The following is a 144179-nucleotide window of genomic DNA, read 5'->3' on the forward strand; positions in this document are numbered from 1 at the left end:
AAGTTAGAGAAAGACAAATAGTGTATTATTTCACTTATATGTGGAATCTAAAAAACAAATGAACAAACATAACAAAACAAACAGTTATAGATAAAGAGAATAAATAGGTGGTTGCTAGAGGGGAGAGGTCAGGGAGGAAAGAAATAGGTGAGGTAGATTAAGAGGTACAAACGTCCAACACAAAATAAATGAGTCACAGGTATAAAATGTATAGTGTGGGGAATATAGTCCATAACTATGTAAAATCTTCGTATGGTGACATATTGCAACTAGACTTATCATGGTTAGCCTGATTACAGGTTTATCTATTTTACTGATCATTGATGGCTCAACGATCACTTGATGGCTTATCATGGTGATCATTTTGAAATGTATAGAAATATCAAATCACTATGTTGTATAACAGGATCTAACAGTGTTGTAGGTCAATTATACTTCAAAAACAAACAAACTCATAGAAAAAGAAATCAGATCTGTGTTTACTAGAGGTGGGTTGGGGGGATGGGGAATTGGATGAAGGCAGTCAAAAGGTACAAACTTCCAGGTATAAAGATAAATAAGTACTAGGGACATAATCTACAACATGATAAATGTAATTAACACTGCTGTATGTTACATATTAAAGTTGTTAAGACAGTAAATCCTAAGAGTTCTCATCAGAAGGAAAAAATTTTCTATTTCTTTAATTTTCAATCTATATACAAATTTTGTATCTGTAAGTAAATTCATTATGCTATATAACTTAAACTAATACAGTGCTGTATGTCAATTATACCTCAATAAAACTGGAATAAAAAATTGTTTGTCCCATTAGTTCTGTGTTCTATAGACGCATTTGTCCTTTTTGTTTGGTTTACTTTCTCTGCTGCAAGTTCACATGTTTCTGTCTATGGAGTGTAATTATTCTTTGCCTAATCATGACAGTGGATGTTGGACCCTTCAGCATCAGGAACCCCATCATCTACTACACTCTCTCTGAAGGATAGTAGATGATAAAATGGGAGGGTTTTTTCTCCAATTGGCCAGCAGCAAAAGCACTGGCAAGCTAGACCTCACCACTAAAATATACCATGGAGGGGAAGCCACTCTAACCTTCAGATATACATGTAGTAAGGAAATCCAACACTATCATTACACTAGACTGCTGCAGTGTTCTTGGAAAAAGGTAGTATCACACAGCATTTACATGCAACAAGAACATAGGATCAGTACTCTCAACTGGGTAGAATCTTCCACCCAGGTGATCAGACTCTCCCTAAATGTTATCTCTTTTACCTAGACCTATAGGTTTCAGATAAATCCAGTGAGAATTGAAATTAATATAATTTACTTTTCCTGTGATATATTGAGACCAGGCACATTTTCTTATTCTTAGAAAATTCAGAATATACCATTTTTCAGTGGCATTAATATATTTTTTTCAGTGATTTCTAAATTCTTTTTGTTATACAGTCTTCAGTGTTACAAAGTCAATTGATCATGGTTATCATTTTACTTGGTCAGTTACATTATTCAATTGCTTGATTAAAATGTTGACTAGGTTTTTATCCTTACCCAGAAGAAAAAGAATGAAAAGCAATCAGCTATTGTAAAATATAACTTGAAACATTCATTCATTCAAAACAAATTATTAACATAAATTTTTGGAGAATATTAACCATGATTAACCTTAGGTCTGATAAAAAGATAGATCTGCTTGGTCCATCTTAAATGTTCATTTTGTTTACATTAATACATTCTAGGTCTACTTTCTGGCGGGCTTGATTCTAGTAATAAAGTTAGAGAGACTAACCTGGGGAAAAATTTTATTTTCTTTTACATTAAAAATACAAATAACTTCTCAATAGCAAAAGAGTCAAGAAGTATCAAGAGAAATTCTAAAATATTTTGAACTCAATAAAAATGAAATGTAACTCATTAAATTTGTGGGATACAGTGAAAGCAGGACATAGATGAAATTTTATAGCATCAAATGTGCATTTTAGAAAAGAAAAAAGATATGAAATCAATAATCTAACCTCCTACCATAGGAAACTAGAGAAAAAAGAGCAATTTAAGCCAAACAAGGAAAAGAAAAAAATAAAAATTAGAACAGAAATCAGTAAAATTTAAATAAGAAAACAATAGAGAAAATCAATGAAAGCAACATCTCATTTTTAAAACTATCAACAAAATAGATAAACCTGTAATCAGGCTAACCATGAATAAGCGAGATAAAACACAGGTTCTAATATCAAAAATAAAGTAGAAGTCATCATTAGTGATCCCATGAACATTGAAATGACAATAAAAGAAAACTGTCAACAACTGTATGCCCACAGATTTGACAAGTTATATTAAAAGGACTACTTCCATTAAAGACTAACACTAACAAAACTCACACAAAGAAAAACAGATACTCTAATAGGCTTACTCTTAATAGGCTTACATATATATTAAAGAAATTAAATCAACAATTAAAACTTCCCAAAATATAAAGCACTAAGTTTTATAGTGCTTAACTTGATGGCTTTAATGGTAAATACTAAACATTTAAGGAAGAATGATATCAATTCTGCACAAACCCTCCCAGAAAATAGTAGCAAGAGGAAACACCTCCTAATTCATTTTATAAGGCCAGCATTACTCTAATACCAAAGCCAAAGACACTACAAGAAAACTACAGACCAATCTCTCTCAAGAACATAGATGCAAAAATTCTCAACAAAGTACTAGCAAATCAAATTCAACAATTTATTCAAATAATTATACACCATGACCAAGTAGAACTTACTCCAGTTATGCTAGACTCGTCCAACACTTGAAAATCAATTAATGTAACCTATCACAGCAACAGGCTAAAGAAGAAAAATCATATGATTGTATAGACTAATGGAGGAAAAATATTTGACAAAATTTAACACTTATTCATGATAAAAAAAAAAAAAACTCTCAGCAAGCTAGGAATAGAGAGGAACTTCTTCAACTTGATAAAGTCCATTTACAAAACCTACACCCAAAATCATACTTCATGGTGAGAAACTGGATGCTTCCCCTAAGACTGAGAATGAGGAAAGGATGTCCTCTCTCAGCACTCTTATTCAACATCATGCTGGAAGTCCTAGATAGCACACTAAGAGAAAGAAATTAAAGGCATACAGATTGGAAAGGAAGAAATAAAACTGTCTTTGTTTGCAGACGACATGGATGTCTTTATAGAAAATCCCATAGAATTAACAAAAACAAAGCAAAACCAAAAAACTCTGGAACAAATAAGTGATTATTGCAAAGTTGGGAGATACAACGTTAATATACAAGAGTCAATTGCTTTACTATATATAAGCAGTAAACAATGGGAATATTAAATCTTAAAAAATATTTACAACCACTAAAATAGTTAGATAAGAATAAATCTAACAAAGTATAAAATCTGTATGAGGAAAACTGTAAAATTCTGATGAAAGAAATCAGATATGAATATATGGAGAAGTATTCTTTATCTATTGAAAGACTCATTGTTAAGATGTCAGTTCTTTCCAACTTGATCTATAGATTCAGTGCAATTCCAATCAAAATTATAGTAAGCTATTTTGTGGATAGTGAAAAATTAATTCTAAAATTTACATGAGAAGACAAAATCCTAGAACGGCCAACACAATACTGATAAAGAATAAAGTAGGAGACCTGACTTCAAGACTTACTATACAGCTACAGTGATCAAGACTGTGTGGTTCTGGTGAAAGTACAAGCATATAGATCAATGCAACAGAACACAGAAACCAGAAAGAGACCCAAATAAATATAGTCAATTGAACTCTGATGAAGGAGCAAAAACAATTCAAAGGAGAAAGGATAACCTCTTCAATAAACGGTTGGATATCCATATGCAAAAAAAATGAATCCAGACAGAACTTTCACAAAAATTAACATGGAACATAGATCTAAAATATAAAACATACTATGAAACTTCTAGACAATAACGTAGAATAAATTCTAGGCTTGGGTTTTGTTTTGTTTTTTAATTTGTTTATTATTTATTTTTGGCTGCACTGGGTCTTTGTTGCTGCGTGGCTTTCTCTAGTTGTGTCAAGCAGGAGCTACTCTTCATTGTGCAGCTCGGGCTCTAGGTGCACGGGCTTCAGTACTTGTGGCTCGTGGGCTCTAGAGCACAGGCTCAGTAATTATGGCCCATGGGCTTAGTTGCCGCGGCACATGGGATCTTCCCGGACCAGGGCTCGAACCTGTGTCCCCTGCATTGGCAGGCAGACTCCTAACCACTGCGCCACCAGGGAAGCCCTAGGCTTGGGTTTTATGAAGAGCTTTTATATACACCACCAAAAATGCCTTCATGAAAGATAAAATTAGTAAATTAGACTTTATTAAAATTTAGAACTTCTGCTCTGCAAAATACACTGTTAAAAGAAGCAAAAGACAAGCCACAGATTGGGCAAAAATATCTGAAAAATATGTATCTGATAAAGGATTTACATCTAAAATATCTAAAATACAGTTGAAGTTCAACAGTAAGTAAAGAAACAACCCAATTAGAAATTGAGCAAAAGATCTGAGCAGACACCTAACCAAAGAAGATATACAGGGTGGCAAAAAAAAGAATATGAAAGATACTCACCATTATTTGACATTAGGGAACTGCAAATTAAAGTAACAATGAAATACACACCTATTAGAATGGCTAAAATCCAAGTCCTGACAATAGCAAATGCTAGTTAGGATGTGGAGCAACAGAAACTCTCATTCAGTGCTGTTGGGAACACAAAATTCTACAGCCACTTTGGAAGACAGTTTGATAGTCCATTATACAGCTAAACATAGTATTACCATATGATCCAGCAAACAGGCTTCTAGGCATTTACCCAGTTGATTTGAAAATTCACACAAAAACCTGCATGTGAGTATTTATAGCAGCTTCATTCACAATAGCCAAAAACTGGAAGCAACAAAGATGTCTTTAAATAGGTGAATGGATAAGCAGATTGATACATGCATACAGTGTAATAATATTCAGAGATAAAAAGAAATGAGCTATCAAGCCATGAAAAGACATGGAGGAATCTTAAATGCATATTTCTACATCTGAAAATGCTATATACTCTATGGTTCCAATTGTATCACATTCTGAAACAGGCAAAACTATAGCAATGATATATCCAGGGGGTCAGTGGAAAGGGAAGTGCTGATCAGGAGAAGCATAGAGGATTTTTTTTTTAGAGTAGAGAAACTATTCTGTGAGATAACATAGTTGTGGACACATGACCATATATTTGTGAAAATCCAGGTGCTAATCTAAGCAACTGAAAATAGTGTAATCTGTAAGACTAAAGGTAAAAGAAACTGTACCTATGCACTGTGCTGTAGTTGAGAAAGTTGTCTCTCATGGGAGTACAGGTTAAGAATTCTGACGCCACTATATATGTACACTATAAGTTCACAATTACATAAATGGATAGCTAATGGTGGGAGTCAAATTTCTTACCGTTAGAGTGGAAGGCTATAATAGATAAGCAAAAGGAGGCTAGAAAGATCTATGTGGTAATGGATTATGAGTTGGAGACATCAGTATGAACTCATGTGTAGCTTTATATAGACACAGATTATTTCATTTCATATAGAAATGTTTATAGATATGTGTAAATACATAGGTTAATATACATACTTGTATTTCTTTGCTCCATCAGTTGAGAGGGCCTAGAAGCAAACACACTTCAGTAGCAACAAACATATCTAGCACCCAGATCTTTGTTTTTGAATACCCTTCTTCATTGAAATGAACCAGAGTTCCTAGAAGAAATGGCTGATTCTAGGACAGAGGCAGGAAACATATAAGTAGAGGCTAAAGTATCTTCTAGTGCCAAAAAACAAGCACATGCTAAAAAAATCCACAATAATGGTGGTATATCAAAGGGCCTACAAGGTCAACTGAAAGAGCTCTCAATGGTCAAGGCTGGAACAATTTGAGCAACAAAATAAATGAGTAGTATTAGTTACAACCCTGAGTATAAAAAAAATCCATGAGTCTATACTGATTTAAATAGGCAAATTAATGGAGAGAATAGACAAATCTCCCATGCAGAAGAATTCCAAATAATTTATGTAGATATTCCACTTTCAAGCAGAAGAGTATAATTCCTCACTCCTTAACGTGGGCTGTGCATAGTGACTTCCTTCCATCCAGTATGAAAAGGGCGGGAAAAACTTTATAGCAGAGAATCCTAACTTTATAGCAGAGAATCCTAACAAACACTACCTCAGCCAGATGATCAAGGTCAACACCAACAGTTATAAGTAAGGTTAACAGAATGTATCTTTGATTCAGTGTGATGAAAACAGCACTTCATCTTTGTGGTCTCCCTCACCAAACCCATAATCCCAGTTAATCAAGATTAGAACATCAGGCAATTTCCAAATGAGGGACATTCTACAAAATATCTGACAAGTACTCCTCAAAACTGTCAAGGTCATCAAAAACAAGGAAAATCTGAGCAATTGTCATCTATCAATAGGAGCATAAGGAAACAGAATGACTACACGTAACTGTGGTGTCTTGGATGGATCTTCGAATAGAAAGAGACCATCAGGTAAAGATGAAGGAAAATTAAAGTATAAACCTTAGATTATAATAATGTATTAGTATTGCTTTGCTAATTGTAACTAATACATAATACTATAGTTATGTAAAATGTTAATAATAGGGGAAATTGAGTAAGGGGTATATGGGAATTCTCTGGCCCATCTTCACAAATTTTCTGTAAATCTAAAATTGTTTTAAAATCTAAAGTATATTAAAAGCCAAAAGAAAAAAAGACAAATTTATCTATGCACTGCCAGCTCTGTATAGAGAAACTTAAAAGGATGCATCTTAAATCAGAAAAGCACATTATATCAGCAAAAAGAAACCCAAAATGCAGCTTTTCCCTTTGTCTAAAAGATTATCCCCTTGTGTCTTATAACACCTGTAACGCTTTATAAGATTAGAAATGACTGCCAAGTCTTCATAAGCCATTTGTTCCTATAAAATTTAACAAAATTTTCAGCTATAATAAATAAGTTTATCAACAAAGTGATAAATTTGAGGTACCTATTACCAGTCTACAGATGGCCCTTAATTATTCTTGGAAATAGATTATTCATATCGGAAATATGTGGTCTTAGCTCTGAAAGTCAGTCCCCAGGAAAGCCAAGAGCAAAACTGTCCTCATGCCAACTTCCTCTCCAAACCTCTAGGATTAATTTTCAATTAACTGTGTCTCTGAAGTGAATATATATAGGATTATTTTTGTTAATTTGGCCCTTATGTAGACATTGTTTAATGTAGGCACTGATTAAAATAGATACTCAAAGGATACCATAGAGAGGGAAAGAGTCACAGGAAAAGAAAAGAATTATCAAGAATCTGTGTATCAATTAGTGCTCAGCATAGACAACAGAAGACACTGGGGCTACAGCAAAGGAAAGCAATTTAATACCAAGAATGAGGGGCTTACAGATGGTCTACAAGTGCTCTGGGCTGGGTCTCTAGAAGCAATTCCCAGATCATCACTGCATAAAGGCTCAAAGGGAACTGCTACCTCGACTACAGACAGGAAGCTCGGAAGCAGGAAGACAGCGCCTCAGCTCTGCTCCAAGTATCAGGAAACTGCTGCTGGAAGCACCGGCCCTGCACCAAGAAAATGCATGACCCCTCCAGACCCTCTCTCTCCTCACTTAACTCTGTTCTGCATTCAAGCCTCTCATGAGTGCATTTGATTGATTGAACTTAAATTACTTCTGGAGCGTCTGCTCGAAAGAAACTCTGAGAAATGTACTCTTAAGCTTTCCAGTCTCTGCCATACAGAAAGCACATTAAGGAAGTTGGAATAAATGTTGAGTCAGTCAATCGAGCTTATCCACCACGAGTGACATTAGATGACTGTAATGTGAGTAATGTATTTGAGGGGCTATTATCAACCAGCCTCTTACTGGAGACATATTTTTCCTCTAGAGTTTAACAATGACCTATTCATATAGACCTTGTGGCCAACATATCACTCAGAAATCCAGATGAACCAAAAGTAGAACACCCCTGAAGTTGTCACAACATCATAGATCATTTGCACTTGTTCTCCTAAAACATATTCAAACGACAGAGTCTGCAACCAAAACCTCTTTTCAAAATTTTTTCTACATTTCATATAATCTCTATTTGGATTTCTTGCAATGTGCATGCATTTACACACATACGTACATGCTCTCATGAACAAACTCTATTCAACTTTAAATATGAGAAGGTGCCCCTGTGGATACATACATACCTATTAATTATCAAGACGACTTTGTCTAAGCTCACAAATTTCATATGGTCCTTCCAAATTAAAACAGTTTTCCCCAGAATACAATATGAGGTTGGCATTGGCTATTTATATCATTATCAAATATTCTCACAAGCTAACCTCCTGCTTGAGCTCTTGCTTCCCAGCATAGATGTCTTTATCACTAACATAGTTTGGTTTTCTATAGACAAAAACAAATGATTAAATTTATATTCCATTAAGGGACAAACTGAAGTTATCCTAGAAAAATACAAAAGGGATATAAAAATTAGTCTGACTACACTTAGTACAGAGTATCTCGTGATCAAGTTTGGGGAAAAAAACTCTACATACAAACAGAAATTAGTAGAGAAAAACCAGTAGGACTGGCTGCTGAGATGAATTAGGAAAGATGATTGTTATAGTCAAAGGAATTATTGTTGAATGGGGTATGAATGATCTCTTAAACAGCAACAACAGCAAAAGTCCTTGTGGAACTCAGTCAGCCATGTGTCACCCCACTCCTGGTTGCACTTGTGGGTAAAGACAGATAAAATACAAGAAACTGCCAGAGGTTTCTGAACTGCTACAGCACTTTCCAAAGTGTCTCTCAATTACAGATGGTACCAATGAAAATGCACAATTTTGAAATAAAATCTCCCTCTATTTTTTTCATTCATTCTTTAAATTCTTTCTAAATAACACATTCTACAATAGAAACAGTTACCAAAAAGCTCTTTGACTGGAAATAATAAGAGATTTGAGCATAATATAAAAAAAACTAAAATAACCTTCTCTTCTCAGTCTATAAAATTCCTCAGATAAATTTTAGAAATGATGTATTCATCATTCAGAAAGAGTGCCAAGAAATAGTTGTTTAAGAGGACCCTAAATTTAACATGCTTTCACTTGAATTGATACTATATGAAGAAAAGAATGTTCCACATTGAATTTACTAGCACACATCAATTTAGTCATGAAACATCTATTCTCCTGTAAAATATACTTCATCTTATCTTCATTTTTGTACACCATACTTGAAGATAAGAGTTACTCGTGGATGCCAGGAGGAAAAAAAAATTTGCACCATCAGATTTTCACTAAAATCCAATTTTACACTAAATTTTTATGAACCAAAATCAGCAAAGGACAGCATAATAGGTTTCTATCAAAGAAAGTTACTTTTTAAATCAGAAGAAAGCTATATATTATTTCCCTTACACATTAACTTTAAAAGAATTATTTTATAATAAGATTAAAACAGTCATAATCACAGGTGAATGATAATATTCCCTCATACTTCATTTTTCTGTCAAACACTTCTATGACTTATTGGGCTAGCAAACTATAACCCTAACTTTTATTCCATATTTGTGTTATCAATTAACTGATAATAATTTTTAAATAGCTAAGTAGCAGAAATTTACCAAATAACAAAATTTTTTTGACCACACAGAAGGCAAAGAAACCAGCATCTATTTAGCACCTACTATATACCTGGCAATATGACTGAAGCACTCATATTTTTTATTTAACCTTCTAAACAGCTCTCTGTAGTAGGTATCAATAAATATAACATAGAAGAACAAATCTGACTACATGTTGGATCTATTCCTTTAGCTCAAACCTTTGTGCTCTGTTACCTGTGCTTAGTCAAGCTGGCTCTATACCTTTGTAAAAGAATGTTAGCTACAGCCTCAAATATACATGATAGGCCACTCTCCAGGCTCTGCCTCCCAGGCTTGACCTTTAAAGGTATAACACTTTTCATTCATAGAGATAAAAAGTTGCAGAACGGAAAATAACATTTGTCTTGTTGAGGTTTACAGGAACATCGTGACCAGACCTATGTGGACAGCTGCAACAACAAAGGATGATCACATCTGGAGTCTGGCTGGCATGAAGAAGTTTGCAACAACCAGCCACGACCCTTCCCCTTTCAGTATAAAAGAAGCCTGAATTGTAACTCAGGTAAGATGGTTCTTTCAGACACTAGTTTGCCACCTTCTCGGTCTGCTGGCTTTCCGAATAAATTCACTATTCCTTGCCCCAACACCTCATCTCTCGACTCACTGGCCTGTCACACAGCAAGCAGTACAATTTTGGACTTGGTAATATAATGACCTATACAGAAAGAAAAACAGACCAAATAATTTAAATACTGATGAAGTGTTACACTATTGATGATGAAATTGTTATTCCAACCCAATTCTGTTATTCTCTACAACTTTACCTACTTGCTGCTATTAGATTTACGATTATAAACACTGAACACTTTCTACTCATGAGCAGACCCAGAAAATGGTGCCTTGAGTATAAAGCTGCCCTGTAGGATGTCTCTGAACAGCTCTTCAAACAGACCATACAGTTGTCTCATTTCTTCTGCGGCCCAAGGTATGCACTGATGGTGCACCCTTCGGAGAAGATAGCCCATCTTAGTACAATAAGAAGATTATTCTAAGATGGTGGAGGAGTAAGATGTGGAGATCAGCTTGCTCTCCACAAATACATCAAAAATACATCTACATGTGGAACAACTCCTACAGAACACCTACTGAACGCTGGCAGAAGACCTCAGACTTCCCAAAAGGCAAGAAAATCCCCATGTACCTGGGTAGGTCAAAAGAAAGAAGGAAAAACAGAGACAAAAGAATAGGGATGGGACCTGCACCTCAGGGAGGGAGCTGTGAAGGAGGAAAAGTTTCCACACACTAGGAAGCCCCTTCACTGGCGGAGATAGGGGGTGGGAAGCTTCAGAGCCACAGAGGAGATCACAGCAACAGGGGTGCGGAGGGCAAAGCGGAGAGATTCCCGCACAGAGGATCAGTGCCGACCAGCACTCAGCAGCCTGAGAGGCTTGTCTGCTCACCGGCTGGGGCGGGCGGGGACTGGGAGCTGAGGCTCCAGCTTCAGAGGTCAGATCCCAGGGAGAGGACTGGGGTTGGCGGTGTGAACACAGCCCGAAGGGGGCTAGTGCGCCACAGCCAGCCAAGAGAGAGTCGGGGAAAAACTCTAGACCTGCCTAAGAGGCAAGAGATCATTGTTTTGGGGTGCACGAGGAGAGGAGATTCCTTCCCTGTCTGCCCACAGAAGGCAGAATGCTGCCTAAACGAGCTCCAGAGATGGGCGCAATCCGCGGCTATCAGCTCGGACACCAGAGCCGGGAATGAAACTCTAACACTGCTGCTGCAGCCACCAAGAATCCTGTGTGCAAGCACAGATCCCTATCCACACCCCCACCCCTGGGAACCTGTGCAGCCTGCCATTTCCAGGGTGCCGTGATCCAGGGACAATTTCCCCAGGACAGCACACGGCACTCCTCAGGCTTTTGCAATGTCACGCCAGCCTCTGCCACTGCAGGCTAACTCTGCATTCCAGTTATAACTACCATACCCCTCGCTCCCCTCAGCCTGAGAGAGCCAGAGGCCCCTAATTAGCCTCTGCTTTAACTCTGTCCTGTCTGGGTGGGAAAAGAAGCCTGAGGGCAACCTATACGCAGAGGTGGGGCCAAAACCAAAGCTGAAGCCCAGGAGCTGTGAGAACAAAAAGAGAAAGGGAAATCTCTCCCAGCAGCCTCAGAAGCAGGAGATTGAATCCCCACAATCAACCTGAGGTACCCTGCATCTGTGGAATACCTGAATAGACAATGAATCAACCCAAAATTGAGGTGGTGGACTTTGGGAGCAACTGTAGACTTGGGGTTTGCTGTCTGTGACTTATTTCTGATTTTTATGTTTATCTTAGTATAGTTTTTAGCACTTGTTATCATTGGTGGATTTGTTTATTGGTTTGGTTGCTCTCTTCTTTTTTTAATTACTTTTAAATTTTTTAATTTTAATAATACTTTTATTATTTTATTTATTTATTTTTTCTTTTTTTCTCCCTTTTTTTCTGAGCAGTGTGGCTGACAGGGTCTTGGTGCCCAGGCCTGGTGTCAGGCCTGAGCCTCTGAGGTGGGAGAGCCAAGTTCAGGACATTGGACCACCAGAGACCTCCCAGCTCCACGTAATATCAATCAGTGTGAGCTCTCCCAGAGATCTCCATCTCAACACTAAGACCCAGCTCAACCCAACGGCCAGCAAACTCAAGTGCTGGACGCCCCATGTGAAACAACTAGCAAGACAGGAACACAGCCGCAACCATTAGCAGAGAGGCTGCCTAAAATCATACTAAGATCACAGACACCCCAAAATGCACCACCATATGTGGCCCTGCCCTCCAGAAAGACAAGATCCAGCACCACCCACCAGAACAGAGGCACCGGTCCCCTCTACCAGGAAGCCTACAGAAGCCACTGAACCAACCATATTCACTGGGGGCAGACACCAAAAACAACAGGAACTACCAACATGCAGCCTGCGAAAAGGAGACCCCAAACACAGTAAGTTAAGCAAAATGAGAAAACAGAGAAATACATAGCAGATGAAGGAACAAGGTAAAAACCCACCAGACCAAACAAATGAAGAGGAAATAGGCAGGCTACCTGAAAAAGAATTCAGAGTAATGACAGTCAAGATGATCTAAAATCTTGGTAGAAAATACAAGAAACGTTTAACAAGGGCCTAGAAGAACTAAAGAGCAAAAAAACAATGTAGAACAACAAAATAAATGAAATTTAAAATTCTCTAGAAGGAATCAATAGCAGAATAACTGAGGCAGAAGAACAGGTCAGTGATGTGGAAGATAAAATAGTAGAAATAACTACCACAGAGCAGAATAAAAATAAAAGAATGAAAAGAATTGAGGACATTGTCAGAGACCTCTGGGACAACATTAAATGCACCAACATTCGAATTTTAGGGGTCCCATAAGAAGAGAAAAAGAAAGGTACTGAGAAAATATTTGAAGAGATTATAGTTGAAAACTTCCCTAACATGGGAAAGGAAATAGTCAATCAAGTACAGGAAGCACAGAGAGTCCCATACAGGATAAATCCAAGGAGAAACACACCAAGACACATATTAATCAAACTATCAAAAATTAAATACAAAGAAAAAATATTAGAAGCAGTAAGGGAAAAGCAACAAATAATATACAAGGGAATCCCCAAAAGATTAACAGCTGATCTTTCAGCAGAAACTCTGCAAGCCAGAAGTGGGTGGCAAGACATATTTAAAGTGATGAAAGGGAAAAACCTACAACCAAGATTACTCTACCCAGCAAGGACCTCATTCAGATTTGACAGAGAAATCAAAACCTTTACAGATAAGCAAAAGCTAAGAGAATTCAGCACCACCAAACCAGCTTCACAACAAATGCTAAAGGAACTTCTCCAGGCAGAAAACACGAGAGGAGGAAAAGACCTATAATAACAAACCCAAAACAATTAAGAAAATGGTAATAGGAACATACATATTGATGATTAGGTTAAATTTAAATGGATTAAATGCTCCAACCAAAAGACAAACAATGGATATAAAAACAAGAATTGTATGTATGCTGTCTACAAGAGACCCACTTCAGATCTAGGGACACATACAGACTGAAAGTCAGGGGATGGAAAAAGATATTCCATGCAAATGGAAATCAAAAGAAAGCTGGAGTAGCAATACTCATATCAGACAAAATAGACTTTAAACTAAAGACTATTACAAGAGACAAAGAAGGACACTACATAACGATCAAGGGATCAATCCAAGAAGAAGATATAACAATTGTAAATATATATGCACCCAACACAGGAGCACCTCAATACATAAGGCAAATGCTAACAGCCATAGAAGGGGAAATCAACAGTAATCCAATCACAGGAGGCGACTTTAACATCCCACTTTCATCAATGGACAGATCATCCAAAATGAAAATAAATAAGGAAACACAAGATTTAAATGACACGTTAAACAAGATGGACTTAACTGATATTTATAGGACATTCCATCCAGAAACAACAAAATACACTTTTCTCAAGTGCTCATGGAACATGCTCCAGGATAGATCATATCTTGGGTCACAAATCAGTCTTTGGTAAATTTAAGAAGGTCGAAATCGTATCAAGCACCTTTTCTGACCACAGTGCTATGAGACTAGATATCATTTACAGGAAAAAAAACGAAAAAATACAAACACATGGAGGCTAAACAATATGCTACCAAATAACCAAGAGATCACTGAAGAAATCAAAGAGGAAATCAAAAAATACCTAGAAACAAATGAAAATGAAAACATTACAACCCAAAATCTATGGGATGCAGTAAAAGTGGTTCTAAGAGGGAAGTTTATAGATATACAATCCTACCTCAAGAAACAAGAAAAATCTCAAATAAACAACCTAAACATACACCTAAGGCAACTAGAGAGGAAATAACCAAAAAAACCCCGAAGTTAGCACAAGGAAAGAAATCATAAAGATCAGATCAGAAGTAAATGAAAAAGAAATGAAGGAAACAATAGCAAAGTTCAATAAAACTAAAATCTAGTTCTTTGAGAAGATAAACAAAATTGATAAACCACTAGTGAGACTCAGCAAGAAAAACAGGGAGAAGACTCAAATCAACAGAATTAGAAATGAAAAAGAAGTAACAACTGACACTGCAGAAATACAAAAGATCATGAGCGATTACTACAAGCAACTCTATGCCAATAAAATGGACAACCTGGAAGAAATGGACAAATTCTTAGAAAAGCACAACCTTCCGAGACTGAACCAGGAAGAAACAGAAAATATAAACAGACCAATCACCAGCACTGAAATTGAAGCTCTGATTAAAATCTCCCAACATCAAAAGCCCAGGACCAGATGGCTTCACAGGCGAATTCTATCAAACATTTAGAGAACAGCTAACACCTATGAAGATTATTCTGGCCAAAAATCATTTCTTTTTGGAAGTCACCCATTTTTTAAAAAGTTTTCCATGCTATAATTTGAATTATTAATAAGTTGGGGCACTTAAATATAGCACAAAAAGGGACACTAACACCCGTAAACGTGTAATCTCCCAAAATTTCCACAAATTAATTCCACATCCACCATTTGAATGTACACGTAATTTTGATGAAATGTTTTCATAAATACCAAACAAGCATCATGGGAAATTCTGCTTTAGTTATAAAGGACAAAATTTCATTGGGTAACGAATCTCGAAGGATTACCATCTCCGTGTTGTGTTCACATCTGTCCTCACAGGTCTTTGTAAAGCAAACAAAAGAAGGATGAGTTTGAAGAGCCTATGATAAGGAATCAAACTATTTCTCCCCTTCTGTGGGGATAAACACTGAGTTGCCAAAAGTAAATGATATGGACCCATTTTTTGTTTTCACTTTAGCCTGGGTGACTTCTTTGAACATCAGAACAAAAGAAAGGGCAACTAACTATCCCCAAAGGTGTTCTTAACTATGCTCAAACACTCTGCAGAGTTTGTTTTTTTAAACTGTATATTATGCTACACTGAAACAGTCACCAGTTAAGTGTATCACCAGCAACCGCAAATCATCTTCTTTGTCCCAGCAGACGCCATCATATCACAGCTAATTTTGTCACATTGTTATAACCTGAGCCAGACAGGTTCCAATGAATTGTAAAATATGTTGCAAGAATCTCAGATAATTCTGGGTGCTTACTGATGTTCATCCTATATACCCCAACAAGGTCATTATAAGAATATTCTTCAGTGATATTCTTATTTATCCTATCAAGAATATTTAAAATTGAAAATGAAGAAAGGATTGGTGGAAAACAATTTAGATGAGTTGGTCTGTGAAAGAATCTATAAGCACTTCACATTCAATTGGGGCAAGTATGACAATGGCTTCTAATATTAGAAAGGTCATAGCCTGAAGTGTATTCCAAACTTGATATAACTTCTCCTAAGACAATGGATACTGATTACCTTGGCAGAATTGGTTTATCCAGCTAATTTTTTCTGTGTGAAGAACAAGGATATGTTCTTTAAAAGCCTAGGAGGCATAAGGACTCTAACAAATGAAAATCCCACTGTGTGGGATCCCACACAGTGTCAGATGGGATAATCCTTTATTTTTTCCCCCAATCCTTTATCTTACTTTGGTGAACATGGGAATAATGGCATATACACAGAAGGCTTAGGGTTAAAGAAGTTGATGTCCTGGAAGAAAAAAAAGTTCAGTTTCTTTGTCAGCTGTTGGCACATGGATATAGGAATGTTTAGATTTTGAGGGAAAGAAATAACACTTTTCAAAGATTTCTAAGAAATGTTATTGAAGTAAGTTTAAAATCAACAATGTATACGGATATTAAACATCTTGCAGCAAAAGTGAATCAGCAAAAGCAAATAAGCAACTGTTATCAGTTTTTTCTTAATTATAGTAAGGCAAATAACTGAGGGGTTGCATGGTAATTAAATAATACTCTAGATTTAATATTCAAAACAAGAAAGTTAATTATTCTTCAATATTTTTAAAGAGCAGGCTCTTCCAGGAGGTGGTATTAGCTAATTCAACTGACAGAGTCAAACTTCTCACAGAAATTTTCAAAAAATACTGAAAGAGGTATAAAGTTATAACAGTAGTAGAAGCCAAAGTTACCTATAAAAATTTGCTGAACTATGGGAGGAAATTCCCCTTATAAAATTGCATAGATGAACTGATTAAGAAATGATCAATGTCCAGAACTGGGCTGTGTGATAGGATAGCGACATGTGGCCAATAAGTGCTTGCAATGTGGCTATTCCAAATGGAAGCATTCTGGAAATGTAAAGTACATAACAGCTGTCAAAGACTTTCAACAAAAATAAGAATGTAAATTACCTCATAAGTAATTTTTTAGTGGTCACTTGTTTAAATAATAACATTTTAAAATATTGGTCTGACTCTAACATATTATAAACATTGATTTCATTTGTTTTCATTTAGTTTTTTAAATGCAGTTACTAGAAAATTTTAAATTACATTATGTGGCTGGCATATTTCTAAGGATGCTGGTCTAGACCTTTGACTCAACAACATGGCTAGAGAGAGACTGCATAAGAGATAGTTTCCACTCTCTTTCAGGGAGCCCTAACGTCAGAGAAATGGTGCCAGAACCACTGACCTCCCTTTTATATAATATATTTTCTTTGAGAGAGCCAAATTGGTTCTTCCTTTCATGCCTCCGCCATCTATCAATAACTTTCTCCTTATTGATAGATCCATTAATGAAGCCATATCTCCTAGCAATGCAAAATGGCCAAGAATAAAGAGCACAGGCTGTAACAGAGTGCAACCTGATATCTCACTGTAATAGGTAAGGAAAGACACAGGAAACATCTTAGGAATCTTCAGTGTTCACAAGTCACTAAAATTTCTTCTAGCACATTATTTAGGAATAAAGTCACCTATTCACATTACAAAGAACAGGTAATCAAAGAAAGAACCCCTTCCCTATGTCAAAGGATTAGTAAAAAAATATTTTATAAAATAGAACTTTCGCTAGTAACCGTGTAGATCAACTTGTTCTAGTATGTAGTCTAAGAATCAGAATCTGGCAGCACAGAGATATACAGTAAAGAGGATCAAAGCAAATGAACACATCTTGTCCGGTGGCTTGCCTAGATCTTTTCCAGTTCAAGAAAGATTTCATAGCATAAAACAAGGAAATTAATCCATTTAAGATTTAGAGGAAAAGCATGCCTGTGAACATAGGAGGAAATATGATTCCATCTGGTTTCATAGAGTCTAAGAAATGAGATAAACTGACATGGCAAGACAGAACATTATCTAAGACAAAAATAGAATTATCAGATATAAGAAAATAATTCAGTGAAACTGAAATAACGAAATTAAACTATAAATTGGAAGCTATGAAGTACAGAATCAACACTAAAGTAGATAGAAACAAAAAGTAGAATATTGACTCTTAAATGTCAACAAGCCAACGGCATCAGAATCACATGGAATGCTTTTCAAATATACAGACGTGAGGCACTATCCTTTCAGAACCTGATTCAGTTGTTATAATAGGGCCTGAAAACATGTGTTATAAAAAGTTCTCCAGGTGATTCTAACGTACACACAAGTGTGGGAATGACAAATGTGTTGAACCAGAGGAGCTAAATGCCAAAAAGGAGGGAAGGATAAAGGTGAGAAAAAACATGAAAATATGGAAAGTAAGAGAATGGAGATAAAAATTAGCAATTACAAGCTTCTTTGGGAGAGAACAAAACAAAGGAGCAGAAGTATTTTCAGAACCTTAAAAACAGATAGGTAGATATCTGTAGACCAGAATGGATTATAGAATTCTGTGGCAAAAGAGTGGAAAGAGAAACACATTCTTGGACATATTTTGGTGAAATTCTTGATTGTCAAGGAGAATGAAACAAATCTTACAGGGGTTAATTTCAAAGAATAAAAAAGCAGGCTGTTTCCAACTTCTTATATGGAAATGATTTCCAGCAGATAATGAAATAATATTTAGAAAATTAAAATGGGCTTTAATCTAAGAAGTATATAATTAGCTGACATTTTATTTATGTGCAGAGGAAAAAATATTGCAGGTATGAAAAGGCACACAAAAATGGATCAACTAGATCTTTTTTCCTACAAATAGATATTCAATGATTTAATAAAACAAACTGCACTTAAGGAAAAACTCTAAAACTGGTAAGTCAGAAATAAGAAAAAAAAATTAGCAGTACCAGATATTGAGGCCCATGATAAGTCTATGATAACTAAAATGATGTGATACTATAACAAGAAAAGATAGATATGTTCCAGGAACAGAACAAAAAGCAGAAGCAAACTGAAGTATACATAAAGAAAAATGTACATTTATGCGTTCAGATAATAGTTAAAGAAAAGCAAATATTTTCTAGATACATCTATTTGTAAGGAAAAAAACACATAGGAAGAAAATTCAACAAACAAAATTGGTTTCCTCTGGATGGTGGGAAATTTTTATTTTATTCTATATTACTTTGCCAAGGAAATTTCCAAGGAAAAACTTGTATCACATATAATCAGAAAAGAATAATAAGTGCCAAAAACAAAATTAGAATCCTTAAAAGTATTTTCCTGATATTGTAGTTAGAGATGTTGCAAAACACTATTTGGTTTGTAACCCAAGGGTCATTGTGTGTCTTCTAAACTTTCTTCAAAATGCAATGAATAGAAAGGAGTAGAATATCCTGGAGAGAGAACAGCTTGATCACTTCCCACCTTTCTTACATTTACGACCACAACCCCAAATCCACTATAACTCTTGAGCCAAGCAGATGCTGGCTACGGTCAGGTAATGTTCCAACTGAGAGAGACACTGAAGAACTTTGAAAGTTGGAGAGCCTAGGCTGATGATGGGATTGTAGGTGGAGTCTTGAGAGGAATCCGTGGATCCCCGAGGAAAAAGCTGACACTAGCCTCAAGAGTATACCTAGTTTTCCTCATCCTTAAATAATAGAGGAAGATGCTGACAATGGAGACAAATAAATTCAAAACACCAAGGATCTTCCGACAGATTTTTCTTTGGCTTCGAGGAGTAATCAACAATGAGCACTGTAACGCAGAAAGATGGAAAGAAACTGAGGGTGTGAAGACATTGCTAAGCCACTGAATCAAAAAAAACAGTAGCAACCCAACTTCTGAACTGTTAATTAAGATAAAATAATTTTTAATATTGTCCCTTTATTTTCAACCACCTTAAATCCATTGTTACTTGTCATAAGAAGCTTCTTAATTAATATAAGAAGACCAATAGGACAGAAAATTGTGATGGGCAGTAAATCTTCAAATGTGCAATGTGAAATCCAAATAAACAATGTTAGATTATATGGGAATGTGTCATATATGTTTTATAAATTTAAGTTTCTTAAAACACAGAAGTTACCCTGTAATGGAAATCCTAATATTCACCTGGTACTAAAATTTCTAAACTAGAATTTGGAGCTTGGTGGGGCAAGGCCAGAACAAAAGTTTTCAAAGATTTCATCTGGGAAGTAGAAGTGAACCTTAGAAAAAACTGACAGATGAGAAGTATAGTAGTAATGTCAGCATCATTGCGAAGTAATATGCTCCCTTTGTCTCTCTCCTTCCATCTAAAGCTAGTAAAACATCCATGATTTAACAGAGGATGCTCTGTCCAACACACTAGGATGCTGGAGAGATCCACTCATTTATAGATCTGAAGATTGGTGGATTGGAACATACAGAGGCGGCAGAACCAGGGAAACAGTGAAGGTGGTGCCTGCAATCTCGGCCCTCTGGCCGTGACAGCTAAAGTCCACACCCCAGAGAACCTGGTGGCAGCAGGACAGGTAGTGCTTACAACTCTGGCTGCCCAGCTGCAGAGGCACCCACAACCACAGGGAACCGGGCAGCAGAGGCAGCAGGGCCCACAACCCTGTCCCTCTAACTGTAGCAATACCTACAACTGCAGTCCCCCACTCCCACCAGTGGCTGCAGTGCCCACAAACCCAACAACCCTGGAGGCATTGGAGGCACCTGTGATCCCAGCTCACCACATACACTTTCGTATCCCCACCACAGCAGTGGTACCCATGACCCAGGTGACCCTGGACATGGCAGAAGCACCTGCCATTCTGGTGCTCCTCGTGGTTACACCAGTGACAGCAGCGACAGCAGCAACACCAGCAGCTGTCACCAGTGACTCCAAAAGCACCAGCTGTGACAAGGGCACCAGCCACCAGCAACACCTGGGCAGAGGCAGTGGAGTGTAGAAAGTGCTGATTCTCAAATATAGCCAATGGCAGCTCCGGTAGGAAAAACCAAAAACTTGAGGTATGCCATGTACTGGAAAAGAAAATAAAGGCCTCTAATTATCAGTCAATTGAATTGTTTGAATCAAATTTTTAAAGCTTACCTAAATAAGAGAGGCATTTGCTACTTCAAATGCGCCAGCAGAAGAACTCATCAAGCACCATGAAAAAACCACGATAACACAGTATCACACACACACAAAAAGACAATTCTTCAGAAACCAAACTTAAATTCACAGAACTTTGCAATCTAACTGATAGAGAATTCCAAATAGCTGCCAACAAGCTACAAGAAAACTCAGGCAGTTCAATGAGCTCAGGAATAAAATTAATGAACAGATGGAATACTTTACCAAAAAGATTGAACTAAAAAAGAACTAAACAGAAATTCTGGAGCTGAAGAACTCAGTAAATGAGATGAAGAATGCAATAGAAAGCACTGGAAATAGAGCAGACCATATGGGAGAAAGAATTAATGAGCTCAGAGATAGAAATCTAGAAACAATTAGGGTAGAGGAGGAGAGAGAACTGCTGGTTTTTTTTCGTTAATGTAGAAATTTTATTAGAACTATCTGACTCCATCAGGAAAGGCAACATAAGAGTAATGGGTGTCCCAAAAGGAGAAGAGAGGGAGAAGGGATCAGAGGGTTTATTTAAAGAAATAATAGCTGAGAACTTTCCAAACCCAAAGAAGAAACTGGATATACAAGTCCATGAAGCTAAGAGAATACCTAATTATCTCAATGCAAAAAGACCTTCTCCAAGACACATTATATTAAAACTTGTCAAAAGTAAATGATGAAGAATGAATTTTTAAAGGCAAGCAGGGAAAAAAAGATGGTAACCTACAAAGGAACTCCCATCAGGCTATCCAGCAGATTTCGCAGCAAAAAACTCTATAGGGCAGAAAAAAGTAGAATGACATACAAAAAACACTGAAAGATAAAAACTGTCAGCCAAGACTACTCTATCCAGCAAAGTTGTTTTTCAGATATGAAGGAAAAATAAAGGCTTTCCCAGACAAAAGCTGAGGGAGTTCATTACCATCAGACCTGCCTTGCAAGAAATGTTGAAAGGAGCTCTTCTACCTGAAACAAAAAGGAAAAGTACACAAAACTTTAAGATGATGAATAGAATCATAAAATTCCAACTCTATATCACAATAGGAGGTTAACCACATAATTATAGCATAAAGGTTAAAGGGAAAAAAAGCAGTAATTTGGTAACTAACTCACAACATAAAAAGGGATAATTTGAGACACCAAAAATATAAAAGGGGAAGAAGAAAACATGGGACCTGTATGTTATCAGCAGAAAAAGGACTACATTATCTATGTTTTATACAAACTTTATGGTAAGCACAAATTATAAATCTAGAGTAGAGACACAAACTTAAAGAGGAAACTGAGAAAAACATCACAGAAAACCACCAAACTAAAACAGCAGACGGAAACACAAGGGAAGAGAAACAACAGAGATATGGAGCAACCAGAAAACAAAAGACAAAACACCAGTTCTTAGTCCTTGTCTGCCAATAATCACCCTGCATGGCAATGGATTAAAATCACCAATCAGAAAAACACTTAGTGGCTGAGAGTATTTAAAAAAACTAGACCCAACTATATGCTGCCTCTGGGAAACTCATCTCAGCTCTAAAAATAAACTCATCCCGGCTCAAAGTTAAGAGAAGGAAGATGATTCTCTAAGCAAATGGCAGCCAAAAGAAAGTAGGGGTAGCCATACTCATATCAGACAATACAGACTTCAAGCCAAAAAAGATAGTAACAGAAAAAGATGGACATTATATAATGATAAAATGGACAATCCATCAAGAAGACATAATAGTTATCATCATACATGCACCTAACATAGGAGCACCAAAATATATAAAGCAATCATTAATAGACATAAAGGAGAAGTTGACAGCAACACAATAATAGTAGAGAACTTTAACATCCCACTACATCAGTGGGTAATCATCTAGACAGAAAGTCAATAAGGAAACATCAGCCTTAATTGAAACATTAGACCAAATGAACTCAATAGATTTATATAGAACATTCTATCCAAATGCAACAGAATATACATTCTTCTCAAGTGCACATGGAACACTTTCAATGATGGACCATATGTTGGAACACAAAACAAGTCTCAATAAATTTAAGAAGACTGAAATCATATCAAGCATCTTTTTTGACCATAATGGTATGAAACTAGATATCAACTAGAAGAAAGCTGGATAAAACACAAATATGTGGATACAAAACAACGTGCTACTGAACAACTCTTAGGTCAACAAACAGAAAATCAAAGGACAAATCAAAAAATACGTAAAGACAAATAAAAATGAAAATAAGACATACCAAAAATCTATAGGATACAGCAAAAGTGATACTAAGAAGGAAGTTTATAGCAATACACTACCTTAAGAAACAAGAAAAATCTCAAACAATCTAACCTTATACCTAAAGAAGCCAGAAAAGGAAAAATGAACAAAGCTCAAAGTCAGTAGAAGGAGGGAAATAATAAAAATCAGGCCAGAAATAAATAGAGACTACAAAGACAATAGAGAGGACTTCCCTGGCGGTCCAGTGGTTAAGACTCCGCACTTCCAATGCAGGAGTTGTGGGCTCAATCCCTGGTTGGGGAACTAGGATCCCACATGCCATGTGGCCAACTTAATAATAATAAAGTTTAGCTTAAAAATTTTAAAAAAGAAAAACAAAGACAACAGAAAAGATCAGTGAAACTAAGAACTGGTTCTTTGAAAAGATAAAATTAACACACCTTTAGCAAGACTTACTAAGAAAAAAAGAAGACCCAGATAAATAAAATCAGAAATGAAATAGGAGAAATTACAATAGATGTCAAAGAAATACAAATGATTATGAGAATACTATGAATAGCTATATACCAACAAATTGGACAACACAGAAGAAATGGATATATTTTTAGAATCATACAATCTTCCAAGAATGAATCATGAAGATATAGAAAATCGGAATATTGTTCACTAGTAAGGCGACTGAAATGGTCATCAAAAATCTTCCAAAAAACTGAAATTCCAGGACCAGACAGCTTCACAGATGAATTCTACCAAATATTCAAAAACGATTTAATACCGATCTTTCTCAAATTCTTCCAAAACATTGAAGAGGAAGGCATGCTTCCTAATTCATTTTATGAGGTCAACATTACCCTGATAACAAAACCAGATCAAGACAACACACACAAAAAAGTTACAGACCAACGCCTTGGATGAACTAGAACTAGATGCAAAAATTGTCTACAAAATTAGGCAAACTAAGTCCAACAGTACATTAAAAGGATCACATACCATGTTCAGGTGGGATTGATTCCAGGGATGTAAGAATGATTCAACATTCACAAATCAATGTGATATACCACATTAACAAAATGAAGGATAAAAATCATATGATCACCAATAGATGCAGAAAAAAATTTGACAAGATTTAACACCCAGTTATGATAAAAACTCAATAAAATAAGCATAGAAGGAACACACTTCAAAATAATAAAGGCCACATATGACAAAACCACAGTTAACATCACACTGAATGGTGAAAAACTGAAAGCTAACCTTCTAAGATCAGGAACAAGACAAGTGTGCCAACTCTCACCACTCTTATTCAACACAGTATCACAGTCCTAGCCAGAAGAATTAGGAAAGAAAAGGGAAATAAAAGGCATCCAAATTGAAAAAGAAGAAGTCAAACTGTCACTATTTGTAGATGACACAATTTTATACATAGACAATCCTAAAGACTTCATCAAAAACTATTAGAAATATGTGACTACAGTAAAGTTGCATGGTAAAATCTCAACAGAAAAAAATCTATTGCATTTCTGTACACTAACAATGAAGAAACAAAAAGAGAATCTAAGAAAACAGCCCCATTTATAATCACAAAAGAAATAATAAAATACCTAGGGATAAATTTAACCAAGGAGGTGAAATATCTGCACTGAAAACTATAAGATGTTGTTGAAAGAAACTGAAGAAGACACAGAAAAATGGAAAGAATTTCTGTGCTAATGGAATGGATGAGTCAATATTGTTTAGTGTCCATACTACCTAAAATAATCTACAGATTCAATGCAATCTCTATCAAAATCCCAATGACATTTTTCACAAAAATAAAACTAAAAATTGTAAAAACAACAACAACAACAAAACCCTGAATAGCCATAGCAATCTTGAGAAAAAGAAGAAAGCTGGAGGTATCACACTCCTGATTTCAAATTATACTACAAAACTATACTAATCAGAGCAGCATGGTATTGGCAGAAAACACAGACACACAGATCAATGAAACAAACTTGAGAACCCAGAAATAATCTCACACATATATGGACAATTAATATACAACAGAGGAACACGAATACATAATGGAGAAAAGACAGTCTCTTTAATAAATGATGTTGGGAAAACTGGACAGCCACATAAGAAATAAACACAAAAGAATAAAACTAAACCAGTATCTTACACCATACACAAAAATTAACTCAAATGGACTAAAGACTTGAATGTAAGACCTGAAACCATAAAACTCCTAGAAAAAAATATAGGTGGTAAGCTCGTCATTGGTCTTGGCAAAGATATTTTGGATTTTGACACTAAAATCAAAGGCAGCAAAATCAAAAATAAACAAGTGGGACTACATCACACTAAAAAGCTTCTGCACAGCAAAGGAAATCATCAACAAAATGAAAAGACAACCTACCAAAAGGGAGAAGATTTTTGCAAATCAGATATCTGATAAAATGTCAACATCCAAATTGTATACACTACCCGTTCAGCTCAATAGCAAAAAAACAAAGAACCCGATTTAAAAAAATGGGCAGAGGATCTGAATAGACATTTTCCAAAGAAGACATACAGCCAACAGACACATGAAAATGAAATATTACCTTAGCCCTGTTAGAATGGCTATTATCAAAAACACATTAATAACCAGTGTTGGAGAGGATGTGGAGAAAAAGAAGCCCTCCAACACTGTTGGTGGGAATGTAAATTGGTGCAGCCACTATGGCAAACAGTATGGAGGTTCCTCAAAAAACTAAAAATAGAGTTGCCATATGATCCAGAAATCCTACTTTTGGGTATTTACCTGAGGAATATTAAAATAGTAATTTAAAAAAATATATGCACTCCTATGTTCATCGAGTTATTTACAATAGCCAAGATATGGAAACAACCTAATTGATGGATGAATGGATAAAGAAAATGTGGTATATACACAATGGAATGCTACTCGGCCATAAAAAAGATGAAATCTTGCCATTTGTGATAATATTGAAGGAACTTGACGGTATTATGCTAAGTGAAATAAGTCAGATGGAGAAAGACAAATATCATATGATTTCACTCACATGTGGAATATTAAAAATAAATAAGTAAATGAATAAATAAATAAAACAGAAAAAAACACATAGAAACAGAGAACAGACTGGTAATCACCAGAAAGGAAAAGGGTTGGGGGAGGGCGAAATGAATAAAGGGGGTCAGCTGTACAGTGATGGATGGAAACTAGACTTTTGTGGGTGAGCACACTGTAGTGTCATCAGAAGTCAGAGTATAATGAAACGTACATAAAATGTTATAAAACAATATTACCTCAGTTAAAAAAAAGAATATAGTAAACTGCAATACTTTATTATACTTTTAGCCAACTTTAAATAAAGTTTAAATAGCTAACAATTTATCAAAAGAAGTAGTGAATGAAAAGTTCATTCAGTATCAGAGAAAGTATCACTAATTCATTATAGTAAAAAATGTAAAATGGAAAATCGTATTAAGAGATGCTGAGAAGTTATTTGACAATATTTAGCAGACACTCCTAATAAAACTCTAAACAGGAAAAACTAATCTATTTAAATATAAATAAATCTACCCATCAAAGTTCAATAGCAAATATCAAACAAAGAGATAAAACACTAAAACAATTATTTATAGTTTGGAACTCAGAGATGTTCAATGCTATCATTTTTTTATTCTTATTTTGGAGGTTCTGGAAAATTCAATATTAAAAATGAAATAACTCATTTTAAAAGAGATAAAACTGTCATTTGCTGATAATGCACTTGTATGCTTGGAACATGCAAGAGATTCTAATTTAAAAATTACTAAATTTTATAGAAGAGATTTGTAATGTGGGTGGATAACAGATAGATATACTAAATCAATTTTACCTTAGTATATGAATCTACATCAAGAAACATAAATGGAAAAGTAAAAACAATAGTAATGAAATAGGTAGAAATAAACCTAACCTCCCAGGGCCCCCGCAAAATGCACATGAAAAACTTTACAAAATTTCATTGACACTACACACCTTTAATGACCTAAATCACCAAAACAAACAACAAAACCCTAACAATACCATATTCTGGCCAGGATATGGAGCAACTGGAACTGATACACTGCTGGTAGGATGCAAAACAGTACAACCATTTTGGAAAAACAGTGTGCTAGTGTCTTATAAAGTTAAACATAACTTATGACACAACCCAGGAATCTCATTCTTAGTTATTTACACAAGAGAAATGAAGACATATATGTCCACACTAAAACCTATATGCAAATATGTAAGGCAGCTTTATTCATAATCACCACAAAATGTCTATAACCTGGTAAATGGAAAAACAAACTGACTATTCAATAGAAGACTCATTCCATGATGAAAATACAAACTACTAATACTTGCAACAACATATACACATTTTAAATGCATTATGCTAAGTGAAAGAAAGTTGACACCAAAGGCTACATTCTATAGGCTTTCATTTATATAATATTCTGCAAAAGGCAAAACTAATTGAAGAAGAGCTCAATAATTGCCAGAGGTTGGGGATAGGGAGAGAAAATTAACAAGGGGCACAAGGAAATTTGGAGGTGATAAAATGTCTTATGTTTTGATTACAGTGCTGGATATATAATTGTATGCTTTGTCAGAATTCATCAAACAGTGCATCTCAAAAAGAAGAATTTTAGGGCTTCCCTGGTGGCGCAGTGGTTGGGAGTCCGCCTGCCGATGCAGGGGACACGGGATCATGCCCCGGACCGGGAAGATCCCACATGCCGCGGAGCAGCTGGGCCCATGAGCCATGGCCGCTGAGCCTGCGCATCCGGAGCCTGTGCTCCGCAACGGGAGAGGCCGCAACAGTGAGAGGCCCGTGCACCGCAAAAAAAAATTTTTTTTAATTTAAAAAAAGAGGAATTTTACTTAATACGAATTATACATCAACAAACCTAACTTTAAAAAATTAATTGAAAGCCTTCAAACAAGGTGTGAATAAATGGGAAAAAACATACAATGTTCTTAGGAGATGACTTAAAAGCAGAATATATTATTTCTCTTAAAAAATATCATGTAAACTGATGTGATTCCAATCAGAATCCCCAAAGTATGGTTCTAGAATTGGATAAAATGATCTTGAACTTTGTATGGAAGAATTAGTGTTCGAGAATAGCTAAGAAAAAAGGAATAAAAGATAAGTTAGGAGACTAACACTAGATATCAAAATATTCTATAAAACTACCATAATCATATTAATATAGTATCAGCATAGGAATAACAGACTGGAGTACAATAAAACATACAGGAACAGATTCCAGTATATATGTTCATTTACTACATGATGTTGTTAAAAAAGAATACAGAGTTTATTAACTGCTGAACATGAACCGTTTATCTAATTAGGAGAAAACAGTGTTGAACCCCTATCTCATACCATAAACAATAAAAAATTACAAGGGGATAGAAGACCTAAATATCTTAAAAATTACAATCATAAAGTTTTTTTTTAATTTAGGGGTGGGAAGTTTTCTTAGCCAAGACAGAAAAATCCTGAAGCTATAAACAAGAAAGGAGACATATTTTGATAAAAGTGTTAAATGATTTATATAGGAAAAATATCAAAAATGTCTTAATGTACATTACGTGCAATGAAATAATATACAAAGAGCCCTATAAATTCACAGTAAAAGCAACTCAATGGAAAAATGAGCAAAGGATATAAGTAACAGTTCACTAATGAGCAAATCTAAATGGCAAAAACAAAATGAAAAGGAGCTTAACCTTACTATAAGTTTAGAAAATATAGATTAATGTAACAATGAGATCACTATATTTATTAGACCATCAAAAATTAAAATGAATGACACACATTGCTGTTCAGGATGCTGGGAAAAGTTATGATCAGACACTGCTGGTAGAAATGTAAATTATTACAATCTTTTTGGAAAGCAGTAAGACAGTATCTGCTTTTTTTTCTCTTAGCAATCCTGCTCCTGGGAATATATTCCATAACAATAAAATCACCAGTATAGAATGTTCCTTGTATTTTATTCATAGTGGCAAAAATTAGAAACAAAATTAATACTCATCCATAATGAGAAATGGCAGAATAATACTCACCATGAAATATTACACAACTAAAATGGAATGAATTAGTTTTATCCCAGCTGACATGGTAACATTTCCATAAGGTACTACTGAGTGAAGCAAAAAGATGCAGAAAAGCATTAATATGATGATTAGGTAGATATAAAGTCCTTATATATGGCTATGTGTCCATAGAGGAAAACATAAGATAAAAGCAAGGTTGTTAGATATCAAACAGGGTTGGAAGGAGGTAGGGAAGTAGTGCATATGACACAGAAAAAGAAAAGATGAGACCACTCAAAAAGAAACACTGTACTAATTTAAAAAATTGACACATAAGAGATCATCTCTTTTATGTACAATTACAGTTATAAATAAATATGTGTGATTCTATAGATGCATGAATTAATAAAGAGATTTGAAAGAACAAAATTAGATCTATGTCTACTGATATATGGGAATGTCAAATAAGATAATTTTATGTGAAAAAAGCAAGGTTTTGAGTGTATGAGTACTTATTTTTTTACACATTTGAATGAACAAAGAGAAGGATATAGAATGATGATACCAGGCTGTGAATCTTGACCCCAGAGGTTTGAAAATGGGTGACAGAGAGATGCATACAATAAGTTGGGCGTAATAAACTGGTTTCTGATAATAAACTTTCCTCTATTCATCTTTATAGTATTTAATTGTTATCAAAAGTGTATATTGCTATTGTAATTTAAACAACATCAAATGAAGGGAAAATATATTGCAATGAAGGAAGAAAATAAATTACTATTTAAGGTTCATGCTTTCAAAGTGGTTGGGAGAGTAACACAGATGTAGGTAAATGATTTATTGTGAGTCCCTGGGAGAAAGTTTCACTTATATGTATGCTTTTAATCCAAAGCAAACATATTAGTCATTTACTATCGTAGAGCCTGTCGACTAGCATTTCTGAAAGTGTGGATTTCAAACCACCTCCTTTAGAATCACTGGGGAATCTATAAAAAGGAATATGTCTAAACTCCATCCCAGATTTTCTGAATTAGCATTTCCAGGATGAGACTTAGGAATCTACATTTTTAACAAGTCCTCTCCCCTCCCCAAGATGATTCTTATATAAAAAATAAGCTGAGAGACAAAGATTTAGACCAGTGATTCCAACAGTTTACAGATCATAAGAAGCATCCATTTAAAAAAATATGATACAGCAAGTTTGGGAAACACAGCCGCAGGCACTTTCAGCAAAGACTCCTATAAAACAATTGACACAGCCAAGAAACAGGACCACTGCTTTACTGCAACATGGTTATAATTTCACAGCAGTATTAATAGTGTTTGTGCAACAGAAAAGGAAAAGTGAGATCGCAGGTTGTTTTGGTGAGATATTTATGTTAATATTTTCTCACACAGTCTCTTTCTCTTTCCACACAAGCCACCTTATTATAACTGTTATCTTCCTCCTAGTACATGGCTGATTCCCTGGCCCATCATTTTTGGGCATTTTGTCATTCAGAGACCAAAAAATGGCAAAGCCAGAAATTTAGTTCTCTCAGCAAAAATTCCTGAAGGGGAACCCCTTAGCCTTTGTTAACAACAATATAAAAAAATCCTCAGGGCTTCCCTGGTGGCGCAGTGGTTGAGAGTCCGCCTGTGATGCAGGGGACACGGGCTCATGCCCTGGTCCGGGAGGATCCCATATGCCGCAGAGCGGCTGGGCCCGTGAGCCATGGCCGCTGAGCCTGCGCATCCGGAGCTTGTGCTCTGCAACGGGAGAGGCCACAACAGTGAGAGGCCCGCGTACAGAAAAAAAAAAAAAAAAAAAAGAAATCCTCAGCTACTACAGGAGCTATTTAAGCAGAATTTTTACCAGTGAGAACTTTTGTATTTTTCCTTGTTCAGCTCAGAGCATCATGAGTGATTAAGCCCACCAGATCAGTTACCAATCTCCAACAGGTAGATGATAGACAGCAAATCCAGTGTAAATTCCATCTCACATCCACTGTGTGGTTTTGGAGAAGTCATTTCACTGTGTTTCAGTGTCCTTGTCATTATATGAAGAGAATAGACTTGAACTTTACAGATGCATGTAACATCCTTCTATAAGTTTTAAGCTATTCAGTGGAATAGAATTTTGCAGTAAATGCAATGCTCTAGGGAAATTTAGAGAACTCCAATAATGCAGAGATAAACTCATCTTAAATTAGCAAATATTCTGGATATTCTGTGGCCTTCATACCATATTTGGGGGCAGGGGATGGGGGAGATTGCCTTTTTGCAATATTTTCAACTTTTGGGTTCCCTTAAATCCCATGTATTGTCAAGCTTTGCTTTCTAGCCATAATGAATGTGGCCAGCTTGGAGATGCACGTATAACAAGAAGAATAAATGTTTTAGCTGGTATAAGAGTTCTTCTTAGAAAGAGAGCAACCCTTTGTTAAGAAAATGCAGCAATAACCTTTTTCAGAACAGAAGGTGGGAAATAATGGGGCCTGAATATGGGTAAAACTGTTCTGCTTAAGATAAAACTATGGACTATTTGCTTTAAAAAAAAAAAAAGGAAAAGGAGAGATGAAAATAAAAGAAAAAAGTGGAGGCGAAGCAAGAGGAAAAGCTGTGTAGTGTGTGATGGGATTTCTGCAGAGAGCACCCATGTCTACATTAAAATCTACAAAAAAATCACAAAATGCTTGCTGCTAGTAGATTTATATATTTAAAAAAAGAGTAAAGCGAAAAACAAAGCACAAAGAAGCCTTGGAGCTTTGCACATCAGCGACAAGGGGAGGAAATGAGGCAACATTCTCTGCTGAGAACTTGCAGAGATTATGGAAAGCATTCTGGCCATGCATTCAGGCTTGAAACCAAGTTTACAGAAATTCTCAAGAGGCAGAGAAGCTCATAAAGACATTTAACCAACTGACTTCTGTATATCTTAAATAAACCATTAATGCATTATTAAGGATCTGAGGATTTACATGCGGATCCAGAACAAATAATAACATGTCTGGGTCAAATGAAGGCTTCAGTACGAATAATGAAATGTGACTAACTCAAGAAGAACATCAGTATACCTTAGAAGTATAAAACAAGTTGGTTCTCTGACATCTGTACACAAACTAGCTGAAGTAGATAGCAATATGCTAGGTCTGTGACTAATATAAAGTGTTTTTTGTCATGCAGAGAATATCAACTGGCAAAACCAGTTGTATTATTTAGACATACACCATTTAAGTGGGAGTAAGTAATATAAAAACTATTTCATAATTGACTTTCAACATTTAGATGTTTGTTTACCAGGTATTTATTGAGCACCTCTTATATGCATTCCACTGAAGAGTCCCTAGAGGAATTTAAAGATATATAAGAATTCAATCTGGAAGAAGCTCAGTATCTAAGAAAATAGAATTTTTGACATATAAAGTTAAAAAAAGGAAAGAGTAAATGAAAATAGATTTTTAAAAATTGGCTAGAAGGGAACTTCAGAAGCTGAAGCGTCCTCGGTTATATTTTAGGAACTACATTAATACTTAATAAGTCACATAGATAAAAAAAGCTATAATATTTCAGGTGATAGAAAGATCACTTTGGATTTAGTAACCAGTGATGCCTTCGCATAATAGAGAAGGTGGACTTGGTTAGCATTCCAGCATCAACAATGATGTGGACGCTAAAATGTTAGGACACGGTCAGGTCTGCTGGGCTGGCATATGGTTTGGGGGGAGGAACACTGAGGGATGGTGAAGAGGAACGGAGAAAGCACCAGCAACCTAGGATCTATCTCTCTCTAGTTTATGAGACCTGGGGCAGGTTGCTTAACATCTTTGAATGTCTGTTTTAAAATGGAAATTAATAATTATCCACCCTGCCTTCCTCACAACTGCGCCAAAAAAATCAAATAAATTCAAGTATGCAGAAGTAATACAAATGCTTTAAAGTTTCATATGAATATAAATTAATTTTCATTTTGTTACTATCAGAGACTGACCTACATTTTTAAGATGGATAACCTCTTGGGTTCTCAAGGAAGGGTTTTATTGGAGTTCCTCTCAGCCATTCTGAGACCTCACACTAGTGATTTCTCTAATACCTATCTGTTCTCTCAACTTCACAGTTTAACTTTGCCCCTGGAGTTTAGGTTTTTGATATCCAGGTAAGACCCATTTCAAGGATTCCTGCCACCTGCTACTTGACTATGATACTGCCTCCAGAATTAAGAAAAACTAGTATCCACCTGTGCTCAGTTAACATTGGCTTGGCCCATTAATTGACAACAAAATCTGCACAGTTCACATCTGAGGTGAAAATTAACATACATGAGCCTGGAGTGTAATGCACATCCTCAACACTAAATTGGGTATCTGGATTTATTCTGAGAGTAAAGGGAGCCAAAGGGTTTTAAGCACATGTTGGGAGGGTGGCAAATAAAACAGATATATGATTTTTAGGAATATTAATCTTATAATTGGATTAAGAGTGAACTGAATGGAAAGGGGACTACTGCTACCAGCAGTGTGCCAGTGTATTTCATTATCAAGTTTATATATATTATCCCATGGATATTCAACACTCTTAATAGATATTAATTTATGGCAGACCTTAATCCAAAAAGGAGTTAAGACAATTTACAAAAATACATACAAAATGATAAATTTAGATTTTAAAAAATGTAAGAGAAAAACAAATGAAATGTAAAATGAAAGTAGGAAAGACAGAATAAACTGAAGAGTGAGGTTAATATATAAAACCATGCTTCAAAGTTATTTATCTTCGTTAAAGGGATGCCAAAAACTCATCTGTGCATGTTTGATAGCACCCTAAAGAAGAAAATGCAATCTGTTTAAGAAATTAGAATTATAATTTTTAAAATAACACTTTCACATTTATTCAACAAACATTTATTGATTATCTACTATATAAAAGGTGAAAGTACATTTCTATGAGCTACCAGCACAGTGGTGAACAAGATGTCCAAAATATCTGCCTCTTGGAGTTTGCATACTTGTGAGAGAGACAGATCATACACAAATATATACTATAATATCAGATAGTAGTATATGATGGGGGGAAATTAAGGTATAGAATAGAGAATGACTAAAAGAAGAGGTACAGTTTTGTTAGATCAGATATCCAAGAAAGGCATCTTTGAGGAGGTAATATCTGAGCAGACATGACTGAAGTTGATTTCATTCTGAATTTGGCAGGAAACCACTGAAGATTTTAAGCAAGGAATGATATGATCTAATTTGTATCCTTATAAAAGGATCCCTCTAGCTTTTGTATGGAGAATAGACTGTGGGCACATGAGAGACAAAGCAAGGAGATAAGCTAGGAAGTTATTCCAACAAGGTGACATATGGCTTAGATAAGAGTGACAGCAGTGGAGGTGATGAATAGATTTAGAATGTATTGTGAAGGGGGATTTCACATAGACTGGACGTGGAGTGTGAAGAAAAGAGCAGCATCTAGGAAGACCCCTAAGTTTTTATATTGAGCAAGTGAGTGGTGGGTCTATTTACTGCGAGGAAGATGCCTGGGAAGAGCAGGTTGAGGAAGCAAAATCAAGACATTAGTTTTGATATGCCCACCAGATATCTAAATGAAGATGCTTGAAAAGCACACATATGAAGGAGGAGGAAGTCAGAACTGAAGACACAAATGTAAGTGTCCTGATAGTATTTAAATATTAATTTAAATTTTAGGGAGGACTAGATAAGATTTCTAGGGAGAGAGTATAGAGGCCATCCATTGACAATCGTCAATGTCAACGATACTCAATTTGGTAATACCTTCCCCTAAGAGGTGTTTTAGAAACCGGTGAGGGTGTTTTTCCTCTCATAATAATTGTGAGGGTGCTACTGGCATTTAGTAGGCAGGAACTAGGGATGCTTCAGGTCCTCCTATATTCCGGATGGTCCAAATTATCAAAGAATTGTCTCATGTCCCAGTAGATTTTTGAAATACCTGGTTGAATATTCACATAAGTGGGGGGAAAAAGTTTGATCTGAGCTTAGACCCTGTTTCAACATAAAGTATTTCTGTACAGTTTTAACACATATTTTACATTTTCAATAAATGCAAACAGCATGTAAATCAAAGGGAGGTTGTATGGATTTATTTTGAAATTTACCAAATTAATTCATCACTTCAGAAAAATGATGACAGCATGGTATTTAATTCTCCATTATAACAGCCATTTCAGTCTGTAAATCTACATATACCGCAAGCAGATTACTATTTATGTCTTCCAGGATAGCTGTGATAGAGCAGTCATATATTAAAATACATATTACACATTATTTTTTCTCATATTACTGTTAGGTAATTATATGGATTTTTTAATATTGTGTATGTTGGTAGATGATATAATCTATGAAATTTATTTCAAAATAGTAAAGGGGGCATAACAATTTATGTTGTAAAGCATATAAATATTTGTTAGGAGGGAGGTATTGGGTCTGATACAGTTGAGAATAACTGATAAACATGGACACTGAAATCAATGAGAATGATAACAACTAACTGGTAGAGAGAGCCTGGTGCTAAAAATGAGAAGGAATGACTAGGATCATGGCTCTGAAACTTTGCTGCATCTTCAAATCACCTGGGGAGCTGCTATGAGTCCTAATACCCAGGGTTGGCCACATCAGAATCTCTGAGGGTGTGGTCTAGGCATCAGTATTTTTCAAAATTCTCCACTGCAGTCAAGTTTGAGAATCACTGAATGAAGAGATCAGGGGAAAATTACAATAAGGAGCTACCGAAGGAGGTCAAATCTGATGGGATTCCATTTAAAGAATCAGTTGTTTTTCAGGAGTGGGGAAGGGAAAGAAATGGTTAAAATTGACAATGGGAGCAAGAACCCCCTACTTCACCTCCAGGTCTGAAGAAAATAACAGCCCCCACTGGAAAGACTTCTGGGAAACTGGAACCCTCAGGAGTGACAGGTTTCATTATGAGAAGTAATTGTAAATTACAGGAAAGCAGTAAAGGGGATATTTAAGAATGAGGTTGGGGATATGGGGATGTCAGAGGCACAGTTGGAAGGGCATAGAGTAGTTGAGGAAGGGAAAAAATTTGAGTCATATTAGGAGATTACAGAGAATACGCTGATAAAAAGAGTTCCAGGAATGGCCTACAAGACGAAATTGAGCTATCTGTAATGAGGTGGATGGACCTAGAGTCTGTCATACAGAGTGAAGTAAGTCAGAAAGAGAAAGACAAATACCGTATGCTAACACATATATATGGAATTTAAGAAAAAAAATGTCATGAAGAACCTAGGGGTAAGACAGGAATAAAGACACAGACCTACTAGAGAATGGACTTGAGGATATGGGGAGGGGGAAGGGTAAGCTGTGACAAAGCGAGAGAGAGGCATGGACATATATACACTACCAAACGTAAGGTAGATAGCTAGTGGGGAGCAGCCGCATAGCACAGGGAGATCAGCTCGGTGCTTTGTGACCGTCTGGATGGGTGGGATAGGGAGGGTGGGAGGGAGGGAGACACAAGAGGGAAGAGATATGGGAACATATGTATATGTATAACTGATTCACTTTGTTATAAAGCAGAAACTAACACACCATTGTAAAGCAATTATACTCTAATAAAGATGTAAAAAAAAAAAAAGAAACAGATGGAACACATGATGGGCTCTGTCCTGGTGCCTTTAGAGGAAGATGGGCAACCTGTTCTGCCAGTGCTCAGTCAGTGCTCTGCCCAGGGCCTCTGGGATCCCTCCTACCACTTCCGCTGTCCCACCCCAGCTTCTTCGTGGTTTTGCTTATAACGGCTGGAACCTGCAATTCTCTTCAGAGGATTGCCCTTGAGCTGGTGGAGCCACCTGGCAAAGCTGGAAATACCTGTGAGCTTATGGTCTCACAGGGATAGCCTTAGCTAATCCATGACTGGTACAGAAACGTGCAGACCCAGCTCCCTCGTCTCATCAGGAAAAGCTCTAGGGCTTAATTTATATCCCGGAGTTTTTCTGTGGGATCAAGCTGAAATGATCCTTCCTACCTTGCTCAAAATTGTCCCTTTGCTTGGCTTCCTCTCCTTCCCGGTCCTACTTCTCCCACTTCCTCACCAGTTTCTCCTTGCAAACACTAATAAATCACTTGCTCTTGAGTTCTTGTCTTGGGGTCAGCTTCTGGGAAACTTGACCCAAGACAGCCTCCTCCTTATGGTGGACAGACAGCAGCATATGTTAGCAGAACAGGAGGTGCCCTGGAAGACTCCTAAGGCACTTGCTGAGCCAATGGGGGGCAGTTTTACCACATGCAAGTGGAATTACTGAGATGACTAATTTTGATAGATCAGAGTAGGTTTTTCCATGTGTCCTTATAAAGAGGACAAAATTCTCAATAACATCTTCCAGGAACTCTAATACCAGTTTTCAGAAGGAAAATAATACATCATTATTTATCACTCAATATAATCAAATGCTGTCATTCAGAAACAAGCAACTATGTAGGCTGCCAAAACAATGTGGTAGTATGTGTACCCAGCTTTCCTATAGTCTAGTTTCATCTACGGATAGATTTTAGGGTACCTAGAAAAGAAGACCTATATCCCTCAGGTAATCCCCCCCTAAGATATTGTTTAAAATAGTTAAGCATTCACTAAATATTGAGCATCAGTGAGTTCAAAGTTATTTTTTCTTATTAATGCTCAGAACTAAATCTAAGTTGCTGGTTAAGTGAAGAGAACATATTTTAAGTGTCAGCCAAGGTGGTGCTATAGGCTATAATTGTCAGAGATTATAATAAGATCGGCAAAAATGATGAAGCATAGGTAGTAACAATTAATGCATCCATTTGACTTCCGTGTCTTGTCCCCTCCAATATTCAATATTTCAGAGGCAGAGTTCAAATAACTGAATGAAAGTTGTACTTAAATCCAAAGTCCCAGACTTAACGCAACAGGAACAGAGACTTTCACAACCACTGCTTCATATTAGGAAATACATAAGCTTTAATTCTTCTCTCCAAAAGTACCCTTTAGGTTCCAAAGGGAAGGAAAAAGGAGAAAATATGTCTGGACAATGATTAATAAGTGGGTGAATTAGAGAGGTAATGGGTACAAATGATTAACAAAACACTCTCTTTTCAGGGAACATCTTGAGAAACCATGTGATGGCTACATTATGGAATTTTCCATGAATAAATCCTTCCAAGCTTAATACTGACACAACGCTAACTTTTAATTACCTTCATGGTACTATGAAGATGGGATTGTAACAATAACTGAAGTCATCAAATTATTTTCCTCCCTCATCTAGTGGGGAGACATTTCCAACACTCAGAGTAGCAAAACTATGTAAGTATACAAGTGTACCATGTACGACTGCCAAAGCATAAGCTCTAGAGACCTTTATTCAAAAGGCAGCTCACTGAAATGAGGAGACCCCAAAAGCAGGGCAATGAAGGGAGAATTGCTCTGTGTGGAGCTGGGGAGGAAAAAATTCTCACTGTGGAGTGAGAGGGGGGGATGTCTCAATTGGACCATTTACCCAAGGAACCGCACTCGGGAAGTCCCCTATGGAGCACCCTGAGAACAATAAAGTTGCTGTAGGAGAAAATCAGTATTTGGCAGCCAGCTGCAAAGCCACAGTTGGATGAAGGAGCAATAATCCTCAGATGAGGAGGCCCACAGATTTACCACCACTTTCCAACAGGCAGAACTTCTTTACTCCTCTCCACCCACCTCAACACACACACACACACACACACACACACACACACACACACACACACACACACAGACACACACACTTGGGATGACCAGGCACAGGCGCATGGAATATAAAAGAGGAAGAAGAGGAATCAGGCTACCTTCCTTTCAAATGCAAATCATTTTTACCAATCTTAGAAGTCAAGTGGGAGCTGAATGCTGGGATTTTGGATACTTTTCAATAACCACTGAAATAAATATAGCATTTGCTTCCCAAAGTGAGTACAAATGATTAAAATGCCACTTGCTGTCAATTTTATATTATCTTCTCCATCCACTGGAATATGCTAGCCAGCATGTGTTACTAGTAATCGTAGAAAAAAAAATGCCCTATTTTTACATTGCTGAGTTGAGATCTTGCATTTCTATAAGGGTCTGACCTCCATCAGTAACCTGAACTTCAACAGATTGACCTTTAAGCCATTAAAGAAAAAAGTTGTGTAGTAGAAAGAACTATACTGATCTAATTGTCAGTGTGACTATCATATACCAAATTTATGATTTCAGGCAAGTTTCTTTCTTTTTTTTAAACATCTGAGTCTTAATTTTCTAAAATTTAAAATGGGGTTGACAATACTTAAGTAAAAGTAAGCACTCAAGCTCAAGAAATGTTTGTTTTCATCCCACCCATATCCTCAACCTGTAGACCAATTTTGAATGCTATTTTTTTCAAACAATGGACATGCAATGCATTAATCCCTGTGGTGTTATCTTTCTTAATCAATGAGTTCTTTTCTTTTTAATCTTGCTAAAGAAGTGAACAGATAGTTTCCCTCTAGGAATTTTTGTTTTGTTTTGCATCTTTAAATGATACTTAACATTTAGACAGCTACTGTACTATAAATCTAGGGTATGTGTGAATTTAGAGCCCCAATTCACCTTAGCTTGTTAAACCTGTGCCTTAACAGCTTTTACAGAGCAGGAATACCAACATGACTGAGTTGTATGCCTTCCCTGTGTGCATATTTGCCTTCCTTCATTGTTATTTGAGTTAGTCTTTCTAATTTTTTTTTTTTTTAAGACAAGAGTATGTTTGCATTTGGCCTATTTCAGCTATAATACATTCTTGCTCTAACCCATGACAATTTTTCTTAGGCTGCCATATAAGTGTCCTGTATCCTGTCAAATTTGCAATTTAAATATTTGGATTTTTCTTCTTACTTTCTTATGCCTTATCTTCCTTCTAGTTTCTGGTGATGACTGTACCCTGACCCTCAAAAGCTCTAATTTGCATGCCCCTAGAAACCGATTTATAAGAGGCTGCTATAATCGTCCACAACAGTGACTGGAGTCTTTAAAACAGTTCCCTGTAGCAAATCATATCTCTAAACATTTTACAAGAAGGGTAAGTCAACATGTTTAAACAGGCTGCCTCAGGAAGAACCTGTATAATTTATGGAGCAGAATAGACATATTGCTACCCAAAGCATTTTTCTCATTCCCACAGAAACTATAGCATGGTTTCAATGTTCAGTGAGTGACTTTGTTCAGGGAAGAGACACAGGAAGAGGAATAAATTTTCAGGTAGTCTTCTGGAATCTAAAGTCTATTTCTTTTTCCAACTTTACATGAGCATAAACAGCTCTGGATCACATCTCTTGAAATTCCCCTTCACTTCCCCTTGAACTTGGGCAAGTTACATTAGTAAGTTACCTCTGTGCCTCAGTTTCCTCATTTGTAAAGTGAAGATGATCACAGAAATCTCTTTGCCAAGATTCTTGTGAGGATTAAATGAGTTTATACATGAAAACTGCTTAAAATAACCCCAGCCCTCAGTAGGCACTCAGCAAGTGTTAGTTATAATTTTACTCCTTCTATCACTATTCAGTAGCTTCTTCATCTCCTCCACGCCCCATCTAGCAGGGCAAGGAAGACAGAGCACCAAAGCCAAGGAGGGAAGATCAGTCCTGTTCTTGCGTTCACTCATCTCTAGTTGAGCATCTCATCAGTGAAGATTTTGGACCTTTTGTTCCAGTTCATTTCCCTCTGTCCCCTGCTACCCCATAAACTTCCCATGTATCTCCTGACCCTTATTTCAGTGAACAAGACTATGAATGAAACATGCTAGTTTTACTTTCCATTTGTCATCACTGTCACAGGGAACAAGCCACAAGTTGGGAAGAATCAGAGCTAAAAGCAAGCAAGCTATGGACATGCAAGGTTAATAGCAATCAAAAAAGCAACTTCCAATACAGGCCTTTCTCAAGTTTCCAGTGTTCACTGCCCTATAACCCTCCTTTTGCAATAACCATGGAAATAGCTGAGAGATTTATTAGGAAGCCAAATAGATGTTCTGGTTATTAAGAGAGCAGCATACCATTCCCAACTGTAACCACCATAAATTGAATAATATTGCCCTACATCTAACCTGTTCAACAAATACATATTTAATAACCATTATATGTACTGAAGTATGAAATAATAAAATAGAGTAATTTGCCTTCAAGTAGCTTATTATTTAGTAGGGGAAATAAGCTATGTATACAAATAGCCACAATATAAGGCAGAAAATACTAAGCTCTGTGGGCAACACAAAAATAAAAATCTCAAATCCCAAAAACTGAAAAGTGTGGTCAGTTCCCATGAATTGACCATGAAATTCAATTATTGCATCAGAATCTCTACTAAAATAGCTGCTTCATATTCAAGTAAAGGTTGACCAAGCTCCTGGTCTGAGCAAGGCCCTGTCCTGATTTCTACGTTAGATGCAAGTGTCAACAGGGAACCTGTAATCTTACTGGTGATGTAAGACATACAGACATACGATCATATAAAAGGCTGAATGGTAAAAGGAACATGGGAACACAGAGTAGAAAGTCTTTCTAATCAGATGTGGGCAGGTGACATGGATGGAGATGACACCTCCCTAGTCCAAGGCCACTCTCGGGGTTCAAGTGGTCTCCTGCCATCACTTTGCAGTGGTCTTCTGGCATACTGTCTTTCCCCTGACAGCCTCCCCTAACTTACACTGTGGCCAGAATGATTTTAAAGTGTAAAGTCAGATCATGGTTCTTCCTTTTCTTTGGCCCTTCAAAGTCCTCCCCCACCCCCGATCATCCTGGAGTTAAGCCCAGACACTGTGCCAGGGCCTAGAGTGCCAGGGGTGCTGGACCCCGCCTACTTCTGTATGCTCAGCTCACACCACTTGTTTACTCCACTGTATCCACACTGGCTCCTTGCTGGGTCTTGGCCTTGTCAAGTGTGCTCCCTTCTCATCATCTTTTACTTGTTGTCCCCTAGCTCCCTCTTCATAGGGCTCTCTTCTCCACGCTCCAATTGTTGGTCATGCCTCGATTCTAGCCTCGTGAAAACTCTTCCTTCTCTCCCCCAACCTGGTAGTACACTGCTGCCAGAGTTACTCCTCCTATACCTGAGTGATTGGCTTGGAACTCTACCTGCTTTTCTGGCACTATGGGACTGCGATCTCCCTCCTCTCAGAGTAGGTTTCTTAAGTCTCTTCTTGGGGGCAAACTAGCCCCACAGGGACTTCCCTGGTGGCACAGTGATTAAGAGTCTGCCTGCCAATGCAGGGGACAGGGGTTCGATCCCTGGTCCGGGAAGATCCCACATACCACAGAGCAACTAAGCCCATGCACCACAACTACTGAGCCTGCACTCTAGAGCCTGCAAGCCACAGCTACTGAGCCCGCGTGCCACAACTACTGAAGGCTGCATGCCTAGAGCCTGTGCTCCGCAACAAGAGAAGCCACAGCAAAGAGAGGCCCACACACTGCAACGAAGACCTGACGCAGCCAAAAAATAAAATTTAAAACTTAAAAAAAAAAAAAGGAGCCCCACATACCCTTACTGGGGCAATGGATTAGATAATATCTTGGTCAAAGTGTGGTGACAAAGTGGTGTGTATGAAACACATACTCCACTTCCAATGCTTTTCCTCCTTCGCTGTGTGACCTCAACCAAGTACTTAACCTCTCCTGTGTCTTCATTTGGAAGGATCTCTATTGTCACTCCTAGGTCCAACCTTCTTTATTTCTCCATTTCTTCATCCCATATGTACTTATTGAGAGTCTGTTTTACGCATGGTGCTGTGCTGGCCCCAAGGACTAAGCTGTGAAGAACACAGACACCATGTATGACTTTAGGAACTAAATCTGAGCACAGGAGACAGACATTGAGCAGTTTATCTCACGTTTATCTCATGTGCTGATGAAATAGCAATCTCCCAGATCCCTGACTGGAGTATGCCCCAGATGGAGGAGAAAATAAATTTTGGGTTTTCCCAAATCCTATTAGAGACCAGCGGAAAAGAACACCTTTCCCAGGAATTTTAAAAGGCTCAAGGTACAGGGAAAATTGTCATTTCAAAGCTTCCATAGTTAGTTGTTTTGCTTGCTTGTTTTCCTGAAGAGTAGATGGCTTTGCTCCTTGAAAAGGCACAATAATGGGTCCTGCTTCTCATGTCCTTCTTACGGACTAATAAGCTCTGAGCACAGTCTACAAAGCAAAGTGTCATCTATCTGCACAAATTGTCATCTCTCATCCCCACTAAGGAGAGTGTAAACTGTACAGATTAAGTCAGATTTAGGAGGAGTTTTTATTACTTAATAAGGATCTAGGATAAGTCTATGAGAATTATTGTTTTCCCTGGAGGGTGTGTAGAGAAAACGTGCCTTCACTTCATAGGAGTAGAAAGTCTGCTAAGGTTAGCTACCTTGAAGTGAAAAACCCGCTCTAGGTGGTTACAGAATACCGTCATGGTTTTATCTTAGACAGAACTCAGATTTTAAGAAATATTACACTGTGGTTAATTGCAAGCCTTCACTAAACCTTGTAAATAGAGAGGCAAGAATTACAAAGCAAGATCAGTACTTCTGAGCAAGGAGCTGAACAAATAAATCAAAATTTACCCCGGGAGAGTCTGAAGAGAAGATCTTTAAGACTTGAAAGAGGGCAGACTGGGAAAAGAAGTTAGAAATTAAGGTTGCCTGTAAGGAGAACCCATGTGAGATTCTTTCCCTTGAACTTTTGGAACAGTGGTATTTCACATAGTTTCAAGGTTTTTTTTTTTTCCCCTATAATTTCCTCTGGTAATCTTTAACATTTCAGTAAAGTGTGCTACACATGGGCAGTCTTTTGTTAGTAGGATTGTGGGTAATTAGGTCAGTAAAGAGAACTGTGGCCTTTCTCACATCACCTCCTGCCGAGACTAGCAGCAAATACCGAAGGAGACAGTGGACCCAGAGTCCCACAAGGGGAGACAAAGCAAATAATATTCAGGGTAAAGCAAATAATATTCAGAGTATTGCTGAGAGGAGAGAGAAGAGGAGCCCTTGATGTGGTAAAGTCGATGCCAAGTGAGTGAATTCAAAATGGCCAGGAGCCAAACACTCCTTTTTCCCAAATATACCAGAGGAAGGAGATTCTCAAAGGGATGAAGCTGACAATTAGGATACAAGCACATACACAAAATTACAATTGTGGTAGGTATTCCCAGGGGAAGCCCCAGAGACCAAGAGAGCAAAGAATGGAGAAACTTAATTCTCAAGGGTTCTGAAGACTGAGTAGGATTTATCGAGGTGAAGGGGAGACACCAAGTATACCCCTGGCAGGGAGAAAAGCAGGGTAAAAGCGGAGGAGTGTCCAAAGAACTGAAAGAAGGCCTGAGGCCAGACTACTCACCCTGAGACAGGATGAGGCTGGTGAAGGACTTGAGGGCATTTTTAAAATACTGAATTTTATTCTAAAGCAAGAAAGCTGAACATCCCTCTAGGACCCCAAGTCTAAGTGCCAGAACCAGAGGAAGTAGTGGAATTAGTGCCATAGCTTGCAAGAAAAGGAAAGCACAGTCCAAAAACAGCTTATTGGAGCATGTACACTCGGAGGATGATCATGAAGGATTGACAGGACAGACCAAGAGAATGAAACAGGGTTTCTAGACGAGAAAAAAAGAACACTCAGCATCCAGAAGATGAGAATGATCATTTTTAATTACAGGGAGTAGCTAAATCTATCTATAAGGACTAACTCAATCTTTTTCTCACCCATAGAAATTATTATTTCTACTTGCAAAATATCTCAATTTTGATTTTTTTTCTTGCCAGAAACATGTGTAATTAAATGTTTTAAGACAAGATGAGCTTTGATTTTAATTGACATCTACACTGCAGGATAACTCTTATTGTTATCGTCCAACTGCTGAAATTCCTTCATATTAAAATTTTACTAATTTAATATAAAATAATTTTTAAGGAATTAGATATTTTCCTTCTTAACTACATCTATACCATGAGTATACACACAATTAAAGCAGAAACCCTAATTCCTGATTACCTGCCTACTCCTCCTAGCTTAGTGGACCACCTGCAGTGTTTAAGAGTAACTTGAAGTGATATTTGTCAAGTCAAAATGTTGATCTAGATCACTTTTGTTCAGAAAAATAATCCTCTTGGCTGGGATGCTTTGAGCTGCAAATGACATAAAAAATAACTCTAAGTCATTTAAGCAACAACGGGTGCACAGTTGTACATAGCAAGGCAGGTGGTTCCACGACTGAAAGTTCACGCATACAACGACCCCAGCAAGGGCCTGGGTGCTCTCCATCTTTCTGCTCAGCCATACACAGGATGTCAAAGATGTCTCCCTCCTGGTTGCAAGGTGGGGATAGCAGCTCTGAGTGTCAAATGCAGGCACATCAGTACCTGTCCTAGGAGAGGAAGACTTTTATAAAGTCTCTCTTCATTGGAAAGGAGAAGTCTCCCCAGAACTCTGATGGCAGTCTTCCCCTCAGGCCTCATTGGCTATGTCTAGGTCACATGAATAAAGCAATCACTAGAAAAATGAACAAAATGAAAATGGTTTGCAAGACAACTGTGCTTTATGCCTCAAGGTATTATGAGCTGTACCTTTCCTAAGCAGAGGGAAAGGTGAATGTGGAATAAACCTGGAGATCTCCTAGAAGGGAATAAAGAAGGAAAGGCAAGAGAAGAGAAGAAAAAGGGCAGAGAATGAGTATTTCCAAAATTAGAGGGTCTGCTTTAAGAGAGGAAAGCATAGGCTAGGAAAACCAACAGCAGTGTGCTCTATATCTCTAGGCCTGAAGGGCAAGGAGAGAGTAGTTACCAAAAGTAGAAGGAGGAGGCTCTATTGATACTCTCCCACCCCCTGAAGTCTCTAAAGGCTGGCCTGAGGCAAACCCACTATTAAGGAGCCAGGAGACCACCTTGACTTTGTTCTTCTGTTGTTGAAGTCCCCCATTGGCCAACCTCACTTAGAAACCAGCAGGCAAATAGCTGATACAGCAGAGTCTCCTGAGGCAGGGTGAGGGGAATGGGGCAGAGTTGATTTGCCTGTGCAAATCTAGCACAATCAATACACCCATTGATTAAAACCATTCTCACTGCCATTACAAGTAAAAAACATACTACACACACATTTTCAAGAAAGAAAAGATGGTCACCTTTAATTAAGTAAAATAGTTGTTCTCTTTCTCTTCCTCTTCCTCAAAGTACATACAAAAATGATTGTTTCCTTTAGTTAGTAACAGATTTCTTTTTTAGCCTCATCAGTTAGCAAGATGTTAGCAACCATTGGAAGTGGTTAAGCACACAGGTACAGGCTAAGAAAGGGGAACCCAGTACCTCCACTGTACATGTTCGATAGAAAGCCTCCATGGAGTGGAGTTGTGGGAAATGAGTCAGGTGAGGGACAGTTTGATTAAGCTATTCCAGAGAGTTTATATTTTGAAATGGTTTTCAAAGCCTTCTTTAAAAATCGAATAATTCTAACCTACATAGAACAATGTTCTTATTTTGCCTCCCTAGATTTCATCCCAATTTCTTTACAAGATCCCCTAGCATTCTTTAGATTAGTTCTTCTGTCCTCCTAGATTTTTCTATCCTCCAATTCCTGTAGCACCAGGAGAGAAAAAAAAAAAAAAAAGTCAGAAAGGTATGTAGAAACCACAGGAAAAACCAATTAAAACTTGAAGATGGGGGCTTCCCTGGGGGCGCAGTCATTGAGAATCTGCCTGCTAATGCAGGGGACACGGGTTCGAGCCCTGGTCTGGGAGGATCCCACATGCCACGGAGCAACTAGGCCCGTGAGCCACAACTACTGAGCCTGCGCGTCTGGAGCCTGTGCTCCGCAACAAGAGAGGCCACCACAGTGAGAGGCCCGCGCACCGCGATGAAGAGTGGCCCCCGCTCGCCACAACTAGAGAAATCCCTCGCACAGAAACGAAGACCCAACACAGCCAAAAATAAATAAATTAATTAATAAACTCCTACCCCCAACATCTTCTTTAAAATAAAAAAAAAAAACAAAAAACTTGAAGGTGTTAACCTTCAGATTTTCAGTCTCTTACTTTAATCTATATCCATCCAACTCTTCCTTCTGCCTTTTGCTGCTCTGATAATTAAACAACAAACTCCAAACAAGCGATATGCCACCTCTATCTGAGGTCCATCAACTACTGTACTTGGCTTCCAAGAGCCTCATTTTGTCTTGCTCCTGGCTGAACTACTAAAGCACATTCCAAAGTGATGCCAATATTAAGATGCATGTACCACACTTAATCAATTGACTCTGTATTTTAAAACACGGTTTCAGGTGAAAGATCCAGAGAATGAATAAAACAGTTATGTAGGTCCTGTTACATGGTACTAATTGATTTTTAGTTCCTCTTCTAAGCCAAAGAAATTTAAATAGGTTAATTTGGAATAGCTGTTAGCAACACAATCTTTTCACCACTGAAATTCATACTTTATGGCTAAAATTAAGAAATCTCTTTGAAATACTTGATATCTAACAGAATGGAAAAGATAAGCTGGACTTTGTTTTAAATAGCTAATTCCCTAATAGTTGAGCCTTTTCGCTAATAGAAAGGCAAGATAATTAGCCCACAAATGTACAATCCACAAGAACAAATATTTTTATCTATTGTGTTCACTAATATACTCTCAGTGCTGAAAACTAGCCCAATGTAGGTACTCAATTAATATATGTTGAATAATGAATGACTAACGGAAGCCTCAAATTAAGACTATCAAAACAACTGAAGTATCAAAAATATAGTTAACATATTCTAGGTATTAAATACTAATATCAATAATAACAACACTATTACCATTTTGAATATTTACTCTTTGCCAGCCCAAGTTGAGAGTTTTATTCATAATACCTCACTAAATCTTTATAAAGGATTCAATTCTACCATAAAATAGGTAGTAAGAATTCCATTCTTTAGATAAAAAAAGCTGACTCAGTCAGGCTATTATTTAGTGAACCCATAATTCACATTCTGAACTGTCTCCAAAGTCTAATCTCTTAAGCCCAAAGCTATACCTACAGCTTTTATTACCAAAGTTTAACACCTCAAACCTGGAATCCAAGATTTAGTTTTTGAATCAGAAAACCTCTCATGACTTAGGCTCAGGCCACTCTGGATTTGAACGTCTGTGAGGCCACTTTTCTCTAAGTTACTGTGCACAAGTTATTTAATTTCCCTGGGGCTCAGTTTTTTTAATCTGCAAGATGTGTTCACTTATTCCACCTCATGAGGATTTTATTAGAATTAGATGGAACATTCTCTTGAAGCTTTCCTAGTGTATAATCAATGCTTATTTTTTTGATTTTCTGACTCTACCCCCCAAAACTCAATGAAGTAGGTGAGTTAAATTATTATAGTGTGAAATAAACGTGTAGGAATGTGATCTAAGTAATTTCAACGCTAAAAAGAATTGTCACACCTTTCTTTTTTCCTCTTATTGGGTGGAGTTGGAAAAGACATTTCACTGCCAGGATCCTAGGATGAACCCTCCATTTCACTTTGGTGACTGATCAAGGAAACATAAGAGGTTAGACTGACACTAAAAATCAAATCATTCTTGTTTCATTCTTATTTCATTCTTATTTCATATGTTTATGACTTTATTTTCAGAGCCCAAGGAAGACAGAGAAAAGTAGAGAACGTTGCCTATAATTACTTTTTACTAACTCCTAATTATTAGCTGTTTTTGGTTATTAAACTTTGTGTTTCTTTCATAAGATCAGACGATTATTGCTTAATATTTCCAAATTACAGGTGAGCACAAGGCATCCTCTGGGAGCCATCCTCCCTACTCATACTGAAGGGCATTTGTAATTACTTAAGCCTTATATTTTTTTTTTCTGAGAATTATTACATACCAGAGTAGAACATCATCTTAAAATGAATATAATATCTAAGCAAATGTTTGTGAGTTCCTCATTTCCTTGAGGGCTTCCACCTTGGGAGGACAAGGCATGATGAGCATGCACAAAGAAAAATAAAAGAAAAAAAGAAAGAAAAGAAAAATAAGATCAAGAGGAAAGAAAAATAAAATTAGCATACCACCTTATTTTGTTGATTTTAGGAATTATAAGCGTCTTACAACTCTCTGATAGACAGTAGACATAAAGAAAGAAGTGATGTCTTGATATGATAGTTAGAAAATGAAGTACTAATGGGGAGGAGAGAAGACACAAGGTGATAAGAACTGTCAGGTGACAATTCAAGTGTCTGGGTATGAACCAAACAGGTGCAAAGCAGGAATTCAGATGAGCCAAAGGAGGATGCTCTGGATTTGACTGAGAAAACAACAGGGTAGTTCTGAGAACCATTTCAGAGAAGTTGGCTAATGCAGTGTTTCTCAACTGAGGCTGGTCATTGTGATCCCCTGGAAAGCTATTCACATCCTGAAGCTGAGGCTGCCACTCCAGTCATGGAAGTCGGAATCTGAGAGGGGGTGATTCCCATGAGCAGCCAAGGCTGAGAGTCCCCGGGCTAAGCAGGGAGATTGAGCCCTTGATTCCTCCCATCACTTTGAATTACACAGAAATCTTAGTAGGCTAAGTCATTCTTTTTCAAAAAGAAGTAATAGACCCAACACATTTTCCTGTATGAATTTGCTGCCTGAGTTTCCTGACAACTCCTATCCATTGTCAGTGGAACCGGTGACAATGCTATGTGTAAGCACTGAATTGCAGCTCTGATTACGTCTGAGTGGCAGACTTAGAAACAAGGAGGCTGTTGCATCTCTGCACTCCCCTACAGCTGGTGAAAATCTAGCTCTGTAGAGCAGCTGTAGGTAGAGCCTGTCCTCTTTCCAGCCACCCAAGGAAACACTTGCCACCCCAAGCAGCTGTCCCAAGGCATAAATGAATTAACCTCTGCCAGGGATCACAACAGCTGTTGAAATCAGCTGCTGGTGCGGGGTGAAGGGAAGGGCAGGGGAGTGTGTCTGTAGCCAGCCACCGTCAGTTCCTTGGGGATCCCCAAGATCACTCCCAGTGTTAATGTGGGTGGACGGAACACAAAAGGGTGCAAGCTTGTGAAACAACTGCAAACAAATATCTGCTAATGAAGTCACTAATTAAGGAGGACACGCTTTGACAAGAAGCTATTCACAACTTTCCATTTACTTGGAAACTTAAATATCCGGCATTTAAAAAAAAAAAATGTCTTGAAATGCTTCAGATTCACAGGCCGGGCTTACTGTTTTCTCAACCATTGTTCCTTTTTTTTTTTTAAAAAAAAAAAACCAATCTAGGCATTAACGAACTTTCTTCTTTGTACTCATCAGGTTTTATGAACACCTAGGGCTTTTTTTTTTTAACATCTTTATTGGAGTGTAATTGCTTTACAAGGGTGTGTTAGTTGCTGCTGTATAACAAAGTGAATCAGTTATACGTATCCATATATCCCCATATCCCATCCCTCTTGCATCTCCCTCTCACCCTCCCTATCCCACCCACCTAGGGCTTTTTTACGTTACTTTAAATGAATGAATTTTTCCTTCATTTCAAACAGTAGCAGTTTACATATTTACATATTTTTAAAATGCTTTTTTAGTGAATTGAAAAGTACATTTAAAGGTGTTAACAAATTCTGGAGCTTCAGACACATACTTCGATGTCTCTGGCACCTGGAAGATGTTGCTAATCCATGGGAGGGAGTAAGCTTCACAATCCAGAAGACACCATGTCCTATGCTTATCTTTTTTTTTTTTTTTTTTCCGGTAAAGTAGAAAGAAATAGCTTTATTGCTTTGGCAGGCACAGTGGGCTAATGCCCTCGAGACTGTGTGTCCTACCTTGGAGTGGGTAGTGAGGAGTCTTACAGTGTTCAAGGAGCAGGGCTTGGTCAGCTGGTGGACATTCTTCTGATTGTCTGGTGGTGAGGTAATCGGGAGTCAGCATCATCAACCTTCCAGTTCCAATGGGTCTGGGTCTGTGTGCTTGTGGGAGGCAGACAGTTAACTGTTCCCAAGGGGTGGAGGTTTCAGTATCAGAGGCAGGAAGAAAGCACAGGTGCCTGGAGGGGAGCAGTCGCTGATTTAGCCATCATCTGCTCTCTTGCTTCCGGTGGGGATTCACCAACCGGGTGTGTCCTTTGCTCCCCTGTCCTATGCTTATCTTAACACTTAATTTTTATTTGTTACCCCCATGATAATGTCCTTACTTTCCTGCTCTCTTAGATTTTTTATACCTTTAATGTCTTATCACCTGAGTTTCACAGTTTTAGCTTATTATCTTTTTAGTTCAAGGCATGGTGGGTTAACCAAAGAGCTGCAGTAAAAAGCGTAAACAAAGGATAGTTTTGAGGTAATCCCATAATAATTTCATGTACTTTTATGGTTCAAGGTCTATAGATTTAAAATGACACTGATTGAATCTTTTCTATCTTAAAGCCTCAGATTTATCAGTAAAGTTGCAAATATAGTATTTTAACTCTACCACCAATGTCTTCTTGAGATCAGTGATTCCCCCTCAGAGTAAAACATATTTTTGACACACTTTTTATGAGATTGTCCAAGATAGAATACATACATACAAATATACCTTTGGAGAAGAGAAAGGCAGATTTAGGAAGAATCTAGAGAATTAGAGAAAGTTCAAAGAAACATTATGTAGCTAGCTGAAAGATAGAAATTGGAACTCATATGGAACAAGGGAGGAATAAGAAATATATCAGTCAGAACAATGTCTGTTACAAATTGCAGAACTCAACTCAAAATGGTCTAAGCAAAATAAATATTAACACTTCGAAGTAGCCACTTTCAGTTAAACCCATGTTTTTGAAAGATATTAGGAATCTGTTCGTCTTTCTTTTTCACCTCCATTTTCCTTCGTAGGCCTTCATTCCTGGTCAGGATCTCATAAGTGGTGGTAAAGATCACAGGCAGATCCATGCTTACAGAGTACCAGCTTAGCAACCACAGAGGGAAGAACACCTCTTTCAAATATACTAGCGTAGGAGCTGAGTTTCACCGAATCAAATCAGATCAAACGCTCTTCTCTGAGCTGAACTGTGGCCAGAGAATATACCAATATACCCAGATAACTGCTGACTACTGGATCTGAGAAGGGTAAAGTTCTTCCTATCTGAATCATAAGGACTGAAAGTAGAAAATCTGCCGGTTATGGATACACACATACATGAAAGCATGCTCACTAGTGTGCACACACAGGAACACACACATACTCCTATATCATTCATATAGCATCCCAGATGGTACACTCAAAATAAGATAATTCAAGGAAGGTTTGATAACGAATATTAACCAATAAAGATATGGGCAGGGTATAGAAAAAAAACAACAACACAGAATAGGAACAAGTGGAAACAACAGTTATCAGGATCTGGGAGAAGAGAAGCTTTTAGAGAAGACTTCTTGCACTTTGAGAGAAGCAGTGGCCTTTGGTCAAGAACAGAGCCAGCACAAGACAACTTGCCAGGGAAGAAGCCAAGAGAACAAATATCCCAACCTCAGTCTCCTCCCTCCCTCTGATCTCTGCCAGATATCCCCATTGGCCAAACCCAACAGGAAGCCAGACGGGGCCCAGGGAGCTCCTAGGGCATGGTAAAAAATAGAGACTGTTTGTTCTGGAAGATAGAGAAAGTATCCAGCATATACAACCACTACAAAAAGATAGTTATAATAGTGTTCAGTTGTAAATGTATGACAGAACAAATCCCATTGCAGTAAATGGCATGGAAATAAAGATATCTGTATAACTTAAAGAGAATCCATCCTCAATTCCAAATAATCTCTAGTCCCAACATTTATTTATCTCTACTCTTCTTCACAGTTAATACTCCTGAAGGAATAGTTAACATACCCTGCTCCTACTCTCTCATAATCCACTCACCCCGCAATTGCAATTTGGCTTTTGTCCCCAATACTCCAGAGCAGTGGTTTTCCAGAGATGGTCCCCAGACCAGCAGCATCATTATCACCTGGGAATTTGTTGGAGATGCAAATTCAACTGGCCTCATCCAAGACTTGCTGAGTCAAAAACTCTGAGAATCTGGGGATTAGCAATCTGCGGTTTAGCAAGCCCTCCAGGTGATTCTGAAGCACACTAAAATTCGAGAATCACCACACTACAGAAATGCAAATGTATAAGATTACCAATGAACTTCATATTAGAGTCTGTGAATGCTCTTCTGTCTTCTTTCTTGACCTAGACATTTTTGTGATTTGTCCATTTGACATTGTGATCTTTTCTGCAAAGGGAATCAGCCTCTCTGCTCCCATACTCCAATCTCAGATCATAAAGCAAGAGTAGCAATCCTCTTGTAAATATTAGGAAGAACACCCCTGCCCGTGTCTCCACTCACCGTATCCCAAACCTCCCTAATACTGGTAGCATCTGACTGATAATAAGCAGAGTTAACGAAGTAAAAATAACTATTCTTATGTTCTGCCTCTTATTTGTTTTCAAGTTGCCTCCTTGGAAGTTTTACTGTATACTCTTCCTTTCTCCTGCTGCTTCCATGCACAAAACTCAGTAGGGCAGTGTGGCAAGGCAAAACCTGTAATTTTCCAGCCACAAATTGTGCCTGCTAGTGGGAAGGGTTGAATCATTCAAGTAGGAAATAAGAAGGGGCCCATTTTGGCCTCAAATCTAAGCCAAATTTTCTAATCCAGTTTTACCAATAAATAATGCAGGTATCTTTATCTGACTCTTAAGTATATTTTCAATTCAGAATCCATGAGACTAGGGGAGGAGTATGGTTAATTGTCATCCTAAATCCCCAACAAAGGATGTATCAGTTGGAAAACTTTGAGAATAGACTCAGGGCTAAACAAATTTAGATCAAAATATGACATGGACAGATTGAACATACTAACGTGGCCGAAATGAACACCTTTAGCAAGTGGGGGCTTCTCAGTTCTTTGAACTTTGAAGTTGGCAGAAGCTTATATTGTGGCTGGAGTCTACCTGAGTGTGGTTAGTGTTAACAGGCTTAGGCTATGTGGCTAGACTTCAGTACAAGTGAGCATGTGGCCAGTTGGAGCCTTTAAGCAAGGCTGTAACTGGTGGGCTTGAGCTGAGAAGCACATTTAGGTTTAAGCAGAAAAGAGATTCATCTTAGCAGTCATGGTGGGCATTTCAGAGCCTTCGAACAGAACAAGCAGCAATCTGGTTATAAGTGCAAATACAGTGTTCTTTCCTAAGATCAGGAGAGACTCTTTGGGAGAATTTAAACTGGAGCTGCACCACTGCTTCTCCTGGGACTGGGTCCCACACAGAGTAAGAACCAGGAAAGGCTCCTATGAAAATAAGCAGACTTTCATGCATGTACTATTGGAAGGTGACTCAGCCTATAATATGAAGTACAGGGCTGGAGTAAGCGTCCCTTAATCTGGAGGAGTTCAGATTTTGGGAGTCCTGAAATCTAAGTTTGCTTGTTCCCATCCCTATCCTATTTCTTAGCTGCTGCTAAATGAACCATAAAGGGAAAAACCTCCAGTCCTGCTAAAAGAAGAACATAAGTGGTGGAGATGGGGCCACTGGAATTGTAAATATCAATTCAAAAGGGAACTAAAAATATTAACCCTCAAGGGATTAAAAATGAAACACACAAAAGTTTATTTTGAAGAAGCACATGGCACCTGTTCTTGGTTTTCACTGGACTTTGCTCTTGAAGCTATGAAAACTCTGGACATGCAGAAGTGGAAACTATTAATAACCAACTGACCACTATCATGGAAAAGTTAAAACCAAAACTATTTCTATCATTTCCACCATTTTTTATCTATCTATCTATCCTCCAGATACCACTGCATGATTCTTGGCTGACATCTGCAGTGAGAGTCTGCATGGCATTATATTCTAAACCCTGATTATATAATTTTGCTGGGGTTGCTGCTGTGGGCCTAGAGATTTTTGTTCTTTCTCAATCATATGAGTCAGCCAGTAGTATTGCGATGATCTCATGTGTCCTATTGATTCTCAGTCTGCTTTAAAGGAAGCAGTGGAAACCATGGCAGGTTACAGCTACTGAAGGAATACTCACTGACTTAACATCCCAAGTCAATTGAAAGTCAGCAAAATAAAACATAACAGAGAGCTAAATTTTGGATTTTAGTTCTTTGGGAATTTAATTTAGAAGCAAATTTATTCTGGGCATTAATTTCTCCCCAGCAATTTAATAATTAGAGGGTGTTCTGAATGTGCAAATTTGGGTCATGTTTCTACTGCTGGCATTGTGTTATCTGCAACATTTTTATATTGTAATTTGACTGAATATATAACTCCTGGTGAATTATATAAATGAATACAATTTGAGATGGGGAACAGAATAGGGAATACATTTATAATTCAGCATAGTAGATAGATTATTGAACGTAGTCTTCACCCATTTCAGATCATTCTGGGGTGAAATCTGAATTGCCCCCCATGGTTCAAAAGGATAGCAAGGAGTGGCAGATGGTGACAGAAGTGACTTCACAAAGATGGGAACAAGACTGACCTTACACGCTGCTGTTCTCCCCTGCACCCTAGATTTCTTGTAAGTTTGATGGTCAAGCCAAAGTGTCAAGAGATGGAAAGCTGTGGAATGTAAGAGGATCATTCTCTGACACTGATTATGTTCCCCTAACATGGGAACTCCCACCCTCTCCAATCTCCTCATTCACTGTTCCCAACTGAAGGAGTGACAAATATGGATGAGAGCCTACCCTCTGTTGGGGAGAGTTAACATAAAAGTCTTTTTGCAAATTCCCTTCTTTATAAAATTTGATCTTCCCTTAGCTATTGTGACTCCTTTCTCTTCAAATATTTCTCCCATCTCTGTCTACTCCTTCTTAGTATTTTTCACCAGCTCCATCCTTCCACACATTCCTTCAGTGGGTTCTCCAGGGCACCATCTTTGGTGCTTTCAGAGTGATCTTTCTAAAATGCAAATAGAGACATGTCACCCTGGGGCTTAAAAATATTTTAGTGGATTCCTTTAGCTTTCTGAATAAAAGCTAAACTACTTAGTTTGCTCTGTGAAGCTCCTCATAATCTCATTCCTAATGGCCTCTTGTAAATAAATGAGCAGGGACATGATCAAATTTACAGATTTGAAATAACACTTTGATAGCAATGTAGATGAACATAATGGGCACCCGGTAAATATTGGTGATTGAATGAGTGAAGGAGTGAGAATATGAACCCTGACTGAAGGATGTGTTGAGGGAAGTGAAGAGGGAAGAGAAACTCAGAGATAATAAGTTTGCCAATCTGCAGCAAGGGTGAGTAATTAAATCGAGGTGGGAGATTGGAAGGGAGATGGTAGATTTTTTCTTTAGTTGGCAGTGTCATTTTTCAAGAGAGAATCACAAGAAAGAACAATTTTAAGTAAGAATTCACAAGTGCAGTTTTAGAAATACTGGTTTCACATTTCTAACCACAGCCCTGTATGTATTTGTTGCTCCATCCTTTCGAAATCATTTACCTGAACATGTAATTTTTATACTTTCTGTGTATTTCATACCTGTTCTGACTGCCCTCAGTATACTGCCCCTCTTGTTCCTGACACTTTTTCATTCTGTGAAAATCATTTTAAACATCCTCTCCTTTAGGAAGCATGCCATGATCCTTCTTTCAATCCATAGTCATGTTTTATCCATGAATTTATGCACCCATTCATCCATTAATCTATTCAATACTTAAGTATCTACTTAATAATTTATTAATAATACATTTTATTGTTTAACAAATTAAGTACCTACTGTGTGCCACACACTGTCCCTGCTGTGTGCCCTCTACTTCTATTAATATTTAACACATTACACTGTAGTACTTGATTTCTGATATATCTGCTCCATGCATTATTAGATCTTTGAATATAAGTACACTGCTTTATTTGATTTAACCTTCCAAGCACCTAGCCTATTATTAGGCACATAGAAGTTGCTTAGAAAATGAATGTGAAGGAATGAATGCAAGAAACTGATTGGTAGGTACAGGTGTTAGGCTCTGGGCAATAGTCCCTTTGAAAATCTGATCCTTATAAATTCTACTCTGAGAAAGAAAACAGACATCACATAATGCCATATGTCAACAATCAAATTTTGCATCAGGCTGAATGAAGTAGGCATTAGTGGGACAGATAAGTTAACAAGGCTTGAAAGAAACAGGAGAAGCAATTGCAACAGGTCATCTCTCAAGTCAAATTTGCAAGTGCTGACAATTACCTGGAGTGCCTTTATGTATCAAGAGTGAATTTCTCTGAGCCAGAGTTGGATTCATAAAGGAGCAGAACTCAATGAAATATTGTTAGTATTATTATTCCTAGGTCTCTATGGAATTGTAAATGAATCTTCCACTGTCTCAAAATATATCACAACTTTATTATAACTGCAATTCCATAACTTTCTCTGGCCATTAAATATTATTGTGTCTTAAAAATTCTTAAAGGAGCACAGTTCTAAAATCAAGTAATAATTTCCCCCATATTTTCCAGATGTAAACAAACAAGTTACATAAAAATTGCCATTTAATTTTATTGCTACTTAATAAGTTGTCCAAGTTTGTCCAATAAAGATAATCTGTTTATTAATGATTTATACATTTGTTTGAACTTTAAATTTTCTCTTTTAATAGATATACACTCATTTGTTAGCATTTACCCATAAAAAATATTCTTCATCTGTTTTGTTTGTTTTTACATATAACTATTAGAGAATAGATTAAGCAAACTATATTTCAGGGCAGAATGGCAAACACATACAGTATTATAACACAGAAGTTGTGAAATTTAGCTTTAAATATGAGTTTAAATTAGATGTGTAAGTCCATAAAAGCGTACAGATGTGTTAAAAGGCCATAGGGTTTTCACTGGCCTACCTCTTACTTGTTCAGAGAGAGTTAAAGAACTAAAGACAAATGAAGGAAAACTTACAGAATATGACTGATTGGTTATGAGAGATCAAGAAAGGTTTTGGGGTGGTGGAGGGATAGACTGGGAGTTTGGGATTAGCAGATGCAAACTATTATACATAGAATGGATAAGCAACAAGGTACAACTGTATAGCACAAGGAACTACACTCAATATCCTGTAATAAGCTATAATGAAAAAGAATATGAAAAAGAATATATATATGTATTAACTGAATCACTGTTGTACAGCAGAAATGAACACAACATTGTAAGTCAACTATACTTCAATAAAATTTTTAAAAAAGAAAGGTTTCTAGCCTGATTGACTAGACAAATAGAGTAACTATTGATAAACAGGAAAATCAGAATGAGGGAGAAACAAGTTTATTAAAAATTAATTAATTTGTCCTTAAAGGTATTGAATCATATGTTTCAGTATGCTATCAAATGACAAATATTTATACAGTACTTAGAGATGTGAGAGATAATGACAGAAATAAAAGGCATGTGTGAGAGTCTTTTACAGAAGATAAGGATGTATGACATGGTTAAGAACTCAGAGAAGAGAGATTTAGAACAAGAAGGCAGAAGCAGTCAGTGGAACAGGTCAAGCAGCAGCAATCAGAAACAGTGAAGAAACAGAACGTGGCTAAAACAGCACTGGGACAGTGTAGAGTTCACTCAGCTGTGTCTAGAGTCAGAAACCACCCAACGCTTGGACAACATGGGAGGTTCTCAGCGCAGCCAGGGGCCTGGTTGCTCCAGAATACACCACTTTCCTTCCTGGAGTCACATACATAACAAAGAGGTGACCCCTTTTACTTAATGGTAAAGCAGTGCTAAGATGCTGCTCACTTCCCAAAACACTGCACCCCGAAAAACCACACTGGCCACAGGGAGAGTTTTTTCTTCCAGAGAGGCCACCTGGTAACCAGCCTCTTCAAAAAGCAAGAGTTTTCATTGCCAAAAGGTGTCCTCCATTAACCTCCAAACAGGAACCATCTTGCTTAACATGCCTTGCTTTAAGTAAGAAGTGTATTAATCAGAATAGGCTAGGCTGCTGCAACAACCCCCAAACCTAAGTGGAATAACAAAACAAAGTTTATCTTTCCCTCACAAAGTCTTCTGTCATTTGTGTGACTCCCTAGGGCAAGTGTCCTCTCTGCACTCACTCAACAATCCAAGAAACTTTGATCTTAGGACACTACTGTTTCAACATGTGGTCTGTAGAATGAAAAGAAGTTGGCAGGTTGCACAAGGCGTGTGGTGCTTTACTGTGTGAATTTGGCCAATCTGAAACTATGTTTCCCAGAAACCCTTCCTTTACCCCTTTAAGTTTCCTAATTAGAGGTGACCAACATAAGAACAGCCCAAGATTTGGAAGGCAGAAGTGAAATAGCAGTGGTTATACTCTGAAAGTCATTGTGGCTGGAGATTGTGAGAGACAGATGTAGAGCTATCAGCAGAGTCCTCCTTGTCTTTGCTCTCTCCACAGTGACAAATAAATGCAGTGGTGCAGAAGATTTTTAGCTTCTTCTGACTCATCCTGACTCCATGTTCTGACTACCAGAACCAGAACCAGTCACAGAGGCAATAACTCTCTGCAGATTTCTCTAGCTGTTTTTCTTCACAGTCCCACGCTAGCAGGTAGACATATCTACTTCACAAATTCCCTGACAAGCACCAATTTATCCACCTGTGCCAGTGCTTCAGAAGTACTACTTTGTGGTTTTTCACTGATCTGCAAATTGCCCTTTTACACTCTTATTTTTCCATCTCATACAATTTTGTAAATTCTTATCCAACAATAAAACCCTTGAACCACAGTACTCATAGTGGTTCTGCTTTCCTGACCGACACTACCTGCTACAATGACCGGTACCAGCAGTGGTTCCAGGGGAACAGAAATTTAAGAATGAAAACAAAGAGTTAGTTCTCTGACTAATTAGTAATATAGGCATTAATGACCCTATTGCCAGTGGTAAAGAGAAGTCTGGTATTCTGCAACATACAGTAGTAAAAATGTCACTTAAATTCTTTCCTATGCTCAGATGCCTATAGAAGGCAGAGCTTTAGGTGACCAAGTGTCTGCTCTTACAAGAAATTTTAATATCAATAAAAGTGTAACAGATTGGTTGTTTGTTCTAAGTGCACTAGAAAACATGGAGAAAAGAATTTGCTGGGCTCAGGGTGTTAAATTCCCATCTCAAGCATAGTTAAAGAAACAGTTTCTCTGTCTGCTCCAAAACGCAGACACCCTTATTTCTTCAGATGTAGGTCAAGATTTCTGAAAACAAAACTCAAAGTCCAATGCCCTGCTCAGCTGAATAACAACCCCAACTGAATTCCTCACCTCATAGTGAAGGCATTGAGAGAGTGGGGCCCTAAATAATATGATGGGCAGACTCCAATAAAGTATAGAAACCTCCCTAAAGCAGCCCTTCTCACCTTGTCCAAGTATGGTGATGGCCTCCCCTGAAGTAGTAACCTTGAAGGGATCTACCTCATCAATACCAACTCCCACTAACTGTCCTTGCTTCTAGACCTACCACCAGACTTAAGTCCTGACAAGCCCCAACCGGTCAGGTTCACAATAAGTACCATATCCCCAAAGATCTGCAAGACTTTTCACTTTTTTTTTTTTTTTTTTTTTTGCGGTATGCGGGCCTCTCACTTTTGTGGCCTCTCCCGTTGCGGAGCACAGGCTCTGGACGCACAGGCTCAGCAGCCATGGCTCACGGGCCCAGCTGCTCTGCGGCATGTGGAACCTTCCCGGACCGGGGCACGAACCCATGTCCCCTGCATCAGCAGGCGGACTCTCAACCACTGCACCACCAGGGAAGCCTGACTTTTCACACTTTTTAATCAAAGAAACCTGAGTAAACATGTATGACAATGGTTCATAAGGGTGTTGAGTAGAAGGAACATTATGTTTGATCATGCTGAATTTGTTGATATGGCAAGGGTCAATTGGGACTTCCAGGTGCTATTGTAATAGGCGGCAGAGCCAAAGTAGTAATTAAAATGATTTGGCCAACAGTGATCCTTGGCATTTGACAATTTATCATGATATACCTACGACAAGAAAACTACTAAACTCTTACTTGATTTGTGTAAGCAGAAATCATCCTGAAACAGAACAAATGTCTGACTTGAATCATTAAAATAGTCATAACTCCTTAAACAAGTCCAAGAATTGAGCAGTTCACATACCCAGAGCCATTTGGATGAAAGGAAGGCTGAGTCCCTTGAGGAAGGACCTTGATACGTTGCCAAATAATATATTATAAATATTTTACTTATCTTTCCTAAGGGACATGTGGCATTTTACCAGGGTGACCATGCATTGGAGAGGAAAAAATTACCCAATTTTGAGGGAGTTATTGGACACTGGCTCTGGACTGAGATAATCTCTGAAGAACGAAAACACCACTGTAGACCAACTAGCTAGTCACAGTACAGGCTTTTAGAAGTCAGGCAATTAATGAAGTGCTGACTTGGGTCCATCTCACAGTAATTCCAGTGTGTCCCAAAAATCAGCTCATGGTTCTTTTCCCACTTCTAGAAAGCATTATTGGAAAAGACAAGATAAGCAGCTTGTAGAATCTCCGCACTGGTTCCTTGACTCATGGAATAAGGGCTGGTACAGTATAGAGGGGAGGACCAACTGGAAACCTCTAGAACCACGTCTACACACCAAAATAATACAGTAAAGGCATTGCTTTATTCCTGGAGAGACTGCAGTTCTAAGTGACAACATCAATGACTTGAAAGACACAGAAGTGGTGATTCTACCACATTTCTATTCAACTCGCCTATTTTTCCTGTGCAAAGGACAGATGGATCTTAAAGAATGACAGTGGATTATTGTAAACTTAAGCAGGTGGCAACTCCTAGTACGGCTGCAGTTCCTGATGTGATTTCTTTACTAAAGTAAATCAACATGTTTCCTGGTATGTTACTACGAAGCATATGAATATTTTCACCTAGCAGAGATAGCAGGACACCATCACAAATTTACTTCAGGGTTATATTAACTCTGTAGTCTTATGTCATAATCTATTCCAGAGAGTACTTCCTTGATCATTTCTCCATTCCACAAGATTTCATGATAGTCCACATTAATAATATCATGCTGATTAGATCTAGAAAGTAGCAACTATTTTAGACACCTTGGCGAGATACGAATATGTAAAAAAATTCAGAACAATTTCTAGGATTCTAGTGGTCAGTAGCATGCCATTACATCCCTTACAAGGTGAAGGTCAAATGGCTGAATCTGGCCCTTTCTAACACTGAAAGATGGACTATGCCTATTGCACCTCTTTAGATTTTAGGGCAATATACACATCATTTGGGCATGCTATCATGACCCCAAATATTGAGTAATCCAAAAGGCTGCCAGCTTTGAGTGGGACCCAAACAAGAGAAGGATGTACAAAAAAATCCCAGGCCTCCAGTGGCTGATTTGCCACTTAGGCAATATAATTCACAGATTCAATTGTGCGTGAAATGTTTGTGGCAGCAGGAATACTGGACGGAGCCACTGTAATGTCAATAAAGGTGAAACACAGTGCACAACTTTAAGATTTTGGCGCTAAGCTATGCCATCCTTTGCAGATACCTACTCTCCTTTTGAGAAATAGCTTCTGGCTTTTATTAGGTCCTAGTAGAGAAGTGGATGCTTAACACAAGCTACCAAATTATCTTGAAAACTAAATTGAATATCAAGAACAGATTGTTGATTTATCTACCAAGCCTTGAAAGTGGGAGTGAACAGTAGCACTCCATCACTAACATTAACTCCATCATTAACGTCATTAACTGGAAGGGGTATTCACAAGAGCAGGCTGGAGCAATTCCTGAAAGCACAGATAAGACACAGGAGAAAGCAGTTCAGATTCCTATGATTCCTACCCCCGCTACATTGCCTCCACTTTAATCAGCCCACACATATGGCAGTCGCTTTAACCAGTTGGCTGATGAGAAAGAAAAATTTGGTGACTGGTTTACAAATGGTTCTGCACAGTACACTGGCCCTCCCTCAAAGTGGAGAGCTATTCCTCTACAGCCCCACTTAGGAGTGGCCCTGAGGACAATGGTGAAGAAAAATATCCCCGGTGGGCATAACTTTGAGCAGTGCACCTGGCTGTTTTGTTTTGTTTTTGTTTTTTCTATTCTGCCTAGAATGAGAGATGGTCAGAGGTATGAATCCATGCTGATTCTTAGTCAAGGGCTGACAATTTGTTTGCTGGATGGTCAGGGACTTGGAAGGAACATGACTGGTGAAAAGGAGTTCTGGAGAAGAAGCATGTGAACGGACCTCTGAAAATAAGCACAGAGTATGAAAATATCTGCATCCTATATCAATGCCCACCAAAGGGCAACACCAGCAGAAGAGGTTTTAATAATCAGGTGGAAAACATTACTCATTCTATAGATGCCAGGCAGCCTCTCTGCCCAGCCACCCTTGACTTTGCGCCACCAGCTTATGCATAAAGTGCTTATGGTAATAAAGGTGAAAGTTACTTATGAGCTAAGCAACATGGACTTCCACTCTATAAACTGCCGAGTACTCAACCTGAAAACAGATTAACAGGGAGTTCCAACATTGTACATGATTCCCCAGGGAAACCAGACACCTCAAGACAAGTTGATTACTTTGAGTCATTTCCTTCCTGAAAGGGGCAGCAATTTTTTCCTCACTTGACAAGACACTTATTCTGGATACAAATTTGCAATCCCAGCCCAACAGTCTTCAGCCAAAACCACCAACTGTGAACTTACAGAATGCCTTATCTACCAGCATGGTGTTCCATACACCATTGCTTCTGTTCAAGGAATTTATTTTACAGTAAGCGCAGCAATCAGCTTTTCTCAGCGAATTCACTGATCTTACCATGTTTCCCAGAAGCAATGAAATGATCTTTTAAAGACTCTGATACAGTACAACTGGATGATCACACTTTTGTGGGTTGGGGTAATGTCCTTAAGCATTTAGTATATGTTCTGAATCAATGCCCAGTATACGATGCTGGGTTTTCTCCCCCACAGGCAAGCTTCTTTGGCTGGAGAATGGAAGACGGAATAGCTCCTCTCCCTATTACTCCTAATGATCCACTAGCAATATTTTGCCTTCTGGCCTCCACGAATTTAGGATCTGCTAGTTTAGAGATCTTTGCTCCAAAGGGGAACACAACAATAGTTCTCAAAACCTGAAGTTGAAACTGCCACCTGGTCACTCTTCATAGCAGTGACTCAGCTGTCAGAGAAGGAACTAATTGTGGTAAGTAGAATGATCGATTCTGACTACCAAGAAAAAATGGTGTGATTGACAGAATTCTAAGATGGCTCCCAAAATTCCCACTCCCTGGTGTACATGCTAATATAATTCCCTCCTCCTGAATGTGGACAAGACCTATGAATATGATTAGATAGTCACTCCTTGATTAGATTACATTATCTAAGATTCAGCTGCAGCAGACTGGAGTAAGTTTATCCTGCTGCATTTGAAGAATTAAGCTGTCATGTTGCAAGATAAGAGGGTCACATGCCTAGGACCTAAAAGAGGCTTCTAGGAGCTGAAATTGACTCTCTCCCCCAGCCACCACACAGAGAGTAAATGGGATCTCAGTCTTAAAACCACTAGGAACTGAATTTTGCCAACAGCCTGAATTAACTTAGAAAAGAACCCAGGGTATCAGATGAGATCACAGTCCTAGCTGAGGAGACCCTGAGCAGAGGACCCAGTTAAACCATAACTACACTCCTGACGCACAGAAGCTGTGAGATAATAAGTGTGTATTGTTTTAAACTGATGAATTTATTATAACTTGGTTTGCAACAATAGAAATCTAATGCAGTTGTGTTGCTTATATACAACGGGGAAAAGAGGCAGATGTCTGTGACATAGGTGATCCTCTAGGGCACCTCTTAGGACTCACATATTCTCCCAATAAAAAATTATTGGAACAGTACAAAAATTCAAAATAATCAGAACTGCTAAAGGCATAGACCCTCCAGGAATACAGGTTTGGGATACCCCACCAGTTAAAAAACCATGATCAGCTAAGCTGCTTGCTGAGGGCAAAGGGAATATGGAATGGGTATTAGAAGAAGCAAGTTATAAATACCAGCTATAACCATGTGACTATTTACAAATTTAAGACTATAGTAGTTCCAGGTACTTCCTCCTCTGATATGAATGTATTTGTGTATGTATATACATATGTTTAGATAGATATGCTAATCAAGCTTCTTTATTATTTCCCTACTCTGTAACATATGTTAATAGCCATTAACCTGTCAATACTTAAGTTAGAAGATATCAAAGAAGGAGTAGGACTCAGCTAGAAAAGGAATAAACATCACCCAAAGATGGGGCCTTAGTGTCCTCTTTTGGGAGAAGATACAATGCTAGCATGTTTTCAGTTGCACGTAGCTGCATCATGTTAGGTGGAATCATGATTTAGCTGTTAGATATAAATATAGTTCAAAGCAGTACGAACAGATGTCTGTAGTTGTTTTGCACTTTATCAATCTGGCTAATCTGAAACCAGGTTTCCCAGAATCCTCTTCTCAGTTAAATGTGGTCCAAAGAGAAATCGACGTGATTTGGAAAGCAGGAATTGGAAAACAGCAGCCATTACTCTTAAAAGGGCATTCTAGTTAAAGGCAGTGAGAGACACAAAGATCTTCCAGAAGATTTCAGCTTGTCTTTAATCTTCTTGATGTTGACAGACAGATGCAGACCTATCAGTAGATTCAGCTTGCTCTCACTCTGCCCCACTCTGCATTCAACACTACTTCCAAACTGCTAACTCCGCTAATAGACAGGAACCCTAATCATCACCAGACACAGAAACAGTGACCTTCCACAGACTTCTCCACCAGTTACCCTTTATGTTAATACCCCAACAGCTGCACGTATGTCACTTCACAAAATCCCTGGCAAGCTAACCCGTCCACCCATGCCGGTGCAGAGAGGCTGGTTATCACCTCAGTTCTCCAGCCTCTCCCACAATCTGCAGGGTCTTGTTCCCATCACAAACCCCTGCTCCATGGCACTCAGTGTCTCCTCCCTCGACTGAAGCCTGACTGATAAAGAAGCTTCTCATATCTGCTGCCACAAAGGACCAGTCCACGAGGCAGTGTCCACAGTGTACTTATCTCCAAGTAGGCTGGGGAAGTTTGGAAAACTTGGACAAGTGAGCAGTAGTGATGCTAACCATTTCTTTTTTGTTTTCAAATGTTATTTTTTTTTTAAAGAAAGGATAATAGCCATGTGCTAGTTATTTTTAAAACTGCGGGAATATAAAAGTTATATCTTATAAAAGTCAAGATGTTCTCTTCTTCACTCTCCCAATAATCCTACTTAAAAGGAGCCCTTTCCTTTATACACAGGGTACAGGACAAAAGGTTTGAAGTTACATTACACTCCTCTACAGAGTCCCTTTACTTTCTACACCTATAACTGGTGTAGAAGAGAAAGTAAACTGCAAAGGTGAGTAAGAGGCCATAAAATGCTTCTTAAAATAACAGGTCTAGCATCCTTGCTAACAACAACAAAAGAACAAAAGTGAAAATCAGGACTAGATGGTAAGGAACCAGAGCAAAGAGCATCCTAAGAAGTTAAATAATAGATGGAGGAGAAGATGGGACAGCAACCTGAGAGAGCAATAAAGTCCTTAGAAGATTTTTCTGAGACAGGATCTGAAAACATTTACAGAACACAAGAATGATGTCAAACCGACAAAGGAAAAAAATAACCAAGATTTCAATGGCCAGTACAGATGCAAGACTGGAATAAAGAGCATAAGGAAAGAACATACTTTAAAAATGAGAAGCCCTATATGCCCTGCCAATGGGGAGAGAGATAAGAGCTGGAGCAGAGTTGCCAAGAAGTTCTAGCAGAGAAAAAAGTAGTTTTTCTCTTTCTCCTCTCTGCACCAACAAACACCCACCCCAATTGAAAGGTTTTTTTTCCCCCCAATGACCATAGCTAGTAAATAATGAACACAAAATCAAATTTTAAAAAGGAACATGCCTTACTTATATAGAGGTATGTCCTGGCTGAATCTAAAATAAGATTGAAAGGGTGATGCCAACAAAGATGCTCTCAACCCCACCACCACCATTATTCTCTGACTCCCAAACACAGAGAGAGAATACTTGAGTAATCGCATAGAACAGAAAGTGACCTGTATGAAGGACTTTGGGGGATGGAGAAAAGAGTATAAATAACACGTTATCTCAATACATTAGTTGGGAAATTATCTAAACTCATTATTATTTTGATTTATTTTAATTATAACCAAACTGTGGTTTCCAAAAAAAGGATAAAAGCATAATTAAGAAAAACATTAAAACATAACCTAATATTTAGCAGTCACTCTACAATCTTATAACTAAATGGTCAATTGGAAAGCTTCAAAGAAAATGATGAAACTTGGCTTATATCTGAAGCCATGTTACAAAAAAATTGAAGCATAATTGTTTCAAGAAATATAATGTAATACTGTGCATCAACTTAACTTTTGGTCCTTAAAACCTCCATAAGCTCAATCACAATGTTACACACTATTTCCTGGTAATAGTAGCAGCAGCAGTGCAGTAGTAGTAGCAGTAACAGCTGATATTACTAACAGCTCACTCTTAGTAAGCTTAGACACTTTGCTAAGTGCTATACTTATCTCATTTAATCCTCATAACCTTATAAGGGAAAAACTATTATTATCTACATTTCACAGATGCAAGAAGATTGGAGTTGAGACGCAACTGATTCACTCAAGGTCACACAGTAAGAAAGGAAGCTCAGTACTTAAATCCACAGCTCTCTGATATGCACTTCCATGTTCTCCACCACTGGTCTATGCAAACTTCTTACATTCACAGGCTTCTAAAAATGTTCATCCAACTATAAACAGGATGCATCCCCCAACAAAAACTTCTTTCCTATAAATTCTATTAATTTTTCATGAATGCCAATCTTTTATGAACCTCTACATAAAAAACGATTATTTTGGTTATTTTCTTGGCCTTACTGTCGTTCAAGAAGACAGTATCTGCAAAGTCTAGGTTTAATTTAAATTCAACCTAAGTTGAAAAGGTTTGTCACTCTCCTGAGTACTGCCATTTCTGGTGTGGAATTGCTGACCTAGTTCTCAAGCAAGGGATAAATTCACATAGCTTAAGTGTAGTCTTTAGGGAAAGAGTTGAGTTATTGTTCATGTCCCATTTATATAGAATGCTGACCTTTGAAAATAACCCATTTCTTGTTGTAAATGTTTAAAAAGTAAAAATAATTGTGCTTATACTTTAATAACAATGATCCATGCTACTTTGGCCTTGTTTTTTTATATCTTACAGTCGGAATACTCCTCTTGGCTTCCGTCTTATTATATATGACAATATTTTATGTTACATCACATACTTAATTAACCATATATACCTTACATCACATACTTAATTACATCACACACTTAATTAACCCTATATACCTTTAATCTGGAAGGTAAATGGGTAGGTAGAAAACAGCTGTCTCTAATTTACACTAAATCAGATAAAGAGTAGAAAACCCATTAATTATCTAACTATATGACATGAAACAATTATTACTGACTATTGCACTGAAAGAATATAGAAATTGATTTTGCCTCATATAATAAAGCATCAGCAACACTAAAAAAGAAAATCTACTGATTAGAGTTATCAAAATTATAACCTATGACACAAGCTTCAGAATCAGAAAATGCCTCCAAGTTTCATGTTGTTTTATAGTATTTGTAAAGAAAAAGTATTTAAGGGAATATTATAGAATTTATAAATTGTTGCAAAATATGGTATAAAACTCCAAAAGGTAAATACTAAATAATAAAGAAAATAGAGTTGTAGTTGTATTAATCTTAATTTGGTACAAATTAATAAACAACGTGATTAAGTAAGAGTTGTAGGTTAGATAAAAGAAATAGATACGTCAAGAAAAATATTCAGGGAAGAATGTAAAAGCCTATGTTTTAGTAAAGGTATATTATATTCGAATGCAAGGAATAGGAATCCTCTCAATCTAGCTTAATGAAAACAGGACTTAACATAAAGGTAAAACATGCACATTTCATGGGCACTCAGAGGAAATGAAGAACAACCAGACCACAACAGTCTCCGAAATGGAACTGAAAACTGAGAACTAAATCTTGTCTTACCGTCTCTCGGAGATCGCCCAGGTCTCTGCTCGCCCTTGCAGGAGCTTCCTGGGCATGCGCACGACCCGTGTGGTCACGTTATCCCAGCTCCCACCTCAGGCTGTTATTTGAAGTGCTCACTATCATTGGATAAGCACAAGTCCCACTTGCATCAGCTGTGAGTTGTTAGCTCCTGGGTCAGGTGTCCATCCTAAAGCACATCAGCTGTGGCATGGGCCCAACTGAAAGGTAATTTTAAAGAAGGGAAACTTTGATAGGAAAAAAACCACCAAAGCGTACAGCTACCTCCAACTACAAAAAGGATAACAGAAACAAACAATAAAATGAAGGTTTTAATCTATATATTTAAAGTTCAAACGAGAAAAAAGAGAACATTTTTATGGTGGCTTATGGCAGATACAAAACATAAAGAGAATTCCCAAAACAATTTACTTGGTCAACTTTTCTCCTATTTTTAATGTAAATAAAACAATTTCATTTTAGATTACTGTAAGCTGAAGACAAATGTTTAACAATGGTTTTGATTTGGGTTTTTGAAGTCAACAAAAGCTGTTTGAATAATATAACTAAACTTAAAACGGCTTCAAAAAAAAAAAAAAATGGCTACAACAAGCACATTTTCAGAAGGACAGGTCTCTGGATAACAGGTAGAACTAATGAACACAGAATTAGGCCACTATTTTCAAAAGTCCTTACATGGTATCCTGACAGTAAGATTTCTATTGTGGTCAAGCAAAAGACAAAAAAAAAAACAACAAAAACAAAACCTTACAGTTTAATGCAATTTATTTTAAATTGAGTTTTGTTAGATGTACTCATAAAATATTAGTTGTTAATTAAAAATGAACATTTCTAATATCTTATAAATATGCCTTTTGGGTATATTTATAATATTCAACTATCAAAACTTATATATATAATATTATATAAAGTATCTTACAAAATTATAAGAAAATGTAATAGGCACTGTTTTTCATTCATGATAGAAACACTTCTTATCTCTTTTTCACTTAGAATCTGTGAATTATTTTCTTTTCTTTGGAATTCTAAGTAGCATACTTTCCATATGGGAGGCATTTCAAATTCACTGACTGATTTAATTTGTGGTAGTCTATCTTTCCTTTATCTACAATTCCATAAGTTTTATTAAGTGCCCATTTTGTGAAAAGCACCATACTTATTGATGCAATTAGGTTTTAGACTGGCTTTAATCTATGATTAAACTTACATTTTATTCTCTTTTCCTACAATTCCCTAACAGATGAAGAAATACATACACGAACAGGTAAGTCCTTAGATACTCGAAGACTGATTACATTTCCTAATAATTTACCAACCTTAACTGGTTCTCCTTTGCCTCTATATTCTCTTTACTGCAGGATTCCTCCCTTAGCAATCTTTCTCTATGCATCTTGAAATAAGTTAAGGTCAAGAAAAAAAAACTAACATTTTTGTACATAATTAATCACAAGTTATTTTTAATTGATCTTCTTTCTTTAAATGGGATTAATTGTAGAAATTTGGATTTTTTAAAAAAAAATTTTGTGAAGTTGAATTTACTGCTCTTTTAGTTAAGAAATGTTTCTGTGGATGGAAACACTACCAACTAGTATTTAGGCGATAGCACACAGCAGTTGGTGGTTTCAAATTGCATGCATCATTGCTCTGTGTATAGTATGAATAGCTTTACAAATTTATCATCTATCTGGAATTTATGTTCCAGCTTTCTTCCAAGTAGCTATTGGTATAAGCCTCCACTTCAATTTTATCTCTTGCAATATTAAAAAATATTGTTCATTTAGCATTAACCACATTTTAAAAACTTTTTTCACAATAATGACTCTGGGCTTCCCTGGTGGCGCAGTGGTTGAGAGTCTGCCTGCTGATGCAGGGGACACAGGTTCGTGCCCCGGTCTGGGAAGATCCCACATGCCGCGGAGCGGCTGGGCCCGTGAGCCATGGCCGCTGAGCCTGCGCGTCCGGAGCCTATGCTCCACAATGGGAGAGGCCACAACAGTGAGAAGCCCACATACCGAAAACAAACAAACAATAATGACTCTAATGAAGCCCAACTATAGCAGAGTAGTAAAACATTACTGCCTACAATTTCAGATCATGAAAGGTAAGAGCAATACTATGAGGATCAGTGAGTTAAAGACAGAACAGGAAAGCAATGGACTAAAATTCTAGGCTAACCTGACTCAGAGAGTTATTTGTTAGGAGACAAACCAGTTGCTAAGGCCAAATCAGGAGGTAAGTGTCTTACCTCAGGTGTAAGCAGGTTGAGACCATTATGTGCTAAGTGATAAACCCCAAACCAAAACCAAAAGGAGATGTCAGAGGTCAATTCTTTGGAGAGGGTTGTCAGCAATTCTTCATCTAAGGTTGGTGGCAGTATCAAAGGCAGGAATGAAGGGCAAAAGGTGTAGGTCTTGGACTTCCATGGTGGCGCAGTGGTTAAGAATCCGCCTGCCAATGCAGGGGACACGGGTTCGATCTCTGGTCTGGGAAGATCCCACATGCCGCGGAGCAACTAAGTCCGTGTGCCACAACTACTAAGCCTGTGCTCTAGGGCCCGTAAGCCACAACTACTGAGCCCACTTGCTGCAACTACTGAAGCCCATGCACCTAAAGCCCGTGCTCCACAACAAAAGAAGCCACCGCAATGAGAAGCCTGCACACAGCAATGAAGAGTAGCCCCTGCTAGGCACAACTAGAGAAAGCCCGTGTGCAGCAACGAAGACCCAACACAGCCATAAATAAATAAATAAATTTATCTTTTAAAAAGAAGGTATAAGTCTTCAGGGTCAAAAAGGAAAACTGTAAAATAAGAAATACTACATCCAAAAAGTCAAAGGCCTAGAAGGTAAGAAGAGAACAAGCAGCAACAAGAATACTCTCTAGCAGTAATGTCTGAAAGAATTTTCTGCAGCAATGGAGAATTCCACCATTCACGATCCAACATGGTGGCCTATCCACATATGACTTTTGTGCACTTGAAATATGACAAGTGCAACTAAGGAATTGAAGTTTTAAGTTTAAAATGAAATTTTAATAATAAAATTTAAAATGAAAGACAGAAGAAGTCTGATCAACTAGAGACTTAAGGACTCAAGGAACATCATGGTGGTGAGTTTTTCTTTTTCCTTCATATATCCCTGACTGGGAGCTAAAGAAGTTGACAATCTAGAAATGCCAGTGGGCACAGAAAAAAAAAAAAAAAAAGAAAGGAAGAAAGAAAAAGCCCCAGCAAAAGCCTTCTCTATCTAACCAAATAAAGGGCCAGCTTACCAAGACAGAAGACTTTCAGACAATAACTAATCTACTCTAGACAAACACCATAGAAAAAACTATGGCCTCACCTCCATATCCACAGCTGCAGAGGCCAACTGGGGAGTTTACACTTCCACCTTCATGAGGGTATATTGAGGTGTCCCCAAACCCCTTTCTGAGTGGTTTCAGAAAAGCCAGATAGAAAGCTGGCACTGTCATTACCACCAGCAGGTAGCTTTCCCACAGTGCAGGCAGAGATTCTCTGGGGAACCAGCACTTCCATCCCTACTGGGTTGGTGTCAACAGAGGCCTAGTGGAGAGTTAGGACATTCATGATTGCCCAGTGGTATCAAGGCAACACCTCCATACAGTGCAGTGGAGACCACGTGGGGACCAGAACTCCCCCTGACACACAGACGTAATAGGTAACCCTCACCTCAGTGTCAATACAGACAAAATAAGGAACTTGGACTCCTACCTCCACCTTGCAGTAATGAAGCAGTGTCCTTTCCTCCCTTCCCATGTCAGAGCAATGTTAGAGAAATCCAGTTAAAACAGGTTCAGATAAGATCCAGAGTCTTGTAATATGAAAATATCCAAACCTCTAGCAAGACTAACAAAGAAAAAAAAGAGACAAGACACAAATTACCAATATCAGGAATGAAACATGAAACAGGATGTCACTACAGGATCTGCAGACAAAATGATAATAAGGATATACTACAAACAACTCAATACATAAATCTGACAACTTAGATGAAATGGACCAATTCCTCGAAAAACACAAACTACTACAACTTATCCAATATGAAACAGATACTGTAATTTAAATAGTCCTGTAATATTAAGGAAATTGAATTTGTCTTTTTAAAACTCCAGAAAAAGCAATTACCAAGCCCATGTGGTTTCACAGGAGATTACTATCAAATGTTTAAAGAAAAATAAACAATTCTACAATATCTCTTTCAGGAAATAAAAGAGGAGGAAACAGTTCCCAATTTATTTTATGAAGCTAATACCAAAGACAGACAAAGACAGTACAAGAAAGAAAAAGAGAAGAAAAAAAAAGAGAAAAAGGATGGAAGGAATAAAAGAACAAAGGAAAGAGAGAGGAAGTCAGGAAGGAAGGAGAAAAAGAAGACTATAGAACAGTAATTGCTCAAAAATATAGACATAAAAATCCTTAACATTTTAGCAAATTGAATTCAGCAATATATAAAAAAAAAATTACACACCATGACCAAATGGAGTTTATTTCAGGATTGCAAAAGTTCAGTCTTTCAAAACCATGTTAACAAACTAAAGAACAAAAATCCCATGATCATATCAACGGATGCAGAAAAAACATTTGATAAAATTCAACACTCATTCATGATAAAAACTCTCAGAAAAATAGGAATAAAAGGAACTTCCTCAACTTAATAAAGATCTACCAGAAAACCTGCAGCCAACATTATACTTAATTGTGAAAAGCTAAATACTTTTCCCACAAGACTGGAAACAAGGTAAGGAAGTCTGCTCTCACAACTCTTAGTCAACATAGTGCTAGAAGTTCTAGCCAGTGCATTAAGGTAAAAAGCAAATAAAAGGCACACAGATGTGAAAGGAAGAAATACAACTGTCCCTATTTGCAAATGACCTGACTGACAACACAGAAAATTGCAAGGAATCTACAAAAAAGAAAGGAAGGAAGGAAGGGAAGGAGGAAAGGAGGGAAGGAGGGAGGAAGGGAGGGAGGGAGGGAGGGAAGGAGGGAGGAAAGAAAGCAAAGAAAGAAAGGAAGGAAGGAAGGAAGAAAGATAGGAAAAAAGAAAGAAAGGAGGAAAAAGGAAAGGAAAGAAAGAAACTCATACAACTGATAAGTGAGTTCAGCAAGGTTGCAGAATTCAAGATAAGCACACCAAAAAAATCAATTATATTTTTATATACGAAAAATGAACACTTGGACAACAGAATTTAAACTACAATACTAAAAAAGTAAATATAATACTTAGGTGTAAATCTAACAGTACATGTACAGAATGTATGTGCTTTATCTACACAATGCTAATGAAAGAAATCAAAGAAGACCTAAATAAATGAAAAGACATACCATGTTCATGTCTTGAAAGACTCAACATAGTAAAGATGTCTATTTTCCCCAAATTGATATACAGGTTTATCATAACATCCATCGAAATCTCCACAAGATTTTTTGTAGATATTGACAAGATTCTTCTAAAATTTATATGTAAAGACAAAGGAACTAGATTCACTAAAATAATTTCGTAAAAGAAAAATGAAGTACCAGAAATTAATCTACCCAGTGATCAAGACTATGTGGCATGGTGGAAGGATAGAAAAAAGAGCAATAAAACAGAACAGAGAAAGCAGAAATAAACCCACACAAGTATGACCAACTGATTGACGGCAAACTTCATTGTTGTCTCATTTTAAGAAATGGCCACAGCCACCCCAACCTTCAGCAACCACAGCCCTAATTAATCAGCAGCCATCAACATCAAGGCAAGACCCTCCACCAGCAAAAAGGTTATGACTCATCAAAGGCTCAGATGATGGCTCTCATTTTTAAGCAATAAAGTATTTTTAATGACGTTATATACCTTGTTTTTTAGACAGAATGCTATTGCACACTTAACAGACTATAGCATAGTATGAACATATGTATGTACTGGGAAATCAAAAAATTCATGTGACTAGTTTTATTGTGATATTTGCTTTACTGCAGTGGTCTGGAACTAAACTTGCAATATCTCCAAGGTATGCCTCTATCTAGAATATTTTTAAAATCTCTCAAGATTCAACAGTAAAAGTGCAAATAATCCAGTTAGAAAACATGGAAAAAGACATTAAGGGACATTTCACCAAAGAAATATACAGATGTCAATAAACACATGAAAAGATGTTCAACATCATTAGCCATTAGAGGACTGCAAATTAAAACTGTAGTGAGATATCACTACACATCAAAACAACTAAAATAAAAATACTGGTAAGGATATGAACTACCTGGATCATTCATACGTTGCCGGTAGCAATGAAAATAGTACAGCCACTCTGGTAAAGAGCTTGGCAGTTTCTTAAAAGGCTAAATATTTTACTACCATAGTGCTCAGTAATTGCACTCCCGGGCATTTACCCCAAAGAAATGAAGAGTTATGTTGACAGACAAACCTGTACACAAATGTTCATAACTTTATTCATAGTAGTAAAAAACTGGAAACAACCCAGATGTCCTTCAATGGTAAATGCATAAACTTACTGGTATATGCATACCAGGAAATACTACTCAACAATAATAAAGAAGGGGACTTCCCTGGTGGCGCAGTGGTTGAGACTCCATGTTCCCAATGCAGGAGAGTCAGGGTTCGATCCCTAGTCAGGGAACTAATTCTCACATGCATGCCACAGCTAATAGTTTGCACGCCACAACTGAGTCCTTGAGCCACAGCTAAGGAGCCCGCCTGCCGCAACTAAGGAGCCCACGTGCCGCAACTAAGGGGCCTGCCTGCTGTGTCTAAGACCCAGCGCAACCAAATAAATAAATAAATATATATTTTTAGATTGCCTAAAAAAACAATAATAAAGAAGGAACTATTAACACACAGAACAACCTAGATGAATCTCCACAGAATTATGCTGAGTGAAAAATACAAATCCTAAAATGTTATATAACATACAATTCCATTTATATAACATTTTTGAAATCACAAAATTATAGAATTGGAAAACATATTAGAGATTGACAGGAGGGGGAAGAAGTGGGTGTAGATATGATTATAAAAGGACAACATGAGGCATCCTTGTGGTGCTGGAAATATTCTGGATCTTGACAGTATCAATGCCAATGTCCTGGTTTTGATATCGTACAATGGTTTTACACAATATTAGCATTGAGGGAAACTGGGTAAGGGGTACATTGGGCCATTATGTATTATTTCTTACAGCTCCATATGAATCTACAATCAACTCAAAATAACGAGCTTAATTGAAAAGATCCACAGAACTTAAAAAAAAAAAAGGTAGCGAGCATAAGGAATGTTCAGGGTCAGGGTAGAAAACAAGGAGTTTTTTTGGAATGGGGTTTCTTGACATTGTTTGATAGTTATATGCATTTGATTTGAAGGTGTACCCTATTAAGGAGAAAGAAAAGACATGTTTGCCTTAAAGGACAAAACTAGGGAAAATTATAAGAGTTAGAAGAATACAGATTAAGGCTTAATGCAGGGAGACAGCTGTTCAGTAGTAAACAAGGGGGTGTCCAACACTAGAATGGGTTGCCTAGAGAAGAAGTAAACTTCAAGGTGATGCATTCAGGCAGGAAGGATGTTGCAAAAGGCATGACTGCATTTAGTGGAGGCTGGGCCTCATCAGGGAATCTCAAATTCAAATGCCAACAGAGAGCTTGCTAGGTAATAAACATGAACTACTAAAGCATAGTGGGAGAAAAAAATAAAGAACAATAAGGAGCAATGCGGCTATGGAAACCAAAGAGAAAATCTGCCACTCAGCTCAGGAAGATGGTTGCTGAGCTAGAAGAGCTGGGTCTTCAGATGTTTCAAAAGAAGCTGGGAATCTGGCTTTTTCAATGAAATCTCCCAATAATTAAAATATCTTTACTAATTTGCTTCTGATATACAAATACTATGAAGTCTAAAACTGTGTAGTCCAAATAAAACTTATCTGGAACTTATTCTATTGTTTTAATTTTCGTACTTTAAATGAGTCACCAAAAAAATGGCTTCTATCATTACATCCATGCATTTCAATTTCCAAAAACCTTACATTTATATCTCTTCATAGATTGATGTTTCCATGAAAATATCTGAGTGAATATCTCATTTGCTGCCGTTTGTGTTTGATATTAAGGTAGCCATTAGGCCAATGCTTTCCTGTTAACCTGTTAAGTCCTGCAAATGATGGCTCATTTTGGTGGGGAGGATATTTATGAAAGTTCCAGTTGTATGCAGAATATATCATCTTTACCACATATTCAGAGATACAATGATATATCATGTTTCATTGTTCAAGTTTACTTCATGAACATCTTTTCTCCTGACATGATGGGATCTTTCTTGAAAGGAAGTGTCAAGTCTTAGATCTCCTTTTTCTGTCCTCAGTATTGCTTACCACGGTTTGGATCAAACAATAAGTGTTCAGAATGGTTAGTTCACAAGGCCCTGTGTCAGATAATATAATTGAAGATATCTCTGGCCAAAAAAGGAAAAGTTAGAATAAGCAGGCAGGAAGACTTATTCAGTCCTACCCTCTACAGACACTCCATCAGCACCATCACAACCCCCCAGCCTCTCAGCCGGCCTCTCTCCCTCTTAAAATTTTAACACTGTTTGTGTTTCCCCAAGAGTCTTCAGGAGCTCTCCAACAGACAATGATTGAAGATTCCATTCGCTGTTTTGAATTTCAAAAAGAAATAAAGAAAACAATCGGACGGAATCTTTCTGCATTCCATGTATCTTATGTAACTGTGGCCTTGGGAGGAATTTGCATTGCAGGGCAGCTTAGATGGGATTTATCAACCAATAGCAGAGGTAAATGGCTCATATCTATTCCCTTCCTCTCTTTCCTTCAAATTCAAGTAGATGTTATGGTATCAGTCAGTGTCTACAATGTCTATGGTAGGGTCCTACGGCAGATGTAGGGTTTCTACAAATCAGATTGAGTAACCAAAAACGTGGCAAGTGGTATTTGACAACAGAGAAAAGTAATGAATCCCCAAGCATACAGGGTCTTTAGCTTTTCATTTACCCATCAGACACTGAGATTTTGAGTTGTGAAAAAAAATTTGTGTTTAAAGAACATAAAGTTACCAGAATTCAGACAATTTTATATGCTAAGGAAAAAAACCACACACACACACACACACACACACATGACACATTTGCCCATATCAAATAAAATGAGAAATTTTAAGGAGCCACCCATAAGGTCTTTGACAATCAGACACAGTACTTTTTAAAACAGGTGGTAAAAGACAAAGTTCAGCACAATTGGTGTCCAGAGAAGCTACATCAAAAACTATTTTTAAGAATGTCTAGTTCCACAAAAAGAAAAAGTGTGCGAATCAAATCAAAACCCAGTTTCAGAAATGCCAAGAGTGAAAGGTACTAAGCTGGTGTGCTCTGGGCACGTGCCCCGGCAGGGCTCCTGACTTTTCAAGACAGCATGATTTTCACTTTACTGTTTCCTGAACTGACCTAGTCATGTTCTGCCTTCCCTGCCAGGAAGCATTATTTCCTTTAACTTATTTCTTTGCCTCCATCTAACTTCTGCACACTTAGTGCATTCCCTTGTCTGACTATTGCTCCAAATATGACACATCCCTTACTTTCTTCTCCACTGAGGGAGGAGTTACTTGGCTTTCATGAAAGCATTTTTTTATAGAAAGACAAAAAAGGTCCGTGTCCTACTGTGTATTTCTGCTTCAAAAATCACTTCTGAGGAGACAAGCTGCATTGGGTATGGTTGACCAGAATTCTGAGCATGACAGTACATAAACCTCAATACTAGAACAGTCTTCTCAGATCCTGAAATGCTGCAGAGCAGTACAAAGGAAAGAGACATGCTCTCCACTATTTCATGTCACCTTTTAGTCCTGAAAGAACAACGGTTACCAAACAATAGACAATTTCTCTCAAAGTGCAGTTCTTTTGCTGACTCTGAGTGTTAGATCTAAGTCCAGTGAAAGCAATAGCACAGTATTACTTGGCCTTTTTAGTTTTTTCAATCTACAGCAAAAAGTAAGGCAGTATCTTGTTTACCTGGATTACTGGACCAGCCTTTTAACTGGTCCCTAACTTCTGTCCTTGCTTCTCACACGCCCTCCAGTTTATTCTCCAAGAGCAGCCAGAGAGAGCCTTTAAAACACATCAGATGGTAAATGTCTTCCACTCCAAATTCAACAGTTCTGACTCTCAATCGGGATTAAAGCCCAAGTTTTACGTCATCTCCTCACATACTCATCCCCCCTTACGTGCTGATCTCAACAACAGCCCTCACTCTACTCCAGCCTCAGCAGTCTCTTTGCTGTTCCTTGAATACACCAGGAAGGCTCTAGCACAAGGGAATCTTGCACCAGAGGCTCCTCTGCCGCAACAACTTTCTCATAGACATCACCGCCTTTAAGACTTTGCTCAAATATCAATGTCTCAAAGACACGTGCCTCAACGACCCTATACCAGATCAAAATTATTTTTTCTTTTATTTCTACTATACCTCCAACTCCTTTAATCCTGATCTACTTTTCATTTGTTGATATTATACATTGTCGTTTGGGTACTGTTTATAATAGAAGTCTACAAAGGCAGGGATCTTTGTTTTATTCACCCACTTAATTACCTAAAACAGTGGCTGGCATATGTGTGGTAGACACTCAATTAAATTTGTTGAATAAATTAATTAGTGGTAAATTGACTTTTTTTTCATTGAGGAAAAAGACATATTGTTAACAAAGTAATTGTAATTCACAATTACTGAATAATCAAAAACTTTATGTTCTGAATTCAAACAATTGGACTTTTGTTTGTTTTTTCCCAGATTCATGGAAGACCCTCAATATTCAAAGCATAAAGGTAAGCTGTAAGGTTCCAGGTGAATTTGAGTTAGCAAGTGAATTGAAAATTGGGAGAGCAATTTTTAATTGCCTTCATCTAGGAAAACAAACCCACGTTTGCTCTCACACTAGTTGTCCACCCTCAGCTGCCCAGACATGGGAACTAGAATTTTGGTACGGTATCAAAATTCTCTCCTGTTGCTTGGTGCATATGTCAGTTAGTCAAACTCATTCCTGGATCTGGAGCTTTTCCTGGCAAGATGCTATGGTCAAGGGTCTGGGCCCATGACCCTGACTCAGATTCCCTGGTCTCCTAGTGATGCTTTTTTAGTCCTTGCTTTCTAATCTCCTTGCTCTCTGGATTTCTTGACTGTACACACTCATGCCCTCAGTTTGTTCCTTGAATCTTGTTTGATTTTCCAAATATTGACCTATATGATAGATATAGAGATGTATCACCCAGATCCCCTTTCTCAGAAGTACTTATTGACCAGCTGTGACAAATGCGGGCAGTAGACAGTGTCCAACTGCCGGCCCCGTCAGGGACTGCTTCAGCTGCAAAGGGCCATCTACCCCAGGGTAGCATGCATCCTTGAGGCAGCATGCACCCCATGATGGTGCAGTGATGGACCCGCTAAAGAGCAGTTCTTGCTCCAGACTCCCCGCAGGTTGGCCAAGGCGTTACCAAGCATGTATCACAAGCCAAACTCTCCTTCTGTCCAATCCTGCTCCCTCCTCTTCCTCCCCGCTGCTTCATCAGGACTGATCTCTAATAAACACCATGTATCCCCAGACATGAGCTCAGTATCTGCTTCTGGAGATCCAATAATAACAACCTCCAACGCTCTCAACTAATAGAAATGTCAAAATTAAGAAACTTGAAGAGATAGAAAGTGAAGTAGAATATGTACGAGTAATACTCAGGAAGCAATATATGATACATGACAGCCTTATCTACTGCTGCAGCAATGCTAATGACACTTATGAGTCCTCATTAGAATGTAAGAAAGCTACTTTGCTTTCTTAAGACTTTGAGCCAAAACTCTTCTAACTCACCCTCTGGAAAATCCTCCTTTAAGTTGATAATTCCTTTACAAAAAAAAAAAAAAAAACAATTAAAACCCATCAGTTCTGGAGATAATCGAAACATAGTTTAGGTTCTGAATAAGGACCTAAGAGAACTAAACTTACTATATCATAGAAGTTATAAGAACATCATCCTGATATTTGTACATTAACAACATCCATTTGTCAGAAATTTACTTTCAACTATATGTCTTTCAGTTTTAAAACAATTTTAGAATAGAGTGGGCCGTTTTTATTTCTAAGATACAATGAACTTGTTAATATTTCTGACACTGGTTGGTACCACCTTCTTTTGGCTGGAATCATTTAACCCTACTTCATCGTGATATTTCCCTATATTATTCAAGGTAAAACTGCCTTTGATCCAATGTATCTAATATCTAGGAGACACCTTAGCTAGATCCAAAACCATGCATAGGCACTGCCTTCCCTTTCCCTGAGGGTGAATATAGTAGCATTTTCCAAAACCTCTCTAGTCACCACACAACCCTTATGAGTGGCTGATTTCTCTGCCAAACTCAATCGGCTTGGACCCTTACGAGAGGTTCTAAATTCCAAAGGCTGCTTGTTTGAAAATTCATGAGCTTCTCAATGATGCAGTTCCTTTTTTGGCCGCCCCACTGCTGGGTTAGTTCAGACAACAAGCTGCTTAGGGATGGATAATTTTTCATTTTGGCTGCCAAAACCTATGTGGTGGGGTGGGGTTGGTATTTCACTGCTATTGTAGAATTTTCAGAAGTTTGGAAAACAGAGAATTTTATTTTTTGTTTTGTTTTGATATAGGACATTTTGACAATGGCTTTGGCAGTGATACAAAAATCTCCATGCTTGTAAACCAGAATAACATTTGCAGCCATCTGGCTTGCATGTAGCACCCTCTGAGTAGGATAGATATAAAAGCAGTAAGCAATTAAGAGGCTTAAAGTGGTTTTCCCATTAGCTTCTGAACTGAACTATCCCATGATAAAGATATAATAGGTAACGAAAGGGTTGCTGATTCTTCGTCAGCACACTTCCCATCATGATAAAAATTGTCTGACGCCTCCATTATTTCTTAATTTCTCAATCTCCCTTCACTATCACCATCATGATCTACCTAAGTTTCTGGACTCAGACTTTCCTTTTGTCCTAAATATAACATCCCCAATCATGACAAACCACAAAAATCCATTAAAAGATCCACTATATGCCCAGTTATGTTTATTATTCTCTCTTCTGAATATGACTAAGGCTTGATTCCAAAGAACAGAGGAAAACTCTTAAAACAAAAACATATGAATTGCTGGCTTTTAATTTTAAGTTTCAGGGCTTAATCTTTATATGATAAACATTAGATATTTTATTAGGATAGTTTTAAACAATAAAACACAGAAGAAAATTTTGATCCTTGAAACTGAAAAGACATAGCTCCTTTAGACCAGGAATTACTCCTTTTGACCTCTTTAAAATTATTCAAAGGTATTTATTATAATATCTACACATACCAAGATATATAAATAGCACCACCGACTTGGAGTCTTGTCAATTTCCAGTACAATAATAGGAGATCAAAGTTATCCAAAGCTCTAGAAGCAAAGTGGGAGCAGTTGTGCTGAAAGTAAAGAGTAAAGTGAGGTAGGATTTGAGAAGAGATGCTTATTTTCCCCCATTCAGCTCGCTCCTTAGAATTCTATCCTGCCTGTCCAGGAAATGTGATGTGCTAGTAACCTGCAGAAGAGGCTTTGTGCTGTCACACATTTTGCACATTTTACATAGAGCAACATATTTTTATGCAAGGCTTTCAGAGATTTCTCACTTAGTTGTCAAGTTCGGAAAACCCAGAGCTGGAAGAGATCAGACAGGAATTTTCCCAAACAAATTAGCATGTTGCAGGATGATGTAAATGAATTTCCCCTGTGCTTCAGCACGTTTTGCAGCACAGCTAAGACATTAACAAGTGATGGTTTCATGCACTTGGGCTAGTGATTTACAAAGTTGCTTCCTGATTTAATAGAGTGCTAGAAAGGACTGTTGTTATACCAACTAAAAGAATCATAAAATGGTAATGAATGTTATGAAACTTCATGAATATTTCATATGAAGACAGGCTGTCAGATTTATCTGGAGGTTAAAGAGCACATAGGCCGTAAATCAGGCCCAAGATGGAGTTGCTTGAAGTTCGTAGTTGGTGAGTACTATTTACATGTTAGGCAAGGCTATCTGTGGGTGTTTATTATTTTAGTGACACGTTAGAACCCAGTTAACCTAAGATAAAGAAAAAAACTTCAGGTTTAAAATAAAGCACTTTAAAAAGAGTCAGCAAAGTTTTCTGGGAAGCATTAGGGTATTTTTTGGAACAAAATTGGCTTTATTGTAATTTCCTTATTTAATGTATTAAGTATTCAAAACTATAATCAGTATTCAATAAAAAGGTATCACAAGGGTATTAAACTGGTGCAATAAAATGGAATAATGAGCATAAGCATGTTCTTTAGCTATGAACTGTACATATAACCATCATTTATATTAAACCTTTAATATATCATCAGTTTCAAGGCAATTTCTGATTTGAAATATTTATGGTTAGTTTAAAATTCACTAGTTATTTGTTAGATAGGTGTGTTTCATTTCTTCCAATAGAACAACACCAACAAAAAAATGCTTCCCCAGGATACATTAATGACATAGAAGTGAAATTTAGTTCAGTGATTATGGGATTTCCCATCTAGCTCTGTAACTAGCTGAGAGCAAGCCCCTTACTGCCTTTAAATTTTTTCCCTTTTCTATGCTTTTCAAGTACAAGAAATGTTATTTAAATATAACATTTAAATGTTATATTTAAAGGAGATGATCCTTCTGAAAATCTTTTATTTATCTGGCAGTGGAAATAGAAACCGAACAGCTCATTCATTCGTTTGATCAGTCACTCAGCATAATTTTGAACGCTTACTATGTGACATGTACCTTGCTAGGTGATGGGGATGAAATTGCAGATGATTAAAACACGGTCCCTTCCTGTAGAACATTTGGCTTCAAAAGATAAGTAAATAAGAAATTATAAAAAGTGTGACGGCTGACATAATAGGGGCTGTTATGAGAGCACATGGGAGGGGTACATGCCCTAGAGTTTAGGGGTCAAAGATGGCACCTTGGAGAAAAGAATATCTCAGGTCAGAACTACATAAACAATGAGTAAAGTCCTAGGGAAGTAGGGTGTAGACTAGGAAGGAAAAAACACGATCTATTAGAGGAGCTGAGGATAGCTTGCAATGGTTGAAGTGTATTGAATGTATACTTTTTGGGGAGAGGATGGGAAGATGGGGAGGGAAGCAAAGGAGGGCATAGACCATGACTATAAACCCTGCAAGGAGTTTAAAGTCTACCCCAGGGCAATGGATTTCAGCAGTGTACTGATATCAACAGATCTCCATTTCCTCTTGTTCAAAGTTATATTTCTTGTTTGGTAGAGAAAATGTTTTATACTTCTACTCTTCATACTAAAATGAAAATCAAGAATTTGATCAGATGTTTTAAGTCAGTGACTGATGGGTTTTGAAAGTAACTCTATAAAAAGAGTTGAGGGGGAGGGTCAGGGAATCAAATTATTTTTGTAAAAAATGTTGAACATCACCAATGCTCTTGAATGGTGGAAAAGAGGGTGATTAAATAAATGCACATCTCTAAGAATAAAGTAAGATTGGGGTAATTACCCTGAAGAATCTCCTGATAAGAATGGAGTTCCAGAGGTAGATAAAAAGATATCTTTATGAAGGACTTAAAAATAAAAATCATCCTTCATTTTAAAGAAGAAAAAATAGCTTACATTCTAAAGAAATCATTCCCATGTATGTCTGCATCCTCATCCTGCTCAATACTTAGAATATGTTGTTTTAAAATAATAACTAATATTGATTAAGGAAATACAATGTGTCATCCTTAAGTGTTTTACATATATTTGCTTGTTAAAACTAAGTGTTTTACATATATTAGCTTACTTAATCCTCATTTTAAAAACTATATAGTAAATACTATAATTATCTCAATTTTAAAGTTGAGGGAATTAGGCACAGAGTCAAGTAATGTGTCTATGTCATATAGTCAGTGAGCTGCAGAGCTGGTATTTGAACCTAGGCAGTCAGGCTCTTAACCACAACGGCAAGCCCCAGTGTTCTCAGTTGTGACATATTACATAGTCACACAGTTTACAGTTTTCATGGTAATAATCAATGGAAAGTATCATCTAAAAGAAAAAAACTGTTCTCATTTACCCTTTGAATATTCTTTTATGTCTATTTATAAGGGAGTTCATATTTTGAAGAAGAAGAAAATTCTAACTTGATTTTCTGCAAGGCAAACATACATTTGCAGATTTGACACTCATAGCAATGTATTTTGCCCATTGATTATTGATGAATAAACTTTGAGTTCTTACTTTGGTACTGCTGAATGGTAAATGCATAGAACACATGAGATCACTTATAAGGGAATAAATAATTTTTAAAAATTTCCTTCACAGAATATATCACACTGAACTGTCATTCACATTACCCTAAACTGAGTTATAATGTTATTACCTAGTAGATGTCACATCCTTCATTCAAAATGGAAACTGGGCTTTTAATTTCCAGAGGAAAACACCCTATATGTTTAAGCTGATCTATAGGGCATAATACCAAAGCCTCCCCAATACAAAGAGTCATTTGTCCAATTGTCTGACCTGCTCCAGCCTAGTGAATAAGGACAGCATAGGATGACAAAAGGTTTTCAGCAGAAACGGATTTATAGTCAGAATCAGTTTCCTGTGTTTTCATTCATTTTGAATGAATACAAAGAATAATCTTGCTTCTAATACAAATGCAGCAAACTGAGCCATTAAATTGACAGTGTGATCTATCCCACTTCACACTGCTTTATAAGCAAAATGTATCTTCTCAGGAGTTTTCTCCTGGTTAAATAATTGTAAGAAATATATCTCTTGCCATTACTTTTATTGATAAAACACAGCATGTCATCTTAATTCATCCTTCCACTGCTCTATTTTATCATCTTCTACCGAGTGATTGGGATTCTGATCACCCTGTGTTCTGCTCTCAGATTGAAAGCCTCTATCTACTCATCTGTTATTCTTCACGAAGCAAAGCTCTGGTGTATCATCTGTTTTCTCACTGAATCTTCACCAGAGATTCACATGCCAGCAAGCAATAACCTTGGGGTTCTCTTAGAAATCCTCGAGGGTCCCTGCTATGTCTGGGCTTGAAGCTAACAGAATTAATGGACAAAGTGCTGTTATTTGATTTTCATTTCTGAATTTGATTTGGGGTCCATGAGCTTAGTGGAGTGCTGATAATGTTTTAGCGATCTTTGAAGCTAGTCATCACTTGCTGAAAGGTTTAGAAGGCTGGAAGCTTTAATTGCATATCTTAAATTCTTTCTCTTTTCCTCCATTGATGTTCAAATAAGATCACATCTTAGTTTAATCTTAGAACACAAAGAACATTTGTTTTGTCTCAATCAGGATTCTTAGGAAATTTTCCACTTCTAATAACAAATGATGATTTAGAATTTCTAGTCTGAAATTGGCATCAGTTTGAATTGTTTTTTTATTTCTTGATGGAATTTGCTGATTTTTTTTTTTATCCACATAGTTCACATTACTGAGGAAAGGTTATAAATGAATTTAAATCAGAAGCAGGTCTTGGTCATGACACAAGTCAAAAGAAATATATAGCCTAGAAAATTTGTGAATATTGACCATTTTTATAATTAGGCATAACTGATGCTAAAATACAAACTGTATACTTTAAAGTGGTTTATCTGCGTGTATTAACACATAAACATGTATACATGTAAATACTTGGACATAATATTCATATATATATATATATACACACCATGGTAATAGAATTTTTTTCAGGTTTCTTTTACTTCAGCTTTACTGAGGTATAACTGACAAATAAAATTGTAAGATATTTAAAGTGTACATCATGGTGACTTATGTATACATTATGAAAAGATTCCTTCCACCTAGTGAATTCAATATCCATCACCTCACATATTAATCTTTTTGTGTAAGAGGGAATATTTAAGTTCTACTCTCTTAGCAAATTTCAATTATAAAAAATAGAATTTTAAAGTCAATATTAGGAGTAATGAGTCATCCACTGTTTCATTTTCCATTACTGGAAAGCAATCCACTCAAAACTTAGTTTAAAACAACAGTTTATTATTTTTAAAAAGTCTCTCAGTTGTCCAGGCTTAGCTGGGAAATTCTTCTGCTTCATGTAATAGCATTGGCTGGGTTCACTCACTCAGATGCAGTCAGCTGAAGACTGAGCTTGACTGGAAGGTCCAAGAAAGCTTTACTCATAAGTCTGGCACTTTGATGCTCTCTACGTGGTTGTTCCACATGGACTCCCTCACAACATGGTGATCTCAGGATAGTCAGATTTTGTGTAGCAGCTGGCTTCAAAAGGAATAAAGTAGAAGCTGCCAGTCTCCTTAAGGGCTAGTCCTAGAACTGGCATAGCATCACTTGAGCTCCATTCTATTGGGCAGAGCAAGTCACAAGCCCACCTCACATTCAAGAGGAAGGGATAGACTACCTCTTGATTGGTAGAGCAACAAGAATACAGAAGAAAGGCAGAAATAGATGGCCATCTCTGGAGACTATCAAGCACACATAGCAAAATTTAAGTTTCAAGAGCCTATTTTAAAAATTGGACAAGAAGTACTCTCAGCCTTCTTCATTATACTAGACAATAATTGGTTTTTCTAAAATATTAATCTATCTAAAGTCCATGTAATACTGTATGTTTAAAAATTCATGGATTAATCTGCCTGTGATCTTTTAGGGTCATTTACTAATTTTAACACTGAAATCAACCCTCTTATTTAAAACTTATTGTCTTTCCCTCACTGTGCTTCCAATTTTCAATAGACTTTTCTTTAGTTAACATTTTCCCCTGGAATACAATTGGAAACCAAGGAGAAAATGAAAACTGAAGGCAAACGTATAATTTGTTTACACGTATGACCTACTCAATCTCGTCAAAACCAATCATCCATCCAGGAGGTCAGTAGGTATCATGGAGTCTGAGAAGTGGCCAGGCAGTGTTTCTCTCTATCCATCTCACTCAAAGTAGCTCCAGTTTTCAGTTATCCACACCAATGGGTTTCCCAATTGACAAGAGTAACTAAGAGGTAACTTTACATTTAATAAGCATTTAATAAATGTCAATCACAAAATATTTTTTTTAAATATATCAAAGAGAGTCATCCTAATTCTTTTGTGTAAAAACACTGATCAAGGTCCCAATATATGCTAGGCATTAGAAATATACATGATCTCCTTTTCAAAGTTTCAGAAAGCTAGGAAAACATAAAATACTGCCTCAGGTTTCTGGTTTTGTTTTTTAAATTTTTAATTTAATAATATGAACCAGGACTTCCCTGGTGGCGCAGTGGTTGAGAGTCCGCCTGCCGATGCAGGGGACACGGGTTAGTGCCCCGGTCTGGGAAAATCCCACGTGCCGCGGAGCGGCTGGGCCCGTGAGCCACGGCCGCTAAGCCTGCGCGTCCGGAGCCTGTGCTCTGCAACGGGAGAGGCCGCAGCAGTGAGAGGCCCGCGTACCGGAAAAAAAAAAGAAAGGATGTTCTCTTCTGGGAACAGAACATCCTTATGTGCAGCAGAAGCACTACTCTGAGAGGAAATTGTTGAATGAGAGTGCAGCTTCAGCAGCAATGCTGCTGATTCCTAGGAGTGGGCAAGGGGGATTTCAGTTATGTAGGTCCATTAACATCCCTATTCTAAAGATTTCCATTTATAGAATACACTGTGTATGTTTTTAGCTTTGAACAGCATGTGTATATTTATATGAGCATAACACACACACATGCACACACACACACAAAAGGGGAGGAAAACATATCAACGTGTTAACCACGCTGGATGGTGGAATTACAGATGATTTTTTTCTAAATTTGCTACTTTATACTTTTCTTTGTATTTTTAAAATTTTATACAATACCACACACAAATAGTATACTTAACAGAAAAACATCACTGTTTAAATGTAACATAACATCTGAATATAAATACAAATGATGTTTCTGAACCTTTTTATTAATCTTCCATTTCTAAGGGACATTCTCTATGCAAGCATTCTTTATGTTTTTTAATAAAAAACATTTTGTATTTGGAGACAGCTGAATTGAGTGAGTAACTAACTTTAGAACTGGATTCTTTAAAAGAACAAAAGCAATATTAAGAAACACAGAAAAGTACACATTTTAACCATGTTCCCTACTCACAGAACATAATCCTTAAATTCAGTAAATATGTTTTATATATTTTTTCACATAAAATTTTCATATATGTGTGATTTGAATCACAGCACAAATTATTTTGAACATGCTGTGAATATCCTAAACATTGCTAAAATTCATCTCTTATACAAAACATAAAACATAAACAGAAGTTAACATTTTTCTAATTCTAACAGTTTTCTGTTCATTAGTCACCCCACACAATGTTTTCCCTATTATTTATCTGTAAATTCTACTTATCAAACTCAAATCCACAAGACCATCACATGGTTCAGAATTTAAACTCAAGAGTAGACAGGAAATCAAACTCATGTTTAACCTTGTGTGTATGGGTGAGACCACAGAAGATGCACACAGAATAAATGCATCTGGTGACAACCGCAATAAAGATGGCAAGAGTGATACATTTCCTCGAAAGGCAATAAAAATACAAAGTGCTTTGTCCTCCTAGTTCCATTTCTCAGAGCTGAGTTTATACCGTTTTCCATAATTCCAGGCATGACTGTCAACACAGAAAGTGAATAATCTAGTCTTAGCTCATTCACAGACCTTCAAAAGCCCCTGGCATACTCAGAACATCAAAATTTATAACTTAATTTGTTTACTTTAAGGAAACTCACTTGGTTATCAAATATGAAGTGTCTAATAGCTAAGATTAAAAAACAAGGAAACCTAAGATGTCTGAATTATTAATTATCAGTTTACAGTTTAAGTCTTTACTTGGCAAAACAATTCACTTTTCAAAGATTGTTGTAACAAGTCTTAGGCACAGCTAGAGCAAACATTTGTGTTTGTATTAAATCTGGCTATTTCCACATATGCTCACTGTGACTTCAGGAACAGAGCCATAGGGAGAAAGGCCAGCAGTCATTCATTTACATTGCACTGATAACAGCGGTTTGGGTTGGTAGGCTAGCTGTGTCAAATGAAACACTAATATCACTATTTATAACTTGCCTTTCTCCTGCCTTAAATCTACTGAAGACCTTGTCCTATTTATCTTTAGGCTATTTTTGTGAGGAACACAAGCATCAATTAAAAAAAAGAAGAAGAAAATGTTAGGAAGGTTTCTGTATTCCTGTTCAAGTAGTAGAGTTCCAATTAAGAAAAATATCATAGGTATTTGAAGTTCCCAAACTGATATCCCCTGACTGGACAAGAAAAGGTGTTCCAGTTATGAACTGTCTGTGTAGCTGCCACGAAATCAAAAGTGTGACTTACAGATTGAAGACAGGAAGAATGACCAAATCCAAAGTAGATTGATTGGATTCGCGACAATGCTCTGCTGTCTTATTCTCCTAAAATAGGACATCTTGTTCCAGTCCCTTAAAGTCTAGGGGAGAAAACAGAGCTGTGGCTCACTGACTGCATGGTAACTGGAGAGGTTAAAGGAGTCTGGGTGTTTATCTGCACTATTTCCCTTCCTTGAAGCAGACTACCACCCGAACCATGCTGGGAATGGTACAAGCCAAGAGTGGTGGGGCAGGTGACTTTCAGTGATGGAGTCTAATGAATCCAAACCCATGTCTTCAACTAATGTGTCTTAGCACTTAAAATTACATTTTTGTATGTCATTCTTAGAAACTAAAAAATAATAATAATAATAATAATGCCTCTAAGATTTCCTTCCCTCCTTCCTTGCTTCCCTTTTTCCTTCCTTCCTTTTTGATTTTCTAAATAACTAAATAAACTTAATTCTTTCGTAAAATCTTTCAGACGATTTACCAAACAATCATATTTTATGTTCAACAACTTGGCTTGCCCAATAAAAGTTTCAAGGGCTTCCCTGGTGGCGCAGTGGTTGAGAGTCCGCCTGCCGATGCAGGGGACACAGGTTCGTGCCCCAGTCCAGGAAGATCCCACATGCCGTGGAGCGGCTGGGCCTGTGAGCCATGGCCGCTTAGCCTGTGCATCTGGAGCCTGTGCTCCGCAACGGGAGAGGCCACAGCAGTGAGAGGCCCGCGTACCGCAAAAAAATTAAAAGTTTCAAGTAGCAGAATGTGCACAAGGGCCATAAGAAGTGAGTTCAGATGCTTTCAGATGGAGTGATGCAAGCTTCATCCAGTCATGAAGGCCACTTGTAAATAGAAAGATGCAGCCTAGAAATTGTAGAATAACAAACTATTTCAAGCAACAGATCGAAAAGAAATATATAATGTACATGAGGCATGAGTTATATAAGTCACTCTCAAATTTTTGTGCCTCAAAATAACCAAATGCATTAATAAAAATGCCTATTTCCAGAGTCCCCATCCCCAAAGATGGAGCCCAGGAATATGCATTTTTAACAAGTACCAAGGTAGTTCTGAAGCAATTGGTCTATGGACCACACTTCAGGAAACATGAGGTAAGAGTATATATTCTACTCCTAAGAAAAATCTATAATAAAATATTCATTCAAAAATGCCCTATGCCCAAAAGATTTAGCAGAAGATAGGGCAGAAAACAAGGCAGAAAATAACATGCCCTCATGGAACTTATGCTCCTGCCTGTTGAATACAAAAACTGGAAGAAAAACATAGCTACATACAAAAAACCTTGATCATTTTTATTATATACTTCATTTCTGATCTTGCCTTTCTATATCCTTTACACAGTATAAAATGTAAACTATGAGAATAACTTAGAAACAAAATTTACTTCATATATTTTTAAATTCATGTCCAGTGATAAGCCTCCAGTGATAAAAGAAAATATAGTAAAATATTTCGTTAGTACCTCATTAAATATTATGATAATTTAGAGCTCTATTAAGACATAGCAGGCCAGAACACCCACCACACTGAATCAGGTTGAACTGAGCTGCTTCACTTGGTTTTCTTGGTAGGTGCGGAATCATGTGGTTTGGGTGAAGGCTTTCATGGGCTTGGATCAGGTGGTTGGGAGCCCTCAACGAGTGACACCTAGGGAGACATTATTGACAACTCAGGAAGTCTGGTGGTTATGTAGTCAATCTTGACCTCTAGAAGCTTTCAGTTGAGCTGGGGGCCCTAAATTTTAAAAATTAGATGACAATAATACTAAGTAATGTGACAGAGAAAAACAAAAACTACTTTAGGAATTGTACAAAAGAGATTAGCATAGTCTGGAATAGGAGAAAATATCTTGTGGACTAAATGGCTTCAAACAGGCACTAAAAGACAGATAGAATCTAATAGATAGAGGGGTATCCACTGTGAACACAGTATGAGTACCAGGGGAGGGACCAAATTAGTCTGAAGAGAACTAATAATTTTGGAATTTCAGGGAACAACATTAGACAGAAAGAATCAGATAAAAGCAGGCCTGGAGGGACTTCCCTGGTGGCACAGTGGTTAAGAATCCGCCTGCCAATGCAGGGGACACGGTTCGATCCCCGGTCTGGGAAGATCCCACATGCCACGGAGCAAATAAGCCTGTGCGCTACAACTACTGAGCCTGCGTGCCACAACTACTGAAGCCCACACGCCTAGAGCCCATGCTCTGCAACAAGAGAAGCCACCACAATGAGAAGCCCCCGCCCGCTGCAACTAGAAAAAGCCCGTGCACAAATAAATAAAATAAAATTAATTAATTAAAAAAAAAAACAGGCCTGAAAATCCGGATCAATAGCAGCAATTACTATTTCAGGTTAAAATGAAAATTCAAACAGATGTTGCCAGCATTGGATTTGTAATTCCCATCACTATTCTAATACCAGATAAATCCTAGAATATAAGCTCGGAATCATGAAGAAAAAACTATTATGAGCACAGGCCACCTTATTGCAAGTTGTCCTACTGTCTATTTGGCTAATACAACATTCATTCTCTTACATATGGCCCAGAACTGGGAAGGAAATTTTTCTGTTCAAAATGAACTAATAAAATTTTCCATATATTAGAGAGTGTATTTGTCCCTACAAGTACATTTACTTATACATGAGGGAATTTGAAAAGCCAGTGAGCATATCCAACCATCTCTGACAGAAAAATTATATAACTATGACATCTTGCATACAAATTCAAATGCTTAATGCCAAGGCACTTGTATTTGAATTTCATGTGTTTGAAGAGATGAATACTGTGTGTTCACAGATTCTTTTTATGTTTTTAGAGAATAAAATGGATCACACATCTATCCACATTCCTTAATTCTTACAAAAGAGATTCCTTGTAAAGATAAAGGCCTTTATTTTGTTTCAGAAGTTACCCAGCAAAGATTTTCATTTGATTGCAAACTATTACCAAATGTTTCCAGCTACTTTGTAAATATATGGCCCTAAGAGATAAGGGAAAAGGGGAAATAAGGGGAGAAATGTGAACAGTCATACGTGGACCTATCCTAAAAGAATCTATAGCCTACAAACGGAACTAAGATACACACAAACATACACTCATGCACACTATAAAGTAAAAGGTGATAAATACAAAAAGATGAAGCAGGATGATATACAAAAAAACTATGGACTTTAAAGTCAACCAACACTGGATCTGATTTTCAGCTCTGCCAATGTGACTTTGGACAAGTTATTTAAACAATCTGGTTTAATTTCCTTTTTTGCTATAGAATGGGTGAAATAGTACATACCTTGTATAATTGTTATGGTGACTAAATAAAGTAATGTGTACATCATGTAACTCAGTGCCTAGGCCCAAGAATCCGGTCTATAATAATAGTGACTATGGTCATTATAAGAAGAGAACTAATAAAATACCATCAAATTTCACAGCAAGTAGAAATAATTTTAAGAAACACTATAGAGATAAAATTTATAAAACTTGTGGAAGTAAAACTTATTAGAGGTAAGGGGAAGGGAGGCAAGGTAATGAAAGTTTTGAAAACAAGTATATTAAAAAGTGGTGGTGGTGACATTAATAAAAATAAAAACAAGGATGAAGGAGGATGAGATTAACCAATGATGGCAACTGCTGTTTACAGAAAAGGACATAACTATTCTTTACCCATCTTGCATTTAACCAGGTATTTTTCTGACGTTTAGAAATAGAAAGAACATGAAAGTCCTTTTCCCATGGGTCTATTTTAAGCAATTTAAATTACATGTTCAGCAAAAGTGTTTGATACTATAGGAGATGTACTTTTATAAATCTTCACCTGCACAGGCCTCCTCGGACCATGCAGCTGGTTCAGAATCACCTGACTATGCAAGAAAGTGACTTGGACAGATTTGAAAAATCTGGCTGCTGAAGAACAAATCTTATTGTACGTACCCACCTAACCAAAAATGAATCCAAAATTTCCAAATCGTCCATACTAAAAAAAAAAAAAAGACAGTCTTCAAATATAAGATGATGTAAGCTTAGGTTGGAAGCTGTTTGAATGATGAAATCCTCTATTACATGAAGAGATCTACAACAAACAGAAAAACCCTCAGGTGGTTTCACAGAGCACCAGTGACTTTCGACTTGGTAACCTCCAGGAATGCTGAAAAAGGTAAATTAATGAGTAAAAGGATTTTTCTATTCCTTGCAGGTAGGTTCTTGGTCTACATCCAAATCCTTCATATATTTTGCATTCTTTAATTTTTCTTTAGAGGAGCTTAGCACATTTATCTTAAAATTATTCAAAATATAAAGCTACTTAAAAATATTTCCTCCACTGTGTTAAGAGAGAAAACACTCATGTCTGAACAAACCTTAGAAACACATCCAGGAAATAAATGAACTGACTGATTATATGAACAGTTTTTCCTACAGGAAGTTGGCTAACTGGGTTGACTCTGCCAGGTCACAGCAAATAAAGGCAGATCCTACAGCAGACTGTTTAACCTCCAGAAAAAGAAAGTACCTTTTTGAAAACACACTGCATTTATTTAGTCTTTGGAATTCATCCTAAAATAAATATGATCGTTTTCTTGTTTTTCAGCTTTCCTGAAAGTAATATGCATAGCTCTTTCTAACTGTAGTTTTTTGGATAGAGTTCTGAAGCTGTCAGAATCATACCTCTTCCATACTTAAAAATGAAGTAATATAGTCACGGAGCACACATCCATAAAACTATGGGATATAACCCTCCAGCAAGTGTTAAACATTCTTTGGAAATGTGGCTCTATAGGAAAGTTCTCCCCAAGAAAAAATCTCTTATTTCATGTAGTATGTTGAGGAGAGTCCTTTATATTTTGATTTAACATTCACTAGTTCCTTTTTAATACAGAAAATATGAAAAAATAGAATAAAATTGTTTACAATCCCACAGCACACATAACCTCTGGTGATATTAAAAACAGAAAAAACAAGATAAATAATATATGCAAATGGAAAGAAATTTTAAATACTACTGAAAGGTATAAAATTAAGTGTCTCCTTCTCATCCCCAGTTCCAAACCCTTTTTGTAAAGGTGGAAAGTGTTAACAGTTTCGTACACATCCTCCAAGTAAATAATTGGCATATCCACTATACTAATCTTTAAAAATGTTTAGACCAAAGAATCATACAAAACAATTATCATATACTTTGCTTTTTTTATATATACCTTGGAGATTTTTCCTAATGAGTATGTATAAGAAAACTGTTCCATTTCTTTAAAAGAGCCAGGTAGTGTTCCAGTGTCCTCAACTGATGAACATTTAGGCTGTGTCCAATTTTGTTTTGTTTTGTTTCATTTTTCAATTACAAACAATACTGCAGTAAACACACTGCACATAATCTGAGGAATGATCATGAGCATATGTGTAGGAAAAATTTCCTAAGTCAATTGCCTGGACAAACAGTATGTTCACTTCAAGTTTTCATAGATATCACTAAAATGTCTTCCAAAAGATAAGACCAATTTATATTCCTAACATCTGTATGATAATGTCTGATTCCTCCTGCCTCACCAGACTTCACCAAGAGATGTTGAGATCCTAACGCCCACTGCCTGTGAATATGACTTATTTGGAAATAGGTCTTTGCAGATGATCTATTTCAGATAAAGTATTAGGGTGGGCCCTAATCCATTATGACTGTGTCTTTAGAAAAAGGGGAAATTTGACAAGAGACAGGCACACAGGGAGAACGCTATGTGAAGATGAAGGTGGAAATTGGGGTGATGCACTGGGGCAAGCCAAGGAATGCCAAAGATGTGACTGCCTGTGAACCACCAGAAGCTAGGGGAGATGCACGGGATAGATGCTCCCCTACAGCCCTCAGAAGAAACCAACAATGCCCACAGTGTAAGCAGTTACATCCCTGGAAAGAGAACCAGGCATGGCTTTCTTGACAGAAGAGAAGCCATTGTTGGTTTAAGACATTTGTGATCTAAGCCTGGCCACAATGCTTGCCCTTGAACAGGTCTCAGTAAAAATGATCTTAAGGGGACAAAAGAATGCAGAATAAAACGACTGTTATCAGGCAAGAGATGTAACAATAGCAAAGGTACTAATCAGTTGTAAAGACTCCCACTTCTGTTTCCATGGTAAAGATTAGCCTGACTCGCTCAACCACCAGATCAAGTGGAACCTAAGGGAGGATAATGTTGACTTTTTCTGACCCTCTTGACTTCAATCAACTAAAGCTTGGACTCTGTCAACCACCCAAGCCCCTTTGTGAATACGCATATACCCTTAGCTTAAAACTTCCCCAATTTTACTGTTTGAGGAGACACTAACTTGGGAAAGATCCCTGGTGTTCTCCTTACTTGCTGCAAGTAATAAATCCTTCCTTCTCCCCACCTTTGACTTGGTTGTGTCTTTTGGCTCAACACCCACCAAGAGGTAAACCCAGTTTTTGAGTAAAAACAACATAATCTGAGACTTCTAACACCTCCAGAACTGTGAGACAATAAATTACGGTTATTTTAAGCCACTCATTTTGTGGTAGGTGAAAATAATATCTCATTTTTTGATTTGCCCTTAGTTTACGCTTTCTTTTCACCGACCCTCAAACTTTTTCATTTTTATGTCCCTCCCAACACCCTAGTGTAGTATCTTGCATGCAATAAATGTTGATAATAATTTGCTTAGTGAATAATTACACGCTATAAAAGATAGGCTAGTAAAAGGACAAAAAAAATTATACGTGAAATGGTAGGCTACTGTTTTGAGTGGCATTTCTTTGTGAGTGAAGTTGAGCATCTGATTATATTATTATTGTTCCTTTGTAATTTTTTTTTTGGCCTAAAGGTACTTCTTCATAGTCTATGCCTATTATTCAACTGAATTATGCATTTTTATTATTGATTTGTACACATTATAAACAAAAGAAATTGTCAGTTTGTTATGTTTCAAATATAGTCCCAGATTCCAATTTGTTTTTTAATTTAATGAAAGCACTTTATACTAATTCTTTTATATTATAATATTTTTATGCTGTTATATAGCCAAATCACTCAAACTTTTCCTGTAGGCTTTTGGGGTCTGTGTCTTATTTGGAAACTTCTTTGTACTTTTAACTTATAAATAAATACAAACCTATTTTACGGTTCTAGTTTTTACATTTAAATATTGATTTATATTATATATTCAGTGAAACCATTTTTGTCAAAAAATGTTTCGTAAGGTTCAACATAATGACTTCTTTCTCAGTGGAAGTGAGGTATTTTTGTTTAATGGCTAGCCAGGTCCCAATACTATTTGATGTATAAACTATTGTTTCTCTAATGACTTTTAAATAAAAAACAACCATGATAAATACTTAGGTCAATTTCTGTTTTTTTTTTTTTAAATCTGTATATTCTTATTTCTAATTCATTTTATTTTTATAATTATAAAATTCATCACCCCTCATTATAACTATGATAGAGAATATTCCAACATGTTTAGATAAATGTTTTATTGCAAGTGAACTTAAGAATCAATTGATCAACTTCCCCTTTCCCCTCCCATCTCCCTCTCCAATTGAAAAAGAAAAATGCATTTGGATTTTGATTGAGTTCACACTAAATTTGTATAATTATTGTTGGGAAACTGATATCCTTACAAAACTGAGTCTTCTTATTCAAGAAAAAATTATTCCATTCTATATAAAAGTCTTTTAATTTCCCTCCAAATTATTTGTTTTCTTAATGTAGTACTTCTTATTTCTTCTTAGATTTATTTCTAGATTATTTTATGATTGTTTTTTAATTGGCATTAGAAATGAGACCTTTTCTTGTCAACATGTTCGTATTAATGTTAGTTGATTGAAAATTTATTGATTTGGAAATATTGATTTTGTAAGTGACCACTTTGCTGAAGTTTTAAATTTATAATAGTTTTTATGGTGATTCTATTAAGTGGTTCAGGCCACAGTCATATCATCTGCAAATAGTGTTTGCCTCCTTTTCAGTAGTTTTCCTGTTTAATTGCATTACTTTGTACTTCTACAAAACACTAAATAATAGGGCTGATAGGTGTTCTCCTTTTCTTATTTCTGATACTAAAGGGATTCTTTTATCATTTTGCCATTAAACCCTAACTCCAGGGAAAAAAAAGGAGAATGGATAAATTCTAACATTTGATTCTCAGATTCCATAAGCTTAAAATTAATTTTAGAACACTTGCCTCATATGGTTGTTATAAGAATAAAATTATGACACATTTAACAGGTCTGGGCCTCAGTAAGCATTTAATAAATGTTATACACTTCTCTCTCCTGGAAAATTTTAGATGCTTTCAATAATTTTAGGTATCTATTAAAGGAGAATACTATTTTTATTTAAGTAAAAAATATTTGGCTCCAAGATATTCAGGAATAATTAAATCATCACATATTTATTACGCTGCTTTTATGAATAAGACATCATGAAAACTCTGGCATTGCCACTTCCACAAAGCCTTTCTAACCCCATCTCCTGACTACACTGCAGCAACCTTGAATTAGGCTCTCACTACCCCAACTACTAAGTGGTCTCCTATTTTAGTCCACATTGCAATAATAGCAAACCCATTTACACAGCTTAATATGTACCAGGTATTGTTCTGAGTATTTTACAGATATTAGCATTTAACTCACATACTTTTATTTCCATTTTACAGATGAAGAAACTGAAACACAGAATTAAGAAACTTCCCGAGGTCTTTCAGCCTGAAAATGGTCAAGATGTAAACCCAAGCTGATCGAAGGCTCATACTCATAACAAGCATTTAATGCCCGTCAAAGTACAGCATCCATATTTCTATTCCTCCCTTCATTCAGTATTTGATGTTGATTCTACCTCTTTCATATCTGTTCCCTCATTTCACATTTGTACTTTCCTTTATGTTCCTTTATTGAGTACCTTAAAATCAGCCCTGATTAAATTCTTTTAATTGACTGTCATTGTCTCCTAATTAGTCTATTAAACTCCTCTCTGCACACCATTTATCACACATCTCCCTCATTTTATCTGAAGTTCTTCTGCCAGTTTAAAGTTTTTGAAATAGAGTTTAAGTGCAAATTTCTTAATTTGGTATTTATAATGCCCTGTAAATCAGATTCCAATCCACCAAGCCCCCCAAACTATTTCTATGTGTATTTTATGTTTTGTCCAAGCTGAAATATTCCTTGAGAATACCCTACATTTTCCAAACTTTGATTCATTTTATATACTATTTCCTCTACCAAGAGTGACCTCTCTTTATCTCTCTAGAAATTCTAAGCCATTTTTCAAGGACTCTTTCAAATGTTAACCACTTCAAGTAATCCTTTCTCAAGCCCCAGGCTGAAAGTGGTTTCTCCCTCTTCTCACCCTAGCAATTTGAACTATGCTGGTGGCATGAATCACAATCTATTTTACAGATAGCTATGTGTATACATATGGTCACAGTTTGGGCTGGTGTGTTGATAAAATATTTGTAGAGAAGACTATATTAAAGTATATTTAGGGAGGATTTTAAGATTGGGTTGAGTTTGGATAGGCAAAGTAGATAAGGAGAGTATTAAAAGAATGAGCAAAAAACAGGAAAAGAATAAGGAGCTGAGACAACTAGAAGGGAAAACATATATAAAGGAGAAGCTGGAAATAAGACTGAAAGGTAAAATGGGGTCAGACTATGGAAGACATTTAATTACTTGTTAAATACTTTGATCCTGAACACAGAGGAAGACTTCCGAAAGTTTTACATTTAGGAATGGAGTGCCTATAAGTGGTGTCCTGCGGCGGTTAATATGGTACAGAGTGTAAGATGGATTTGCAAATGGGAAGACTGGAGGCAAAGGAATAACCAACAGTGGAGCTAGGATGAAAATTCAGTGATCTTTCTGGTTAAACTTAAATCAATTCATAGATGTGGTTGGCCAGAGTATATTACTGTATCAAAGAAATTGTCCCAATGCAGCTACTTAACAGTAAAATCTTTCAGCTCAAAAGAACAATATCCCTCTTGGCAAACTATTTTATAATCGAGTTTTCTCTAACAGCAAGGAGAGAGTTTCCTAGCTAGTATCTATTGTTAATAAAGGCCTACACTTGCACAGTTCTCTCTTTTCATTCCAATCCCTAGAAACGCATTTCCGCATCTCCTTAATGGGAAAATGGAACCAATATTTGTAGAGCGATTATTAGGTTTCGCATTTAATCTTCACAACAAGGCTACAATTTGGATATTATTTTCCCCATTTTACAGTTGTGGCACAGGAGTCTCAAAGCGATTAGGTAATTTACATAAGAAAACAGAACTGGTACGGAGCAAGAACAAAAATGTGATTGCAGGTCTGGATACTAAAAGTCTCCTCCGCTTTCAAGTCCACTATGCACTCTCCTCTAAAATGTGGGCCACTCTTAGACACACTGGATAGTATGCTTGACAGAACTTGCATAAGTTCTATATGACACTGATTCTAGGGAAACAGGCCCATCATCAACAATTTAACAAACGCCCTTACTCATTACTTGTAGAATTACAGAAGGAGTAAATTAATATGTTCTATAGTAGTTCACTTCCTTATGAATAGAGAAAAGGAAAAAAGTGACACTTTACTAACTTTTTAAAATTCCCTTTGAGTAATTCACCTTCAAAAATCTGAATTATTTATTTTCAGTTAATGTAAACACCCCAACTTTTAAAGATGAAGTTTCACACAGTGGGTAGCACAGTGTTTTAGAGCTCTCCATCATTACTGAGAGTTTTCTGTTACAGTGTGACCTCCACAGTAGCCAGCCTCCAAGACGGCCCCCAGTGAGCCTCGCCGTCTGGCACTCTTGCCCCCATGGAGTCCCCTCTCACATTGCATGAGGATTCGTCTGTGTGACCCACAGAATACAGCAGGTATGTTCCTCCAAGACTAGGTCATAGGAATATTGTGGATCTGCCTCTCTCTCTGGGATCGTTTGCTCTGGAGAAAGTCAGGTGCCATGTCATGAGGAAGCCCACATGATGAAGAGCCTGCTATCAACCACAGGAGTGACCATGCGAGTAAATCCTCAGTCCAGGCAAGCCTTCAAATGACTGATATCCCTGCTGTGTTTGGACTGCAATCTCATGAGAGACACCAAGCCAATCCACCCAGAAATCCAGCCATTTCAGAATTCCTGACCTATAAAAACTGAATTTCCCAGTTGGTCTTCTTGACCTACTTTAAAACCTAGAAACACAGAACTGTTTGAAGTTAATATCTTACAGTTATCTGTGTGTGTGTATGTGTGTGTGTGTTTAACAGTCATAGCTAATATTTATTTACCATCTATCAGGCACTCCACAAGCATATTCTACTTTAATCCTCACACAACGCTGAGATAGGTCCTATAATTATCCCCATTTTAACTGAGTAAAGTAAAACTTAGAGGTGTTGATGAACTTTCTGAAGTTCAAACAGGCATTATATGATGGGACTGAGAAATGCTTGAGTCCAGACTTATAACTGCTACATTAAATTACTTTAATGATATTGTTCTGGTTACTATTACAGCATAAAAAATTACCCTTAAGTTTAGCAGCTAAAAAAGTTTTTTATTTTGCTCAGATTTTATAGGGCTCAGCTAGGCAGTTCTCACTTGTAGTGTCATGTGGTTATAGACAGATTTTGGCTGGGGCTGTAGTCAACTGAATCTCAACTGTGTTGGACATCCAAGATAGATCAACTTACATGGCTGTCAGTTGATGCTGGCTCTTGGATAGAAATGGGTTGTCAACCAGAACATCCACTCATGGACTCTCCAGCATGACAGCCTCAGAGTAACTGGACTTCTTACAGGAGGACCTTTCCCCCAAAACGAGAATCCCAAGAAAACCAGACAAAAGCTACATGGCCTTTTCAGACTTAACCTTGGAAATTACACAGCATCACATATCTGTTGCATTCCTTGGTTATAAGGGAGTGACTAAGTCGGTCCATATTCAAGGGAAGAGGACATAAATCCCACATCTCAATGGGAAAAGTATCAAAGGAATTGTGAATATGTTTAAACCCACCACAGAAATTAGTTGGATGGATATTTGGATGCAGTGTCTGTTTTTGAAATTTGCTTCTAATGAAATCTAATGGAAGTTAAAATAGTCTGGATCATTGCTCATAAGTACAGATGAGATTTTATGATTAATTGTGAATAACATTTGCTATAAGAAAAATTAAACTAACAATACTTGTTGATTTTATTAATTGATTAAGGCAGTCTGATTTGTAAGCATGCATGCATGTAGAAAAACCATATCATGGAGGACATGATTTAACCTTGAGTCAGATCTTTATAAACAATATTTAAATATAAAAGCAATAACAGTAAAATTTTCATTAATAGATTACTGACAATTACTACATTTATTCATCATCTCTTTTTACATTAACAGGTTGTATTTATATTTTTGAGGGGAAATGAATATCTGGATGAGTTGTCATTTACAATTTTGCACCCAGTTCCAGTGTGGGGATTTTGTTGCAGACACCACCAAGCAAGTGGAATTGTAGGACATGAGCTGGGTGTTCTACAATTCAACTCATTTCTGACACTATCTGCCTAGAGATAGCATCATTTCCCACAGATTAAGGACTCAGTCCTACAAGCTTGTGCTTCTCCCATCCTCACCCCACTTTAGAGGCCAGTCACAAGTCCAGGTTTTCACCTGGGCTTCTGACCTACTGGCTATAGATCAGAGGTTCCAATGACCTCTTCCTCAGGTTTGATTAATTTGCTAGAGAGGCTCACAAAACTCAGAGAAACATTTTACTTCCTAGATTACCAGTTTACTATAAAAGGATGTGATGCAGAAACAGCCAGATAGAAGAGATGCATAGGGTAAGGTATGGGGAAAGGACGCAGAGCTTCCGTGCTCTCGCCTTGAGTGCCACTCTCCCCACATCTCTGTGTGCTCTCTGGATGCTCTCTGAACCCTGACCTTTTGGGTTTTTATGGAGGCTTCATTAGATAGGTATGATTGATTAAATCATTGGCCATTGGTGACTGAATTCAACCTCCAATCCCTTTGCCTCCCAGGAGTGAGGGGATGAGACTAAAAGTTATAAGCCTATAATCATATGGTTAGTTCCCCTGGCAATCAGCCCCCATCCTTAGGTTAGCTAGGAGCTTCCAAAAGTCACCTCATCAACTTAATAAAAGACAACTTTCCATGTGTAGGAAATTCCATAGGAGCTATGTGCCAGGTACCCAAAGAAGACCAAACATATTTACTACTATAAATCATAATAATAATTGTTCAACATTGTACATGTGTGTGAGAGGAAAAGGAAGGGAGGGGAAAAAAAGTGGAGAGAAAAATAGGTAGGGATTAAAAACAAAAGATTCGGTCCAAGAGTTGGCAAACTACACAGACCAAATCCAGCTTGCCTATTTTTGTTTTCGTATGGCCTGTGAGATAAGAATAATTTTCACATTATAAATCTTTTTAAAAATACAAAGAAAGATAATGTTCAATGACCTGTGAAAACTAAAGAAATTAAAATTTTAATGTCTATAAATAAAGCTTTATTGGAGCACAGCCAAGCTCACTCATGTACGTATCGTCTATGGCTGCTTTAGAGCTACAACAGCAATGTCAAGCAGTTGTGACAGTACCCGTGTGGCCCATACTACCTAAAATATTTACTATGCTACTCTTTACAGAAGAAGTTTACCAGTCCTGATTTAGACAAAATGAGAATCAGAGTAAAAGAGAATGGGAATAATAGGTGAAGTTTTTATTCTTAGCATAAAACACAGTGGGTCACACAGAGAAAGTTAAATGAAAGTTTATTATAAAAGGCATTTTATAATAGACATTTCCAATGTCTGTTGCGGCCTCTCTCGTTGCGGAGCACAGGCTCCGGATGCGCAGGCTCAGCGGCCAGCGGCCAGCGGTGACTAAATGAATTCAGTCACCAATGGCCAATGATTTAATCAATCATACCTATCTAATGAAGCCTCCATAAAAACCCAAAAGGTCAGGGTTCAGAGAGCATCCAGAGAGCACACAGAGATGTGGGGAGAGTGGCACTCAAGGCGAGAGCACGGAAGCTCTGCGCCCTTTCCCCATACCTTACCCTATGCATCTCTTCTATCTGGCTGTTTCTGCGTCACATCCTTTTATAATAAACTGAGAGAAGTAAGTTTGTCAACATTTTAGTAAATTAATAGGAGTTGTGAAAGGAAAATCAATATGGAGTTGGTATTGCCAAGAGTATGCTCTAGAATGGAGCCAGGAGGCCATTTAGGAAGTGTAACTTATGCACATCTCAGCCTGGATGGAATTTAACCTTTGACCACTTATTGTCCTAATGAAGGCATCCAGAACGACTGCCAGAAACGCAAGATACTTATCAGACCCTTACCCTGAAACAACTCATGACAACCATCCCTTAAGGACAAATATTTCTTTCCTTGTTTCAGAGTACAAGCTCATGGCTTTGCCTTTACAAGCCCCTGACTCTTTCTTTGCCAGAACATTTTCAGTTTTACTCAAATCTGTGTCTCCTGAATTGCAATTCTTAAGACTCTAAATGAACTCCTTTCTTATGTGCAGTCTTCTGTGGGTTTTTTTGGCTGACAGAGTATAAAAAGTTTTCCTTCCTGACTTTATACCTGTGATGCTAGAGTATTTGCCCTGCACATCTATGCCACTCTGCCAATGTAAAGCTGCAAATGTAGGGCTTCCCTGGTGGCGCAGTGGTTGGGAGTCTGCCTGCTGACGCAGGGGACGCGGGTTCGTGTCCCGGTCCGGGAAGATCCCACATGCCGCGGAGCGGCTGGGCCCGTGAGCCATGGCCGCTGAGCCTGCGCGTCCGGAGCCTGTGCTCCGCCACGAGAGAGGCCGCAACAGTGAGAGGCCCGCGTACCGCAAAAAAAAAAAAAAAAAAAAAAAAAAAAAAAGCTGCAAATGTAAACATACATCTTCAATAACTATAATTTAATTTTCCATAGTTACAAATCAGAGGCTATAACAAGCAGATTTTTCGTGAATGTATGTGTGCCACAGATGTGAAAGTTCAGAGAGAATAAAGCTGGGGATGTACTTTCCATTGTACTCTTTTATTTATTTAATACCATACTGTAAATTATTAAAAAGACAGGTGCTCTTTGCCACCTAGTTTCTGTTGTTCTTTTGGCTAGCACTAGCAGAGGATCAACGTGCTGACAGGTAGCTACTACAAACTACAGTTTTAGCCAGGGACTCGTGAAGCTGGAACGTTGGAGAGCTGGACTGTATACATTTTTCTTTAGCTAGAGAAATAGATGCCAGCAAGAAACCTTAGTCTGTATTCCCCATCTAATAGACATTTCCAATCGTAAGCTAAATAACACAAGAACAGCAGCTTAGGTACAATAAATGCAGAGTCTTTCACCTCTAAGCTAAACTGAATTTAATCTACCCTGAATGACATTCCAGTTTTATCTTCTATAGAAAATCAATCATTCAACGGCTTTTCAGGGTTGGCTATTGAGTCCATAAGAGTGAATGGGATTACCCAAGGAGAGTGACAGGCTGGGGACAGAATATGCATGTCTCATGACATCACACCTGGGTCCAAGCTCCAACAGCTGGGGCATGGACAGGGACGAGCAAAAGTGACCTCAAGCTACAGAACACTAAAATCTACAGAAAGCTCTAGGAGCCAAGAGATTTCCAAAAATCAATACCCAGGTGAGATAACTAGACATCAAGTGCCTCCCGATATGATGTACCTATAGCAGCCAAAAATGTTTAAACTAACCCTAATCAAGCTTTTAACATCTAACTCTCAGTTATGAAGAAATACAGGGACTAGAGAATAATGAATATCATGAGGAAAAGTCTGACAAAATCAGAATATGAAATTTTCTATAAGAAAATTGGCCTCTCCTGGAAAAGAATATTGGGACAGGGTGGAGGGAGGAAGGAGGAGAACTATTATAGATTAAAAGGAATTTAAGAGATACAATTTAAGAGATTTACATGTAATACACAGTCCTTAATTATATCTTGATTTAAAAAATACAATTAGATATTCTGGGAGAAAATGGGGGGAAATTTGAATACGTGGCTACGTAGGAGAATGTGCTTTTTTAAATTTAGAAATGTATACTACAATGTTTAGGCAAATTCTCCCAGATCTATAATTTACTTTAAAGTAGTTTAGCCCTTGCTGTATATAAAAAGGAAACAATACCATATCCATATGCAAGTAGTAGTTATATGTGTATTAATTCTACTTTTCTGTATGATTGAAAATTTTACTACAAAATGTTCTTTTTTTTTTTTTGCGTTACGCGGGCCTTTCACTGCTGTGGCCTCTCTCGTTGCGGAGCACAGGCTCCGGACGCGCAGGCTCAGCGGCCATGGCTCACGGGCCCAGCCGCTCCGCGGCATGTGGGATCTTCCCAGACCGGGGCACGAACCCGCGTCCCCCGCATCGGCAGGCGGACTCCCAACCACTGCACCACCAGGGAAGCCCCAAAATGTTCTTTTACAAAAACAAACAAAAACCTTTCTGGGCAAAGGAGGGGATAAGCCATATAGCAGCCTTATCAAAGCACTGATATAAGGGTTTACACTAGAGTGACAGAATCCAACTAAGCCACACACAAAAAATTAGGGCAGAGAAAGATGATTTGGAAAAGAAAGTAGAAGACAGGGCCTCGAGCGATACCCTGATATGCTTGCACATAACCAAGTGGTCTTTACATTCCTTGAACAGCTCTCATCCATGGCATAGGAGTTGATAGCATACCAGGCATGTTCACAAAGAAAACTGAGCCTTTGACCCTCTGCCCCCTGACCCTCTTTCCCCTGTTTGCAAATTTCAGCAACTGGCCTTCCTGATAATCTTCTAATGGGACTATACTGATTTTTTGCATGAGTCTTTAGTTATGCACCTCCTTCGCCTTTTATATATATTATTTAAATCTCATCAGAAGGTTCTGTGGACAGGAGCATCACTTTCTTCATTTGTTTCCATCCCTTTTAACTCGTATGGATTTTTTCTTTTGTTTTTGAAATTTGTTTCTGATAGCACTCAAACTTTGAAGATATTTCGCTTTCTATATTTTCAGGCTACAGGAGTATACTCATCTTACCTTTTATGTGGAATCTGCCCTCCTAAAACCAAGACACTTCTCTCTGTCCGCGGTGCCCCTTCCAGGACTGCATGAGGACTTAGAGGGCAGCAGTCCTTCTGACTCAAGTTCTAGGACTTCCAATTCAATAGCCAAGTCTTCTTCATGGCCCAGAATTAGGTTCAGAGTAGCAGCTTCCAAGTTTCTAACTCTGATTTCTGTAAAATTAAATAATCAATAAAAGAAGTAAAGAATTTAGCATTGGGTATTATTTAACTCAGGTAATGCAACAGAAATCCAAAATTAATCCCTAAAATTAATATTGCTTCTGCGATCTGTGGAAAGAATAAGACTTCCTTTCATTTTTTTTAGCAAGGTAACTTTTTTTTGGCTGCATTGGGTATTCATTGCTGCACAGGGGCTTTCTCTAGCTGTGGCGAGCAGGGGCTACTCTTCGTTGCGGTGCACAGGCTTCTCATTGTGGTGGCTTCTCTTGTTGCAGAGCACGGGCTCTAGGCGCATAGGCTTCAGTAGTTGTGGCACTTGAGCTCAGTAGTTGTGGCTCGTGGGCTCTAGAGTGAAGGCTCAGTAGCTGTGGCGCACAGGCTTAGTTGCTCCTCAGCGTGTGGGATCTTCCCGGACCAGGACTTGAACCCATGTCCCCTGCACTGGCAGGCAGATTCTTAACCACTGTGCCACCAGGGAAGCCCCCAAGACTTCCTTTCTTCTACTTGGCCCTTACATTTATCCACTTATCCTCACTTAAATGATCTATTATTATATCCTTGATTTTCCCAGGTATTCCTTTATAACATACTTCCTTACCCCATTTATCTTCTGCTGGCTTTTGGCAAAGTTTTCCCAAAAAATAAGAAATTGAGTTGGAATCAGAGAATAGAAATCGGACTTCCTGTGAGAGCTGACTCCACTCTATCACACTGCTTTCCTTCTAACCAACAAGGAAGAACAGGTTGGTGAGAGAAGAGACTTCTATTGGAAAGCAACTATTAGCTCCTATTAGTGAGGAAGGGGGACCAACCATATTTCCTAAGGGATTAGGTTTAGGAATAATGAATTAAACCCCAGCTTCTACTAGATCAATCTTGGTGGAAATAAGCCAATGAAGAGACTTGGGGGACAGGGGGACAGGGGTGGGCAAAACTAAAAGAGAAATAAGTCTTAATCACAGGTGTGACAGTTACAGGGTTGCAGAACCTGAAGCCAATGGGTGCTTCTGGCTTTCTTCTAAGACTGGGCCTCAGAAGCAGTCAAACCATTGTCCAAACAGAGTTACCACTATCACATTCAATGCTGGCTAACTCCATTCAAGGGAGGATGCCCGGCACAAAAGAATGCCATGGCCTGGAACCAGTATTGATTCTACTAGTTAGTTATTTGTCAACCTTACCCACAATACACAGGAATCTATTTTTAAAAGCCTGTGTAGTAGGACTGCTTATATTAGGTTAACCCATATTTGTAGGGTAAGGGGGATTCTCCATAGATGCCTTTTTTCATAAAGGGCAACTTCATATGCTTCAACCTATAAAACAGAAGAGTGGGACAAGCATTTTAGGGAGAGTATGGAAACATGTCAGGTAAGGCTATAGTAGAAGAAAGCATGTAGCTACCCTAAATGAGTATAAAATACTAGGTTCATATTAATTCTTGAGGTATTAAGAAACGTTAAAACATTATCGCAGAGCCAGGTTAGTGATTTAGGGAAATCCTGAAAGAGAAAGAATCCAGATGGCTAGAAATGGTAATGTTCAATCAGAGAAGAAAAGAATAGGGAAGCTATAGATGTGGATATTTAGCAAAATCTAAATATTCAATAACTGATTATTATACAGTTAGTTTGTGAATATTTATAAACAATGCAGTGATTGCTAAAGCAACTGTATATTTTGAACCAACAGCCAAATCATACCTAACAGTGAAACAAGACAGAAGAGATAATTTAGAAACAATAAGTCTGGAAAACTGAATACAAAATTTTCATTATTTCCAGATGATATAATTGTATAATCAGATAATTATAATCAATTGAAAATTCATTTTAATTAATAAGGCAGTTCAGTAAATTAGCTAAATAAAAGATAAATAAAAATCAATAGCTTTTCTCCATTTTGTCAACCACCATTAGACATTTTAATAGAGGCAAATTCAGAAAGATGGCACCTGGCTAGTAATGCATGAATCAGCCTTGTGCAGTTTCCAAAAAAAATAGCTATGAAAATGCAGAAAAAGATGAAACTCTTAACAATGCTGAAAATTAACACTATAGGCCAACTACTGTGGGAATTGTGAAAAACTGGCACTAATTACAAGAACTATTGAGATCAAATGGCTATTGTAACTTGTGACCAAGTCATATACATACTTAGCGTTATTCATCTCTTATAGTTGAGCAGTCAAGCAATAGTGCTTCATTTTTTTTAACCTAAACAATTATAAAAATATAGGGTCAGGCATATTTTAAAATTAAAGGTTAAAAGTAAGATGTAGAACAATGTAAAACATGAAAATAAGTCGAAGAGAAACAAACATAGCAACAATAAAAAAGATGTCCAAAAAAAAAAGATGTCCACATAGCAAAAGACAGACGAAAGGGAAGAAGAAAAAGAAGGAGGAGCAGTGGTGGGATGGAGGCAAAAAGTGAAGCAAAAATAGAAAATGTAAAACAATACGGAAACAGCAGGTAAAACACTCAATTATGGCAATAAGTAAAAATGGGTTAAAGACAAAGTCTCCAGTAATGAACCTTAAACAAAATACAGCCACACATTGTTTATAAGAATCACACTTAAGAAAATGTGACCAAAAGAAAAAAAACATTAGACATCTAAGCATGTGGAAATGTTTCTCAAACACAAAAGGATGCAAAAATTAAACAATTGCAAAGTGATGCAAATGCACAGATAATTAACAAGTGAAATAATAGTATATTAAAAATAAGAAAAAAGTATAACTAGCATGAACCATTATGTATTAATTAAAAGCAACAGAATGTACAAGTGTAACTGAGCAACACCCTATGGGGTCTTCCTGGGACAGACCCCCACCCCAGGTCCTCTGCCTGCCTTTTGTTTGTAGAAAAACTGAAGTCTCCTAGGCCACCCCTGAGTCACAAAAGCCTGGCTGATGAATTAATTACTGAAAAGATGTGAACAAAAATAACATTTGGGAGAACTGGTAATTATTTAAACAGTAAATCAGCCATATAGTAGTCACAGGTTCTTTAATTCCTCCCTGAAATACACAAATAACAGTGTCTGATGCACATTCTTCCACATAGATGAGAAAGAACATAAGTAAATTAAGACCTAAGTAAATTAGACTATAGAAAGTTGAAAGAGTCCATCCTCTCACCCTAACAACCAAAACAAACCAAATAAGCTGAAAAATCAAAAATTTTAAGTGAATCAGAAATCTGAATGTGGCACATGAAAAGATTCTCAATATCACTAATTATTAGAGAACTGCAAATCAAAACTACAATGAGGTATCACCTTACACTGGTCAGAATGGCCACCATGAAAAAAATGTATAAACAATAAATGCTGGAAAGGGTGTGGAGAAAAGGGAACACTCCTGCACTTTCAGTGGGAATGTCAACTGGTACATACACTATGGAGAACAGTATGGAGGTTCCATAAAAAACTAAAAATAGAACTACCATATGACCCAGCAATCCCACTCCTGGGCATATACCCGGAGAAAACCATAATTCGAAAAGATACATGCACTCCAATGTTCATTGCAGCACTATTTACAATAGCCAGGACATGGAAGCAACCTAAATGTCCATCAACAGAGGAATGGATAAAGAAGATGTGGTATGTATATACAATGGAATATTACTCAGCCATAAGAAAGAACAAAATAATGCCATTTGCGGCAACATGGATACTTAGAGATTGTCATACTGAGTGAAGTAAGTCAGACACAGAAAGACAAATATCATATGATATCACTTATTTGTGGAATCTAAAAAAAAGAGTACAAATGAATTTATTTACAAAACAGAAGTAGAGTCATGGATGTAGAAAACTCATGGTTACCAGGGGATAAGTGGGGGCGGGGGGCGGGGAGGGATAAATTGGGAGACTGGGATTGACATAGACATACTACTATATATAAAATAGATAACTAGTAAGAACCTGCTGTATAGCACAGGGAACTCTACTCAGTACTCTGCAATGGCCTATATGGGAAAAGAATCTAAAAAAAAGAGTGGATATATGTATACGTATACATATATGTATATGTATTCACTTTGCTGTACACCTGAAACTAACATTGTAAATGAATTATACTCCAATAAAAATTTTTAAAAAAAGAAGTCTGAGGATAAGCATACAAAGAAACCTAAATGAATTAATTCAAGAAATGAAAAAGCCCTTCTTAGGAGAAAAGAGACCACAGCTGCTTTTATCCCAGGCATAGTGTCAAGAATGAGGACAAATGTAAAAAATGTGTTTAAGGAGGAATGCCACATGGAATTATACATGCAAATTCAAAGGAGCCCCAGCCACAGAGTGTATCTGAATCCATATGCCAACCATTTCCCATAGTTCTTCACCTGGTACAAAGATAATTCCCCAGCAACTCTGAAAGCTGGTAGTCAGAATATAAAGGAGAAAAAAAATCATCAAGAGTTTGGAAAGCTGGTGGCTCACCTATAAAGCACCAAGGAATTTCTGGAATCTTGCCAGTGCTTTGTCGCCAAACATTATTGAAGGAAAAGTCCTGACCCTACCCTAAGATGTTGAAGCCAGTGGTGAACTGAATCAAACAAAAGCTAAAAAAAATTAATTAGTAACTGATCAGCTCAACAACAACAGATGACCACATTAACTTAGCTGCCACTCTAGCAGTGTGGCCAAAGAAGCAGCATGCTCTTTTAGGAGGTAAATATTAACTTCAGTGTCTAGTATCCTTTTACGCACAATCGCCTCTATGCAATCAAACATTATGAGACACACAAAGAAGCATGAAAATGTGGCCTGTGATCAGGATAGAAAAGTATCTCTATATAGAAGACCCAGAGATGGCTCAAAGGTTGGAATTATTAGACAGGGACTTTAATAAAATGCTAACAGCTCCAGGGGAAAATGTGGACAACATGCATGAAGAGACAGAATTTCAGCAATCAGTTGCAAGCTGTTAAAAAAAATGCTAGAAATGGAAAATACTATATCAGAAATGTTGACTGAATATATGAGTAAACATTCTTACCTTATCTTAGAGGAAAAGCATTCAGCCTTTGACCATTAAGTATGAAGTTAATTGCAGGGCTGGGGGAGAGGGGTGCAAGTTTTTTTTTTTTTTTTACATGTCTTCATATTGAAGAAATATCCTTTTTGTTGGGAGTTCATTTTATTATGAACAAGGGATGAATTTTGTCACATGTTTTTGTGCATCAATTTGGACAATTTAGTTGCATCAGAAGTGGCATTCTCTAGAACAATCCTGACTCACTAAAGCATGGTGAAAGCATTATTTGGGAAAAGGATGAGGGGGCAAGGACTGATGAATCTTTACTGCTGAGATAGCTCCCAAGTTACCTGTAACATGAAACAGCAGTTGCGCCATCACTTACAGAGGTGAAAGTCACCAGTGGAATTTAGAAATGATAGACCCAACACGCAAACAGTTGGCTCACTGGACACATAAAAAAATGCAAAGTCATGACAAACAAGCTAAATATACAATCCCTTTGGTTATTTTTGTCTGCAATAGCTAAAATCAAGTAAAGCAAAATGTTAAGGTGAATTCTGGTGCGACATTATGCTCAGATTTTGGTCTCTAGCCTTAGGGCCACTATGCAAAGGAAAGTTTATGCTGGAAAAACAAATAGCAGTTCTATAACTTCTGGTCACCAAAACGATAGTCAAGGCTGTGGAGGGACAAAAAACTACTGAAATCAGAAAATATAATGTGAAGGACTTATCTCATTTTGTGAATCGATGTCATCAGGTTCCTGAAGAACGTTTACTAAATTGATTGTGAGAGCAAGAAACTTAAGGGTAGGTTTTTTGGGTTTTTTTTTTTATTTCGTACGTTGCAGAATGGAGGAGCATGTTTGAGTGGACGCAAGACCCAAATCTCACTATCGAACAATCACAGATGACGGTATAGTTTCTCTAGGAGGAAAGGCCCCAAAAAGAGTTGACAAGCAGACCACATGGGGCCACTACTGGTGACCCTGGGAGGCTATAAGTGGGTCCTACAGGAATGAACAGTTACTCTAGACAGAGATTTGCATAGCTGGTGGCAAATGCAAGTGCTCAAAACACTATAAAAGAACTGAGACAGAACTTACTATACCAATTTGGACCACCAAATTATATTCCTTTAGACCAAGAGCACAGTGTACAGCCAATATTCTGAGAATAATTTAATGATAACTCATAAAATGTAGCAATGGTTTTTAAATCTGCATTTTGAAACTTGTGATAAACACCTACATAACTATGATAAAGGAAAACATACAATTTTTTTAACTGGAAAACCTGCTTCATTTTAATATAATTCTTCATTTATTTGTTCTCTATATTCATCTTAAAATCCTCATAAATTGCATCTTCTCCATAAGCTACTTGGTGTCTACAAAAGTAGCATACAGCAAATGCACAAAAATCTGTAAAGGTAGTGAACATGATAGTGTTGATGACAATAGCTGATGTGTAGATAAAAAGTACGCAGCTAATTAAAAACTTCATTTCCATTTCATTATAAAAGAGTATCTAGGAACAATGAGAACAAAAGAAGAAAAGTTAACAGAAAAAAATATTGGGATTTTTAAAAGCAAGATCCAAAAGGAAGGTGGGAAAGAAAGCAAAAGAAAGAAATCACTTAACAAAACCATTCAGTAAAACATGTAATAAGAATCAGGAAATGCCTAAGGCACTGATACAGCAGCAATTAGAGCCACCTCTTCCATTAACATTCTATTTGATGCCTCAGGGAGTCTCAACTCACATTCCTGGGAGCCATCACTCTTGAAGGTTGGTTTACTTATTGTCTTGCCCTTTTTTCTTTTAGAATTATTAAACTCTCTATCAATGGTATTAAAACAAAATGTCTAACATGGACAAGAAATTGCTTGTAGCAAGAATTTGATTGTTCTGTGAATGGAGTACTTAATTATTTTGATTTTGATTGAGTACGGGGTAAGATGAATAGGCCTTGCCATTTTACATAAATTCATTAATAACAGATACCCATTCCTTTATATTCAACAAATGCCCCCATTTTGTGCATTTTTGCCTGTAGTTCTTGATACGATGGTAGTGATGAAAGAAGTACCAGAGAAACTACAGGCCTCTCCAAGGCCAAGAGTATCCTGGGATATAGTCATCTGTGTTAAAGCTGGAAAGGATGTAAGAGTTTATCTGTTTTAATTTCCTCATTTTGACACAGGAAAAGCTTCAAATCCATTGAGGCTCACCCAGAATCACACAGGTGGTTAGTTGCAGATCTAGAGTAAAGCCACAATCTCCTCACTACATTTTTGCTACTCCCCGCTCTCTACATTTCATAATCCATCATATTCTATATCAAACTAGGAATCAATTTGTATTAGTTGGGGTTCTCCCAAGAAACAGAGCCAATAGGATGTGTACATAGAAAGAGATTTCTTATAACGAATTGGCTCGCATCATTATGGAGGTTGGCAAGTCCAAAATCTGCAGTGTGGGCTGGTAGCCTCAGATCCAGGAGAGCCGCTGGTGCAGGGTAAGTCCAGAGTTAAGGGAAATTCACACAAGGATCTTAAAGACATATCTACCTTAAGAAGTCACACAGGAAGCTTTCGTTCAGGTCTCAAAGTGTGTGGACAGGGGATGAATTTACAGATATCAAAATTCCACCACTATAATTCTGACTAGGATTTTATATTAAGACAACAATAAAATTATTTAAATGTAAGATTTATTATTTATGAGCTTCCATTCCTGTCTTCTGATTCATTTGGCTTTCTGATCTATACTCACAAGCACTAAGGTTACTTTGAATACACTTCAAGGATGTTGCTATTGCAAAATGACTTGACTATGAAACTAGTCTTTTTAGGGGCACCATCTGTTGTTCATGACACTTAAAATAAAGGAGATTTCAGTTGCTAAATATTCCACAGGAACATATGAAGAGAATTCAAAGGGTTTGGATTTCTAAGAAAACACAATATCCCCTAAGCACAATGAAACCCTTTCTTCAAACTGTTTGTAATAACAAAGAAGTGTTTAATTATATTTGATATACATAGATCTTTTCTGGAAAAACAAAATAATACATGAATTAGATCAAGCCTTCTGTAAAGCAAGTGGAATGATGAAAATCAGTGATATTCTTATATATAATCATGTAAGGACAGAAACAAATGGAAGTAAAGCCACCTTCACAAAATAAAATGGTTCTGAAAAGGCTAACTGATGTGTTCCCCTTACATAAGACATAAATATGAGTCAATTGTGCAATGACAGAGTTGAGCTTTGGAGGCCAAGTGGCCTAACAGAGTTTTTCCTGAGGGGTTAATCAGAGTTCCCAGGCCTTAGAGACTCATTTTTAAATGACCTGAATATGCTAGAATGTCTCCTAGGAATAACTGATGAATACTAATTAAGATTCCAAATTCTTTGCAAATAAAAAGTTAGAAGACAAATGTCTAGACATAAGAGTACCTATTAGTAATGTTTTGAGCTCCTCGGATGAAGGGTTTTCAAGAACAGCTCAGTCGGACTACTGCAGAAGAACAGGAACTGCCACCTTTTGTGAACCACTCTAATCTATAATAATCTACCTTGTCAATAAACAAGTTAAACTGTGTCTTTGTCAGAGAGCTGGGGTCAGAAAGTATTATCGTAGATTGTCATTTTGCTCTCTACATGGTGCACTACACATCATTTTAAAATGATACGCTGTGTTCAATATTTTATATGACTGAAGGATAACTCTAGACTTGAATTTATTGCCGTACATACATGCAGCTAAATCATATATTACATCAAACAAATCATATATTACATCAAACACTATTTTCAAGATATCAGCTAGCATAACTGATGATAAACTATTTTATATATAAATTCATTTTGTCTCATTTTTCATTTGCCACTTTACTGCTTTATAGCTATCTAAAATATTTTACACCTGGAAAATTCTTTGACATCTTTACATAAAATCTAATTCTTTTGGAGTTGGATAACTAAAAAAGAACACTTGCTCCCTTTATGAAAAATACTTTAAGATTTGGTTTTATTTTCTTTTTATCTTGGAGTTGCTATGATTTGGGGAAGAGCGCTTTACAGACAAAAATCAATGCCTTCTTATTGCAAATGCTTCTTTTCAATATGGCTGAGAAAAAAATCAGGATACAAATGGTCTCTTATATTTATCTCTGAATTATTGATATCTTGTGCAAATACCAATTCATCCTAAATTTCAATTAGAATTTTATTTAATTGTCCTCAAATTTCCTCACAGTGACTATTTCAACACTTAAACATCAACAATAATCTTACATTCCAAAGTTTAAACCAGTAACTTCACTCAACAAAAATCAATGAGGTGCTTTCCAAGACTTTGAATCATTTAGAACATAGAAAACTCAATAAGCCAAGAGTTTTCTTATTTAAAAGAAAGAAGAATGCTATCTAATATAGGCAGAGATCACACAGTGATTACAGCAAGCATTTATCCCTTTGAAATAAAATAATTGACTGACAACCTGAAGACAGATTTGCTCAAAAGATTTTTTTTTTCTTTTCTGAAAATGTTATGATAGCCTAGCAGTGTAATTAAGTGAAGAGACTTGGGTTTGTAAGTATAGAGACTGACATTTTATTTATTTTTCATGGTTTTAGTAGAACCTCTTAAAGTGATATGGGGCCCACCAACTAGTTATTAAAGCTCCTAATTTTCTTAAACTCAAGGTGATTCAGGCACAGTGGTCGCAGTGTTAAAGTAGAAGCCAAATTAGCCAAAGTAATTCTGCACAATTATTTTGTACAATATATGATAATCTATAAGGCATTATATCTTTTTTTTTAACACCTTTATTGGAGTGTAATTGCTCTACAATGGTGTGTTAGTTTCTGCTATATAAAAAAGTGAATCAATTATACATATATCCCCATATCTTTTCCCCCTTGGATCTCCCTCCCACCCACCCTCCCTATCCCACCCTCCCTATCCCACCCCTCTAGGTGGTCACAAAGCACCAAGCTGATCTCCCTGTGCTATGCAGCTGCTTCCCGCTAGCTATCTATTTTACATTTGGTAGTGTATATATGTCCATGCCACTCTCTCACTTTGTCCCAGCTTACCCTTCCCCCTCCCCGTAACCTCAAGTCCATTTTCTAGTAGGTCTGCGTTTTTACTCCCATCTTGCCCCTAGGTTCCTCATGAGCATTTTTTTTTAGATTCCATATATATATATGTTAGCTTATGGTATTTGTTTTTCTCTTTCTCACTTACTTCACTCTGTGTAACAGACTCTAGGTCCATCCACCTCACTACAAATAACTCAATTTTGTTTCTTTTTAGGGCTGAGTAATATTCCATTGTATATATGTGCCACATCTTCTTTATCCATTCATCTGTCGATGGACACTTAGGTTGTTTCCGTGTCCTGGCTATTGTAAATAGAGCTGCAATGAACATTGTGGTACATGACTCTTTTGGAATTACGGTTTTCTCAGGGTATATGCCCAGTAGTGGGATTGCTGGGTCGTATGGTAGTTCTATTTTTAGTTTTTTAAGGAACCTCCATACTGTTCTCCATAGTGGCTGTATCAATTTACATTCCCATGAACAGTGCAAGAGGGTTCCCTTTTCTCCATACTCTCTCCAGCATTTGTTGTTTGTAGATTTTTTGATGATGGCCATTCTGACCAGTGTGAGATGATATCTCATTGTAGTTTTGATTTGCATTTCTCTAACGATTGGTGACATTGAGCATTCTTTCATGTGTTTGCTGGCAATCTGTATATCTTCATTGGAGAAATGTCTATTTAGGTCTTCTGCCGATTTTTGGGTTGGGTTGTTTGTTTTTTTGATATTGAGCTGCATGAGCTGCTTGTATATTTTGGAGATTAATCCTTTGTCAGTTGCTTCATTCGCAAATATTTTCACCCATTCTGAGGGTTGTCTTTTCGTCTTGTTTATGGTTTCCTTTGCTGTGCAAGAGCTTTGAAGTTTCATTAGGTCCCATTTGTTTTTTGTTTTTATTTCCATTTCTCTAGGAGGTAGGTCAAAAAGGATCTTGCTGTGATTTATGTCATAGAGTGTTCGGCCTATGTTTCCCTCAAAGAGTTTGATAGTTTCTGGCCTTACACTTAGGTCTTTAATCCACTTTGAGCTTATATTTGTGTACGGTGTTAGGGAGTGTTCTAATTTCATTCTTTAAATGTAGCTGTCCAGTTCTCCCAGCACCACTTATTGAAGAGACTGTCTTTTCTCCACTGTATATTCTTGCCTCCTTTATCAAAGATAAGGTGACCATATGTGCGTGGGTTTATCTCTGAGCTTTCTATCCTGTTCCATTGATCTATATTTCTGTTTTTGTGCCAGTACCATACTGTCCTGATTACTGTATCTTTGCAGTATAGTCTGAAGTCAGGGAGCCTGATTCCTCCAGCTCCGTTTTTCTTTCTCAAGATTGCTTTGGCTATTCAGCGTCTTTTGTGTTTCCATACAAATTGTGAAATTTTTTGCTCTAGTTCTGTGAAAAATGCCATTAGTAGTTTGATAGGGATTGCACTGAATCTGTAGATTGCTTTGGATAGTATAGTCATTTTCACAATGTTGATTCTTCCAGTCCAAAAAAATGGTATATCTCTCCATCTATTTGTATCATCTTTAAATTCTTTCATCAGTCTCTTATAATTTTCTGCATACAGATCTTTTGAGTCTTAGGTAGGTTTATTCCTAGGTATTTTATTCTTTTTGTTGCAGTGGTAAATGGGAGTGTTTTTTTTGTTTTTGTGTGTGTGTGTGTGTGTACACGGGCCTCTCACTGTTGTGGCCTCTTCCAACGCGGAGCACAGGCTCTGGATGCGCAGGCTCAGTGGCCATGGCTCACAGGCCCAGCCGCTCCACGGCATGTGGGATCTTCCCGGACCGGGAAACAAATCCATGTCCCCTGCGGCGGCAGGCAGACTCTCAACCACTGCACCACCAGGGAAGCCCTAGGGAGTGTTTTCTTAATTTCACTTTCAGATTTTTCATCATTAGTGTATAGGAATGCAAGAGATTTCTGTGCATTAATTTTGTATCCTGCTACTTTACTAAATTCATTTATTAGCTCCAGTAGTTTTGTGGTAGCATCTTTAGGATTCTCTGTGTATAGTGTCATGTCATCTGCAAACAGTGACAGCTTTACTTCTTCTTTTCCGATTTGAATTCCTTTTATTTCTTTTTCTTCTCTGATTGCTGTGGCTAAAATTTCCAAAACTATGTTGAATAAGAGTGGTGAGAGTGGGCAACCTTGTCTTGTTCCTGATCTTAGTGGAAATGCTTTCAGTTTTTCACCATTGAGGATGATGTTTTCTGTGGGTTTGTCATATATGGCCTTTATTATGTTGAGGTAAGTTCCCTCTATGCCTACTTTCTGGAGGGTTTTTATCATAAATGGGTGTTGAATTTTGTCAAAAGCTTTCTCTGCATCTATTGAGATGATCGTATGGTGTTTCTCCTTCAATTTGTTAATATGGTGTATCACACTGATTGATTTGCGTATATTAAAGAATCCTTGCATTCCTGGGATAAACCTCACTTGATCATGGTGTATGATTCTTTTAATGCGCTGTTGAATTCTGTTTACTAGTATTTTGTTGCGGATTTTTGCATCTATGTTCATCAGTGATATTGGCCTGTACTTTTCTTTCTTTGTGACATCTTTGTCTGGTTTTGGTATCAGGGTGATGGTGGCCACATAGAATGAGTTTGGGAGTGTTCCTCCCTCTGTTATATTTTGCAAGAGTTAGAGAAGGATAGGTGTTAGCTCTTCTCTAAATGTTTGATAGAATTCACCTGTGAAGCCATCTAGGCTTTTGTTTGTTGGAAGACTTTTAGTCACAGTTTCAATTTCAGTGCTTGTAATTGGTGTGTTCATATTTTCTATTTCATCCTGGTTCAGTCTCAGAAGGTTGTGCATTTCTAAGACTCTGCCCATTTCTTCCAGGTTGTCCATTTTATTGGCATATAGTTGCTTGTAGTAATCTCTCATGATCCTTTGTATTTCTGCAGTGTCAGTTGTTACTTCTTTTTCATTTCTAATTCTATTGATTTGCGTCTTAGTTCTTCTAGGTCCTTGTTAAATGTTTATTGTATTTTCTCCATTCTATTTCCAAGATTTTGGATCATCTTTAGTATCATTATTCTGAATTCTTTTTCACATAGCCTGCCTATTTCCTCTTCATTTGTTTGGTCTGGTGGGTATTTACCTTGCTCCTTCATCTGCTGTGTGTTTCTCTGTCTTCTTATTTTGCTTAACTTACTGTGTTTGGCGTCTCCTTTTCACAGGCTGCAGGTTCGTAGTTCCTGTTGTTTTTGGTGTCTGCCCCCAGTGGCTGAGGTTAGTTCAGCTGGTTGTGTAGGCTTCCTGGTGGAGGGGACTAGTGCCTGTGTTCTGGTGGATGAGTCCGGATCTTGTCTTTATGGTGGGCAGGTCCACGTCTGGTGGTGTGTTTTGGGGTGTCTGTTGCCTTATTATGATTTTAGGCAGCCTCTCTGCTAATGAGTGGGGTTGTGTTCCTGTCTTGCTAGTTGTTTGGCATACAGTGTCCAGCTCTGTAGTTTGCTGGTCGTTGAGTGGAGCTGGGTCTTGCCGTTGAGATGGAGATCTCTGGGAGATTTTCACCATTTGATATTATGTGGAGCTGGGAGGTCTCTGGTGGACCAATGTCCTGAACTTGGCTCTCCCACCTCAGAAGCACAGCCCTGATGCTTGGCTGGAGCACCAGGAGCCTGTCATCCACATGGCTTAGAAGAAAAGGGAGAAAAATAAGAAAGACAGAAAGAAGAAGATAAAATAAAAGTTATTAAAATAAAAAATAATTTAAAAAAAATTTTTTAATAAAAAAAAGAAAGAAAGAAGAGAGCAACCTAACCAAAAAACAAATCCACCAGTGATAACAAGCACTAAAAACTATAGTAAAAAAAACAAAACAAAACAAAAACGGACAGACCAAACTCTAGGACAAATGGTAAAAGCAAAGCTACACAGATGAAATCACACACAGAAGAATACACATACACACTCACAAAGGGAAAAATATATATATATTGTTGCTCCCAAAGTCCACCTCCTCAATTTGGGATGATTTGTTGTCTATTCATGTATTCCACAGATGCAGGGTACATCAAGTTGATTGTGGAGATTTAATCTGCTGCTCCTGAGGCTGCTGGGAGAGATTTCCCTTTCTCTTTGTTCGCACAGCTCCTGGGGTTCAGCGTTGGATTTGGCCCAGCCTCTGTGTGTAGGTCACCTGAGGGCATCTGTTCTTTGCTCAGACAGGATGGGTTAAAGGAGCAGCTGATTAGGGGGATCTGACTCACTCAGGCGGGGGGGAGGCAGGGGTACGGAGTGCTGGGAAAGCCTGTAGCAGGAGAGCCCAGCATGACGTTGCACCAGCGTGAGGCGTGCTGTGTGTTCTCCTGGGGAAGTTGTCTTTGGATCACGGTACCCTGGCAGTGGCGGGCTGCACAGGCTCCCAGGAGGGGAGATGTGGATAGTGACCTGTGCTTGCGCACAGGCTCCTTGGTGGCTGCAGCAGCAACCCTAGCATCCCATGCCCATCTCTGGGGTCCGCGCTGATAGTCGCAGCTCACACCCATCTCTGGAGCTCATTTGGGTGGCGCTCTTAATCCCCTCTACTTGCGCACCAGGAAACAGAGACAAGAAAAAGTCTCTTGCCTCTTCGGCAGCTCCAGACTTTTTCCCGGACTCCCTCCTGGCTAGCTGTGGCACACCAGCCCCCTTCAGGCTGTGTTCACGCAGCCAACCCCAGTCCTCTCCCTGGGATCCAACCTCCGACCTCCGACCTCCGAAGCCCGAGCCTCAGCTCCCAGCCCCCACCCACCCCAGCGGGTGAGCAGACAAGCCTCTCCGGCTGGTGAGTGCTGGTCTGCTCCAATCCTCTGTGCGGGAATCTCTCCGCTTTGCCCTCTGCACCCCTGTTGCTGTGCTCTCCTCCGTGGCTCTGAAGCTCCCCCGCTCTGCCACCCACAGTCTCTCCCCGTGAAGGGCCTTCCTAGTGTATGGAAACCTTTCCTTCTTCACAGCTCCCTCCCACTGGTGCAGGTCCCATCCCTATTCTTTTGTCTCTGTTTTTTCTTTTTTCTTTTGTCCTGCCCAGATACATGGGGAGTTTCTTGACTTTTGGGAGGTCTGAGGTCTTCTGCCAGCATTCAGTAGGTGTTCTGTAGGAGTTGTTCCACATGTAGATGTATTTCTGATGTGTTTGTGGGGAGGAAGGTGATCTCCACGTCTTACTCTTCTGCCATCTTGAAGCTCCTCTAAGGCATTATATCTTGATATTTAGGATCACATGCCAGTAGATTGTGATTAGTAAAACACAAAATTGTAGATTATTAAAAATAACCTACATAGATCAAATACATGATTGTTTAATGGGCATTTACCTATGACTAACCTCTGAAGGCCCTGGGTGTAATATTACATCGCAAGTAGACATAAATCAAGAAGAAAGATGATACAGGGAGCAGAGGAGCCTGGTGTTTGTGTCTCTCTCACTCAAGTGAAGATAAAGTCCATGCAACTTCCAGTAAATTAATTGGTGTCTAGTTCTCAACCCCCTTACCCACCTCCATAAAATAAAAATGATGACGCATGCCAAGGATCACAGGAATGCCAGGATATGAAAAGATTACCTTTTCCAACTACACCCTAAATTCTCAAACAAAATACTCCATGTAAACTGTATTAAGATAACTTCATTTTCCACTGTCAATTTTATATTTATTTATAGTTACTCTATGGGGAAAACAGGTCTCTAGTAAATTGGCTGGAATGAACTAGCTGTAAGCTTACTGAAGACTATAGTGGGGAAATGGTCGTAGGAATGCAGATCACATTGTACACCTTAAGTTTACACAATGTCATTTGTCAATTACATCTCAATAAAGCTGGAGATAAAAGGAAAAATAAAATAAGAATGCAGAAGGAAATGCTAAAGGCAAATAAACCTCCAGGCCTACTATGTTTATATAATTCTAATGGTTTGAATGTAAAGAGTAATGTGATGGGAATCCCGTAAAAGAATAGAACATGGATGGATTATCAGAAAGAGGAATCTAACATTTCCAGGAGCACAATGTGTTAAATTGTGGTAATAGTGACAGTAATGATTAAAATGAAATCAAATCAAGTACTTAAATAAAACGTAAAGAAACAGTAAATCTTCAGGTAAAAGCATAACATCCTTGCAACGGCAGAATCTTTGGCCAAGATTTTCAAGAGAGTTTCTATTCTTATTCGTAGGTTTATAGACTACTTTTATAGTCATGACTAACTGCCACATACATCCACCAAATAATCTATCAACCCTTCATGAATTTATCTGTTTTTAGCTAACAGCACATGTCTTACTCCAGTGGGTACATATTTGGAAGCTCTACTAGAACTCTATGGATCATGTAAGATCAGCTCTCCTAAGGAAACAAAGGGTTATTAGCAGAAGATGGGAATGCTAGACAGTTAAATAAAAAAGTAGGTATCTTACTGGATTACTATGAGGCTTTAAATAAGACTACAAATGTAAAGTTCTTAGCACAGTACCTGGTACATAATAAGTGGTCACTAAATGTTAGTTATTAAAGTGGGGACTCTCTCTCCCTCTCCAGATATTCTTACTTTTGCCTGTGAAGTATGATTGACTGCCTTTTAGGTTCAGAAATATTGAGAAGCCATCTTCCTCTCTCAGTCTCTCTCTTCCTTTCCCTTCCCTCCCCACTCCCCACCATTAGATAGGAAGAGTGACTTATCTTATTGGTAAGGTTTAGAAAACCAATAAGCAAGAATGACTCTGCTTTCCCAAGGTTCCCCTTTTGCAATAGCCTGTCACCAGGAAGCAGAAATATATTCTTTCCCTGCTCTACAGGAAGCACAGTGAGATCACAGCCCATGGCTTGCCTTCTAGAAGTCAAACTAGAAGCCTACCTCTTCCTTTGGAATATAAGGCATGTTGATTACCCATGCATCTAGCCAAATGTCTACTTTTAGTCTCTTCTAAAATGGCCACCACAAATATGTAATGAGGGCAAGTCTCAAGAAATGTGATTGCGGTGGCAAGTCTACAGTCCAGCTTTACCAGAAAAAAAAATCAAACTAGTATCATGCTTCTATATATGAATCGTGCATATTGTTTTTACTGAATCCAAACTCAGAGGGAGAAAAGTGGGATTAATCATCATGTGTTTGACAGACATCTTCAAATCAGCAGCTTTAGCTGTTGCTATTGTTATTGATATATGGCACAGCATTAAACAAGAAAGAGATTTACAGTGGCTACTCAACGTAATTTTAGGTTTAGTCATAGTCTTCATATCATCCATAATGCTTTACTAGAAGCTGTCTGATAGACACAGCACCGTGTAGCCAAGGGGATGCGACTAAGACCTATTAAACATAACAGCTGAAATTTGGTAGATTATAGCTTACTAACCTTAAATTTTTGTGATATGAGGAAATTTACTAACCAAAGAATACCTATATAAACAACTAAGCAAACCAAACTTTGGGACCTTGGGATTCCCAATTTGGAAAAAAATGGTTAGGCATAACCTGTATATAAGAATGATATCAAAGTATCTTAACATGGGGTTAAATAAATCTCAGGATTAATTAAGCCTGAACATATACTTATAGGCATACACTTCTTTGGACAAGAAAGCCAAGAAGAAAGGACAGGAGTAAAAGTCAGAGAGGATCAGAAAGCAATAAAGCACGGGAGAAAGAGACTTTGCCTTCAAAGGAAAAGCAGTGTTAAATCTCTCGGTATCTCTTTAGTAAAATGTAAGAGGTTCAAATTAATGCTCTTAATCATTGTTTTAATACTCTTAAGCTTAAACTACAATTATCTCTTATTTCATTAAGTCCTATAGAATTTCAAAAAATTTATATATTTTTTAAAAATTAAATATTGTTATAAAGGTTACCTTCCCTAGAAAAATTCATCAGACTGTAGCAGGAAATCTGAATCCACAAGAAAAACAACAACAAAAAAACAAGTCTTCACTACCACCAAGATAAAAAATATCCTATTTTTACTGCTCCATTAAAACTATTGAAAATTTGGAATTTCTAGAATTGAAAATCACTAAGAGAATGCTACACATTGACTATGGAATTCTACATTCAAATATAATTTAGAATACTTTTTAATATGCCAATCCTATAACACCAAAGTGATATTTATATACAAGCAAAAATAGTTTGAATTTGCACAGGTAGTATTGACTACTCTTGAATGGTGTATGAATAACAGATATAAGAATAATTATTAACAAAGAATAGTCAGGAGCACACACAAAATTCTTTTGATGAGCTGCCAAGAATGCACCAAAAATGAAAGTTCTTTCTTCTGATGTCATTGGTGAATGCCAGGGAATTCCATAACTTCCATTTTTACTTATGTGTAATATAGAGAGAGAAAGAGAAAAAAATGCTGAGATTTTTCTTTGCTTGGTGGGAGAACAAGGACTGCCTAAGAATTTGAACTAGGATATGTTAATGAAATATTATAATTTTGAATCTTATTTCAAGACCTTTGCAAAATTTTGAGTGTGATCGGAAGGAATATTCTTGAGAGTAAGGGAGATTCCATTAACACACAAAGGTCAAAGAAAGATATAATCATAAGGAATCCCCAAGGCAGAGATGGCAAGGAATGTAAGAACAGTGGTTTTAGGTTATTCTCTGTTGTCTGCTATGCTGTAGACTGCCACCATGATTTCAAATCTTCAATTAAAGTGTACTTTATGTAAGTGATGTATTAGTGAATACAGGAGGTACACAGACACTCGTCGGCAAAGTCAGGTAGAAGTCAGACAGTAGCTCTGAGAGGGATGTAAGGGGCAGGGGAAAAGAATTCAACATGAAATCACACAAAGGGGTGCCTGGGAGATAAAGAAAGACCTCCCCTGCCTATCCTTCATCTGGAACCTCCTAGCTGCCACTCAATGGCCAAACTTTCAAGTTCCTGATATGCTTGCGTACAAATATATGGCCCACTATTTTCAGATAGACCATTTAATTTTTCCATGCATCATTCATTTTGTTTTAAGTCACTTAAGGTTTTCAGTCACTGCTGTTCTTACTTCTCAACTTGAAATTAGTGTTAGTCTATCTTTATCAATTAAGTCTGTACAGAGTTATCAGTTAACCCCATAATGTTAACAGTACTTATGGGCTATACCTTTCCAATCAATAGATTTTAGAGTTTAGGATTAATAGGTGTTATCCATTCTCCTGGCTCTAAAGCAGATACAAACCTAAAGCAGATACCTCAACAAAAGTATACTTACACATTGAAACTACAATGTTTTCCCTACCAAAAGTGTGAACAGATAGGGTAGGTGGGTCCCAGTCTTACTTGCCCAGCCTAAAAAGAACTGTAAAAAATTTGAAGAACGATTGGCCTATGAGATATCTTCAAATTTGTGCTCTCAACTGAAAATAAAGTTATTATTTTTCTGAATGATCAAGAAGTCACAATAGGGCATGATTTTAGCCATCATATTCTAGCTGGGTCATTCATAATGTCAGGCAAATTTTATTTATAAGTTGAAAGACCAGAATTACAGTTGTCACTCTATTTGGAACAATAGGTCTATTGCCTGAACTCTTCTCTCTAAATTATCAATAGTTATAGATGCATATCAGGCCCAACTTAAGATTATCTTTCATGATCCCAATTGGAATGACAGGAGAATGCAATAAGAACCATTTACACCGTGCAATTGATGATCCTCATACAACTCCCATGTAAAATTACATTTCCCCTAGAGATAAACTGTTGAGTACTAAAGACAGTGATCTCTCATCGCAAAATTCCCTTTGTCCTTCAAACTACCTTCACATAGTTTCCTGGTAACCAAGGCACAAGATGAAAAAAGGTGGAAAATTCACCTAATTTCTCAAATCCATGTGTTTAATATTAACTAATAGAGAGTCTGTAATCCTGGCCTTATACTTCCCCCATTGATCAACCAGACACTGATATAGTGAAAAGGAGGTAAAATATATCTTCTTAATTTGTACTGTTTTCAGGTTAACATTTAGAGAATATGGTTACCATGATAATAAGCTAAGATAGTCAAAAGAGGTGGTGAAGAGTTTCAAATAATTAATTCATGTCCCTAAAATATGGATGCAGAATTTTAAAGGTTTCTATTCATAGACTGTAAGAGAAATATAACCTAGGATTACACTGGGGTATGTGTTTATGTGAGTAAAAACTTAGAAAGTACAATTATGAACAATTAATGAAAGGAAAGTAAGTTTAAACGTGTTGTTATCTTTCCTCACAAGGTAAAACAAAAGTATTCGATTATTACTATTATTCCCCTAGAGAAAGAAGCTAAAATAGAAGAATAATCCAGTGTTGGTAACCTCACCCTGGATAAGCAGTCCACTTCTCAAAGATAAGCCCCTGGGTGCTCATAATGGCAGAACAGGTGATTCACATCAGCGAACAGATTGTGTTGTGTTACTTCAGAAGATTATTACCTCTGGGAAAAAAAGAGTGGATGAGAAACTCTTGGTTTTCATAAGAAAATTTAGTTTCTATCCAAAAAAACAAACAACTTGATTTTAAAATGCACAGAAGACCTGATCAGACATTTTTCCAAAGAAGATATACATGAAAAGATGCTTAACATGGCAAATTGTCAGAGAAATGCAAATCAAAATCACAATGAGATATCCCTTCACATCTGTCAGAATGGCTATCATCAAAAAGTCCACAAATATAGTTTCTGGCTTATCAATAAAGGGAATTTAAAACATGGAGTTACCCTGGGCTTCCCTGGTGGTGCAGTGATTGAGAGTCCACCTGCCGATGCAGGGGACACGGGTTCGTGCCCCGGTCCGGGAAGATCCCACATGCCGCGGAGCAGCTGGGCCCGTGAGCCATGGCCGCTGAGCCTGCGCGTCCGGAGCCTGTGCTCCGCAACAGGAGAGGCCACAACAGTGAGAGGCCCGCGTACCGCAAAAACAACAACAACAACAACAAAAAACAAAACATGGAGTTACCCTGATAAGGGTATGCTTTCAAACCACTTCACTTGAAACGTATATTTTATGGCTTCTTGCCGATTACCTGATTATACACAGGTCAAGGGCTTCATTTCAAAAATCCTAATGTTTTCTGAGCAACCTCACCTTCTAAAGGTCCAGGTTGTCATGTGTCAGGGGATAACAGTTACACACCTGCTTCAGGTGTGTGCTTAACCTCACCCGTGCCTGCTGCTCTTTATTGTCCCAGGCAATGAATGCCCTGGTCAGTGTGCTGGTATCTCACACCCACAGATTTGCTGAATCCATCCAAATAGTTCTCCATCCTGGCCCTCCCGGGAGTTGTTCTAATTTGAACAACTTATCTGTCACTTTGATTTTCTGATTAATAATTCAATGACGAGAGTTAAAATTTTAAAGCAATTAATGAAGTTTTGACTGTTCAGCCTTCATTCTTAACCAATGACAAAACAAAGTGAGAGTAGTAAACACAGGAAATATTGAAGGCTTTGAGTGCTTGCAGGGTAGGATTTTAAAATATCCAATACGGTCAATCAGAAAAAGAAAAACTACTGTTAATGGTTGTGAGAAAATTAGAAAAGACTAAATCATATAAAAAATATTTTTTTTCCAAAATCTTCAGTTAGTTAAAAACTTACTGAGTTTCATGAGATTCCAATTCTGTCACATTCCTGGATATTTCCTGAATGTTTATAGTAATTTGGTTAATATTAAACTTTTGCCATTCTAAGATTGCTAAAGAAAGATGGAAAGATGTTATTTCTTAGTTCTTGCTTGGGTTTAAGAGAGCTTTTTTTTAAAATAACTTTAAATCATTTCACAGAACTTCAATCCCATTTTGAAGGAAAAGAAATTGTTGTTGACAGAGCTTTAGAAATTAGGATTAAGATGCCAGTAACCTTGCTGTCAGGCAGTGGAGCAAGCAATAAAATAATGACATGTGAGCCTTATCGTGGACAAGGTCAGTCCCAGACCTCCCCACCAGAATCCGTTTAAAGAGCATTTCATTTATTGATTTGTTTGTTTGCTTGTATAAAAGTAAGAATGGGTCTCTTTCATTCTAAATGTGACTTAGAAATTACATAATTTTGGTCTCTTGACACTGCCCTTGACTTAATTAGTTAAGAAGAGCTATCCTGAGCTATTACTACTACTACCAACTATTCAAGACATGGATTTGGCCCTGCTGATATTCCTGTTGTTTTGACTCAACAGGAATTCTAGAAATAACTCTCTCATACATGTTAGGTGTCGATTATGGGCAATCATAAATTTTAACTTCTTTATATCTTCTCTGAAAATATCCTCCTGAAATATCTAGATCCAATTCATTTTTTGTCATCCAGAAATGTTATTTTCCAAACAAAGATTGTTTCCTTTCATTTTTGTCAGCAAGAATTGCTTTGGTGTCCCCACCTTACGTTTTAAAATGTTGCTTACCTTCCGTACATAGTGTGCTTGCTTCAGGTCTAAAGAACCATTCCTTTTATTTGTAGCGAGAAGGCTTAATATGAAATCTATCTTCCTAACCAACTGTAAGTGAACAATACATTACTGTTGACTATCGGTACATTGTTGTATAGCAGACTCTAGAGCTTATTTGTCCTGCTTAACTGAATCTTTATGCCTGTTGCTTAGGAACTCCCTATTCAATAAATATTGATGTCAAGCACCTGCAAAAATTCTAACTACAATTGTGTTGATCAAATCCAAATCCCCATATTTTCTTATCACATTCTTAAGATTATTCATCTTACACGTATTTTTCCTAAATATTTATCTAATATCCAAATTCTAACCAAAGTTTTAGAATTTAATATGGGTATCACCTCAGAATGGCCTTATTTTTGTAGTACTTTTATTCTATTAATTTAAGGTAACTCTCTGTATTGTTTCTTACAACAGTGTGCAAATCAACAATTATCTCAAAATTTTAAAATATGTCTAAAGTGCTCTCCTAATCTCCCTCTGCACTTCTCTGGAAGTTGGCAGACAGGGAGAAAATCTACCTCAGAAGTTGTCTCAAGTCCAATTTTCTCCAGGATAAAGCTCTGTCCTCGATTTTCTCTTGTATTTTGGCTCAGGATTCTTGAATTCTACCCTCAGCTTTGCCAAAACATGAATAATCTAAGCCAGGTCACCTTCCTTCTTTGGGCCTCAGTTTTCTCACATAAATGAGGAATTGAGCTAGATAACTTTTAAGTTTCTTTCTAACTCTAAAGTTCTCTGATTACACTGAACTAGGGCTAAATATCTTTTAATCAAATTATAGTAACTCTGACACATTATCAAAAGTGAGTCCTTAAGTAGGATATCTAACAACAAGGTCAATACCAAGGACTCCTCGGGCTTTCATCTCTTGATCAGCAATGGAAAGCTTTGGAGTAGAAAGAAAGAGCACTTCAGGAGTCCTTGAAGAATTCAGTTTCCAATAGTCAGCTGCTCTTTGCATACTCCTCCCATTGTATAACAACCTACATGACCCTCGACTCAACATTAATATTTTTCCAATGTTCATATCAACACTACATCTTGACGTAAAAATTTTGAACCAGGACTCCCTAAGAGGGAGCCCTGTAATGACTGTCTTTACCTTGTCCTCTTTCCCCCCAAATATTCCTCATAATGAAATACAATTTGAATTAGTCATTCTTAATGTCAATACAGGGTAAAAACAAATTCAAACTCAGTTGTGAAAATGCATTCATGCAGTTACTCTGTTTTGCTCTCAGTTTGTCTTGAAGATTAAATAAACCAAGGACCAGGTGAAAAACATTACGAAATATTCTTTAAAAACCTTGTTACAGAGATTGTCTTATATTGTTTGGGGTCCTCTGCAAAAGGATTTATGCAGATTCAGCATGGATGGGGATATATCCTTTGAGAATTTAGAATCAGGAAAAAGCTTATTTCTCCTAAAGAATTTATGCATTTATTTTGTCACATAATTAGGATTTATATCTTATAATGTTTTCCTCATAGTCAGTGCAGCCTAAAAGCTTAGATCTTAATTTAAAGCTCAAACTTAGTACTCTTAGATTAGTAGTATTAAAACAGTTCTTAGTATACATTCAGAATATCTCAAAAGTCACACTAAGAATAAAGATTTCTGGGTCTACACCAAGAGATTCTGAGTAACCCGGTCTGGGATAAGGGCCTCAAATCTGCCTATCTAATGACAATCCAAAATAATTATGATGCAAATAGCCCACAGACCTCACACTGAGAAATATTAGCTCAGATGTTTTAAATTGTCTCACCTGTTTTTGATACTTCAGATGTATCTATTTTTATAGCAGTAGCTTTATTATATAATTATTTTATTATAGATTATCTTAATTATTTTCTAGACTAAGCAGAATAAAAATAATTATTTGTGCATCTCTGCATAAATACAAACATATATAGATGGTAATTAACTTGTAACCAATAGGGAAAACATGGGTAAACATCTTTGTATCCTAAGCAAGTCTTACTACTGCTTAAACAAAATTATAAAGACAAAAAAAAAGAATGAATTTGATTGCGTCCAAATTAACGAAGCTTATATGATGAAGGATATCAGACACAAAGTTAATAGACAATTTGACAGAATGGGAGAATATACTTATAATTTCTGAAGCATCTAAGAATTACACGAGGATATGCTATACACACAAACATATCCTAGAATCCTACAATCTACCCAGAACCTATATAAATCAATAGGAAAAAAATAGCAACCCCAGTAGAAAAATGGACAAAGAATATGAATAAGCAATGTAAAGAAAAAATATAAAATGTAACAGCATTTAATGAGATGCTTAGTTTCACTGGTTATCAGAGAAATGCCAATTAATACAAAAATAAGATATCCCCTTACCTTTAATAAACTGGTAAACATTAGGAAGCCAGGCACTGCCATGAACTGCCAGGGATATGATGACTTAAGAATGCAGCTATTCGGAGAGCAACCTGGCTGTCAAAGAAGACTGACGGCACTTCTCTTGCCATAAGGCTTGCCAGGTAGGAAATATACATCCATCATTATGTTCACCAAACCACCAGGAGGCCAAATTAAGTCTCTGCTTTCTCTTTAAATCACTTCTCTTTTGATTTGAAGGAAGGCAGAAACAGTGTGAGAGGGTGAGAATCTCAGGACACCAATAGCCCTCTGGCGAAGTCCTGCTTCAAAATCCAACCCTTGACCCATTTGTAGCCTCAATGCCAGGGAAGGGTTACTACGAGTCACACAGCCATCGTCATGCAGTCTCCCACCAACTCCCTTGAAAATCCTGCATCATGGACTCATACCTCTAGGAATGTGGCATCTGTTGACTCAGTGATTCAATCAAATTTACCATTTTATTAACTATTGCAAGTGCTTATATAGGTCCAGTTGAACAAGCAGATATAACCAAGTAAAAAGATTTGTGTGGATTTCTAACTCAGAAGAAGAAGAGATTCATGTTACCAGAGTAGATTAATTTTTATATCACACCTGGCACCTGAATATCTTTAGGGTTCTTTCTAGTTCTAAAAGTACAAGATTCTAGGTAGACTAGGATCCAGTTACCTAAAACCTACTCAAATGTGACCACTGAACTTAAGAGAAAGATAAAGCATGTGTCAATTTTTTTAATCATTATAGTTACTCTTCTGACAGTACAGTTTAAAAATAATTATGCTTACAATTTTAACTGATTTTTAAATTAAACTTATGAATAAGGCATAATAATTTCACTTATGGATGTACCCTTCAAACTGAGGAAAAGTGTTATATTTCAAGTTTTTATGTAAAACAGAACATTTCTCCAAAGAAATTAGGTTCTTTTAATTTCAGAAAATTGGGTCAATTTCTGTATCTTACCAGTATACTATTCGAGGCTCACAGAGCAGTGTCTCAAAGTGTGGGCAAAACCACAGGTCTCAGAATCACCTGAGTTATATTTAAAATATGCAAATTCCTAAGCCCTATCCCAGATCTATGCAAGTAGAATGTCTGGGGACAGAACTCCAGGATTTTGCGTTTTGAAAGCTCCCCAGTATTCTTAAGGAATAAACTCACAAGCTAATGTACTTAAGCGCTCAAATCAAAATGGGAAAACCACTGTTCTGGAATCTGCATTTGTGAAAAATTTATTTTTTCATATGCACTAAATAGGATCTCTTCTCTAAACATATAACTTTGCTTCTACAGAAAATCAGCTTGGTTTAATTATTAGGGCTATGCATTAGAACTCAACACATGTTTTATCTCCTGTGCCAGCATTTCTCCCTCTGAATGCTATCAGTAAATTATTTAAATTCACTGTGATATATAGGATATACAGCAATTCCTTTCTCCTGCCTCAGAGGCATAGTGTGAGGTTAATTAAATAACAGCTGCAAAATACTTTTGGCTCCTTAGAGAAAGACATATAAGACATTATACTATATATGTAGCATTTTTGTCCTTCTCCTATTAAAATAGGGTTAATTGTTCTTGAGAACTCAGCCCATGGCAGAGAAAACAACCATGGCATGGCTTTCGTAAGTATTAAATTCACAAGGGCAAATTTTTTCACAGTGGGTATCAGACCCAGTGAATGCTATGCTTCTGTTCTTTGCACAAAGACCACTGCCATCTTGTGGGAAACAGTCATCGTCCTTACCTTGGGCTTCTATCTCATTTGTGTGAAATGGTGACAAGATAATTTGGGTTTTCTGCTATCGAGGATTTGTGACATATATAGTCTTCGTCATCCTGAGGCCTGTTATCTGTGGCACTGGAGGGCTATGTGAGACCACCCTGAAGGTCAGGTGGTGTTAATGGAAGAAAGAGCTTTATAAACAAGACATCTCCCTGGGGTTTTGAAACTATACTTATCCTTCAAATGGAGCTTGCCACATAAACCTGCTTTTGTGTTCCATTACAGTCTGGAATTAGAGCTAAAAAAAGAGAAAAAAAAATCATCCCTGGTGATCATTAAATCCAATGATGATTGCTCTGGGAAAAATATGTCAGTCTGTAAATGTTGTTTGTATTCATTTATCAAAAGAACAGGGATTGCTTACAGAAAATAAGTCCACCAAACAGCCCTGAAGTCTATCAAGTTTGATAAATAATTGTCATATTTTGACAAACATGATGTCAATAAAATAGGTTTTCATGGAAGGAAGATTCCTTCCCTATAAAAATAGGTTTTCATGGAAGGAAGATTCCTTTCTAGCTTTTCTCATGTTTGTTGAAAGGCTTAGAAGTATATCTAGAGAAAACATAGCAAATGTCTTTCATTTATTCCAGAGAAAACTTTGCCTTAAGAAGTAATACTACATGGAAAAAAACCATAGCCTTTCTGGTCAGAAATATTGCCTTTTACTTCTATAAAGCAGGAATTCCTTGAGAAATACATGGTTTTTTATTTGCATTTTTAAATTTAGGTGGCTGTGTCAGCCTTAGGCGAAAAATTAGATGAAATTTGTCTTTTCCTACTTCTAAACTTTTACTCCACTCCCACTTCAAATACCTTCTCTCAGCTAGGTGTTTTCTCCCTTCTCTCCTGAGGCCCTAGCTTCTCCAGTAATCAGACAACTGAAATTTAAATCAATATACACTACAATGTTAGAGACAAAGTAAGTTGCTCCACTGAGGAACAGGTACATCTTTGGAGAATTACAAGTCACCGCTTAATCCAAAAGGTAGAATATCAAAAGACCGATTCAAGGAAACTGGGCAGGGGAGACAGTTGGTGAATTTTTTTTTTTTTTTTTTTGAACCCAAGGTTTCATTATATGGGCAGCCATCTATTCAGCTTATTGATTTTTAAAAGTTCAAAAAACACTTGGACAAGAGTACTATATTAAGTCCTTCAAATAAAATGGTGTCTTCTTACTCCAGTCTCAAATCTTAGTACAGTTGTTTCATCCAAAAGAAATAAAAGTCAGATGACCCAAAGTACCAAAGAATAATATATGAGTTTACTGAACTGTCTTGAAGAGGCGGCAAAAGAGGGAACAGGAATACGACATGTAATACAAAGAAATTTTTTCTATAATCTTTTTTGGATAGATTTTTCTCTTAACTCCCATGGACTGAAGCAATCAATCCCCTGAATTTTCTATCTTTGTGTTTCCAAAAGCACCCCCAGCCTTCTGTTCCATTATTGACCTCCAAGAGCAGCATTTTCTGATGTGAGCAGAATTCTTTATGCTTCATTTCTACCCAGCATCCTAGTCGGTACATCAAAGGCCCAGGAACTTGGCAATGACAACAAAGAATTCAAGCTTAAAGGGTAGAGACAGGTTCAAAGACTATGAGCATGTATCCTGCAATAATTTTGCTCCTTTAGCTAAGAGTAATATCACATTTACCAAAAAGAAGAAGAGTCTCTGTTTGAGTACCATTTTGTCCCAATCACGGCTGGTCTGCATTCAGCTGTCCGAAGGGTCCCAAGTGTACAAATAACTAGTGCATGGAAGACACTGTGCTCAGGTCACTGTGTTCATAGTGACCTAATGCACATGCTCGTCCTGGAGCACCATTTCCCATGCTGTTGGCCTGGACAACTCCCACTCACGCTTGAAGACCCTTCTGTTAACTCACACACTGAAGTGGGTTCTCTGGCAGAGGTTGCTGGTTACCCTCTCCCTAACCATGATTTGCTTGTTCCTAATAGCAATAACACTCTCAATTTTTAGCTGAAGGCATGGCCACCCCCAAGAAAGAATATATTTCCATTTTTCACTTATCTTTCAGTTAAATATGACCATAAAACTAATTTCTGGCCAGTGATAGGTGAGCTGAAAGGATGTGTTTATCATCTGAGCTGTGCCCTTAAGAGAATTCTCAGTGGCTGCAACTCCCCCACTTTCCCTTTCCTGATGGCCGGCGTGGACCATCGTGGACCATGCAGATGAAGCAACACACTGGAAATGGCAAAACAACCAGACAGAAGGAAGCTAGAGCTTTGGTACTATGGAACCACCATACCAGCCCTGCAATTTTGTACCCAGAATGTCAGGTATGAGAAAAACTATTTCATTCATTTTGGGTCTCAGTATACAAACTCAGGAGCCCTCTGTCATTTCCAATAGCACCCTGTGAAAGCGTCTCTTGAGACACTGATTTCTCTGCTTTAAATAACTGGTGTTTTTTTTACCTATAGACTGTAATCCCTGGGCAGGCAGGATCTCTTGTTAATACCTGTATTCCAGTGTGAAGTACACTGTATGTTTACAATAACTATTTGCTGGCTGGGTAAATGGATGGATGGATAGATGGATGCATGCATGCATGAATAAATGAATGAAATAGACAACTGACCATGTGATCAGCTTGAATTCACTCAGAGTCAGATATTTTTACCTGATTACTTAATGGACTTTTCCAACTTGGGATTTGGGGCATAAATTTAAATTGTAATAGAAAAGAAAATACACTTTGAGAGAAAAAATGCTTTAGAGGGTAAAATATGCAGTAATTTTCTAAAATGATTGATATGAGCATGCACATAATTAATGACAACACGTATCTCTCAGGTGGGATGCTCTTCTAATCAACAGTCTCTCTTCACACAAAGTCCAAGTACCAGTACTGGTTCTGTTTTTATCTTTCTTACTTTTATCATGGTGGTCTTCTACTGAGAGAGGTAAAAGCTCTAAATACAACAAGCTGTAAATTCTATCTGTACTTCCGTAAATCCAGTTTCTAATGGACAAGGCCTCCAGACTCAACCGTTGCTAATACTGCCCTGTTATCATTCATCTGTCTCCATGTTCATGCAGTATTCTGCACTGCTGTATGAGAGAAACTTCCTGACCAGTCACAAAACCAAACTCTTCATTTATCCATGACAATTTGCACTTGGTACAGAGTACTCATCTGGGCAGAGAGGACTGTTCACCCATTCTTTACTCACTCTAAGTCTCTTCTGTTGCTCTCTGCAGACACTTCTACAGACTGCAGTTTAACTATTCCAGGAAGTCGCCTTCCAACCTCAAGATGGCACTTGTCTCCACTGCATGACTGGCCATATTCTTCTGAACTTTGGGACCACCAGGAGCTATACCTCCCACTCTAGCTTCACAGTTTGCTGGTCTGTTCATGCTTTTGAATCTGTTTTTCCCTTTGGGGTTTTTCTTGACCTTCAGTTTCCACAGGTCTCTCTGTTCTTTCTCCTTTGGGCAAGTTGGATGTTATTTAGCCTGCCCAAGGAATCCAGACATAAAACATAGCAGTCAAGGGAAGTACTTCCGGGAGTATTTCTTCTACTCCCTTTCCCCTCCCAGTTTCCACCTTTCCCAAGATACACACTCAAATATTCACACACACACACGCAAACATGCATACACACCTTCTCTTCATGACCTTTCCCTGTCCTCCTTTCACAATTGCTCCTTCCACAACTACTAGGGGACAAGGGTCGAATGTTCCTGCTTATTTTGCAAAAGCTGCAGCTGGCATTCAAACTGCTGCTGTACTTGCAGAAAAATCATTTTCAATATTTGTTCTTCTTTAACTCTTTCACAATCCACTTCATGTGGTTTTTACTCTAATGATTAAACAAGACCTATAAAACATGATCCTGTCCTTCAGAGGTTTTACTCTAAGAACCACAACAAAAGCAAAAAGTCCTATGTCCACGTAGTTTTTTTAAATGGCATGCTTATGTTTATCTATCTACAACATAACAGTGTGCTATGCATTTTAACTTATTTCACTCAGCTGTCTTGGGAGTTTGAAGCCAAAGCCCTGGCAATATTAATAGGGGATCTGAATAAGTTATTTTGTTTTCTGTCTTAAAAAGATAATCCATTTCAGATATGGCTTCTTTTATATACAAATTCACAACTCTCTGTGGCTAGGCAGTGCTTATTTTACCATCTGATGAACTGCTTTGCATTTTTGCATTAGTGCCAGTAGAGTTTACTTTAATTATGTGCCTATAATGTACAGGATCAGCTATGAAAATACCTTATCCCCTCATAGAGAAACACTAGGAAAACCAGACACCAAAATGTACTCATTTTTTCCTCAGCTACCCCAGATATTACCAGTGCCAAATTCTGATAACTCAGCTTTTTCTTATTGCCTTTTATACTGTAATTTGTCAAGCTTAAAGCTTTCTTGTTCCATTGTCTATTAGCTCAGTTCAAATACTACCATTTACTAGACTTTACTCAATATAATCCTCTCAATTTTCCCTACTGAATTTTAGGTCTCATTCCTCAAATATCCTCCAAACCTCATTTCATGCAATAGTGCCAATACATTTCAAATTGACAGGTTTCAATCCAGGAAAATAAATGGCAAGAGGTTGAAACATGACTTGAGAAACTGTATTTGCCAAGACCATTTATCAGAGTCCTTGAAAAGTAAACCATGGGTTTGATCATTTTAAATTTTCTTTACAATGAACCCAAGGTAAATTTCTAGAAACATGTGCTATGATAAGGCATCATCTCAGGATGGGAATCATTAAATTACTTCTCTTTAATGAAAGGATATGCTAAGTGTCTCCAGCATTTTTTTTAAGGCAAATACAAATGATCCAAGTTTCCTGATATTAAAATGTTTAGGCACATGACAAAGTCACAGGTATAAATAACTGCTTTCCATATTTTGATTATATGAGTTAAAGCGCTGTTACTGTCACCCTTTTAAAAAGCTCTTTAAAGCTGGTGAAAAAATAAAATAGGCCCATATCATGGGTGCTTTTAGTTACAAGCCAGAGGGGGCAACCTTGAGTACAGAGAAACAGCTCAGGGCTTAGAGAGGCTAAAAGTGGTGAAATGCAAGCTGTGAAAGACTATTTGAAAACTGATGAAATAGTCGACTTGAACTACTAACCTGTTTTGAACATGTGTATTTTAATGCTAAAATTAAATTATGAAATTTAATTATTTCAGATGTATTTTTGTTCCAAAATTGAAACCAACAAAGTGGGAATGACGGGAAGGGTAGTGTTTGCCTTCCTAAACTGGGTACTTTTTAAGCAGCAGGCCTCTCACAGATGTGAAAAGGAAGTGGAGACCAGAAGCTCTAGAGAGACACCCAACCGGATGACTACACGATTGGATGATCAGATTTAGGGCCAGGCTGAGAACAGGCACATGAATAATTGATAAGAATATCAATTGAGTAAAGCAGCAGGTCAGAAAGACACAAGCCACTAAATTAGAAAGACAAGTCCTGAATCCCTAAATCTGCCTCATTTGCCTTTCACCACGGTTATCTGTCATTTTTGTTTAGAATTTTTAGAAAGCTTTAAATTGGTAGGGTAAATTAGAGATATTTTCTTCATCTATCACACTCCCACAGCCCCAGATATGCTGATAGATGCTAAACACTTGTCCTATTAAGAATAAAGCTCAGTAAAATCACAAGGGAATTTCAAAGTTTCCTTATAGATGGTACATTCTGAGAACAGAAAGGGAAATTCCATTTGGTTACTTAATACATTCATTTATTCATTAATAAGTATTTAATGTATAATTGATTTTGTTCCATCAGCAAAAACTGTCTACGTAGTACAAACTACATAAGTCCTTTAACACACACACACAAAATTATATTTATTTCTCATTGTTTTAGCTGGAAGCAGGAAGATATGTTTTATGTTTGTTTTGATGTCATTATTGGCTACAGTAAAAATGAGATTGTAACATCTAATAACCCTTCTAGAGTCAGGTGTGTGTGTGTGGTTTTTAATTGTTTTAGGGAAGGAAGTTATATTTTGGATCCTTCCTTTTTATCAGATGTCCTCAGAGAACTCCGAAAACATATGTAGGACTTTTGTTGATTCTTCCCTTTAGGTAAATTTACATAAGTATTTTCACTTACAGTAAGTGTAATATCTAGCCTCCTATAAAATTCTTTTACTTTGACATAAATATGTCTTTTAAAAATTCATTTGGCATAGAAAACAAACTTATAGTTACTAAAGAGGAAAACGGGGGGAGGGATAAATTAGGAGTTTGGGATTAACAGATACACACTACTATATGTAAAATAGATATACAACAAGGACCTACAGTATAGCACAGGGAACTATATTCAGTATCTTATAACAACATATAAAGGAAAAGAATCTGGAAAAGAACATATATATATGTATATATATGTGTATATATATATACACATATATATATACATTTATATATATGAATCACTTTGCTGTATACCTAAAACATTGTAAATCAACTATATTACGATAAAAAGATACATTTAAAAATTTCATTTGGCAGCTGACCCCATTTACCAATATGCACAGTATCAGCATCGTTCCAAGGGCAGAGGTATCCTATTGAAGTTTTGTCAAGAAGAACACACATTCAATAAACATTTATTGAGCACCTTCCCTGTACCCAGCAACTGTTAGGCAACAGAGATATAAATATGACAACAATTAGCCTATACCTGTGAAGAACATGCTTTTATCATAGTTTGTATATATTGCATATTCATACGCATTTTCAATTATTCATTTAAGAGGTACTTAATGATATAGTATAAGGTACCAGGAACTGTACTAGTCCAGAGTTAGAAATATAAATACAAAATATATTCAGCCTTCTTGGCGCTCACAGACTAATAGGAGGAAGGGAAAATGCATAATGGGAAATCTCTATGATACCTGCATTAGGGTAAATATGGCAAAGACACTATGATAGCACAGAGTAAAGATGACTAGCTTTACCCGGGGCCATCAAGGAAATCCATACAACCATTGTGCACGCTAGAGTCTATACTGCTAGACAAATAAGGAAGGGAGTCCTTGACTTTCTCATTCACTTGGGCAGCAAGTTTCCAGCATGTCTCAATTCATCCTAAAAGAATACCACCTTCGGACCACCCACCAAATAGCTCTGTCTCTGGGCACAGTTACCACTTGGCATCTGCTGAGATGTGCGGCAAGGGTATTAATTACTACTCACCATGTGATTAATGTGGCTGATTGTTCTTGATGAGGTCAGTGTGTTTTGTGGATCTTAGATTAATGATTCCAATTTGACAGACAGCAAGCCACTAAATGGTTACCAGGTGGCAAAAATATTGTGTTACCTTAGGCAGAACTGAAGACAGTAACAGAACTAAGAAATCAATTCAGAGCAGGATTAGTGGCATGAAAACAAGTTTCCCATAGTTTTCCAAATAATCCTTATGCAGACATTCTAATAGTTCCCATTTTTAGTTTTAGGAAACTGATTTCTCCGTGAGCTCTACCAAAAAATCAAAGAAATTATTTGAAGATAAAACACAGATGTGACTTTGCTGGAGTATGACGAGGGACATGTATCAGACTGCACAGCAAATGTTTAGCCTTCCTATGGAACGGGGCCACGTAAATATTAAATAACCTTACTATTTACACATTTAACCATTTAGATAGATCGAGTACATTTACGAGAAGACCTTTAGCAGAAGACACTTCCTGATCTTCAGGAAAATTCTATTAGTATCTTGTCTTAAATGAAGTACCTATTTAAAATAAAAAGATACAAAGAAACAGAAGTCAAGAGAAAAAGTAGTCTGAAGAAAATTTAATGGAACAGAGTTATATTTCTGTTTCCTGTCTAGTAAGAACAGCAAAACTCCCAACACACAGCCCTCTTACATCTTCCCCAGGTCATGAGCTCATTGGGGAAGAAGCCATTCATTCCTCATTTTTATATTCCCATCACTGAGCATAGGGTCCAATATAGGGGTTGAATAATTCTGCTGAGTTGTTTACCAACCAAATCTGGACTGTGGAGACTTGGCCTTGACACGTATGCCATTGTGCACACAGGACCTTGGCTTCCCATAGCCAGAGTCAGTCTGCAAAGAGGCAGACAGTGCCCATCACTGAGCACACACAGGCACAATGTGTGAGCCTTCAATAAAAAATGAACTCACAGTCCCTCTCCTAAGGAGATTAATATACTTCTTGAAGCAGGATAGCTGTCAGTGGGTAGAAATATTCTGTGTCCCAAACACCAGAACATTTCATCCCACAATGCTTTGTACATGTTTCATTAAAAAATGTTGACCTAACTTATGACCCCTCCACTAATGCAACCTTTATTTGTCATAAATAAAACTGCTAATATGACAACACAATCTCAAGTTCTCAGCTAGAGTGATGCTTTTCAAAGGCTAGTTGATCATGTAATTCCTCAGCTAAAACTGTACAGTGCCTCCCCAATTTCTCTCAGGGTAAAAGCCAATTCCATGTAAAATCTGGCATCCTTTACTTCCCTGACCCCCCACACCCCTCTTTGAGCACCTGCCTTGGCTTTTGCACTACACCCACTCTTCCCTTTTCCTGAAACTCTCTTTTCACTCTCTCCCTGGGTTCAAGTCTTTTTGCTCAAAGTCTCTGGTCTCAGTGAGGTCTACCCCACCCACCCTGTTTACAATCAGAACCTTTCTCACCCAGCACTTCCTGTCCCCCTTATTCTGTTTTACCTTCTGCACAGCACTTATAACTCGCACGCACACACACACACACACACACACACACACACACACACACACACACGTATTTATTCAATTTAGGGTTGGCCTCATTCTACCAGAAGGTAAGTTCCATAAGGACAGGGATTTTGTCTCTTTTGTTCTCTGCTGTAACCTGAGTCCCAAAAGGAGTGCCGGACACATAGGATGCACTCAGTATTACTGAACGAATGGATCGATCAAACAATTAGAACCACCATGGCCTTTGCACATAGGAGCTGTAAATAAGGAGCTGTACATAAGGAGCTCGTAGAGATCGGAAACAAAATTAGATTTTAATTTCTTATTGGAATGGAAGAGTAAGGGACCACTGAAGAAATCAAGCTACAAATGCTCCTTCTCCAACATTTATAATAAAAGATTTTCACAGGTATCTAATAAAAACTTATTAGAAAAAAATCAAGAAGAAATGATCCTTATTTTGAAAGCAATTTTGAGGTATTTGGAACAATGATGAATGCCTATGCACACTA

This window comes from Delphinus delphis, chromosome 7 (assembly GCF_949987515.2).
Source record: "Delphinus delphis chromosome 7, mDelDel1.2, whole genome shotgun sequence".
Taxonomy (NCBI): domain Eukaryota; kingdom Metazoa; phylum Chordata; class Mammalia; order Artiodactyla; family Delphinidae; genus Delphinus; species Delphinus delphis.